Source organism: Xenopus laevis, chromosome 5S (assembly GCF_017654675.1).
Source record: "Xenopus laevis strain J_2021 chromosome 5S, Xenopus_laevis_v10.1, whole genome shotgun sequence".
In the NCBI taxonomy this organism is placed as follows: domain Eukaryota; kingdom Metazoa; phylum Chordata; class Amphibia; order Anura; family Pipidae; genus Xenopus; species Xenopus laevis.
Genome location: NC_054380.1, coordinates 93,977,520 through 94,121,698, shown reverse-complemented (window position 1 = coordinate 94,121,698; position 144,179 = coordinate 93,977,520). Strand labels below are relative to the sequence as shown.

The 144,179-nt window shown below is 41.4% G+C and overlaps 6 protein-coding genes and 1 long non-coding RNA gene across 22 annotated transcripts in view; 5 read left to right on the top strand and 2 right to left on the bottom strand.

Moving 5' to 3' along the window:
- dcun1d1.S (DCN1, defective in cullin neddylation 1, domain containing 1 S homeolog) overlaps positions 1-5,155 on the bottom strand; it is a 16,488-nt gene extending 11,333 nt beyond the window's left edge. The window contains exons 1-2 of one of the 2 annotated variants that reach the window (XM_018265682.2): positions 4,633-5,155; positions 2,847-3,063 (exon numbers count right to left, since the gene is read on the bottom strand). In XM_018265682.2, coding sequence (XP_018121171.1) covers positions 2,847-3,063; positions 4,633-4,635 — 220 coding nt within the window. In that variant the 5' untranslated portion in view covers positions 4,636-5,155. Of the gene's footprint in view, positions 1-2,846; positions 3,064-3,282; positions 3,435-4,632 lie in introns of those variants that run through there. The other variant, XM_018265683.2, reaches the window with a different exon arrangement.
- Positions 5,156-11,992: 6,837 nt separating this feature from the next.
- Positions 11,993-15,122, top strand: LOC121394281 (probable G-protein coupled receptor 160). Its single transcript, XM_041564855.1, has 2 exons — positions 11,993-12,035; positions 14,109-15,122. Exon 2 carries the CDS (start codon positions 14,157-14,159, stop codon positions 15,096-15,098), a length of 942 nt encoding a protein of 313 aa, XP_041420789.1. The 5' UTR covers positions 11,993-12,035; positions 14,109-14,156; the 3' UTR covers positions 15,099-15,122.
- Positions 15,123-26,090: 10,968 nt separating this feature from the next.
- LOC121394279 lies at positions 26,091-32,182 on the top strand. Of its 2 annotated transcripts, XM_041564854.1 has the most exons (9): positions 26,091-26,449; positions 28,359-28,400; positions 29,719-29,788; positions 29,901-29,940; positions 30,068-30,152; positions 30,248-30,301; positions 30,563-30,622; positions 30,980-31,129; positions 32,034-32,182. In XM_041564854.1, exons 2-9 carry the CDS (start codon positions 28,368-28,370, stop codon positions 32,082-32,084), a joined length of 543 nt encoding a protein of 180 aa, XP_041420788.1. In that variant the 5' UTR covers positions 26,091-26,449; positions 28,359-28,367; the 3' UTR covers positions 32,085-32,182. The 2 variants fall into 2 exon arrangements, with proteins under 2 accessions (XP_041420788.1, XP_041420787.1); XM_041564853.1 differs by lacking the exon at positions 32,034-32,182 and having other exon boundaries at positions 30,980-31,280.
- On the bottom strand, positions 26,808-43,605 carry LOC121394280. The gene is made up of 3 exons (XR_005961609.1): positions 42,448-43,605; positions 41,394-41,467; positions 26,808-26,898 (listed from the first exon to the last, which is right to left on the bottom strand). It is a non-coding gene; the product is annotated as an uncharacterized LOC121394280 (long non-coding RNA).
- A 1,728-nt stretch (positions 43,606-45,333) lies between these two features.
- On the top strand, positions 45,334-51,515 carry LOC121394278 (probable G-protein coupled receptor 160). Of its 7 annotated transcripts, none has more exons than XR_005961608.1 (3): positions 47,152-47,229; positions 49,007-49,102; positions 49,781-49,921. XR_005961608.1 is itself a non-coding variant. In XM_041564852.1 (3 exons), exon 3 carries the CDS (start codon positions 50,532-50,534, stop codon positions 51,471-51,473), a length of 942 nt encoding a protein of 313 aa, XP_041420786.1. In that variant the 5' UTR covers positions 47,165-47,229; positions 49,007-49,102; positions 50,484-50,531; the 3' UTR covers positions 51,474-51,515. The 7 variants fall into 7 exon arrangements, 5 of the variants coding, with proteins under 5 accessions (XP_041420784.1, XP_041420782.1, XP_041420786.1 ...); XM_041564852.1 differs by lacking the exon at positions 49,781-49,921 and adding an exon at positions 50,484-51,515 and having other exon boundaries at positions 47,165-47,229; XR_005961607.1 differs by having other exon boundaries at positions 47,186-47,229; positions 48,993-49,102.
- A 36,692-nt stretch (positions 51,516-88,207) lies between these two features.
- LOC121394277 (probable G-protein coupled receptor 160) lies at positions 88,208-94,011 on the top strand. Of its 3 annotated transcripts, XM_041564845.1 has the most exons (3): positions 88,333-88,640; positions 90,496-90,583; positions 92,980-94,011. In XM_041564845.1, the coding sequence occupies exons 2-3, from the start codon at positions 90,503-90,505 to the stop codon at positions 93,967-93,969; spliced, it is 1,071 nt and encodes a 356-aa protein (XP_041420779.1). In that variant the 5' UTR covers positions 88,333-88,640; positions 90,496-90,502; the 3' UTR covers positions 93,970-94,011. The 3 variants fall into 3 exon arrangements, with proteins under 3 accessions (XP_041420781.1, XP_041420779.1, XP_041420780.1); XM_041564847.1 differs by lacking the exons at positions 88,333-88,640; positions 90,496-90,583 and adding an exon at positions 88,208-88,301; XM_041564846.1 differs by lacking the exon at positions 90,496-90,583.
- A 26,399-nt stretch (positions 94,012-120,410) lies between these two features.
- LOC121394276 (probable G-protein coupled receptor 160) lies at positions 120,411-142,578 on the top strand. 6 transcript variants are annotated; one of them, XM_041564841.1, is made up of 3 exons: positions 135,187-136,661; positions 138,274-138,361; positions 141,545-142,578. In XM_041564841.1, the coding sequence occupies exons 2-3, from the start codon at positions 138,281-138,283 to the stop codon at positions 142,532-142,534; spliced, it is 1,071 nt and encodes a 356-aa protein (XP_041420775.1). In that variant the 5' UTR covers positions 135,187-136,661; positions 138,274-138,280; the 3' UTR covers positions 142,535-142,578. The 6 variants fall into 6 exon arrangements, with proteins under 6 accessions (XP_041420778.1, XP_041420775.1, XP_041420773.1 ...); XM_041564839.1 differs by having other exon boundaries at positions 137,981-138,361; XM_041564838.1 differs by having other exon boundaries at positions 135,187-138,152.
- The last annotated feature ends 1,601 nt before the right edge of the window (positions 142,579-144,179 follow it).

Below are 144,179 nucleotides of genomic sequence, written 5' to 3'. Positions count from 1 at the left end.
TCCTGTGGTGAAATGCATGAAAGATCCAGCGCAAGGGAATGCACAGCAAATCTTCCTGTGTAAAAGTGGCATGATGTTTTTATACATTGCCCTTTAAACATTGGGAGCAGGAAATTGATCCCTTACATGCATTTAAAAGAACTGAATTTTACAGCACAAACTTAGATTTATAAAGAAAACACAAAGATAATGAATTACATCTGATCAAACTCATCCATAAAGAACAGCATGGGTCTGAATCTTTAAATCAGCAATATTACATTACCATAAAATGGTTTATAAACACCAGCAGTAAAATGTATATAAAAGCATGCAGAAATAACCTTGTATTTAATGTCCATGGTACATGTGCATGCACCTTAATATCCACATATGGGCACCATCTGGTCTCCTGTGTGTTGAGGCTGCATGTTCCAAGTGTGCAAATCTGCACATGAAGTTAACATCAACAAAGTAATAAAGGAACAGAGTATCTTACAGTCAAGTAGTTACACACTGGAGGTAATCTAAGTATAACTGCTAGGCAAAGGACGACTGTACCAGGGAGAGCATACTTCTGCTCTGACATTTTAAAGGGGAATGATCGTGAAAATGAAAATATGATATAAGCTTCATCATACTGAAATAAGAAACTTTCTAAATACAATCAATTAAATATTCTAAATTGTGTCTGAAATAATCAAGCTTATCTTCACTATCCCTCTCTCAGCATCTGTTCCTCTTCTTTCTGTCTTCATGCAGCAGTTGGGTGTCAGTTAGATCCAATATATCTTATAGGGGGCTTCCTTTCCTAGAAGATGTATTAGAGCTCACTCAAATAATGGATCCCAGTACAATCAAAATTTAACAAAATAACTGCCTTTTGCACAAATGCTGCATGTAGAGAGACATGGTGATAGACTGAGCTGTAACACATCTTCTAGGCAAAAGGAGCCCCCCTATAAGATATATTGGATCTAACGGTCAATGAATAGCTGACACCCAACTCCTGCATGAAGACAGAATGAAGAGAAAAAGATGCTGACAGAGGGACAGTGAATATAAACTTGATTATTTCAGAAACAATGCAGAATTTTTAATTGATTGTATTCTTTCTTATTTCAGTGTGATGAAGCTTATGTTAAATTTTCATGTTAACGATAGTTCCCCTTTAAGCACACTTTTTAAGGAATTAAGTACATTTATAAGGGATTAAATTGCCAGCAGATTAATAAACATGCAAAGTAGCATGCAAGGCACTGTGGGAACAGGAGTCTTGTCTAAAGGAGACCTGGCTTCTGCAACATTGGTTCAACAGTTAAAAACCAGCAGGGAGTGCAAGGAATAACATGGGACAGATGGCCATTGCTTTAAACAGCTGAAGCCTTTGCACATACAGGTATTTTATCCAGAATGCTCTGGACCTAAGGCTTTGCAGATACCGCATCTTTCTGTAATTTGGATCTTCATACCTTAGGTCTACTAGAAAATCATGTAAACATTAAATAACCCCAATTGGCTGGCTTTGCTTCCAATAAGGATTAATTATATCTTATTTTGGATCACGTACAAGGTACTGTGTTATTATTACTATTAAAAAGGATAACAGATCCCATACATGTACCTTGAAAATCTAAAATGTATGCCTACTGGAAAGTTTCTTTCATTAGGCAAACTTCTATTTTTCTGTTTACAAATTCTTAAAATAATGCATTCCAGTTGAAGCTCCAACTAACACCATTAACATCTCGGAAGTATCCATCATAGCTAAACAATTCCACTATCGCCCATCTCTCCAGGCCCGGTGCCTTGGGGTTATCCTAGATTTTGCCGTCCTTCACTCATGTCCAGTCACTTATTCAAACATGTCACTTCCCCCTAACTAACATATCCAAAATAGGACCATTTATCACCCAAGATGCTGCCAAAATTATTATTTACTGTCTCTTGTCATATTACGTCTAGACTACTGTAACTCTCTTTTAATTGGCCTTGCCCTCCAGAGACGGTCACCTCTCCAGTCCATAATGAACACTGCTGCGAGGTTCATATACCTCAGCAACCGCTCATCCTCTGCCACGCCACTCAGAAAATAATTCAAATAATGACCCTGACATTCAAAGCACTTCATAACTCTGCCCCAACCTACATCTCTGAACTCACCTCTATATGCTCTCCCAACCGCTTGCTATGCTCCTCTACTGACCTGCTACTCAACTCTTCTCTCATTACCTCCTCACATGCTAGCATTGAAGACTTTGCAAGGGCTGCACCCCTCCTCTGGAATTTTCTCCCACGGTCTGTCTGACTTTCTCCCACCCTTTCTGCTTTCAAAAGATCTCTTAAAATGCACTTTTTTAGAGAAGCCTACCCTCACTCTGCTTAACTACCAAAATGCAAGACCACATACAGTACTACATCTCTCACTCACTTAATTCTGATCCTGCCCCTCCAACACCTTGTGTCTTATTCCCTTCCCTTAAGATGGTAAGCTCCTTTGCACTTCCTCGCCTTTTGTACTGGTATTGGTTGTGATGTATGAAACTCCACATGTTCTATGTATGTAATTAATGTGATTTAGTTGTATAAACACATTTACTTTAAAGCGCTGCGAAATATGCTGGCGCTATATAAATAAATGTTAATAATAATTGATAAAATAAACAACCTGGCTGAAGACATCTACTGGGTGTGGTTTTCTCCTGACATGGAACTGGTAAGTGCCTGCTTTCTTTCTTCTCCAATAAAGTTCAGATGGTGGTCAAAAACTGCAGAAGATCTGGTTGTTGAGTGTGTCAGGGCCTGTGGTCAGCACTGAGGATGTGTGCTAGCAGAATTGCAGTGCACATTCATTGCAATGTACTTACCTTTGTATCTGTTATAAAGCTGCTCTAGTTTTTTTCTGTCCAATGATCCCTTTACACTTTCCCGTACATAGAGTTCTGGATTTTGAAAAAAGTTGTCTGTGGCAACATCTAGCTTCCAGTCATTCTGGGACAGGCAACACACGGCGGTCTTCTCACTTGATTGTGTGAATATCATAAACTGACGAACTTTATCTTTCTGCGAGGATTTCAACTTGTTCTGATTGGTTCGAGAAAAGAGAAAAAACATTTCTAAGAAGCAGCAATAATTCCAAGTACAATTCCGTTCTTATAACAACATTAAACAAAAAGATGGGAGTAACTGTATCAGGTTGTTCATTTGCACTTGCATCATTGACTTGTAGCAGCAAATTTGTATCTATTGAACAATTTTTATTTTTTTATCTTCTAGGAAAAATAAAATTGAAGTATAAATTACATCATTCCTTTATCAGGAGTCTTCAGACGATTTAGGCCTCCCTTTGCAATCATTCATCTGATTTGGTCCCTCTTAGTTCCCAATGAAGACACAAACAATTGGAAAGCATAATCATAAGCATCATTCTCCTGAAATGTCAATGACATCCAAAACAGTAAAGCATTAAGCCACTTTTACCCTTAGCGCCCTGCATACCCTATAGCAGAGCCAGCTCCAGTTTGAAAACCGCTGCATTATATGTATGAGCCTTTGAGACAGATAAACCTGTGTGTGTGTAGCAAGCAAATAAATATAAATATATATATATATATATATCTCCTACAGACTGTGGGACTAAACAGTTGAGTCTTTATGCACGCACTGTGCCTGTGATGGATAGATAGATAGATAGATAGATAGATAGATAGATAGATAGATAGATAGATGATACTGTAGATAGATAGATAATAGATAGATGATACTGTAGATAGATAATAGATAGACAGATAGATAGATACGATAGATAATACTGTAGATAGATAATAGATGATACTGTAGATAGATGATACTGTCGATAGATACTGTAGATAGACAGATAGATAATAGATGATAGATAGATGGATGATACTGTAGATAGATAGATAGATAGATAGATAGATAGATAGATGATAATGTAGATAGATAATAGATAGATGATAGATGATAGATAGATAGATAGATAGATAGATAGATAGATAGATAGATAGATAGATAGATGATAATGTAGATAGATAATAGATAGATGATAGATGATAGAAGATAGATAGATAGATAGATAGATAGATAAATTATACTGTAGATAGATGATAAATAGACAGACAACAAACTCCCAGCTAAGTTCTTGCATATGTTGTTAGACTAAAACTTTGGTTTTTAGTGAATAGTGGGAATTGCAATACAAATACTAGAGGCTGTACACTGATTTAAACAAATATGTACATCCCTTTCTTCACGACGCCAGAGCAATGTATTGAGGAATTTTTGTGGGTGTCACTAAGGAGTAAATGCAGTTCAGTCAGCAGTCATGGCTGGCAGCAGGAGAGTGTTATTGTGACACACAGTTCATAGCAATACACACAGCGAGCAGACACGTCTCTTCCACATCTCTAGCTCTATCTATCCCTTCCTGCCCCAGTAAGATCCCTGTTTAGGAGAGCCCGGGTGCTAACAGCTAGTGACTAGGCCCCAAAACCCCGAGGCTGGAGTTACAGCAGCGCTGCCCGCTTTCCTTTGCCTATCAGACACTGCTGCGGGCAGGCTTGGACGGAGATCAAGGCCGGAATAAACCTGCAAGCTGAAAACGGATATGAGCATCATGTGAAGCTCACTCACCATGTTGGTGCTCGGCCTCCCGGTGAGTGTCGCTTTCCGCTCTCACGGACGCTCTACGATCTCGCTCATGCGCAATGAGGCCGCGGCCTGCGGGAGAAAGAGAGAGGGGAGGCCGGGCACGGGGAGCAGCGCGGGCCGCACACACAGGCAACAACACTCTGTCCGCACAGAGAAAGGGGCGGGGATATTGCTGGGGAGAGCGAAAGGGCAGCGAGTTACTGGGAGAGACTGACGCTATGAGAGAAGCTGCGGGTATTGGAAACTAAGAGACACGTCTGGACTGGAGGCACCTGCTGGGGACGAATACAGAGTGGCAGCCATTCAAGAGCACGGGACTGTCTCCCACAGATTCTGTACGGAAAGACTAGAGTGTGGGGAGCTGAGCTGCTCTTGCTCTTAGTTCCCGCTCATTAGCCAGAAGTTCAGTGACTTTTCATTTATACACACTCTCTCTCATCAGTGCTGCATTGTATAACGGGCTGGTTCTCCATGTACAGTCTGTGGAGCAGCCCCCGTGACTCACAACTTCAATTCACGGGCTCCACAAACATCTTACTATGTTGCGTTGTGATTTGGTTGTGCTTTGGTTGCTATAGTACCGGACTGCCCATTATTACCCACATAACCCAGAGATAGAGAAATGTTGGTAGATTCGTGTTTGTATTGTGTTGCCTCATCATCATTAAATCCTGGAATTTTTAAAAAAATCAAACGGAACATTAAAAAAAAAATCACACAATTGAACTTTAGAGACAGTTTGTAAATTGTGTGGAGAATCATGCGCTACAGTTCAATAGGATTTGTTTTCGGCCGGGCTATTGGATTTGGCTGAATCCTGCTAAAAATTGCTCGGATTTGGCCGAATTCTGAACCAAATCCAAGATTCGCTGCTTCCCTAGTGTATATATACTGTCTGCAGAAGCGTTTCGCCAATGAGGCGACTTGAGACTGTCGTCTCAGGCGGCAGCACCCCACTAGGTATCAGGGGAGGCAAGAATGCTGCTCCTGGTACTTTAAGAGCCAAATTTCCGGTTTTCAAACCGGAAATTCAGCTCTTCTAGCGCAGTGAGCGCATGTTTACATGATTTTGTAGACTTAAGGTATGAAGATCCAAATTACAGAAAGATCCGTTATCTGGAAAACCCCAGGTCCTGAGCATCCTGGATAGCAGGTCCCATATTCACAATGAATAGTTTTCTTTACAGGCATCCCAGGAGAATTAGGAAAGTCTATTATATATGACTATTCAAATGCAAGGTTTTTAGGGAGCAAAAGTATAAAGTGGGTTGTATATGAAGTGTGAGCCCACATTAAAAGCAACTTCATCATCTAAAATTGTCAATATAGTTCCTTAGAAGTAAGGGAAAGAACTACAGACTTACCCAGCAGTGAGGTCACTGTCCTTAGTACTGCATTCATGAAACAGGTGCACACGTTATTAAGCGGAGCATTATTGCGTTTATTTAATGTTTACATGATTTTCTAGTAGACAAGGTATGAAGATCCAAATTATGGAAAGATCCGTTATCTGGAAAACCCCAGGTCCCGAGCATTCTGGATAACAGGTCCTATACTTGTATAATGAAAAAGTTAGGCCCCCCCCCCAAACAGTGTCACCTAAAATGAGCGAATGGAATGCGTTTAAAAAGAACAATAATTAAGGTCCCACCCAGTAAATCATCTGCTAGCTCTTTACATATCATTCAAATCCACCCTGATAAAACAGTCCACAAATGCAATATTTTGGTATCTGCACAACAATAGTCACCTCACTGTGCTACTGTATTGTAAGATGCTATTGAAAATACTTTCATGTATAATTTTCCATTTAAACAGGTGGCTTTGACCACACACAAGGAAAGAACAACAAAGACAACTTACTTACTGTATGTTGACAATACTGCTGATATGAAGCAAGTATGGACAAAAAAAGGAGTTGATCAATGTGTTCATTTTATTTTCCAAATAAATGTGAATTTTTGGTTTATTCCCTTTTTTTTCTTTGCCCTGATCATATATTGTTGTTATATATTATGATCATATAGTGTTATGGTTTTACAGGTGTGTTAGTGGCTATTGGGTATCAGACAATTAAGTGATACTGAGGTTTACAAGAGACTTGACAGAGGCCTGACTAGTACATACAAAACTAAGGTAGAGGCTCTACTACGGCAGGCCCTGCCCAGGGTTTTATATTTATATACACTATATGTTTTTCTTACCCAGAAACATTCAAACTGCCCTATCTTCTAATCTATACGCTACCTAAAATCCATAAAAATTTGAGCTTACCTCCGGGTAGACCAATAGTCACTGCAAGGGGGTCCATCTTACAACTATTAGCCATCTATGTAGAACATTTTCTGCAACCAATTGTACACACCTTTATTAGAGAAATGGGTGAATTTACTTTTTAACTGAGGGATAATGTCCCATTACCCTCTATGGATGTTTCTTCTATATAAACTCCCCACAGACCAAGGGACAGACACAATACATAATTTTCTTGTACACAACACAATCCCATTCAACCAAATAATGAATTCCTTTTGGAGCTCTGTCTACAATTAAACTACTTTAAATTTGAACTCATACAGTACTACTTACAATTGAGTGGCACCAGTATGGGTTCAAATGTTGCCCCAGCATTTTCTAACCTGTACATGTTTGCATATAAACAACAACAATTTATTCCATAATTTGGCACTCACATTTTCAGATTTTGGAGCTACATAATCTGCTGATACTTTGGACTGGCACAAAACAACAGTTTCATCATATGGTCACATCCTTAAATTCCCTTTCCACTTTTTATTCCACATTTACTGCAACTAGGTTGGTTTCTTTTTGGACTTAAAATTAACTATTATGGGCACACAGGTGGCCACCACTATGTTTTATAAGTCCACAGATAGAAAGATATTACTATATACTTCCTCCCACCAACCACATTTACTCCGCAGCGTCCCCTAATAACAAATGACTAGGATGGTCTGGAAAAATTTAAACCGTGACCAACTACAACAGCAATTGGATGAACTAATACAACGACTCAGATAACGTGGCTATCCCTTACATGAACTTTTAGAAAGCAAGGACAGAGCCTACTGACAAACAGCTCCCTCAATAAACTAAGCTGCATATTTATCAAGGGTCGAATTTTGAATTGAAAAAAACTTTGAAATTCGAATTCAAAAAGACCAACTGAAATTACGTTTTTTTTGGTCGAATAATTCAGTTTTCGATCGAATAGGTCCGTTTTCGGCCGAATTCAAATCGTACGAATTTTTCCCCAAAAAAAGTACATTTTTCAAAGTCCACCAATTGACTCCAAATAGGTTCTAGGAGGACCCCCATAGGCTAAAACAGCAATTCAGCAGGTTTTAGATGGCGAATGGTCGAAGTCGAATTTTTAAATTGACAGTACATGATAAATTTTTTCAAATTCGAATCGAATTTGGATTATTCCCTAGTCGAAGTACACAAAAAATAGCTTGAAATTCAAATTATATTCATTCGAATATTAACCTTGACCTTTGATAAATCTGCCCCTAAGTGTGAGCCCCCCGATATTATACATTTTGCCAACACCATCAAGGAACATTGGTCTATTCTCCAGAAGGATCACTCTCTCCCACCTGTCAAATGTGGTTCAAAGAACCTCCACAGATTGCCTATAAAAGTGGCCACAATCTAAGGGACTTATGTCCCTGTGGTTTATTTTGTTGACAAAACTAAAACTAATTCCAGATACAGAATGGCCAAACATCACTCTGCGATATGCACAGCTACATAGCAAGTTTGAGAAGTATTAATATTTTTTTAGTATATATTATTTTGTCCCACCACCCCAAGGGAGATCAGAATAGACTGCTACTTCAGATTGAACTTAAATTGATCCACCTAGTAGACTTAATGAACTAATTGCATATGCCCCCTTTTATTGATAAAGATTTTGACTCAGTATACGGATTATAATGGAAGAGAGCATTTATTATTTATACTTCTTTACCTTCTACCCTTAGTGACTTTGGCTAATGCACACTTGTTTTCTCCATCCTCTTTGAATTTTCTGTCCCAATACAGTTACAAGCATTCATTTATTTAATTTTTCTTTTCTTTAATTATCATTTTTATATCTGTTACATCACTCAAATCCTTCATATGTTTTGTTATATCTACTGTATTTCTATTTGACTTTTTTCTATTCTCATTTTTTCTTCCCTGTACCCCGTTATGTTTTTGTTTCCCTGATTCTTGTTGCCCCATGCTCCAACTTCTTTGCCCCCTCTATATGATTTGTTGCCTAACATCCATGCAGGTTCTACATATGTGATTCCATTATTAATGATACCATCTGAGTAAGACTTCAAAAGCCCGGTAACAGAATAATTTTATGTTGTGATATTTTAAATACACTATATATGTTTTACACTCAGGTGGGGCACATATTAGGATGGGGCCCGTGCCACAGTACCCTGGTTGTAATCTTTAATTAATATACATTGTGTTCAGAATAATAGCAGTCCAACATCACCAACCTCATCAATCACTGTTTATGGTAAAACAAATGTACTTGTAGGTGTAGTAGAGTAATAAAAAACCAACAATAATGACATGCATGCTATGTAATTGAATCATTGAGGCTTGTTCCAAATAATAGCAGTGTGGAGTTCAATTAGTGAGGTCATTCATTCTGTGAAATAACAGGTGTTCATTATGTCCCTTATTTAAAGGAGAAGGAAAGCTACAGGGGCATTTTATTGCCAATAGATTAGCTGCAATAGTGCAAGCTAGAATGCTATATTTATTCTGTAGAATGTTTTACCATACCTGAGTAAAAAGCTCTAGAAACTCTCTGTTTGTTTAGGATAGGAGCTGCAGTATTAACATGGTGTGACATCACTTCCTGCCTGAGTCTCTCCCTGCTCTGGGCTCAGATTACAGTAGAGAAGCGAGGGGGAGGGGGAAGAGGAACAAACTGAGCATGCTCTTGCCCAGGGCAATGAGGTTTAAGCTGAAGGCAGGAAGTCTGATACAGAAGCCCATGTGTACACAATAGAAGGAAAGAAATGCTGTGTTTCTTTTGACAGGGTACTCAGAGCAGCATTAATTTGAGGGTTTACTGGTATATTTAGGTGGACCTTTCTGATAAGGCTTACTTAGTTTTAACCTTTCCTTCTCCTTTAAGGAAGGAAGGCAGCAAATGTTGTGCATGCTGGTTATAGTGCATTTCTCTCTAAAATGGGTTGTTCCAGACATTGTTCTGAAGAACAGCGTACTTTGATTGGAAAGGGTATAACATAAAGAAATGCAGAAAATTATAGGTTGCTCAGCTAAAATGATCTCAAATGCTTTAAAATGGCAAAAAAGTACAGCACTCAAGCTGATGATGTGATCGAAACGTTGGAATTTCATTTGCTTGTTTATTAAAATCAGTTACTGAGCATGTTGAGTGCAGTACTTTTTGTTATTTTGTACACATTTTACCTGCACCTAGGCATGCTGGGTTTTTGTTTGGTGAGTACTCCTCCATGTTATATAAATAAGCAAATAATGTACCCCCTACTGTAATTCATAAAGACATTATTGGGGTTATTTATTAAAGTCCATTTTTTTCTGGTGGAAAACACCATTTTTTCCGAGGGAAATGTTTTCCCCCCCGTGATTTATTAAACCCTGATGCTGCTGAAAGTCTGAATAAGAAAGAACTCCATCTCAAACCTGCTGGGGTCATGTAGAAGTCAATGGCAATGTCCCGTTTACAATAAGAAGATATCATGATCTGCACTGGGTTTCATGCAACAATCCAAGGAATTTGTGGTTTTCAGGCGCCAATCAGGAATAAATCGGAGCTCTTACGATTTTATCGAGTCTTTACCTGCACCAGATTTTTTTGAGTAAATCTAATGATAATTACAGCAAAAATGTGCACGGGAGTTTGGTCGAAGAAAATAGTGAAAAGATTTCAGATTCTACTAAATAACCCCCTAGAAGTCCCAGGTGAGTTACGTGACCATATAAATGCTTTCATAAAGCTCAAATAACTTTGAGGTGACTTTTGATACCTCTATACATTGTAGCAGGGGTACTTTATTCATTGTAATCTACTGTTAAATGTAAATAGATTAGTCAAGTGCGTCTTTTTTAGTCTTTTGCTGCAGAAAAATGGCTGGTACAAATGTGGTATAGGGTATGATTTTCCAGTGATTTTTACAAAACAATAATTGCTTATATTAAACGTTTAGACAAGTGACAGGCAGTGAGCAAGGACATTGAGTGTGAATAGTGTAAAAAGTAAATGGTCTGAAACACAAGATCCCACCAGCACACCCTGGTCTCTCAATCCCAAATAATAAATAACGCAAGGGCTTGTCCCGCTTGCATGGAGTCCGTAGTGCCGGTTCAATTTCTTTTTACTAGTGTAAAAAGTATTCATCTTTTTTTATATAGTGCTATACACTGCAAACTAACTTGTGTCTGCATTTTATGCACAGAAAAATTTGAAATTTTATTCGAAATGTTGAAATATGAAGTGGTGGCAAAACATAAGATTTCCTTATGGACCAGCAAACGTCTTTAATAGCAATTGTTATGGAACGTTGGGGCAGATTCACACTAAGGGGCAGATTTATAAAGGGTTGAATAGTAAATTTGATTTGGAATTTCAGAGTGTCAAAATCAGTGTCGGACTGGGACACCAGGGGCCCACCCAAAAACCTTTGACCAGGGGCCCACCAATTAATTTGAGACCAGGGGCCCACTCCTAGTACTATTTTTCTTCTTCTCCTCACTCAACCTCTATTCTCCTAGTCTCTTTTCTTTACATACTAATATGTAATAATAATATAATAAAAGGGGCAACTTTGTCCAGGTGCAATATCTCGTAGCCAAGGGCAACACCACTAAATGCTGCCTACAGATTGGTGTTAGCAGGTTATTAGACCTGTATCTTAACCTTACACTTAGGGTTGCCACCGGCCTGGCCGGTAAAAATGATGATTAATCCCAATGTTATTAATAGGGAAAAAGGATAAATATAAAGGAAGGCCGGTATTGTTTTCCAGAAAAGGTCCCAACCCTACTAACACTAGAGTCATATGCAGAACTAATTTCTGCGACCCGAACCGCAACCCTCATATTTACCCACTGTGATCCGCTACCCGACCCAGACCCGCAACTGCCTTATCCCCAACCCGTGACCATATGTGTACATGTCTTGTAAAATGTGATGTACAGGTAGGTATGGGATCCATTATCCAGAAACTCATTTACCGGAAAGCTCTGAATTATGGGAAAGCTATCTCCCATAGACTCCATTTTAATCATATGATTATTTCCTTTTTCTCTGTATAGAATCTGGACTTGGCAGTCTTCAAACGTGTGTCCTTTTTCTTTTAGATGTAGGTACACGGCTCTTCCGTGCTGCACCATACTCTGGTGTAACTGTTGTTTGGTTTCTCCCACATACAAATCAGAACACTCCTCACTGCATACACAATGTTACACATACACACTGCATCTATTGTCTGCCACATACAATGCTGTTTTGGCACCTCTCCCTGGAAGGTTTAATAACACCTCCAAGCTCCAATTATGCTAATACAATCAACACTCAACTTCATGACTGATTATGATAAACAGATTACACTGATTGGAGCAAGATTCCAGATAATATATTCCCGAAAGATCCTATTTATAAATTATTCTGAATTGAGAAAGCCGGTTGGATGACTGGTGAAACGTCTTCAAGAAAAAACACAGCAAGTCCAGGCCTGGCTTGGAAGCCAGTCACTTGCTATTCCGTGGCAACACATTGCACTGCTACATTGTCTAGCCACAGCAGCTGCAAATAGTTTTTTGTAGTTTTGTAGTGGTGCAGTTTCAGGTGCCGCTGTGCTATCATGCAGGTTCAGGTGCTATGTTAGGGCAGTTTCAGGTTCCACTGTTTGTTATTTCATTTTCAGGTGCCGCGGTGCTATCATGCAGGTTCAGGTGCTATGTTAGGGCAGTTTCAGGTTCCACTGTTTGTTATTTCATTTTCAGGTGCCGCTGTGTTGTCGTAGTGCAGTTTCAGGTGCCACTTATAGTGTTTAGAAAAAGCCCTTTTCATTCAGTTTATTGTATTCATGTTTGCTAACATTAGAGGGCGCCCTCTATAGCAGACCAGAGAGTATGTGCTGCTCTAGTGTAGTTTCAGGTGCTGTGGGGCTGTGTTATGATATACAAAAAGGGGGGGCTGTGTTATGGCAGTTTCTGTCACATGATCAGGGCACATAATTCATAGTGGTTGACATAAGAGTGACATTTTGTTACTGTGTAGTTTAGGCTTTAGTACAACTGAAGTGCAACAGACCGCACTGTTTGTTTGGTGGACAAGAAACAATTTCTCCTCCATGCAAACAATAGACATGTTCATAAATATGTTACTTTACACACAGCTTGAGCCATAACAAATTAAAGGTAGAAGTGCTAACGATTGGATCTTTCCTCTGAAAGGCCCACCTTGGGTGGCTGATATAGTTCTGATAAATCTGGCCAATTTTTGCCAGATATTGATCAGGGAGGGCCCCATACAGATAGAACCTTGAAACCCTTAGATTCAGCCTTTTATATGGTTATTGAACACCTTGGTGACTTGTAATATTGTATTTTACAATAGGGGGTACATAATTCACAGTATAATAACTTTCTATATCGGGTCTTCCTGCTGCCTTCCTTGACCTTTATCATGTTCGAACACTGCAAGGTGATCATGCCCTCAGTCACATCACACTACACCGTCTTGATCTCTAGGCCTCACCCTCTTCAAGGTGAACGTCCGGGGATATTACATAACAGTACAGGTTTTGGGAGGAGATACAGTTAAAGCCAGAAACCAGAAGGAAATCACGTGCAGTTTGTTCTGGGGTAACTTTGGCAGCCTAACAACAGAACAAGAGGAAGGTAACCAGATAGTAACTTCCTAACACAAGATAACAGCTGCCTGGTAGATCTAAGAACAGCACTCAGTAGTAAAATCCAGGTCCCACTGCAACACATTCAGTTACATTGAGTAGGAGAAACAACAGCCTGCCAGAAAGCAGCTGGCTCTTTCTGAAAGCACATGACCAGGCAAAATGACCTGAGATGGCTGCCTACACACCAATATTGCAACTAAAAAAATACACTTGTTGGTTCAGGAATGACATTTTTTATTGGATAGTGAATTATTTGCAGTGTAAACAGTGGAATCACTTGTCCTGTAAATGACAAATGTTTATAAAATGTTATATGCCCCCTCTGTACAATGCCAACTCCCCCAGTCAGGTCTACTATCCACCTGGGTCATCTTGTCTTCCCCCCCCCTGCTGATTCCCAATGACTGCAGTGAGTTGTAGTCTAACAATAGTAAGTAGCTTTGACGAACATCTCCATTTAAATTATGAATATATGTTCCTTAATAAATTAAACAATTTGTTTTTTTGAATTTGCAGGAGAAAGAAAAGAGGTTGAAATGTCGGTTCCTCCTTGTGGCCTACAAGATGCAAGAAATTAGTCTGCCTTCTACCCAGAGCATGCCAGACCCGGATGCATTAGAGGGGCCTGTGTTCCTGAAGCCCGACATGGACATACAACTGCACGAGCCCAGCTGTATACTGATACTGATCTTAACTGGCAAAATCATAATAAATATCCATTATTTACAGGATTTTGCTGTTTGTAGCATGAGGTTCACTAACTATCACATCTGCCTGTTTACTCAGATCATATCCCATGCGTATGGCATTCTACACTATCCAGTGCTGTTAACAGCAGGGCTAGATTATTACAATACTGTTGTTAAATCCATTCATCTCCCCAAGTTTTGTCTCGGCTTCCTGCATGTTATACTTACCCTGCTCCTATGGACGGTAGCACTATCCTTTGCCCTCTATTCTTCTGTTCCTCCTCCAATCTCAGGCCCTGGACTGTCCTCATACCAGTGCACTTTCTACGTCAGCAGCCAGACTTATTATTTATCAGCCGCAGTGGTGTGTGCCGTTGTTTTTATTCTGGGAATATGTTGCTTTGAAGTGGTGGCTTTAATAAAATCCATGAAGCTCATCTCCTTCACCAACAAGACTGTCCTGTTTTCCTGTGGAGATGAGTGGCCTGTCCAAGGAACCAAATGTCTCTATACTGCTCTTGTGTTCTCGTTTCTGGGCACTTGGGCTCCATTTGTCCTCCGTCAAATTATTCTCCTCATTTTGTGTGCACCAATCCCAGGCTACATGGACATGAACGTGGCTTGGCTTTATTTTATGAACAGCTTCCTTGTGGGATTGGCCTATGTCCTTAAGTATCCTCACATTGACCCGACCAGAGAGACCTTTTCCATAGACCCTTTCATCAGCTGGAAATATTGCATTCTGCCTTTTATTGACATTCACTACAAAGCAGAAGATTATTTGAATGAGCAGTTACATCCAGTTATGATTGTTTGATTCATTTCATGTTCCAGGCTACAGTTAGTATAATAGGAAATCTACTCTCAGGTTCTTTTGTTTACTAAACGGTTGTATAATAGGTTTCTCTATTACTCTTGCAATACAGAGGATACTTTCCTCTGTTCTGTTAAAGGGATACTGTCATGGGAAAACATGTTTTTCATTATGCATCAGTTAATAGTGCTGCTCCAGCAGACTTCTGCACTTAAATCCATTTTTCAAAAGAGTTTTTTTTATATTTAATGTTGAAATCTGACATTATGCTAGACATAATCAGTTTCCCAGGAGCCCCCAGTCATGTGACTTGTGCACTAATAATCTTCAGTCACTCTTTACTTCTGTACTGCAACAACAGCCTAACAACATGACAATTGGAAAGTAACCAGATAACAGCTCCCTAACACAAGATAACAGCTGCCTGGTAGATCTAAGAATAGTACTCAATAGTAAAATCCAGGTCCCACTGCAACACATTCAGTTACATTGAGTAGGAGAAATCAGAAAGCAGTTCCATCCTAGTACTGGCTCTTTCTGATAGCACATGACCAGGCAATATGACCTGAGATGGCTGCCTACAAACCGATATTACAACTAAAAAAAATACACTTATTAGTTCAGGAATGACATTTTATATCGTAGAGTGAATTATTTGCAGTGTAAACAGTGGCATTTAGAAATAAAAATGAAACCATAAAAATCATGACAGAATCCCTTTAAAGCGATGATATTTCCATTTTTAAAGGGGAAATAAAAATGGAAATATCATTGCCTTGTGTCTAGGTAACTAGACACAAGGCACCCCCTTTTTTCACCAACTGCTGTAGGTCAAGGATCACAAAGAGGCCTGCAAGCTGTAAGCAGAAAACCTATCTGCTAGAAGCCTGCTGCATAGGATGCTGTTAAAGGAACAGTAACACCAAAACATGAAAGTGCTTTAAAGTAATGAGAATATCATGTAGCGTTGCCCTGCGCTGGTAAAACTGATCTGTTTGCTTCAGAAACACTACTGTAGTTCATATACCCAACCTGCTGTGTAGCAATGGCGGAAATTGAAAAAAGGCTATATGTCACAGGTTAAATAGTAGATAACAGATAACACCATTGTGTTCTACAGAGCTTATCTGCTGTGTAACTTGAGTCTTTTCTCCTTTGAATGGCTGCCCCCATGGCTACACAGCAGCTTATTTATATAAACAGTAGTAGTGTTTCAAAAGAAAACAGCAGTTTTACCAGTTCAGGGCAACACTGCATTATATTTGTAACTCTTTCAAACACTTATTTTTTTGATGTTACTGTTCCTTTAAATAGCATTGTTGTGACACCCTCTCAAATCTCTTACTTGTGCATTTTCTAAATGGACGTGGTAAATGTGCTTCCCTGATTAAGTCGCATTATTCTTTTTTTTTTCCCAAACTGTTACTGTGTGAGTATTTTATTGAAAAACAACTGTTGCCTCTAGGAAGGAATGTCGGTATTCTGTCCCATTTTTTACGTGTGCCATGAACTATCTTTCTTGTTTCATACAAGCGATACCAATTTTCATGGGTGTTTAGAAATTTCTTTAAAACAAAAAATGTAAAGGGGTAAACGTAAAGGGGAAGTTCAACATTAAGTGGACTTTTTGGCATCTATTCAATAAAGATGGATATGAAATAACACACACGTTATCACATAAAATGGGACATAACATGTCATCTCTCACTTTATGAATGTACAACAATAATAACCATTAGTTATTCCCTCCATTCAGATAATTTGACATTTTATTAAGTCGCACATTTATTGGTGATAAGCAGCTTTTTACTATATGTAATTTACTTTAAACAAACTTTACTTAATTCAGTATTTGAGTGCAGAGTCTCTGTGATGCTACATTTGTTATTGTTCCTTTTATTGCGCACCTTCCATTCAGCCCCTCTGCTTCCTGACTTGAAAAATGAAACTTAACACTTCAGTATTAGAAAAACGGTAACAAATATAAAGTTGTTGGAAAAATTCTTTATTTCTGGTGAACTATCTGAAACCAACTGAACTGAAAAAGTGTTTTAAAGTGAACAACCCCTTTAAAATCATCTCCTTATTTACAAACAGGATTTTTTTGAGGAAGAAAGATGGTTTACTGGCACCTTTGTGAATATTTTGTTAAAACGACAAATAGCGGAGAAGAAAAACTTAATTTTCCCTCAAAGTTTTTAAAATGAAGTCAAGCTCAGTGTAACTCTTCCTCCTCTGCTCTGCATTGCTTCCTCCAATCTCAATTCACCCTGCTTTCAGTGGCAGTTTCAGGGGGTCATTTGCACATTCATCGAAATCAACAGCCTATTGGCAGGGTACAAGCTAGGTGTTTGTATAATTAGAATAATAGGTGTAAAATGCCTCGTTAGCATTTTTATAAACAAGAAAAAAAGTGTATTTTTTACTATATATATATATATATATATGGGGCAGATTTACATAGGACATCCTAAATTAGCTTTGTCACTGACCACACTGGGCAACCTTCTAATGTATTCTTCTTTCTGGTGTTGCAGTTCATTTTTACCCAATAATAAATAGAGGAAGGGAGTCAGAAATGGAGAGAACCTGCACAACCTGTTTCTTTTCAGCTCACATGACATTAAGGGGGGAAGTAATAAAAGGTGCAAAGTTTACAGCTTGACTACAAACCCATATCAATCAGCAGGAAGCATTTATTGATCAGCCAATTAATATTCTCAGGAATGGGAATGGCATTTTAGCTGCTGTTGACCGCTTGCTACAGCCCTGATACCCCAGACATCCCTTACTCTTGCAAGCAGGTTAACTCGCGAAAACTTGCAGAGAAAAAAAAAACCATTGACTTTAATGCATTAGGACAAAAAAAGTTACCATAAGAAAAAACATCCATTTACTTCAATAAGTTTCACTAAATCTCCTCGTCTCGCAAATTTTTTTGCAGTTTGGTGAAATTTTTGGACAAATTCGCTGATAACTAAATAGCAATGGTTCCTTGCTGTGATGAGCCCTCTGCACATAGCTCTGGGGATGGGATATTGAGGTTGGCATTGGACTGCTTTCGGGACCCATGTCTTTTTGCCTGACTCTAACTCCTGGTAGTGGTAAAACCTGCCTATTGTATTTTTTATGTGGTCCGAAACCCATCCATAGATAAAGAATCCCTGATTTAAACTTGGATTTTTTGCCATCAGCCTGTAGAGATCAACACTCAGGACTGTAACCAAGTGGAGTTGCCCTCTCCAAGATAATACTTTGTCATGCAACATACTGTAGACTTTTATATACCATGTTTAAAGGATCTGGTGGATTTACTGGGGGTGGGTGCAAAATGTTAGGCACCCCCCCGCAGTGAGTCCAACTGCAAATTTTATCCCAAGGCTTCCTTTAGGGACTGCACCAACATGGGTGTCTCACTGCCATCTTACCTTATGTCTGGGTATCCCAAGCTTAGTCCTGCATAGAACAGTAATATTTTTTTAATTCCCTATCACTCTGAACTGAAGTGGCGAAACCTTTCCAATAATAATCAACATGCAGTTGCTTTAGACATAATGTATTTCAAATGTGATATTCCAATATGGTTTCACCAAATGCTAAAATCTTGGACAAGGTATTTGCAATGTATTTTGTATTTAGAAGTATATAATGCAGTAAAGACAATAACAACTATTTCATTAAAGGGAACGTAAAGGCCAAAAAATAAAATACAATTTTTACTTTCTTTAATGAAAAAGAACTTATCTTCAATATACTTTAACCTGACTGTATGCAATAAAATGACCCTTTAATTTACTTGCCCTGACCCCTCCTCTATGCCTTAGGCAGACAATTACTTTCACTTTCCATTCAGCACTTACTATATGTCACTGCTCTCCCCACATTCCCCCTCCCTCTTCACCATTTAATTGTGTAACCAGTGCATGGGGTTGGACATCAGGTCCCCTATTCTGATTCACAAACACAATTATGAGATGATACAAGGCTTGCCTTAATAACATTGTCCACAAAATGGCTCCTGCCTCCTTGCTATCATTTTGAGTTCACAGTAGGAATGCACCGAATCCAATTATTTTGGATTCAGCCAAACCCCCGAATCCTTTGCAAAAGATTCAGCCGAATACCGAACTGAATCCGAATCCTGATTTGCATATGTAAATTAGGGGTGGGAAGGGGAAAACATGTTTTACTTCCTTATTTTGTGGCAAAAAGTCACATGATTTCCCCCCGCCCCCAATTTGTATATGCATATGCAAATTAGGATTCGGATTTGGTTCGGCCGGGCAGAAGGATTCGTACGAATCCGAATCCAGCTGAAAAAGGCCGAATCCTGAACCGAATCCTGGATTCGGTGCATCCCTAGTTCACAGATTGAAGATTCAAATAATGTATATGGTGTATTTAAAGTTCATTTTGCTTGAATAACTAGATAAAATAGGATTTGGAATAATTTTTTCGGGTGACGGGTCCCCTTTAAGTACTTACCTTGACCCTAGTAGGGTTAATAGTTTTCAGTTTTCTTTACTGTTGGGGGTTTTGATGGAATTTAACCACTTAAAAGGTTTATCTTTTTCACAATATTTATAGAATCAAGCTTTTACCCTTAGTGGTTATAGGATCTAAGCAGTATAATTTTCTGAGAAAGTTAGGGCTTTATTTATCAAAATCCAAATTTTTCTGACTCTTTAGATAACAAAAAGACTAACCAAACTAGAATCTACTGTTGGACCTTATTTATTATTAAAAAAAAGCACAATTTAATCGGATAGGGAACAAACACGAAAAAAATCTAGCGAAAATCCGAATCGATTTGTTGCAGAGTTTTTTCCCTTAACGCCTTTTCCACAAAAAGCCCAAAATTTTGGGATTTATGCCCGAAAAGTCCAAAATAGTCGCATTGTCAGGCTAATTCCAGCACAGACCACAAAAACTTCCAAATAGGATAGGGACCTCATCCATTGACATATATACAACCTCAGTAGGTCGGAGATGCCGGATTTTCGGATTCAAACTTTTTCCATCCTCTGCGTATAATACATTTTTTTGGCAGAAAAGATTTTTGGCATTCGGACTTTAATAAATAACCCCCTAAAAGTTCCTTTTCCCAATTCCAGTTTTATGATAATAGGACATCTTTAATACATCCAAGTTGCTGTCCCTTTTCTCTGTCATAATAAGACAGTATCTTGTACTTGATCCCAACTAGTATATAACTAATCTTTATGAGAGGTAAAACAATTCTATTTGGTTTATTTAGGGTAGTTATATATCAAACTCAAATTTTCTTTTTTCTGAAAACCACTCCGAACCAAATCTGCACGGGCTATTTATAAATAATTTTTCAAAAATGTCTTCTTGTGTGGAAAAAGTCACAATAAAATCGTAAAAAAAAAATCCAAATCCTAAGATTTTTTTGGATTTCGGAACTCAAAAAATCTTCCAGTTGTTAACGGGACCTCTGCTATTAACTCTTACATGTTCTCAACAGGTCTGACTTTTAACACCAAAAAAATGTTAGTTTTTTTTCACATAAAAAACAGTATTTTCCCCTAAAAATCCGACTACAAAAATTCGGAGCCTAATAAATAAGCCCTGATTTAGGAGCAGATTTATAAAAATTTGAGTTCAGATTTTTATAAATTAAAAACTCCTCCACATTCTATTCATTCCTATGGGATTTTTAGAAGGATATTTATCAATGGGTGAAAATTGGAACTCACCATTTGATGAATACGCTTCCAAAAATCCCATAGGAATGAATGGGGGAGTTTTTATTTATTAAAATCTGAACTCACAGTTTGATAAACTTCAGGCACATTGTTACAAATCCAGGCTGTTCTCCTCTCTGTCCCTGCCTCCCTGCTATACACTCCTTTGTACAGACAGTCTGGCTTCCTGGTTAGCTGGCCACAAGCTCCCTCTATGGATGCTTTGCTGGGACAAACCTTCCAGAGCTTTCCAGACGCACAATCCCATTATAAAAGTATGCAATGGTCTCCAGCAGGATCAGCAAAGTAAAACAGCCTAAATGCAATTCTGAATGAAAAAATCAGTGATTATTTAATACAAATAAAAGCATCTTTGGTTTGCTTCTTTAGAGGCTAAAAATCTACTCTCTGTTACCATCTTGTGGCCTATAAATAGAATAGAGTATGAAATAGAGTATGGAATCCATTTAGGAGAGAAATGCTTTCTGGCAGGCTGCTGTTTTTCTTTCTCAATGTAACTGAATGTGTCAGTCAGATCTACCAGGCAGCTATATCTTGTGTTAGGGAGCTGCTATCTGGTTACCTTCCCATTGTTCTTTTGTTTGGCTGCTGGGGGGGGGGGTGATATCACTCCAGTACAGCAGTAAAGAGTGATTTAAGTTTATCAGAGCACAAGTCACATGACTTGGGGAAGCTGGGAAATTGACAGTATGTCTAGCCCCATGTCAGATTTCAAAATTGAATATAAAAAAATCTGTTTGCTCTTTTGAGAAATGGATTTCAGTGCAGAATTCTGCTGGAGTAGCACTATTAACTGATTCATTTTGAAAAAATGTTTTTTTCCCATGACAGTATCCCTTTAAGGTGTGACATGATAACTATTTATAAATATATAAGGGGATCATATAAGAATTTCTCTAATGCTTTATTTACCAGCTGACGAGGTCACCCATTCCAATTACAAGAAAGGAGGGTCTAAATTTTTTTTTTACAGTTGGTCATTTTGTCAATCAGACAGGTTAAAAGATTTATATCAGCAACCAATAAGATTTCTGCATGTATTGCCTGACGATATCAATGGGTGACTTTTGTACGATTGCTGTCTCTCAACTAATGGCTAGAACATCATTTTATTTATATTTCTTATTTATTTAGGACTGAATGGTTAATGGTAGATAATTAGACTATACTGAATAAGTTTCCATTGCACAAGGAATAAATCTGCACATCTATGGCCAGCTTAAAGGACCAGTAACACTAGTTTTTTCAAGTTAAAAATCCACTCTACTCTTTTCCACCTACAGATCTATCCTGCTTTTGCAGAAATAAATGACGTCAAAGAAGTTACACTCCACGCAGCTAGAACTAGCTTCCAGTTTAAAAGGCTGGCAAGGTAGAGATGTAGAGCGATGCACCTTGGATCTTGCAGTCGCCTTTTTTGCCTTTTGGGAAAGACAGTACATCCGGAAGCAGCGTTTTATAATTGTATTTTTTTTACAGCATTAAAAACATACAATTGAAATGAAATATGACAAAAAAAACTCAAGATATGGCCCCTAAGCATTTCATGACCGACACAGCATAACCTCTTAGGATTTCTTGACAGACACAGCGTGACCCCCTCAGTATTTCATGCGTGCGACTGCTCAAAAACTCATTTTTAATATATATAGAGATAGAGACAGAGACTGCCAAGGCAAAAAGGTTTATCGCAAAGAGGAGGTTCCCTGTGTTATGGGGGTTTGTGTAACAGGTCTGCCAAATTGTATTACTGACATCAGGCTGGAACATGGTTGCCACGTCTAATTTTCAAAACCAGCCCAAAACTAGCCAAAAGGCACTTCAAAAGTAGCCCAAAAATAGCACAATATGCAATTGAAAAAAATGCCTTAACAAATAATATATGTGAAAATATGCTTTTTGTGAATTTTCACATCACCAGGTGCGTAACTACAGCCCAAAAAGGCCCCAATTAATAAACAATTTCAATAAACACCGTAGGACTGGGAAAAAACCAGTTGGCCCCAGTCCTTGTGGGCCCGCCGGCCCAGACCCCCTCTGCTCCTGTCCTCCAACTCGCTCCTGACGCTCACTTGCCCTGCCTGCCCACTCTGCATGAATTAGGTATGCTCCGAGAGGGCAGACGGTGGTTTGCTGAGAATGGAAGACTGTGACTGAGGAGGGAGACCTTGTGGGGGGTTTGGGGGGGCCTGATGTGGCAGCCCCGATGGGCCAGTCCAACCCTGTCAATAAATATTGGTAAAACAGGCCAACCTCTAGAAATTTTGGGGGCCAGAAAAATAATTTGTTGTGGGGCCCAGTTACAACTAGTTACGCCACTGCCATCAGTAATCATGAATCAAGGGCAGGGAGATAAAAGGAATACAAAGAATACATTGGTTGTCTCATGTCAGAAGTATTCCTAGTGCAAGGCTAAGAACATCTGGTTAATAACCTGAGTGAATCTGATTGGTTCAAATCAGGCCCTAGGGGAACTTGGGGGCCAGGCTCAATTTGAGTAAGTATTTATTCAAATACAAGAGGGGCTTACTCATTGTGAGCCAGAATCCTATATCCCAAATCAAGAATCCTATGGGAAGAGGAGCGAGAATATATGAATCCAACATTGGTCATATCTTTTTATATGGAAAAATATGGCACAAACCAGCCAAAAGATGCAAAAAGTAACCCAAATCCGTACCTTGGCTAGTTTGGGCTTTAAAAACCTACCTGATCTTTAAATTAGTAGCCCAATTTGGCAGGAAAACCGCCAACACAGTGTCATATTGTGTTACTGACATCAGTCTATATGCAGCATCACTTCCTGTTTCCCAAGATGCAATGACCTGGTCACTGCCAGAGTAATGAATGATATGTGCTGCTGCCCCACCCATCTGTCCCTTACTAGAAGAATATGCCCCCCCATACATACCTTGTATATTCCCCAACTAAGGACAAAGCCCTTTCTATTGTTTGGTCAGAGTGTAACCCCATCTAAACCCACTATTCAGGCTAAGTAAGGGAACCCCTACAAGCAAAGGACCCCCGGTTCCACCAGACTTAGCAACAGCAGCAGCAGTGATTGGAACCATGGCTGATAAATGAATGGATCCAACAGATATGGCAGCATAGTAACTGCACTGACTCAATAGGCCATCCATACAAAGCAATGCTCTGTGTACATAATAAGCTGTGTATGTACTGCACATCTAAGGCAAAATATAAACCTCACTCAACAACAGGGGACACTTCCCCTTTAAGAGCAGGGAACAGAGATGACTTCATACCTGGGGATGCGACAGTTGGTTCAGTCCGTTGGTTGGCATTGTGGTGAGAGGTAAGTAAACTTTCCCTCTGAGAGATTTTTTGCCAAATAACCCTGATTTTAGTGCAAAAAAATAGGGGGAAATTGGGTGATGCCGCCAGACTAGCGGGTGTTGCTTTTCTCACTGATTTTGGTGCATTTGGGGACCCCTGTACTACACCATGAGGTGCTTAATTTTTGTTCCCAGTATTAACAGGCTCCTTAGAGTTTTGCCCCTCAGCCCTGGGGTATCTGCCCTGCTCTTATCTACCAACATTGTAGCTAAATACATGCTCCCTTTATCAAAGTGTGGAACTAGGGGAGGACAGCAGAGGCACGTGCCATGGGGACAGTTAAGGGGTGATAGCAAATGATTGGGGGACACATAGCAGGATCCCATATACTGTAAGAGAGGTGACTGTACCCCTAGGGATTAGACTGTTGGTTTTGTCCGTTGGTTGGCACTGTGTTAAATGTATATTCCCTCTGAGAGAGTTTTTGGCAAATAACCCTTATTTTAGTGCAAAAAAAAAGAGGGGAAAGTTGGGTGATGCCCCCCCAGGCTAGCAGGTGTTGCTTTTCTCACTGATTTTAGTGAATCTGGAGATTTTTCCCCTAAAACTGGTTTTGGAGATGCATTTAATCTAAGCGCTGCTTGGGAGATACAGACCCAGGATTTGTCATTTATGCAGGGCTGCCAGCAAATATGACCACTTCCTACTATAGGTAGCATTTGGGGACCCCTGTACCAACCATAAGGTGCTTACTTTTTGTTCCCAGTATCAACAGCAACAGTTGGCAGCAGAGGCACGTGCCATTTGGACAGTTGGGGGGGTGATAGCAAATGAGTAGGGGACAAATAGCAGGATCCCATATAAGGGAGGTGAGCATACCTAGGGTTTGACAGTTGGTTTTGTCCGTTGGTTAACACTGTGATAAGTGTATATTCCCTCTGAGGGATTCTTTGCCAAATATCCCTTATATTAGTAGAAAAAATAGGGGAAATAGTTAAGTGACACCTCCCCAGACTAACAGGTGTTGCTTCTCTCACTGATCTTAGAGATTTTTCCCCTAAAATGGGCTTTGGAGCTGCCTTTAATCTTAGTGCTGGTTAGGTAACACAGACCCAGGATTTGGATGTTATGCAGGCTGCCAGCATATCTACTCTTATTTTCCACTAGTGCCCCATAAACAGGAAACATTTTGGGACCCCTGCACCTCACCATAACATACTTATTTTTTCCTGCCAGTACCGACAGGTTTCTTAGAGTTTTGCCCCTCTGACCCCGGGTATCTGCCCTGCTCTTATGTACCTTATAAAACTAAATTTAATCATTCCCAATTCTTTTTCCTTTTAAAGAATAATATTTATTTGTAAATCTCATGCATGCTCTTTCCCTTCAAATGCCAAAATGAGGGGGGCAACAGGGTACATGGTAGGTCACAATGTTTTATTGCCTACAGTTATAAACAACTATAAAAGATAGGGGGTATATAGGGCAGGTACTTTAGTCCAAAAATTGTGGTGATGAATAAAAGCGAATAGCTGATCTGTTGCTATTGGCAAGTGCTCTTTTACATTTAGGCACCTGGTTGCTAACGCCATGAAGCCTAGCAACTAGATATTAATCATGTGTTGCAGAGTTAATAAGTTCAGTTGAAATGGTAGATCGGGTGCATTCCTGCTATGAATAGTGTATGAAATAGTTGGAGATCTAACAGATCAATGAGTCTTTCCATGAACTGGGGACAACAAGCTTCATTTACTGCCATGTGTGTCATTCCCCATATCAAACAAACCAGTCACTTTCTGTAGATCAATCAGAAGTATTTGCTTTGAGTTTTCTATGAATTCTGTACTTCTCTAGCCAAGTCACCCAAGGGGCATAACTGGGCCTTACTTAAAAAAAACATGGAGTGAATGGCACCAATGTACTGTGTGCTCATTCCAACTGCACCAATGCTTAATTCTATAAACTGAGGCCCATTACCTTCTGGAAGTGATGCAAAGCTCAAGTTTAGGGTAACATAGATCTCTGCCTGCCTCCCTCTGTATTATATAGGAAATATTAAGTGCTACATTCATTAACTTGCCTTTTTATTCTCTTTCTATACAGATTGCTACAGTGCTTTTCCTGCCTTTTTGGACTGCGACTTGGTGCTACACCTGCCTTTTAACATCTGGGTTTATTATTTTTTGGCTTCTCCTTTGTTCAGATAAATCCATCTCGTCTGAACAAGTGTAAGAGATAGCCAGGGTCTCCTTAGGGAGACCCCCTTGGGGTACCCCGGCCTTGAGCCGGCCCCTACATTTTTCAAGATCTGAAAAGCTCCTTTAACAGGTAATCTTGCAAATACAATTGATTCAGTTCATGAATTCTTCTTCAGCAAGTCTGCTCTAAATTCTCTTGTTGGAGTCCTACGTGGCTTTGTCCATATCAGCCCATATGTTTACTGTATATGGTATTTATAAGAAGCCAATCCATTGCCATCAACAGCATTAATAATGGGCTTTTGTCATTGAGTGGAACAATGTTTCATACAAATGGGATAATATAGATAAGGAAATAAATGGGTGGTTCACCTTTCAGTTAACTTTTATTATGTTATAGTATGGCAAATTCTGAGCAACTTTTCTTTTCAATAGTTTTTATTGAGTTTTAACATTTTAAGAAAAATGAGAAGTTATAACAGTTATGTAATAACATCAAGTAAATTATTTACTTGGAGGAAAGGAGTTAAGAGAGAAGAGTAGAGATGGAGTCGGTCCTTTCTTAATCCAATGGACCTGCTGATTAAAGAAAGAGAAATAAATAAACTGAAATTAACTTTGACGGCATATTATGTATTATGAAACATTTGTATCGAGCGTTGCATGCTCTACAGTGGTTTCCACGAGGTCCCTTAAGTATCATAATAGAAGATAATTCTATAGGCTGAATGAATTACCTGAAATACAACTGTTAAGTATTAGTTATTCCACATCTGAGAAAGTATAAAGTGTAACATATATTGCTATCATATAGTGATTACAAAAAGATCATAGGGGTTTCTGTATTTGGGAAGGAATATCGATAACACGGTTACCATATTTCCTTGAATTTCTCATTTTTATCTATAAGTATACTGGTTAGTCTTTCATTAACCATTATCAATTGAGTTTATCCTTAAAGTGGGCTAAGCAACTTTTCAATTGATCTTCATTGTTTATTTTTAAAATTTTGAATTATTTGCATTCTTCTGAATATTCCCAGCTTTCAAATGGGGGTCACTGACCCCATTTAAAAAATGAATGCTCTGTAAGGCTACACATTTATTGTTATTGCTACTATTTATCAAATCAGTGCATGGTTGCTGGGGTAATTTGGACCCTAGCAACTATATTACTGCAATTGCAAACTGTAGAGCTGCTGAAGAAAAAGCTAAGGGGCAAATTCACTAAGATTCGTAGTTGAGCCAGGAGCAACTTCGCCGCACTTCGCCACACTTAGCCAGGCGTAGTTTCGCCAGGCGTAGTTTCGCCAGCGCTCCGCAAATTCACTAAAATCCGAAGTTGCGCACAGGGGTAGCGTAAGGTTACGAAGTTGCACTAGCGTTGATTCGCTAAGCAAAGCGAAGTTACGCTAGCGATGCCTAATTTGCATACGGCACCAAATTCAAATTTCAATGGAGGAATACGTACAATCACTACAAATGCCTGGGAAACCTTCAAAACATCAAATAAAAATTTTTTTTTGCCCTACACATGTGCCCACTGTATAGTTAAGTTGCCATGAGTTAGGAAATGTAGGGGGGAAGGAATGGAGCCCCAAAAAATGTTTTGATCTTTTTCAGCCTATCACCCATATTATAGAAAAAACGCCAGCGTTTTTTGGGACTTAGAAAAAATTTGAACTTTTTTTCAAGCAATCCCTATCTACTCTATTGCACTTCGCCTGGTCTGAGGTGGCAAAGGAAGTCTAGCGTAAAAGGTAGCGTTCAGTACACTGCGCGCGTTAGTGAATTTGCGTAGTTACATCTGTAGCAAAAATTCGCCAGGCGTAAGGGTGCAAAGTAACACTAGCGAATTTACGCCAGCGTTCGTTAGTGAATTTGCGAAGTAACGAAAATGCCCAACGCTAGCGTTAGGCGCTTCGTTAGTGAATTTGCCCCTAAATAACTCAAAAATGACAAATTAGAAAAATTGAAAAGGTGAACAGCCTCTTTAACTGTGACTTCATTTTGTCTGACTATGTCCATTTGTATCTTTAGGTTTTGAAGATGAACGAGACAGAGAGAATTCCATCACTCCTGGTAATGCCTCAGTGAAAAAAAAATACTCTCTCATCTGAACTTTTGTTTCCATTCACTCTTTTATATAACCTCTCCTTAGGGTTGGGGCACACGGGCAGATTTGGAGAGATGTAGTCGCCTGGCGACTAATCGCCTCTTCTTTGGGGCGACTAATCTCCCCGAACTGCTTCCCCCTGCCTTCTGCCTGCTAAAATTAAAAACCGCCTGCGGCATGCCACTCGCGCCGATTTGTTTTCCGAAGTCGTCTGAAGTTGCCTCACGAGGAAACTACGGGCGACGAAGCAACGCTACTAAATCTCCCTGAATCTGCCCGTTTGCCCTAACCCTTAAGCAGCTGTCTGTCTGCACTGCTTCCTTTTCGACATAGGTGGGAGCCGACATTGAGGGAATCGAATTACTACATTTATTTTCTTTTTCAGAAAAAAATGTATGTACCATAGAAACCTTTTCTGTCTCTATTCTCCTCAAAGCCAGACTGCAGGCCCGGAACTAGGGGTAGGCAGAGTAGGCGCCTGCCTAGGGGGCAATCATGGGGGGGCGCACTTTTAAGGGGAATTTCTTTTTTTAAAACTCTGGTATGCTTAGCCTTTAATAGTTTTTAAACTTTATAAACCGCCTGTTCCAACTCCCTCTTGCCCATTATTCGTACTGCAGGCAGAAGTACTCCCCACCTCCCTCTTGGCTCCTGCTGACAAAGGTACATATGTAGGGGCATTATTTTGGATTTTTTGGCTGCTATTGGCACAGGTACTGATTGGGGGCAATATGAGGGATTGGCTGCTGCTGGCACAGGTACATGGGGCAATATGGTGGCTGTTGGCACAGTACACAGATGTTTGGGGCAATTTTGTAGATTTTTGGCTGCTGCTGGCACAGGCACATATTTGGGGGCAATATGATGGATTTTTGGCTTATGCCTGCGCAGCACAAGTAAATATTTGAAGGCAATATTGTGGATATTTTGGCTCCTGCTGGCACAAATACATATTTGGGGGACATATTGTGGATTTTTGGCTGCTGCTGGCACATGCACAGATTGGGGGTAACAATATGATGGATATTTTGGGCTATGCTGGCACAGGTACAGATTGGGGGCTTGGGTGCAATCTGATTGATTGACTGGCATTGGCACAGGTACAAATGGGGGCAACATGAATAGTAAGGTGGGAAATGGTAATGCAGGACCGGGTGGGGGCACTGATTGAAGCCCTTGCCTAGGGTGCCAAAATACCTTGGCCCGGCCCTGCCAGACTGACTATGAGTAGCATTTAGACGCATTTAGTATTATGTCCCTAATGCTTTTCCTTTTCATTTACAGTCACTGTACTCCGTCCTGGAGGATTTCAGGGTGGAGGATACAGATTTTGAGGCCCTCGCCTCTTATTACGGTAAAATCTTATATTATTTATCAGTTGCTGAGGTTGCAGCTTTAGTTTTATTATATGAGAATTCCTTTCCCCTTTAGCTCAGTGTTTAATGGAAATGTGTTTTTCTTTGCAGAACATCACTACCGGGTCCAATATGGGAGCAACGTCATCTTGTAAGTATAACAAAAATGGTCTTATTAAATGTTGTGAATAATTTGCTATTGAGCCAGGGGTAAGTGCAAGGGAAGTAAGGGTGGAAAATAGCAATGTGTTATTAACACTGGGATTTCTCTTTTTCAGAGATCAGTTTATACTGCTCTACTTTTTGGACCCGAGCACAATCAATGGGAACATTATCCATTACTGGATAATGATTTACTATCTGGTAAGTAATGCAGAATAGACATTTAGATAAATATGGAATAAATTATATTAATTTGCCAGCCCTTGTCTCACACTGTTAATTTCTTTATGTTACAGGAAGAGCTCAAGAGGGAGCATGCCACCCTCTGCATTGATGTGTCGCTGTCTCCTGTAAGTGTCACTATTATAATTATTATAACAGAGGTTATTGTTCACTGTGTGTCTTTATAATAATTAGGAACATTATTATTCATTGTATCTCCTGCTCCCCTGGGGGGCATCTAAAGTCACCCACCTAAGTGCCATCTTCACCAGCAACAAAAATGTCATTATGCACAGACACTGCAAAGAGTTTTGTTTCAAGGGGCCACATGGACAAAATAATGGCATTGGTGCAAAGCAGTGCTTAACATTGACTCTCTTCTTCCACAGGAGACACCAACAGAGCAGCAAATATGGAGGCAGCATCTGGAGTATCTGCGGCTGCAGAATGTAAGTTCCCTGATCACTGTCTCTGATGCTTTTCTTGGATATTCAACCACTTGCAAGTTTAAAAAAAACTTTTATGGGGGGCCCTGGCGCCAACATTTTTTTTTTTTAACCTATAAGGGGGACCTGACCATCAATAGCTTTTTATAACTTGTATGTGTGGGGGTTACTTTTTTAGCGCTGATGTCTGTGTGGTCTTTTAACTGTGATGTGGAGTGGGTGGGATCAGGGGTGGGGCTTGGGTGCCAGGGGCCCCAAAAGTTTTGTTGTACGGGGCCCCATAATTTCTAATGGCGGCCCTGGGCATAATCATAACTGTCTCCTTTCTTTCCTATCCTTGTGTTTCCCCTTCGCTCGCAGACTGTCCAATCTCACCTTCTCCAGCTTGGCATGACATTCTCGGAGAAGGAGAAGAAACTGCAGGAAGCTGCTCATCCTCCGGTGGGGGAAAGGCTGACCCTCCAAAAACGGGTCAGGAAGGCCATCATGAAGAGGCTACAGAGAGTTTGGGTAATGTATCTATTTACTGTCAATTACCCTTCATCTAGAGATGCCCCATGTTGTCCAGTGCAGTTCCACTTTACTTCCGGCCATTCTGATCATTTTCAATCAGAACAATAGAAAGGAAGTTATACAGTGTCGGGCTGGCCCACCAGGATACCAGGAAAACTCCCGGTGGGCCCAGATGTCAGTGGGCCCTTGTGCTGCTAAACTTTTGGCCTATTTCATGGCCATTCCGTATTTCTATGAGAAAAAAGAGGCTAAATAGATGGAATAATTGTTTATAGTATAAAGAGAGCAGACTAGGAGAATATAGGTTGATTGAGGAGATGAAGAATATTATTACTGAGAGTGGGCCCCTGGTCTAAGGTTTTATGGTGGGCCCCTGGTCTAAGGTTTTTGGGTGGGCCCCTGGAGTCCCGGTCTGACACTGGCGTTATACACCCTGTCTGTTCAGCCCGCAGGCTGATCACTTTGAGGGCTTACATGATAGACCAATTTATGACTGCCTTAAGCTTGTAAAAGGTTGCTAACAGAGGCTGAGATCTAAGTCTGCAGATAAAGTGTTGATTTTATAGTAGGCCAATAAGAGGGAAGGTAGTTAACTCTTATAGGGCTGCTGTGAATCTAGCCTGGATATCCATCTTTAGAAATGGGTTGCCACTGGGTAATGAACTGGCACCAAGTGATCAAAGAGTATAAAAGAATAAATGGTGCATGCTCACTGAGATTGATAAAACTGAGATTCATAACAGGCCCTGGCATTGTATATGTAAAGAGACCCAAACAGTCCCCACAGACCTAACAAATAGTATGCTCTTAAAGACAGGCTAAGCCTTTTATATCAGAAATAAACAAGTATTTGTCTGTAATTTATTCTTATTTCAACACTTTCTAAACATTTTCTTTTCAGCATTCCACCAGAAAACTCGCCTGCTGTCATCGATCCACCGCCACCACCTGAATCCTTTTTACTTGTCCTGCAAGTGTGTAACTGTGTGTGTATATGTGTGTCTAGCCATGATCCAGGGTGTAGAACTGACTGCCATTTCTAGGAGTCAGGAAGGAATTTTTACCTTCAGTGCAGATTGGCTGTTAAGCACTTGGTTGGTTTTTTTGCCTTCCTTTGGATCATTAGCTTCTTGGGTGCATGCTCGGGGTGCGTGTGTAGGAGGGTGGGTACATGTATGTAGGAAAGAGGGTGGGTATGTGTATATGAGGGAGGGTGGGTGCATGTGTGTTGGAGGGTGGGTGCATGTGGGCAGGAGGGTGGGTGCATATGTGTAGGAGAGTGGGTGGCTGTGTGCAGGAGGGTGGGTATGTATAGTTTGTCTGTAGGAAGGTGGGTATGTGTGTATATTGGAGTGCGGGTACATGTGTGTAGGAAGGAGGGTGGGTGCATGTGTGTAGGAGCATGGGTGGGTGTGTTTTCTGTAGGAGGGAGGGTGCGTGTGTGTAGGAGTGTGTGTGTGTTTTGTCTGGAGGAGGGAGGGTGGGTGCATCTGTATAGGAGGCTGGGTGCATGTGTGTCGGAGTATGTGTGCGTGCGTGTGGGTGTGTATGTATGTGGGAGGGTGGGTGTGTATGTATGTGGGAGGGTGGGTGGGTGCATGTGTGTAGGAGGGTGGGTGAGTGTGTTTTGTTTTGTGTACGAGGGTGGGTGCATGTGTGTAGCAGGGAGGGAGTGTAGGTACATGTGTGTAGGAGAGTCGGTATCTGTATTTTGTCTGTAGGAAGGTGGGCACATGTGTATATTGGAGTGTGGGTACATGTGTGTAGGAAGGAGGATGGGTGCATGTGTGTAGGAGCGTGGGTGAGTGTGTTTTCTGTAGGAGGGAGGTTGCGTGTGTGTAAGAGTGTGTGTGTTTTGTCTGTACGAGGGAGGGTGGGTGCATCTGTATAGGAGGGTGGTTGTGTGTTTGTAGGAGGGTGGGTGAGTGTGTTTTGTGTGTATGAGGGTGGGGTGCATGTATGTAGCAGGGAGGGAGTGTAGGTACATGTGTGTAGGAGAGTGGGTTTGTGGGTTTTGTCTGTAGGAGGGATGTAGGGTGTGTGTGTGTGTAAGAGGCTGGGTGCATGTGTAGGAGGGAGGTTGGTTAAATGTGTGTAGGAGGGTAGATGACTGTGTGTAGGATGGTGGGGCATGTGTGCGGGTGGGTGTGTATGTATGTGGGAGGGTAGGTGCATGCGTGTAGGAGGGTGGGTGTTTTTTGTGTGTACGAGAGTGGGTGCATGTATGTAGCAGGGAGGGAGGGTAGGTACATGTGTGTAGGAGAGTGGGTTTGTCTGTAGGAATGAAGGTGGGTGCCTGTGTTTATTGGAGGACGGGTACATGTGTGTTAGAAGGAGGGTGCGTGCATGTGTGTAGGAAGGAGGGTGGGTGTGTTTTGTCTGTAGGAGGGAGGGTTGGTGTGTATGTGTAGGAGTGTGTGTGTGTGTTTTATCTGCAGGATCGAGGTGAGTGCGTCTGTATAGGATGGTGGGTGTGTGTGTAGGAGGGTGGGTGCTTGTGTGTAGCAGGGAGGGAGGGTAGGTACATGTGTGTAGGAGGGTGGGTTTGTGTTTTTTGTCTGTAGAAGAGATGGAGGGTGTGTGTGAGTGTGTGTGTAGGAGGGAGGGTGGCTGGTGCATGTGTGTAGGAGGGAAGATGTATGTATGAGGGGTGGGTTTGTATGCAAGTGGGAGGGTGTGTGCGTATGCAAGAGGGAGGGTGGTTGCATGTGTATAAGATCGAGGGTGTATGTATGAGGGATGGGTTGGTACATGAGTATAAGGTGTGGGTAGCAAGTCTATGTAGAAAGGGTTGGTGGGAGCCTGTGTAGGGGAAGGATGGTGGTTTGATGTGTGTGTGTGTGTAGTTGAATTATTGTTTGTTAATGAACTTAGAAAGCCATGGTCCAGGGAGTAAAACCGACTGCCGTTTGGAGTCAGGAAGGAATTTTTACCTTCAGTGCAGATCATTCCCAAGCACTTTAGGGTTTTTCTCCTTCCTCTGGATCATCAGCCGTTAGGGATGCCCAAACATAAATTGGCTATTTATTTTAATAAATCCTGTGCTCAATGCCTGGTTTCCCCATAAATATGTCTCTGTGTTTTTCTTTAATCCCTATGGTGAATATTGAGGGAAGGGGCTCCTGTGCCTCATTCTATTAAAGATGACTGACAGTTGGGTGACGGACTAATTAATATTGCTGGGGCTGCTCAAAATGGGCAAAGGCGGCATGGGGTAAAACTGGGTGGTTGTGCTGATAGAGGGATTTAGTTGAAGAAGGGAATGGGTTAATATTTCTGCAGGGTTAATTGATTAATATGTACATGATGGGGCTAAAAGACCTAGGGACACCTACTGGAAGGAACTACAATATTGCTTTACTCCATAGGCCACAATGCAATAGCATTTCTAAGTCTGCGTCCCCTTTCTTAATATGGGAATTCTAGCCACTTCCCACCAGCCTATTGATAGGCGGGGGTTCCTGCTAAAGTGATGGAGGAGTATTTAATTTCTACTTGCCCCCACAATGACACACTCTGTTGTTTGCTAGGCCTGCCAACACTGTGAGGGGTAATAAGGAAGGTAGGGGCAAGTTGGGTCAACCATGTCCCTGGACCCACAACTCCCCCACTCAGTACAAAAGGTCACATGGACATGAGCGCTGAACAGTAACTTTTGGCCAAAGGATTATTAAGCCTGCCACCATGTCAAGGTAGACTCTTTAATAGTCTCAGAAACATCCCCACAGCACAGATCCCATTCTGGACACTGTGCTGATACAGCAGATGCACCTTATTTGGCTATTGTGCTGATGTTAGATGGACAGAGGGGCACAATTATACTAAAACAAGGATGATGACTGGTTACTATGGGACCATGGGAAGAAGTGCTTACATTGTAACATGTTCTATTGCTAATTGTTCCCCCATGTCCTCACAAGCTTTTGGGACATAAGAGTGATTATTTACCCTGTATTGTAACATTGTGTATTAATGTATACCTCAAATAAAGCCGTCTGGTTAATAACCTGAGTGAATCTGATTGGTTTGAATCAGGCCCCAGGGGAACTTGGGGGCCAGGCTCAATTTGAGTAAGTATTTATTCAAATCCAAGAGGGGCTTACTCTTTGTGGTCCAGAATCCTATATCCCAAATCGAGAATCCTATGGGAAGAGGAGCGAGAATATATGAACCCAACATTGGTCATATCTTTATATATGGAAAAATATGGCACAAACCCGCTAAAAGTAACCCAAATCCGTATCTTGGTTAGGTTGGACTTTAAAAACCTGCTTGAGGTTTAAATTAGTAGCCCAATTTGGCAGGGAAACCTTGTGTCATATTGTGTTACTGACATCAGTCTATATGCAGCATCACTTCCTGTTTCCCAAGATGCAATGGCCTGGTCACTGCCAGAGTAATGAATGATTTTTGCTGCTGCCCCACCCATCTGTCCCTTACAAGAAGAATATACCCCCCATACATACCTTGTATATTCCCCAACTAATGACAAAGCCCTTTCTATTGTTTGGTCATAGTGTAACCCCATCTATACCCATTATTATATTCCTTAGAGTTTTGCCCCTCAGAGTGAATGAAGTTTATCAGAGCACAAGTCACATGACTTGGGGCAGCTGGGAAATTGACAATATGTCTAGCCCCATGTCAGATTTCAAAATTGAATATAAAAAAAATCTGTTTACTCTTTTAAGAAATGGATTTCAGTGCAGAATTCTGCTGGAGCAGCACTATTAACCGATTAATTTTGAAAAAAACATTTTTTTCCCCATGACAGTATCCCTTTAATGGTTTGTTTCTCATTTAAGCGGAGACAACGACTGGCTCAGGGTTGGCCTGGCCCAGGGGTGTCCAAACTACAGACCACGGGCCAAATGCGGCCCGCCATCCAATTTTAATTGGCCCGCAGCAAAGAGCAGAAGAGGAGCCGAACGTCACAGCAGCACACCTGATTTGAAACATTGGCTCTGGCGGCAGCTGCAGATCCAGCAACCCACACCCTGACAAATTCTAGCGGTGCAAAAAGAAAATAGTGATCAGACGCCCACAGCTTGCTCGCCTTGCATGTTATCAGCAGAGCATTCACGTGTGATTCCATACCCCCTGCTGTTAAATGGACTGTACTTATATACGGATGTATATCTCGCGAGATGAGACTTGTGACACCTGACTAGTTCCCTGATAGGGAACTGAAGCCTGTCTCAGTTTGTGTGACTGGAGGGCTGTGATTGGCTGTCCTCCTCCTACTGTGCTTCTGGCAGGGATGTTAGGACACACCCACCCCTAGTGTCGGACTGGGACACCAGGGGCCCACCAAAAAATCTTAAACCAGGGGCCCACCAAAAGTTTTTAGACCGAGGGCCCACCCTCAGTACGATTTTCTTCCTCTTCTCAACCTCTATTCTCCTAGTCTCTTTTCTTTACATACTATAATCTATTATCCCACCTATTTAGCCACTTTGTTCTCATAGAAATAGGGAATGCCCGTGAAATAAGACAAAAGTTTAGCAGCATGAGGGCCCACTGACACCTGGGCCCACCGGGAGTTTTCCTGGTATCCCGGTGGGCCAGTCGGACGCTGCCCACCCCTCATTTGAAACACAGACAGGGACCAGTAAACAACTATAGGGAGCTCTAATAAAGGGGCGATTTTTAAAGATAATATAATTTTTTAGCACCATGTAAAAGCAACACCATATATTACTCATAATTGCCTACAAAATTGGTGTTTTTTCATTTATCCTGTATGTCTCCTTTAAATTATTTGCTTTCTTCTGGCTCTTCCCAGCTTCCAAATGAGTGTCACTGACCCCATCTAAAAAAACAAATGCTCTGCAAGGCTACACATGTATTGCTATTGCTACTTTTTAATATTCCTCTTTCTATTCAGGTCCTCTCCTATTCATATTCCAGTGTCTTATTCAAATCAGTGCATGGTTACTAAGGTAATTTGAACCCTAGGAACCAGATGGCAGAAATATCAAACTGCAGATCTGCTGAATTAAAATCTAAATAAGGCAAAACCCACATATAAATTATTAAAACCAGTTGCACATTATATCAGAATATCACTCTCTACATCATACTAAGGGGCAAATTCACTAAAGTGCGAAGTGGCTAACGCTAGCGCAAATTCACCAGCGTGACGTCATTTCGTTACTTCGCCGATTTACTAGCGGGCGCTGGCGTAAATTCGCTAGCGAAGTGGACCTACTCTAGCGCTACTTCACACACTTACACCAGGCGAAGTAACACTATGGCGAATGGGACATAACTACGCTAATTCACTAACTTGCGCATTTTACTGAATGTTACCTCTTGCGCCAGACTTGCCTTCACCACTTCAGACCAGGAGAAGGGCAATAGAGTAGATAGGGATTGCTTCAAAATAAGTTGACATTTTTTATAAGTCCCAAAAAACCCTGGCGTCTTTTCCTTTTATAAGGGTGATAGGCTGAAAAAGATAATACATTTTTTTGGGGGTACCCTCCTTCCCCCCTACATTTCCTAACATATGGCACCTAAACTATACAGTGGGCACATGTATAGGGCAATATAACAACTCTATTTTATCTTATGAAGCTTTCCCAGGCTTCTGTAGTGTAATGTATTGTTGCTACATATACATCCATTGTACTTTAACTTGGCGCAGTGTGCAAATTAGGCATCACTAGCGTAACTTCGCTTTGCTTGACGAATTAACGCTAGCACAACTTCGCAACCGTTCGCCTCCGAGTGAAACTTCGGATTTTAGTGAATTGGCGGCGCCCTGGCGAAACTTCGCCTGGCGAAATGCGGCGAAGTGTTGCGAAGCCGTTGCTAGCACATTTTCGCTGCTTAGTGAATTTGCCCCTAAAAGTTAGCTTAACTGTGAACAACCCCTTTAAGGTTTATTAGGGGTATTGGCAGCAGGAGATGGTAATTGGAGTTCCCCTTGGAAATCTGCTTTTAGAAAGTGATATTCTCTATCTCTTTGTTATTATTTTTTTTATTCAGCAGTTCTTCAGTGTGCAATTTCAGCAGTCTGGTTGCTAGGGTCCTTGATATGAATAAGAGAGGACCTGATTAGAAAGATGAGCAATAAAAATGTAGCAATAACAATACATTTGCAGCATTACAGAGCATTATTTCTAGATGGGGGTCAGTGACCCTATTTTAAAGCTGGAAAGTCAGAAAAAAAGACAAATAATTTAAAAAAAAACTATAATTAATATTGAAGATCAATTTAAAGTTGGATTTAAAGTTGGATTACTATAACATACTAAAAGTTAAATTAAAGGTCAGCCATTCTTAAAATACTCCATTAATAGGTGTGAAAATGAACTGATGAGTAAAGAGTAATACTTGTTTTGTTGTATATGTGTATTGGGGGTATATTTACATCCATCTAGAAATTGCTTATTGGCTAAATACACTATTTTAGTGAATGTATCCAGTGATCTGTGAACTGATGGTATGTTAGCTCAGTCTTAAAAAATCACATTTCTTTCCAGGCTTGTATATGCGGAGGGAAAGATATTAGAACCCCATGACCTACAAACCAACCGAGATATATGAATTACATCTCAGTGCTCATTTCTGACTTTTCAGGAGGCAGCGACATGACTGCTGTAGTCATGAATATGTTATGGAAATTAACTAATTGAATATGGAGTTGCTATCCATCACTTAAAGAATAGGTTGCTGATTACTAACTTTGTAAAGGTGATTAAATCTTTTATTTTAGTCATAATTTTAACAATTTGTTAAAATGGATTTTGAATCCTGCAGTATGTGCTAGGATTGGGCAAATTTCCGATATTAAACTCCAGAAGTACTATTCTCACACATGGGGGTGTTGAAGAATGTGCATTGGGCTTGTCTGATTTTTCTGTAAGATGTGCACTGATCCATGAGATAGAGTAAGTGATTTACTTTACTCTGGGGAGGGGGGATTTCCAACATATTGGCATCTCTAGTATTTTATTCTTTAGGTGTCATTTAAAATGAAATGTATATCTTGTTATTCATAAACCAATCTAATTGTCACTGTATCTGCTCCATTACTCCACACTGTTATCTTCACCTGACATGCTAAAGCTTTTACTATGTATAGGAAACGTTCTTAACCCACACGTAGCTCCTGCCATCGTGTAAGGGCAAAAAGACCACGAGAAAGCTTTCTCTGGTTATTTTGATATTTATTGATCGTTTAATAATGTGTCCCTCCCGGCCACTTGTATGTGTAAATATAGGCTTCTTGCTAATGTTCAGGAGTTCCAATTTGCCAACTTTTGGAAAGGTTAATGTTCCTCTCTTGTGCGCAGCTGACAAAAAAAAGAAACCATGTGTGTTTACAAAATAACATTACCAAAACTTTACAAAACACTTCTGGTTTGTAGAAGATTAGTGTGCTCAGTGAGTGTGACAGTACAGCACATTATTTAACCGGACTTCACAACTAATGCCTGTGTCTGTGCAGCAACTCAATGTGCAGCTATTTAGCTTTATCTCTATAGTCAATGTTTTAGACCAGTGATCCCCAACCAGTTGCTCGTGAGCAATGTGTTGCTCACAACCCCTTGGATGTTGCTCAAAGTGGCCTCCAAGTAGGTGCTTATTTTTAAAGCGGAACTATCGCGAAAATTAAAATTAACTATAAGCTTCACCATACTGCAATAAGAAAATGTGTAAATACAATCAATTAAATATTCTGAATTGTTTCTGAAATAATCAAGTTTATATTCACTGTTCCTCTCTCAGGATCTGTTTCTCTTCATTCTGTCTTCATGCAGCAGGTGGGTGTCAGATAATCATTGACTTATCCAATATATCTTATAGGGGGCTTCCTTTCCTAGCAGATGTATTAGAGCTCATTTAAATAACGGATTCCAGTACAAACAAAATCTAACAATAACTGCCTTTTGCACAAATTCTGCACTTAGAGAGACATGATGTCTGGTGATCTTAATAGAGTGAGCTCTATACATCTTCTAGGCAAAAGGAGCCCCCTATAAGAAATATTGGATCTAACGGTCAATGAATATCTGACACCCAACTGCTGCACAAAGAGAGAATGAAGAGAAACAGATGTTGAGAGAAGATTAGTGAATATAAACTTGATTATTTCAGAAATACTACAGCATTTTTAATTGATTGTATTTAGAAAGTCTCTTATTTCAGTATGCTGAAGCTTATATTAAATTTTCATTTTCATGATATTTCCCCTGGCTTGTGGCAAGTTTTAGTTGCATAAAAACCAGGTTTACTGCCAAAAATAGCCTCCTGTAGACTGCCAGTTCACAAAGGGGCTACCAAATAGCCAATCATAGACCTTATTTGCCACCCACATGAAGTTTTTTCATGCTTGTGTTCCCCAACTCTTTACATTTGAATGTGGCTCACAGGTAAAATAGGTTGGGGACCCCTGTTTAGAGCATAAAATCTACTTTTGACTCTTCAAACTTTCTCATAGATAACCATCTAGCAAAGTCTTTTAGGAGCTTGGAGTAAACCCCTTTGAAAAAAGACCTAGTTTAAATACCTGGTTTAAGATGGCCATAGACGCAAAGATCTGATCGTTACAAATTGAGGACCGTGTGTGGAAAGTCACGATATTTTTGACGATTTTGCCATACAATCGGATCTATCCCCCATATGAGGTGGGCGATACTGGGCTGAACCCATCATGGGCTCTAAGGCCCAATGATCAGATCAAACCGGGCGGTTAGATCGCGGGACCACATCAACGAACAGGTGCAGTCTGTGATCATCATCATCATTTATTTATATAGCGCTGTCAAGATACGCAGTGCTGTGATCCGACAGGATTTTTTCTCCTGCCCGATCGATCTCCAGATACCAATTGGGGAAGATCGTTGGAGGGTCCCACACAGGGGCCAATAAGCTGCTGACTCGGTCTGTCACCATTATACCATTATATCTAGTAAATTCAATTTGTTTATTATCAGCAGCTCAATAATGTGAATGCTTTGGTTTCCCTGTTGGCAAATAGCAGCATAAAGCTTTATAATTTCAATCCTCGGCCTATGCTGAATACAAAATTTTGTTGCAGACTGCCGCCGTCATGATTTTCTATATGCTATTATGATTTTCTAACTTGTGTGCAATATGGACTAGCTTTAGATGTGTGATGTTTGCTAAAGCACAGTCCTCGGACATCCAAATAAAACCATGCAATAGGTACTGCTGGAGCTTAGAATTTGTTTGGCTTTATATTCGACAATAACAATCCCTTTAATGTCATCTAATGAATCCAACTTACCTGGGTAATGGCACCACACAGCTGTTGATCTGATTGAGTCGGTTCTCTTTATTTTGAATCAGACACTACAAACCCTGCAATAGGAAATTATCTTTTACTCACAAAGAGGAGTACTAAATTAATAAAATATTGGTAAGTCCTATTTGTTCTGTATTATTGACAAGTTGCTTGTGGTTACATATATCATTAGAGAAATGACCAGACTAGATTATATAGAAATAATTTTTCTTCTGACTCTTTGCAGCTTTCAAATGGGCGTTGCTGACCCCTTCTAAAAAAACAAATGCTCTGTAAGGCTACACATTTATCCTTACTGCTATTTTTTATTACTCATCTTTCTATACGGACCCTCTCATTTATATTCCAGTGTTTTATTTAGATTGATGCATGGTTGCTAGGGTAATTTGGACCCTAACAACCAAATTGCTTAAAATGCAAATTGAACAACTGCTGAATAAAAAAACTCAAAAACCACAAATAATAAAAAATGAAAACCAATTGCAAATTGTCTCAGAATATCACTCTGTACATCATACTAAAAGTTATCTCAAAGGTAAACAACCCCTTTAAATGACCCGAAAACACAGCAGTATAAAAGAGGGAAGGCTTTTAGTTTACAAAAAAGAGAATGGAGATAAGGTTTATTAAAAACAAAATGTGATCTGTTACAGATAACTTCTAAACCCCGGCTCCCAGTTCTAACCCTGTCAGCAATAGGTCTTTGTGCTGCAACTTCCCTACATTCACTTGTGAGTCAAATGGATTGAGAGTTGAATTTACAGGTATTCTATATCTATCTGAGGCTCACAAGTGTCTGGTGAGAAGCTACAGCACCAATGTTAAATACGACAGGGAAGAAACAGAGTGGTAGGTGTGTAACCAGCAATAGCAATAGCATACAATGCTGTTCAATCATTACAAGAGTAAGTTATAGTTCCACCAACATGCCAACGCAAACAAGCAAATTGTTATGAACACAGGTTACCCATGTGAAAGGCCCACATTATACATGCATACATTTATATAAAATATGTTAAACCAACATACTACTAACCTTATATTTGTGCTGCCTGTTCTGCTTTTCTTTCCCTTTTCTTTTTTTATACATCTGTGTCTTGCTTTCTTCTATTTCTGTCTTTTTTCTTTCTTCCAATATTTCGTTACTTCTCTTTACATACTGCTCTACCTCTTCCTGTTCATTAGCTAGCACCCCTCTTTTCTTTGTATCGCCCATTTTCCCCTTTCTCTTCAGACTGTGACTACTGCCTCTTGAATATTTTGACACAGCTCTCCCATTTTTTTGTGCCCTGATCTCTTCCTATTTGTTCTGTACACTAAATGATGACTGCAAAAGCTGCCTTGGCCCTGATAGCATCATGTTTCACAGTAGAGTGAGTCAGCAACAATAGGATAGTTAATCCTGCCTCAATACCCTGTAACAGTTAATTTTAAACAGCAGAATAGGGAACAATACTGTTGTCTTCTGTCTCTACTCCCCATACCCTGAAACAGTTAATTGTAAACTGTAGCAAGCATAGCCAACAACAATGGCATGTGTCTTGCATCCTTAGAACCCCCCTTTCCAGCAACCAGTATGCATAGTGAATTTATGATCTGTCTTGTGACCTTAACCCACTTCCCCCCAGTTAACTTAACAGCAGCCATCCAGTAAGACTGTGCGCTTCTCCAGAGCAGTAGACTTCATGCGCTCGGTGGAGTCCAATCCTCCCACATTCTTTTATCGAGAAAAGTGCGCACTGTTACCGGACCTGTGTAACTGATTCAGGGGTTTAAGGCCACTGGATCGTAATTTATTGTTGATCATAGACAAAAGATTTAAGCTACTAGGAGCAAGTTCAGGCCCACGCTGTGCTGCTCCTGCGCACTGCACACAAGCCGGCCATCAATCTGAGTAGGAGGTGGGCTGGGCCAATTGTGGGGGAAGGCTTGGGCTCAGCTTGTGACTGAGGGTGGGCTGGGCCAATCAAAGCTGGAGGCAGGCTGGGCAGCTGAGCGCGGGGCCTGATTGGGCCCAATAGGTCCAATCAGCCTAAGGCCGGCACTGACCCACCGGTCAGTGAATTTAAAAAAAAAAATTCCAACAAAAATCACTTGGGCCCCTGACCACTAATGGGCCCCTAGTCTATGCGTTAATTCGATACAAGATGAGCTCAAACACTGCCGGCGCTCAGCCGGAGAAAATAGGGAACGTTAAATCTTCATCAAATGTGGCTTTTATTCACGCAAACAATGTGACAAACAGTGGCAATCATAGTGCAGTTAAGCCTACGCGTTTCGTGCCCAAAACAACGGCACTTCTTCAGAGCTAAATTCGTAGTGAGTGAACTCCCCTTTAAATACTGTGATGAATCCACCCCCTACACATATGGATGCAATTAATGATATATTTGCATAAAACGAGTAAAATACACCTTTAAAATACACCTATACAAATATGTATTATGTGTGAGTCTACCACTATGTAAGCTAAGTCCCAATCATTAAAAAACCAATCTTTAAAAAACACTCCAATCGTGCATATATTAAATACACGCTAAGAATAAATCGTGCAAGTTATCTCATATATAAATGTTAATATCAGTTGTTCTTTTAATTATTATATATGTAACTCTTTTAGCATACTGTTTCCACTAACATTTGTTTCGTGATTCTGTTACAGTGAATAGGAAATATATATGGATGATGACATTTCTTTTATGGGACCACGAAGTGAACGAAAGAAACGAAAAAATGTATATAAAAAATTTATAAGAAATGTGGGATGTTGTTCTGTATATTAATAGTTGTGAAGAGGTGATACTATACTTTGTATTAATATATTGGATATAGTACGGATATATGACACACGGTTTTGCACATTTAATACACATTATAGAAACACATAATTAATAAGAGTTTATGGTATTTTATAAACGCATAATACTGATATTAACATTTATATATGAGATAACTTGCACGATTTATTCTTAGCGTGTATTTAATATATGCACGATTGGAGTGTTTTTTAAAGATTGGTTTTTTAATGATTGGGACTTAGCTTACATAGTGGTAGACTCACACATAATACATATTTGTATAGGTGTATTTTAAAGGTGTATTTTACTCGTTTTATGCAAACATATCATTAATTGCATCCATATGTGTAGGGGGTGGATTCATCACAGTATTTAAAGGGGAGTTCACTTACTACGAATTTAGCTCTGAAGAAGTGCCGTTGTTTTGGGCACGAAACGCGTAGGCTTAACTGCACTATGATTGCCACTGTTTGTCACATTGTTTGCGTGAATAAAAGCCACATTTGATGAAGATTTAACGTTCCCTATTTTCTCCGGCTGAGCGCCGGCAGTGTTTGAGCTCATCTTGTATCGTAAGAGTTGGGATTGTTTGCACCTGTGGAGCTCTTGCGGGATGCCGCTGGAGGGGAGACGTGTTTCTTGGACGCCGAGTTGGTGAGCTCCGCTTGTTTTTCCTTACAAACTTACTTTGTTCATATGCGTTAATCTGCCCTGCTGTGTGTTTCATAGTAAATAAAGTGCCCCTTGTTGAAGTCACATCTACAGTTCCATTGCCTTCAGCCTCGTGCTCTAATAAGGCCATGACACCTGGTACTTTATTCACGATATACTCCTGGCAGCTGTGTGTGACTGGATATGGTGCCTGGGCTGCACTTAAATATGTATGTTTTGTATGGTGTTCGTATGAACCTGTAATCTCAGCAGTTTCTGTGCGACATTTACCTCTGTGCTCAACACCTCGGCGCAGCACAGCAGCGATTAGGAAGAGTCCAACTCCTGACTGACAGAGGGAGAACCCACCCTGACTGAACTATGACGCATCGCAGGTGACTCTGTAGAATCCCCCGGGGCGTGTAGTTAATGGGTGGCTCTGCTCCTGACAGTAGGGCTGTGTGTTTGTATGTGATGCGTGTTTGTATGTGATGTGTACTTGTATGTGATGTGTACTACAGGCAGGAGGAAGAGCTGAGCTGCACCTGAGTCCTAAGTTTCGCCTCCTCCCCCGGACTCTTGGTCTGTACCTGCTACACTTTCTTTAGGAGCCGTTCAGTAGCATCACCTTTTCTGTCGCTGGAGCCGAACTGCTGTTGCAGCTTTGGAACCGTCATTATGTTCTAGTGAACTTGGGAATCCGTCAGCATGTGACGTCCTGGGAAGAGCTACTGGTCAGTAGGCATAGGGGGAGGTTGATGGGGGTCGCTGTTTATAAATAAGAATGTTTATCACTAAGCATGTTTCGTGCTGCGCAGGTACCAGCCACAATCTGGACTGTTGCGGGGGTTTGGGGAGTGCTAGTTCAGCGAGTGCTTTGTTATTCAGTGTAATGTATTACTGCCTCCTTAGAGAACATTGTGTTAGCCAAGGGTAAAGTGTATCTGTAATGGAAATCAGTTGTTTTTGAACTGCAACACCTGCCAAACCCTGACAATTCAGACCCGGACTGGCAATCTGTGGGTTGTGGCAAATGCCAGAGGCAGTGTCAGACTGGGACTCCAGGGGCCCACCCAAAAATCTTAGACCAGGGGCCACCAACAGACCTTAGATCAGGGGCCCACTCTCACTACTATTATAATTCCTCTCCTCACTCAACCTCTATTCAGCTAGTCTCTTTTCTTTACATGCTATAATCTATTATTCAATCTATTTTGTCTCTTTGTTCTCATAGAAATAGGGAATGGCCATGAAATATGCCAAATGTTTAGCAGCAGGAGGGCCCACTGACACCTGGGCCAACCGGGACTTTTCCTGGTATCCCTGTGAGCCAGTCCAACACTGGCCAGAGGGGCTGTCATAAGATGCCACAGAAAGTCACTATTTAGTGGGCTGGTGGGGAGCTGATTGGGCCTCTCTGTACTAGGAATGCCAGGGCTTATTTTGACTCCCAGTCCAGACCTGCCTGACATCCAGTCCCCATTCTAAGTTCACTTTATGGGGCCCTCATGCCTCTGGACTATGAAAGCAGAGAGGTGAGTTCCACCTGTGCCAGCTGCTTGATGGACTGTTCCACCTGTGCCGGCATTGGGTCAGCCTAGGGCAGTGTCGGACTGGGACACCAGGGGCCCACCCAAAAACCTTTGACCAGGGGCCCACCAATTAATTTGAGACCAGGGGCCCACTCCTAGTACTATTTTTCTTCTTCTCCTCACTCAACCTCTATTCTCCTAGTCTCTTTTCTTTACATACTAATATGTAATAATAATATAATAAAAGGGGCAACTTTGCCCAGGTGCAATATCTTGTAGCCAAGGGCAACACCACTAAATGCTGCCTACAGATTGGTGTTAGCAGGTTATTAGACCTGTATCTTAACCTTACACTTAGGGTTGCCACCGGCCTGGCCGGTAAAAATGATGATTAATCCCAATGTGATTAATAGGGAAAAAAGATAAATATAAAGGAAGGCCGGTATTGTTTTCCAGAAAAGGTCCCAACCCTATTTACACTAGAGTCATATGCAGAACTAATTTCTGCGACCCGAACCGCAACCCTCATATTTACCCACTGTGATCCGCTACTCGACCCAGACCCGCAACTGCCTTATCCCCAACCCGTGACCATATGTGTACATGTCTTGTAAAATGTGATGTACAGGTAGGTATGGGATCCATTATCCAGAAACTCATTTACCAGAAAGCTCTGAATTTCGGGAAAGCTATCTCCCATAGACTCCATTTTAATCATATGATTATTTCCTTTTTCTCTGTATTGGCAGAAAATAGATGTCGAACCTGACCAGTTGCTCTCCCGGTCTAGAATCTGGACTTGGCAGTCTTCAAACGTGTGTCCTTTTTCTTTTAGATGTAGGTACACGGCTCTTCCGTGCTGCACCATACTCTGGTGTAACTGTTGTTTGGTTTCTCCCACATACAAATCAGAACACTCCTCACTGCATACACAATGTTACACATACACACTGCATCTATTGTCTGCCACATACAATGCTGTTTTGGCACCTCTCCCTGGAAGGTTTAATAACACCTCCAAGCTCCAATTATGCTAATACAATCAACACTTAACTTCATGACTGATTATGATAAAAAGATTACACTGATTGGAGCAAGATTCCAGATAATATATTCCCGAAAGATCCTATTTATAAATTATTCTGAATTGAGAAAGCCGGTTGGATGACTGGTGAAACGTCTTCAAGAAAAAACACAGCAAGTCCAGGCCTGGCTTGGAAGCTAATGTCACTTGCTATTCCGTGGCAACAAATTGCACTGCTACATTGTCTAGCCACAGCAGCTGCAAATAGTTTTTTGTAGTTTTGTAGTGGTGCAGTTTCAGGTGCCGCTGTGCTATCATGCAGGTTCAGGTGCTATGTTAGGGCAGTTTCAGGTTCCACTGTTTGTTATTTCATTTTCAGGTGCCGCGGTGCTATCATGCAGGTTCAGGTGCTATGTTAGGGCAGTTTCAGGTTCCACTGTTTGTTATTTCATTTTCAGGTGCCGCGGTGTTGTCGTAGTGCAGTTTCAGGTGCCACTTATAGTGTTTAGAAAAAGCCCTTTTCATTCAGTTTATTGTATTCATGTTTGCTAACATTAGAGGGCGCCCTCTATAGCAGACCAGAGAGTATGTGCTGCTCTAGTGTAGTTTCAGGTGCTGCGGGGCAGTGTTATGATATACAAAAAGGGGGGCGGTGTTATGGCAGTTTCTGTCACATGATCAGGGCACAGTCATAATTCATAGTGGTTGACATAAGAGTGACATTTTGTTACTGTGTAGTTTAGGTTTCAGTGCAACTGAAGTGCAACAGACCGCACTGTTTGGTGGGCAAGAAACAATTTCTCCTCCATGCAAACAATAGGCATGTTCATAAATATGTTTCTTTACACACAGCATGAGCCATAACAAATTAAAGGTAGAAGTGCCAACGATTGAATCTTTCCTCTCAAAGGCCCACCTTGGGTGACTGATATAGTTCTGATAAATTTGGCCAATTTTTGCCAGATTTCAATCGGGGAGGCCTGTTGGAGGGCCCCATACACAGGCAGATAAGCTGCCGAATCAGCAGTTAAATCTGCCCGTGCATGGCCACCTTAAATCCTGCCTATCCTTTAGTTGGTGGGTTAGTGACTTTTTTGCCCCTTTCTCAGTTTACAGTATTAAGAGGAAAATGTGGCTACAGGTATATAGTTACATAGTTAGATCTGTTGGAAAAAAGACCAAAGTCCATCAAGTTCAACCCCTCCAAATGAAACCCAGCATCCATACATACACACACTCTGTACACTCACATAAACTATATATACTCATACACTAACTATAGATTTTAGTATCACACTATCCTTGGATATTATGCTTGTCCAAAAAATCATCCAAGCCCCTCTTAAAAGCATTAACAGAATCAGCATCACAACATCACCCGGCAAGTGCATTCCACAACCTCACTGTCCTGACTGTGAAGAACCACCTACTCTGCTTCAAATGAAAGTTCTTTTCCTCTAGTCTAAAGGGGTGGCCTCTGATGCTGTGATCCTCTTTATGGGTAAAGAGATCCCCTGCTATTTGTCTATAATGTCTTCTAATGTACTTGTAAAGTGTAATCATGTCCCCTCTCAAGCACCTTTTTTCCAGAGAAAACAACCCCAACCTTGACAGTCTACCCTCATAATTTAAGTCTTCCATCCCAGATTGGCACTTTAGTTGTGGACAGCTATAGGCCAGTAGGAGGTAAGCCCAGACTTCTGTGTCTAGGTAGAATAATGCTGAGAATTATAAAGCATCACTTCTCATGATAATAAGTGGAATGTAGCATAACTGTGTGCTATACTCGCATGCAATTCTTTTTAATTATTATGAGAGGTGTCAGAAAGTTGTTTAGACTGACATTTTCTTTTATTATACACAGAGTTTTTGGGTGGAGTTCTCCTTATTATCAGTATAATGCACTGTAAGCTAGCATTTGTATATGTGTTAAATAAAATGTGTCCATCCATGTGTTCTATGGGAGCTGTTCATGTAGGAAATTTTTGGCTCTGGAGTTTTTCAATCAGTATGTGAATCAGTTCCTTGGGTTTATAACTAGGGAACATTTATGACTTGGGTGCAGTCTGCCTTTTTTCCCCGCACATTTTTGTGAATTTCTGCAGGACTGTTTTGAAACACAGAGACCTGTAAGGCCTGTTATAGAACCTTTAAACCCTTAGATTCAGCCTTGTGCTTTTATATGGTTATTGAAAACCTTGGTGACTTGTAATATTGTATTTTACAATAGGGGGTACATAATTCACTGTATAATAACTTTCTATATCGGGTCTTCCTGCTGCCTTCCTTGACCTTTATCATGTTTGAACACTGCAAGGTGATCATGCCCTCAGTCACATCACACTACACCGTCTTGATCTCTAGGCCTCTTCAAGGTGAACGTCCGGGGATATTACATAACAGTACAGGTTTTGGGAGGAGATACAGTTAAAGCCAGAAACCAGAAGGAAATCACGTGCAGTTTGTTCTGGGGTAACTTTGGTGGTAAACAAAGTGCACCCTTTCCTCCCCAGCAGCCTAACAACAGAACAATATGAAGGTAACCAGATAGTAACTTCCTAACACAAGATAACAGCTGCCTGGTAGATCTAAGAACAGCACTCAGTAGTAAAATACAGGTCCCACTGCAACACATTCAGTTACATTGAGTAGGAGAAACAATAGCCTGCCAGAAAGCAGCTGGCTCTTTCTGAAAGCACATGACCAGGCAAAATGACCTGAGATGGCTGCCTACACACCAATATTACAACTAAAAAAATACACTTGTTGGTTCAGGAATTACTTTTTTTATTGGATAGTGAATTATTTGCAGTGTAAACAGTGGAATCACTTGTCCTGTAAATGACAAATGTTTATAAAATGTTATATGCCCCCTCTGTACAATGCCAACTCCCCCAGTCAGGTCTACTATCCACCTGGGTCATCTTGTCTACCCCCCCTGCTGATTCCCAATGACTGCAGTGAGTTATAGTCTAACAATAGCAAGTAGCTTTGACGAACATCTCCATTTAAATTATGAATATATGTTCCTTAATAAATTAAACAATGTGTTTTTTTGAATTTGCAGGAGAAAGAAAAGAGGTTGAAATGTCGGTTCCTCCTTGTGGCCTACAAGATGCAAGAAATTAGTCTGCCTTCTACCCAGAGCATGCCAGACCCGGGTGCATTAGAGGGGCCTGTGTTCCCGAAGCCCGACATGGACATACAACTGCACGAGCCCAGCTGTATACTGATACTGATCTTAACTGGCAAAATCATAATAAATATCCATTATTTACAGGATTTTGCTGTTTGTAGCATGAGGTTCACTAACTATCACATCTGCCTGTTTACTCAGATCATATCCCATGCGTATGGCATTCTACACTATCCAGTGCTGTTAACAGCAGGGCTAGATTATTACAATACTGTTGTTAAATCCATTCATCTCCCCAGGCTTTGTCTCGGCTTCCTGCATGTTATACTTACCCTGCTCCTATGGACGGCAGCACTATCCTTTGCCCTCTATTCTTCTGTTCCTCCTCCAATCTCAGGCCCTGGACTGTCCTCATACCAGTGCACTTTCTACGTCAGCAGCCAGACTTATTATTTATCAGCTGCAGTGGTGTGTGCCATTGTTTTTATTCTGGGAATATGTTGCTTTGAAGTGGTGGCTTTAATAAAATCCATGAAGCTCATCTCCTTCACCAACAAGACTGTCCTGTTTTCCTGTGGAGATGAGTGGCCTGTCCAAGGAACCATATGTCTCTATACTGCTCTTGTGTTCTCGTTTCTGGGCACTTGGGCTCCATTTGTCCTCCGTAAAATTATTCTCCTCATTTTGTGTGCACCAATCCCAGGCTACATGGACATGAACGTGGCTTGGCTTTATTTTATGAACAGTTTCCTTGTGGGATTGGCCTATGTCCTTAAGTATCCTCAAATTGACCCGACCAGAGAGACCTTTTCCATAGACCCTTTCATCAGCTGGAAATATTGCATTCTGCCTTTTATTGACATTCACTACAAAGCAGAAGATTATTTGAATGAGCAGTTACATCCAGTTATGATTGTTTGATTCATTTCATGTTCCAGGCTACAGTTAGTAAAATAGGAAATCTACTCTCAGGTTCTTTTGTTTACTAAACGGTTGTATAATAGGTTTCTCTATTACTCTTGCAATACAGAGGATACTTTCCTCTGTTATGTTAAAGGGATACTGTCATGGGAAAACATGTTTTTCATTATGCATCAGTTAATAGTGCTGCTCCAGCAGACTTCTGCACTGAAATCCATTTTTCAAAAGAGTTTTTTTTTATATTTAATGTTGAAATCTGACATTATGCTAGACATAATCAGTTTCCCAGGAGCCCCCAGTCATGTGACTTGTGCTCTAATAATCTTCAGTCACTCTTTACTTTTGTACTGCAACAACAGCCTAACAACATGACAATTGGAAAGTAACCAGATAACAGCTCCCTAACACAAGATAACAGCTGCCTGGTAGATCTAAGAATAGTACTCAATAGTAAAATCCAGGTCCCACTGCAACACATTCAGTTACATTGAGTAGGAGAAATCAGAAAGCAGTTCCATCCTAAAGTACTGGCTCTTTCTGATAGCACATGACCAGGCAATATGACCTGAGATGGCTGCCTACACACCAATATTACAACTAAAAAAATACACTTGTTGGTTCAGGAATGACTTTTTTTATTGGATAGTGAATTATTTGCAGTGTAAACAGTGGAATCACTTGTCCTGTAAATGACAAATGTTTATAAAATGTTATATGCCCCCTCTGTACAATGCCAACTCCCCCAGTCAGGTCTACTATCCACCTGGGTCATCTTGTCTACCCCCCCTGCTGATTCCCAATTAGTTCAGGAATGACATTTTATATCATAGAGTGAATTATTTGCAGTGTAAACAGTGGCATTTAGAAATAAAAATGAAACCATAAAAATCATGACAGAATCCCTTTAAAGCGATGATATTTCCATTTTTAAAGGGGAAATAAAAATGGAAATATCATTGCCTTGTGTCTAGGTAACTAGACACAAGGCACCCCCTTTTTTCACCAACTGCTGTAGGTCAAGGATCACTAAGAGGCCTGCAAGCCGTAAGCAGAAAACCTATCTGCTAGAAGCCTGCTGCATAGGATGCTGTTAAAGGAACAGTAACACCAAAACATGAAAGTGCTTTAAAGTAATGAGAATATCATGTAGCGTTGCCCTGCGCTGGTAAAACTGATCTGTTTGCTTCAGAAACACTACTATAGTTCATATACCCAACCTGCTGTGTAGCAATGGCGGAAATTGAAAAAAGGCTATATGTCACAGGTTAAATAGTAGATAACAGATAACACCATTGTGTTCTACAGAGCTTATCTGCTGTGTAACTTGAGTCTTTTCTCCTTTGAATGGCTGCCCCCATGGCTACACAGCATCTTATTTATATAAACAGTAGTAGTGTTTCTAAAGAAAACAGCAGTTTTACCAGTTCAGGGCAACACTGCATTATATTTGTAACTCTTTCAAACACTTATTTTTTTGATGTTACTGTTTCTTTAAATAGCATTGTTGTGACACCCTCTGAAATCTCTTACTTGTGCATTTTCTAAATGGACGTGGTAAATGTGCTTTCCTGATTAAGTCGCATTATTCTTCTTTTTTTTCCCAAACTGTTACTGTGTGAGTATTTTATTGAAAAACAACTGTTGCCTCTAGGAAGGAATGTCGGTATTCTGTCCCATTTTTTACGTGTGCCATGAACTATCTTTCTTGTTTCATACAAGCGATACCAATTTTCATGGGTGTTTAGAAATTTCTTTAAAACAAAAAATGTAAAGGGGTAAACGTAAAGGGGAAGTTCAACATTAAGTGGACTTTTTGGCATCTATTCAATAAAGATGGATATGAAATAACACACACGTTATCACATAAAATGGGACATAACATCTCATCTCTCACTTTATGAATGTACAACAATAATAACCATTAGTTATTCCCTCCATTCAGATAATTTGACATTTTATTAAGTCGCACATTTATTGGTGATAAGCAGCTTTTTACTATATGTAATTTACTTTAAACAAACTTTACTTTATTCAGTATTTGAGTGCAGAGTCTCTGTGATGCTACATTTGTTATTGTTCCTTTTATTGCGCACCTTCTATTCAGCCCCTCTGCTTCCTGACTTGAAAAATGAAACTTAACACTTCAGTATTAGAAAAACGGTAACAAATATAAAGTTGTTGGAAAAATTCTTTATTTCTGGTGAACTATCTGAAACCAACTGAACTGAAAAAGTGTTTTAAAGTGAACAACCCCTTTAAAATCATCTCCTTATTTACAAACAGAATTTTTTTGAGGAAGAAAGATGGTTTACTGGCACCTTTGTGAATATTTTGTTAAAACAACAAATAGCGGAGAAGAAAAACTTAATTTTCCCTCAAAGTTTTTAAAATGAAGTCAAGCTCAGTGTAACTCTTCCTCCTCTGCTCTGCATTGCTTCCTCCAATCTCAATTCACCCTGCTTTCAGTGGCAGTTTCAGGGGGTCATTTGCACATTCATCGAAATCAACAGCCTATTGGCAGGGTACAAGCTAGGTGTTTGTATAATTAGAATAATAGGTGTAAAATGCCGCGTTAGCATTTTTATAAACAAGAAAAAAAGTGTATTTTTTACCATATATATATATATGGGGCAGATTTACATAGGACATCCTAAATTAGCTTTGTCACTGACCACACTGGGCAACCTTCTAATGTATTCTTCTTTCTGGTGTTGCAGTTCATTTTTACCCAATAATAAATAGAGGAAGGGAGTCAGAAATGGAGAGAACCTGCACAACCTGTTTCTTTTCAGCTCACATGACATTAAGGGGGGATGTAATAAAAGGTGCAAAGTTTACAGCTTGACTACAAACCCATATCAATCGGCAGGAAGCATTTATTGATCAGCCAATTAATATTCTCAGGAATGGGAATGGCATTTTAGCTGCTGTTGACCGCTTGCTACAGCCCTGATACCCCAGACATCCCTTACTCTTGCAAGCAGGTTAACTTGCGAAAACTTGCAGAGAAAAAAAAAACCATTGACTTTAATGCATTAGGACAAAAAAAGTTACCATAAGAAAAAACATCCATTTACTTCAATAAGTTTCACTAAATCTCCTCGTCTCGCAAATTTTTTTGCAGTTTGGTGAAATTTTTGGACAAATTCGCTGATAACTAAATAGCAATGGTTCCCTGCTGTGATGAGCCCTCTGCACATAGCTCTGGGGATGGGATATTGAGGTTGGCATTGGACTGCTTTCGGGACCCATGTCTTTTTGCCTGACTCTAACCCCTTGTAGTGGTAAAACCTGCCTATTGTATTTTTATGTGGTCCGAAACCCATCCATAGATAAAGAATCCCTGATTTAAACTTGGATTTTTTGCCATCAGCCTGTAGAGATCAACACTCAGGACTGTAACCAAGTGGAGTTGCCCTCTCCAAGATAATACTTTGTCATGCAACATACTGTAGACTTTTATATACCATGTTTAAAGGATCTGGTGGATTTACTGGGGGTGGGTGCAAAATGTTAGGCACCCCCCGGCAGTGAGTCCAACTGCAAATTTTATCCCAAGGCTTCCTTTAGGGACTGCACCAACTTGGGTGTCTCACTGCCATCTTACCTTATGTCTGGGTATCCCAAGCTTAGTCCTGCATAGAACAGTAATATTTTTTTATTTCCCTATCACTCTGAACTGAAGTGGCGAAACCTTTCCAATAATAATCAACATGCAGTTGCTTTAGACATAATGTATTTCAAATGTGATATTCCAATATGGTTTCACCAAATGCTAAAATCTTGGACAAGGTATTTGCAATGTATTTTGTATTTAGAAGTATATAATGCAGTAAAGACAATAACAACTATTTCATTAAAGGGAACGTAAAGGCCAAAAAATAAAATAAAATTTTTACTTTCTTTAATGAAAAAGAACTTATCTTCAATATACTTTAACCTGACTGTATGCAATAAAATGACCCTTTAATTTACTTGCCCTGACCCCTCCTCTATGCCTTAGGCAGACAATTACTTTCACTTTCCATTCAGCACTTAATATATGTCACTGCTCTCCCCACATTCCCCCTCCCTCTTCACCATTTAATTGTGTAACCAGTGCATGGGGTTGGACATCAGGTCCCCTATTCTGATTCACAAACACAATTTTGAGATGATACAAGGCTTGCCTTAATAACATTGTCCACAAAATGGCTCCTGCCTCCTTGCTATCATTTTGAGTTCACAGTAGGGATGCACCGAATCCACTATTTTGGATTCAGCCAAACCCCCGAATCCTTTGCAAAAGATTCAGCCGAATACCGAACTGAATCCGAATCCTGATTTGCATATGTAAATTAGGGGTGGGAAGGGGAAAACATGTTTTACTTCCTTATTTTGTGGCAAAAAGTCACATGATTTCCCCCCGCCCCCAATTTGTATATGCATATGCAAATTAGGATTCGGATTTGGTTCGGCCGGGCAGAAGGATTCGTACGAATCCGAATCCAGCTGAAAAAGGCCGAATCCTGAACCGAATCCTGGATTCGGTGCATCCCTAGTTCACAGATTGAAGATTCAAATAATGTATATGGTGTATTTAAAGTTCATTTTGCTTGAATAACTAGATAAAATAGGATTTGGAATAATTTTTTCGGGTGACGGGTCCCCTTTAAGTACTTACCTTGACCCTAGTAGGGTTAATAGTTTTCAGTTTTCTTTACTGTTGGGGGTTTTGATGGAATTTAACCACTTAAAAGGTTTATCTTTTTCACAATATTTATAGAATCAAGCTTTTACCCTTAGTGGTTATAGGATCTAAGCAGTATAATTTTCTGAGAAAGTTAGGGCCTTATTTATCAAAATCCAAATTTTTCTGACTATTTAGATAACAAAAAGACTAACCAAACTAGAATCTACTGTTGGACCTTATTTATTATTAAAAAAAAGCACAATTTAATCGGATAGGGAACAAACACGAAAAAAATCTAGCGAAAATCCGAATCGATTTGTTGCAGAGTTTTTTCCCTTAACGCCTTTTCCACAAAAAGCCCAAAATTTTGGGATTTATGTCCGAAAAGTCCAAAATAGTCGCATTGTCAGGCTAATTCCAGCACAGACCACAAAAACTTCCAAATAGGATAGGGACCTCATCCATTGACATTTATACAACCTCAGTAGGTCGGAGATGCCGGATTTTCGGATTCAAACTTTTTCCATCCTCTGCGTATAATACATTTCTTTGGCAGAAAAGATTTTTGGCATTCGGACTTTAATAAATAACCCCCTAAAAGTTCCTTTTCCCAATTCCAGTTTTATGATAATAGGACATCTTTAATACATGCAAGTTGCTGTCTGAACTGCATTTAGACAGCAGCACCCTTCTTGCTGGGTTCTTTAAAGCATTTGATTTTTCACACAATCTTATGGTCAAGTCTGAGAAGAGATTATCCTGGTTTATAGGAAAGCATCTCTTCCTAAAAAATGCAGTGCTGATGAGATGGGAGTATTCTTATCAGAATTTACAAGTGACCTTTTTCAGTTTGTTTTTCTGTTGTGCTTTTTTTATTATAGGTATAGGATCCATATCCAGAGAGCTTACAGAATTGCAGAAAGACTCCATTTTAATAAAATAATTTAAAAGACGATTTCCCTTTTCTCTGTCATAATAAGACAGTATCTTGTACTTGATCCCAACTAGTATATAACTAATCTTTATGAGAGGTAAAACAATTCTATTTGGTTTATTTAGGGTAATTATATATCAAACTCCGAAATTTTCTTTTTTCTGAAAACCACTCCGAACCAAATCTGCACGGGCTATTTATAAATAATTTTTCAAAAATGTCTTCTTGTGTGGAAAAAGTCACAATAAAATCGTAAAAAAAAAATCCAAATCCTAAGATTTTTTTGGAGTTCGGAACTCAAAAAATCTTCCAGTTGTTAACGGGACCTCTGCTATTAACTCTTACATGTTCTCAACAGGTCTGACTTTTAACACCAAAAAAATGTTAGTTTTTTTTCACATAAAAAACAGTATTTTCCCCTAAAAATCCGACTACAAAAATTCGGAGCCTAATAAATAAGCCCTGATTTAGGAGCAGATTTATGAAACTTTGAGTTCAGATTTTTATAAATTAAAAACTCCTCCACATTCTATTCATTCCTATGGGATTTTTAGAAGGATATTTATCAATGGGTGAAAATTGGAACTCACCATTTGATGAATACGCTTCCAAAAATCCCATAGGAATGAATGGGGGAGTTTTTATTTATTAAAATCTGAACTCACAGTTTGATAAACTTCAGGCACATTGTTACAAATCCAGGCTGTTCTCCTCTCTGTCCCTGCCTCCCTGCTATACACTCCTTTGTACAGACAGTCTGGCTTCCTGGTTAGCTGGCCACAAGCTCCCTCTATGGATGCTTTGCTGGGACAAACCTTCCAGAGCTTTCCAGACGCACAATCCCATTATAAAAGTATGCAATGGTCTCCAGCAGGATCAGCAAAGTAAAACAGCTTAAATGCAATTCTGAATGAAAAAATCAGTGATTATTTAATACAAATAAAAGCATCTTTGGTTTGCTTCTTTAGAGGCTAAAAATCTACTCTCTGTTACCATCTTGTGGCCTATAAATAGAATAGAGTATGAAATAGAGTATGGAATCCATTTAGGACAGAAATGCTTTCTGGCAGGCTGCTGTTTTTCTTTCTCAATGTAACTGAATGTGTCAGTCAGATCTACCAGGCAGCTATATCTTGTGTTAGGGAGCTGCTATCTGGTTACCTTCCCATTGTTCTTTTGTTTGGCTGCTGGGGGGGGAGGTGATATCACTCCAGTACAGCAGTAAAGAGTGATTTAAGTTTATCAGAGCACAACTCACATGACTTGGGACAGCTGGGAAATTGACAGTATGTCTAGCCCCATGTCAGATTTCAAAATTGAATATAAAAAAATCTGTTTGCTCTTTTGAGAAATGAATTTCAGTGCAGAATTCTGCTGGAGTAGCACTATTAACTGATTCATTTTGAAAAAATGTTTTTTTTCCCATGACAGTATCCCTTTAAGGTGTGACATGATAACTATTTATAAATATATAAGGGGATCATATAAGAATTTCTCTAATGCTTTATTTACCAGCTGACGAGGTCACCCATTCCAATTACAAGAAAGGAGGGTCTAAATTTTTTTTTACAGTTGGTCATTTTGTCAATCAGACAGGTTAAAAGATTTATATCAGCAACCAATAAGATTTCTGCATGTATTGCCTGACGATATCAATGGGTGACTTTTGTACGATTGCTGTCTCTCAACTAATGGCTAGAACATCATTTTATTTATATTTCTTATTTATTTAGGACTGAATGGTTAATGGTAGATAATTAGACTATACTGAATAAGTTTCCATTGCACAAGGAATAAATCTGCACATCTATGGCCAGCTTAAAGGACCAGTAACACTAGTTTTTTCAAGTTAAAAATCCACTCTACTCTTTTCCACCTACAGATCTATCCTGCTTTTGCAGAAATAAATGACGTCAAAGAAGTTACACTCCCCGCAGCTAGAACTAGCTTCCAGTTTAAAAGGCTGGCAAGGTAGAGATGTAGAGCGATGCACCTTGGATCTTGCAGTCGCCTTTTTTGCCTTTTGGGAAAGACAGTACATCCGGAAGCAGCGTTTTATAATTGTATTTTTTTTACAGCATTAAAAACATACAATTGAAATGAAATATGACAAAAAAAACTCAAGATATGGCCCCTAAGCATTTCATGACCGACACAGCATAACCTCTTAGGATTTCTTGACAGACACAGCGTGACCCCCTCAGTATTTCATGCGTGCGACTGCTCAAAAACTCATTGTCAGTATATATAGAGATAGAGACAGAGACTGCCAAGGCAAAAAGGTTTATCGCAAAGAGGAGGTTCCCTGTGTTATGGGGGTTTGTGTAACAGGTCTGCCAAATTGTATTACTGACATCAGGCTGGAACATGGTTGCCAGGTCTAATTTTCAAAACCAGCCCAAAACTAGCCAAAAGGCACTTCAAAAGTAGCCCAAAAATAGCACAATATGCAATTGAAAAAAATGCCTTAACAAATAATATATGTGAAAATATGCTTTTTGTGAATTTTCACATCACCAGGTGCGTAACTACAGTGGGGGGGCCAAGGAGGTATAGCAGCCCAAAAAGGCCCCAATTAATAAACAATTTCAATAAACACCGTAGGACTGGGAAAAAACCCAGTTGGCCCCAGTCCTTGTGGGCCCGCCGGCCCAGACCCCCTCTGCTCCTGTCCTCCAACTCGCTCCTGACGCTCACTTGCCCTGCCTGCCCACTCTGCATGAATTAGGTATGCTCCGAGAGGGCAGACGGTGGTTTGCTGAGAATGGAAGACTGTGACTGAGGAGGGAGACCTTGTGGGGGGTTTGGGGGGGGCCCTGATGTGGCAGCCCCGATGGGCCAGTCCAACCCTGTCAATAAATATTGGTAAAACAGGCCAACCTCTAGAAATTTTGGGGGCCAGAAAAATAATTTGTTGTGGGGCCCAGTTACAACTAGTTACGCCACTGCCATCAGTAATCATGAATCAAGGGCAGGAAGATAAAAGGAATACAAAGAATACATTGGTTGTCTCATGTCAGAAGTATTCCTAGTGCAAGGCTAAGAACATCTGGTTAATAACCTGAGTGAATCTGATTGGTTCAAATCAGGCCCTAGGGGAACTTGGGGGCCAGGCTCAATTTGAGTAAGTATTTATTCAAATACAAGAGGGGCTTACTGATTGTGAGCCAGAATCCTATATCCCAAATCAAGAATCCTATGGGAAGAGGAGCGAGAATATATGAATCCAACATTGGTCATATCTTTTTATATGGAAAAATATGGCACAAACCAGCCAAAAGATGCAAAAAGTAACCCAAATCCGTACCTTGGCTAGTTTGGGCTTTAAAAACCTGCCTGAGCTTTAAATTAGTAGCCCAATTTGGCAGGAAAACCGCCAACACAGTGTCATATTGTGTTACTGACATCAGTCTATATGCAGCATCACTTCCTGTTTCCCAAGATGCAATGACCTGGTCACTGCCAGAGTAATGAATGATTTGTGCTGCTGCCCCACCCAACTGTCCCTTACTAGAAGAATATGCCCCCCCATACATACCTTGTATATTCCCCAACTAAGGACAAAGCCCTTTCTATTGTTTGGTCAGAGAGTAACCCCATCTAAACCCACTATTCAGGCTAAGGAAGGGAACCCCTACAAGCAAAGGACCCCCGGTTCCACCAGACTTAGCAACAGCAGCAGCAGTGATTGGAACCATGGCTGATAAATGAATGGATCCAACAGATATGGCAGCATAGTAACTGCACTGACTCAATAGGCCACCCATACAAAGCAATGCTCTGTGTACATAATAAGCTGTGTATGTACTGCACATCTAAGGCAAAATATAAACTTCACTCAACAACAGGGGACACTTCCCCTTTAAGAGCAGGGAACAGAGGTGACTTCATACCTGGGGATGCGACAGTTGGTTCAGTCCGTTGGTTGGCATTGTGGTGAGAGGTAAGTAAACTTTCCCTCTGAGAGATTTTTTGCCAAATAACCCTGATTTTAGTGCAAAAAAATAGGGGGAAATTGGGTGATGCCGCCAGACTAGCGGGTGTTGCTTTTCTCACTGATTTTGGTGCATTTGGGGACCCCTGTACTACACCATGAGGTGCTTAATTTTTGTTCCCAGTATTAACAGGCTCCTTAGAGTTTTGCCCCTCAGCCCTGGGGTATCTGCCCTGCTCTTATCTACCAACATTGTAGCTAAATACATGCTCCCTTTATCAAAGTGTGGAACTAGGGGAGGGCAGCAGAGGCACGTGCCATGGGGACAGTTAAGGGGTGATAGCAAATGATTGGGGGACAAATAGCAGGATCCCATATACTGTAAGAGAGGTGACTGTACCCCTAGGGATTAGACTGTTGGTTTTGTCCGTTGGTTGGCACTGTGTTAAATGTATATTCCCTCTGAGAGAGTTTTTGGCAAATAACCCTTATTTTAGTGCAAAAAAAAGAGGGGAAAGTTGGGTGATGCCCCCCCAGGCTAGCAGGTGTTGCTTTTCTCACTGATTTTAGTGAATCTGGAGATTTTTCCCCTAAAATTGGTTTTGGAGATGCATTTAATCTAAGCGCTGCTTGGGAGATACAGACCCAGGATTTGTCAGTTATGCAGGGCTGCCAGCAAATATGACCACTTCCTACTATAGGTAGCATTTGGGGACCCCTGTACCAACCATAAGGTGCTTACTTTTTGTTCCCAGTATCAACAGCAACAGTTGGCAGCAGAGGCACGTGCCATTTGGACAGTTGGGGGGGGGTGATAGCAAATGAGTAGGGGACAAATAGCAGGATCCCATATAAGGGAGGTGAGCATACCTAGGGTTTGACAGTTGGTTTTGTCCGTTGGTTAACACTGTGATAAGTGTATATTCCCTCTGAGGGATTCTTTGCCAAATATCCCTTATATTAGTAGAAAAAATAGGGGAAATAGTTAAGTGACACCTCCCCAGACTAACAGGTGTTGCTTCTCTCACTGATCTTAGAGATTTTTCCCCTAAAATGGGCTTTGGAGCTGCCTTTAATCTTAGTGCTGGTTAGGTAACACAGACCCAGGATTTGGATGTTATGCAGGCTGCCAGCATATCTACTCTTATTTTCCACTAGTGCCCCATAAACAGGAAACATTTTGGGACCCCTGCACCTCACCATAACATACTTATTTTTTCCTGCCAGTACCGACAGGTTTCTTAGAGTTTTGCCCCTCTGACCCCGGGTATCTGCCCTGCTCTTATGTACCTTATAAAACTAAATTTAATCATTCCCAATTCTTTTTCCTTTTAAAGAATAACATTTATTTGTAAATCTCATGCATGCTCTTTCCCTTCAAATGCCAAAATGAGGGGGCAACAGGGTACATGGTAGGTCACAATGTTTTATTGCCTACAGTTATAAACAACTATAAAAGATAGGGGGTATATAGGGCAGGTACTTTAGTCCAAAAATTGTGGTGATGAATAAAAGCGAATAGCTGATCTGTTGCTATTGGCAAGTGCTCTTTTACATTTAGGCACCTGGTTGCTAACGCCATGAAGCCTAGCAACTAGATATTAATCATGTGTTGCAGAGTTAAGTTCAGTTGAAATGGTAGATCGGGTGCATTCCTGCTATGAATAGTGTATGAAATAGTTGGAGATCTAACAGATCAATGAGTCTTTCCATGAACTGGGGACAACAAGCTTCATTTACTGCCATGTGTGTCATTCCCCATATCAACCAAACCAGTCACTTTCTGTAGATCAATCAGAAGTATTTGCTTTGAGTTTTCTATGAATTCTGTACTTCTCTAGCCAAGTCACCCAAGGGGCATAACTGGGCCTTACTTAAAAAAACATGGAGTGAATGGCACCAATGTACTGTGTGCTCATTCCAACTGCACCGATGCTTAATTCTATAAACTGAGGCCCATTACCTTCTGGAAGTGATGCAAAGCTCAAGTTTAGGGTAACATAGATCTCTGCCTGCCTCCCTCTGTATTATATAGGAAATATTAAGTGCTACATTCATTAACTTGCCTTTTTATTCTCTTTCTATACAGATTGCTACAGTGCTTTTCCTGCCTTTTTGGACTGCGACTTGGTGCTACACCTGCCTTTTAACATCTGGGTTTATTATTTTTTGGCTTCTCCTTTGTTCAGATAAATCCATCTCGTCTGAACAAGTGTAAGAGATAGCCAGGGTCTCCTTAGGGAGACCCCCTTGGGGTACCCCGGCCTTGAGCCGGCCCCTACATTTTTCAAGATCTGAAAAGCTCCTTTAACAGGTAATCTTGCAAATACAATTGATTCAGTTCATGAATTCTTCTTCAGCAAGTCTGCTCTAAATTCTCTTGTTGGAGTCCTACGTGGCTTTGTCCATATCAGCCCATATGTTTACTGTATATGGTATTTATAAGAAGCCAATCCATTGCCATCAACAGCATTAATAATGGGCTTTTGTCATTGAGTGGAACAATGTTTCATACAAATGGGATAATATAGATAAGGAAATAAATGGGTGGTTCACCTTTCAGTTAACTTTTATTATGTTATAGTATGGCAAATTCTGAGCAACTTTTCTTTTCAATAGTTTTTATTGAGTTTTAACATTTTAAGAAAAATGAGAAGTTATAACAGTTATGTAATAACATCAAGTATTTACTTGGAGGAAAGGAGTTAAGAGAGAAGAGTAGAGATGGAGTCGGTCCTTTCTTAATCCAATGGACCTGCTGATTAAAGAAATAGAAATAAATAAACTGAAATTAACTTTGACGGCATATTATGTATTATGAAACATTTGTATCGAGCGTTGCATGCTCTACAGTGGTTTCCACGAGGTCCCTTAAGTATCATAATAGAAGATAATTCTATAGGCTGAATGAATTACCTGAAATACAACTGTTAAGTATTAGTTATTCCACATCTGAGAAAGTATAAAGTGTAACATATATTGCTATCATATAGTGATTACAAAAGATCATAGGGGTTTCTGTATTTGGGAAGGAATATCGATAACACGGTTACCATATTTCCTTGAATTTCTCATTTTTATCTATAAGTATACTGGTTAGTCTTTCATTAACCATTATCAATTGAGTTTATCCTTAAAGTGGGCTAAGCAACTTTTCAATTGATCTTCATTGTTTATTTTTTAAAATTTTGAATTATTTGCATTCTTCTGAATATTCCCAGCTTTCAAATGGGGGTCACTGACCCCATTTAAAAAATGAATGCTCTGTAAGGCTACACATTTATTGTTATTGCTACTATTTATCAAATCAGTGCATGGTTGCTGGGGTAATTTGGACCCTAGCAACTATATTACTGCAATTGCAAACTGTAGAGCTGCTGAAGAAAAAGCTAAGGGGCAAATTCACTAAGATTCGTAGTTGAGCCAGGAGCAACTTCGCCGCACTTCGCCACACTTCGCCAGGCGTAGTTTCGCCAGCGCTCCGCAAATTCACTAAAATCCGAAGTTGCGCACAGGGGTAGCGTAAGGTTGCGAAGTTGCACTAGCGTTGATTCGCTAAGCAAAGCGAAGTTACGCTAGCGATGCCTAATTTGCATACGGCACCAAATTCAAATTTCAATGGAGGAATACGTACAATCACTACAAATGCCTGGGAAACCTTCAAAACATCAAATAAATTTTTTTTTTTTGCCCTACACATGTGCCCACTGTATAGTTAAGTTGCCATGAGTTAGGAAATGTAGGGGGGAAGGAATGGAGCCCCAAAAAATGTTTTGATCTTTTTCAGCCTATCACCCATATTATAGAAAAAACGCCAGCGTTTTTTGGGACTTAGAAAAAATTTGAACTTTTTTTCAAGCAATCCCTATCTACTCTATTGCACTTTGCCTGGTCTGAGGTGGCAAAGGAAGTCTAGCGTAAAAGGTAGCGTTCAGTACACTGCGCGCGTTAGTGAATTTGCGTAGTTACATCTGTAGCAAAAATTCGCCAGGCGTAAGGGTGCGAAGTAACACTAGCGAATTTACGCCAGCGTTCGTTAGTGAATTTGCGAAGTAACGAAAATGCCCAACGCTAGCGTTAGGCGCTTCGTTAGTGAATTTGCCCCTAAATAACTCAAAAATGACAAATTAGAAAAATTGAAAAGGTGAACAGCCTCTTTAACTGTGACTTCATTTTGTCTGACTATGTCCATTTGTATCTTTAGGTTTTGAAGATGAACGAGACAGAGAGAATTCCATCACTCCTGGTAATGCCTCAGTGAAAAAAAAATACTCTCTCATCTGAACTTTTGTTTCCATTCACTCTTTTATATAACCTCTCCTTAGGGTTGGGGCACACGGGCAGATTTGGAGAGATGTAGTCGCCTGGCGACTAATCGCCTCTTCTTTGGGGCGACTAATCTCCCCGAACTGCTTCCCCCTGCCTTCTGCCTGCTAAAATTAAAAACCGCCTGCGGCATGCCACTCGCGCCGATTTGTTTTCCGAAGTCGTCTGAAGTTGCCTCACGAGGAAACTACGGGCGACGAAGCAACGCTACTAAATCTCCCTGAATCTGCCCGTTTGCCCTAACCCTTAAGCAGCTGTCTGTCTGCACTGCTTCCTTTTCAACATAGGTGGGAGCCGACATTGAGGGAATGGAATTACTACATTTATTTTCTTTTTCAGAAAAAAATGTATGTACCATAGAAACCCTTTTCTGTCTCTATTCTCCTCAAAGCCAGACTGCAGGCCCGGAACTAGGGGTAGGCAGAGTAGGCGCCTGCCTAGGGGGCAATCATGGGGGGGCGCACTTTTAAGGGGAATTTCTTTTTTTAAAACTCTGGTATGCTTAGCCTTTAATAGTTTTTAAACTTTATAAACCGCCTGTTCCAACTCCCTCTTGCCCATTATTCGTACTGCAGGCAGAAGTACTCCCCACCTCCCTCTTGGCTCCTGCTGACAAAGGTACATATTTAGGGGCATTATTTTGGATTTTTTGTCTGCTGCTGGCGCAGGTACTGATTGGGGGCAATATGAGGGATTGGCTGCTGCTAGCACAGGTACATGGGGCAATATGGTGGCTGTTGGCACAGTACACAGATGTTTGGGGCAATTTTGTAGATTTTTGGCTGCTGCTGGCACAGGCACATATTTGGGGGCAATATGATGGATTTTTGGCTTATGCCTGCGCAGCACAAGTAAATATTTGAAGGCAATATTGTGGATATTTTGGCTCCTGCTGGCACAAATACATATTTGGGGGACATATTGTGGATTTTTGGCTGCTGCTGGCACATGCACAGATTGGGGGTAACAATATGATGGATATTTGGGTGCAATCTGATTGATTGACTGGCATTGGCACAGGTACAAATGGGGGCAACATGAATAGTAAGGTGGGAAATGGTAATGCAGGACCGGGTGGGGGCACTGATTGAAGCCCTTGCCTAGGGTGCCAAAATACCTTGGCCCGGCCCTGCCAGACTGACTATGAGTAGCATTTAGACGCATTTAGTATTATGTCCCTAATGCTTTTCCTTTTCATTTACAGTCACTGTACTCCGTCCTGGAGGATTTCAGGGTGGAGGATACAGATTTTGAGGCCCTCGCCTCTTATTACGGTAAAATCTTATATTATTTATCAGTTGCTGAGGTTGCAGCTTTAGTTTTATTATATGAGAATTCCTTTCCCCTTTAGCTCAGTGTTTAATGGAAATGTGTTTTTCTTTGCAGAACATCACTACCGGGTCCAATATGGGAGCAACGTCATCTTGTAAGTATAACAAAAATGGTCTTATTAAATGTTGTGAATAATTTGCTATTGAGCCAGGGGTAAGTGCAAGGGAAGTAAGGGTGGAAAATAGCAATGTGTTATTAACACTGGGATTTCTCTTTTTCAGAGATCAGTTTATACTGCTCTACTTTTTGGACCCGAGCACAATCAATGGGAACATTATCCATTACTGGATAATGATTTACTATCTGGTAAGTAATGCAGAATAGACATTTAGATAAATATGGAATAAATTATATTAATTTGCCAGCCCTTGTCTCACACTGTTAATTTCTTTATGTTACAGGAAGAGCTCAAGAGGGAGCATGCCACCCTCTGCATTGATGTGTCGCTGTCTCCTGTAAGTGTCACTATTATAATTATTATAACAGAGGTTATTTTTCACTGTGTGTCTTTATAATAATTAGGAACATTATTATTCATTGTATCTCCTGCTCCCCTGGGGGGCATCTAAAGTCACCCACCTAAGTGCCATCTTCACCAGCAACAAAAATGTCATTATGCACAGACACTGCAAAGAGTTTTGTTTCAAGGGGCCACATGGGCAAAATAATGGCATTGGTGCAAAGCAGTGCTTAACATTGACTCTCTTCTTCCACAGGAGACACCAACAGAGCAGCAAATATGGAGGCAGCATCTGGAGTATCTGCGGCTGCAGAATGTAAGTTCCCTGATCACTGTCTCTGATGCTTTTCTTGGATATTCAACCACTTGCAAGTTTAAAAAAAACTTTTATGGGGGGCCCTGGCGCCAACATTTTTTTTTTTTAACCTATAAGGGGGACCTGACCATCAATAGCTTTTTATAACTTGTATGTGTGGGGGTTACTTTTTTAGCGCTGATGTCTGTGTGGTCTTTTAACTGTGATGTGGAGTGGGTGGGATCAGGGGTGGGGCTTGGGTGCCAGGGGCCCCAAAAGTTTTGTTGTACGGGGCCCCATAATTTCTAATGGCGGCCCTGGGCATAATCATAACTGTCTCCTTTCTTTCCTATCCTTGTGTTTCCCCTTCGCTCGCAGACTGTCCAATCTCACCTTCTCCAGCTTGGCATGACATTCTCGGAGAAGGAGAAGAAACTGCAGGAAGCTGCTCATCCTCCGGTGGGGGAAAGGCTGACCCTCCGAAAACGGGTCAGGAAGGCCATCATGAAGAGGCTACAGAGAGTTTGGGTAATGTATCTATTTACTGTCAATTACCCTTCATCTAGAGATGCCCCATGTTGTCCAGTGCAGTTCCACTTTACTTCCGGCCATTCTGATCATTTTCAATCAGAACAATAGAAAGGAATTTATACAGTGTCGGGCTGGCCCACCAGGATACCAGGAAAACTCCCGGTGGGCCCAGATGTCAGTGGGCCCTTGTGCTGCTAAACTTTTGGCCTATTTCATGGCCATTCCGTATTTCTATGAGAAAAAAGAGGCTAAATAGATGGAATAATTGTTTATAGTATAAAGAGAGCAGACTAGGAGAATATAGGTTGATTGAGGAGATGAAGAATAATATTACTGAGAGTGGGCCCCTGGTCTAAGGTTTTATGGTGGGCCCCTGGTCTAAGGTTTTTGGGTGGGCCCCTGGAGTCCCAGTCCGACACTGACATTATACACCCTGTCTGTTCAGCCCGCAGGCTGATCACTTTGAGGGCTTACATGATAGACCAATTTATGACTGCCTTAAGCTTGTAAAAGGTTGCTAACAGAGGCTGAGATCTAAGTCTGCAGATAAAGTGTTGATTTTATAGTAGGCCAATAAGAGGGAAGGTAGTTAACTCTTATAGGGCTGCTGTGAATCTAGCCTGGATATCCATCTTTAGAAATGGGTTGCCACTGGGTAATGAACTGGCACCAAGTGATCAAAGAGTATAAAAGAATAAATGGTGCATGCTCACTGAGATTGATAAAACTGAGATTCATAACAGGCCCTGGCATTGTATATGTAAAGAGACCCAAACAGTCCCCACAGACCTAACAAATAGTATGCTCTTAAAGACAGGCTAAGCCTTTTATATCAGAAATAAACAAGTATTTGTCTGTAATTTATTCTTATTTCAACACTTTCTAAACATTTTCTTTTCAGCATTCCACCAGAAAACTCGCCTGCTGCCATCGATCCACCGCCACCACCTGAATCCTTTTTACTTGTCCTGCAAGTGTGTAACTGTGTGTGTATATGTGTGTCTAGCCATGATCCAGGGTGTAGAACTGACTGCCATTTCTAGGAGTCAGGAAGGAATTTTTACCTTCAGTGCAGATTGGCTGTTAAGCACTTGGTTGGTTTTTTTGCCTTCCTTTGGATCATTAGCTTCTTGGGTGCATGCTCGGGGTGCGTGTGTAGGAGGGTGGGTACATGTATGTAGGAAAGAGGGTGGGTATGTGTATATGAGGGAGGGTGGGTGCATGTGTGTTGGAGGGTGGGTGCATGTGGGCAGGAGGGTGGGTGCATATGTGTAGGAGAGTGGGTGGCTGTGTGCAGGAGGGTGGGTATGTGTAGTTTGTCTGTAGGAAGGTGGGTATGTGTGTATATTGGAGTGCGGGTACATGTGTGTAGGAAGGAGGGTGGGTGCATGTGTGTAGGAGCATGGGTGGGTGTGTTTCCTGTAGGAGGGAGGGTGCGTGTGTGTAGGAGTGTGTGTGTGTTTTGTCTGGAGGAGGGAGGGTGGGTGCATCTGTATAGGAGGCTGGGTGCATGTGTGTCGGAGTATGTGTGCGTGCGTGTGGGTGTGTATGTATGTGGGAGGGTGGGTGTGTATGTATGTGGGAGGGTGGGTGGGTGCATGTGTGTAGGAGGGTGGGTGAGTGTGTTTTGTTTTGTGTACGAGGGTGGGTGCATGTGTGTAGCAGGGAGGGAGTGTAGGTACATGTGTGTAGGAGAGTGGGTATCTGTATTTTGTCTGTAGGAAGGTGGGCACATGTGTATATTGGAGTGTGGGTACATGTGTGTAGGAAGGAGGATGGGTGCATGTGTGTAGGAGCGTGGGTGAGTGTGTTTTCTGTAGGAGGGAGGTTGCGTGTGTGTAGGAGTGTGTGTGTTTTGTCTGTACGAGGGAGGGTGGGTGCATCTGTATAGGAGGGTGGTTGTGTGTTTGTAGGAGGGTGGGTGAGTGTGTTTTGTGTGTATGAGGGTGGGTGCATGTATGTAGCAGGGAGGGAGTGTAGGTACATGTGTGTAGGAGAGTGGGTTTGTGGGTTTTGTCTGTAGGAGGGATGTAGGGTGTGTGTGTGTGTAAGAGGCTGGGTGCATGTGTAGGAGGGAGGTTGGTTAAATGTGTGTAGGAGGGTAGATGACTGTGTGTAGGATGGTGGGGCATGTGTGCGGGTGGGTGTGTATGTATGTATGTGGGAGGGTAGGTGCATGCGTGTAGGAGGGTGGGTGTTTTTTGTGTGTACGAGAGTGGGTGCATGTATGTAGCAGGGAGGGAGGGTAGGTACATGTGTGTAGGAGAGTGGGTTTGTCTGTAGGAATGAAGGTGGGTGCCTGTGTTTATTGGAGGACGGGTACATGTGTGTTAGAAGGAGGGTGCGTGCATGTGTGTAGGAAGGAGGGTGGGTGTGTTTTGTCTGTAGGAGGGAGGGTTGGTGTGTATGTGTAGGAGTGTGTGTGTGTGTTTTATCTGCAGGATCGAGGTGAGTGCGTCTGTATAGGATGGTGGGTGTGTGTGTAGGAGGGTGGGTGCTTGTGTGTAGCAGGGAGGGAGGGTAGGTACATGTGTGTAGGAGGGTGGGTTTGTGTTTTTTGTCTGTAGAAGAGATGGAGGGTGTGTGTGAGTGTGTGTGTAGGAGGGAGGGTGGCTGGTGCATGTGTGTAGGAGGGAAGATGTATGTATGAGGGGTGGGTTTGTATGCAAGTGGGAGGGTGTGTGCGTATGCAAGAGGGAGGGTGGTTGCATGTGTATAAGATCGAGGGTGTATGTATGAGGGATGGGTTGGTACATGAGTATAAGGTGTGGGTAGCAAGTCTATGTAGAAAGGGTTGGTGGGAGCCTGTGTAGGGGAAGGATGGTGGTTTGATGTGTGTGTGTGTGTAGTTGAATTATTGTTTGTTAATGAACTTAGAAAGCCATGGTCCAGGGAGTAAAACCGACTGCCGTTTGGAGTCAGGAAGGAATTTTTACCTTCAGTGCAGATCATTCCCAAGCACTTTAGGGTTTTTCTCCTTCCTCTGGATCATCAGCCGTTAGGGATGCCCAAACATAAATTGGCTATTTATTTTAATAAATCCTGTGCTCAATGCCTGGTTTCCCCATAAATATGTCTCTGTGTTTTTCAATCCCTATGGTGAATATTGAGGGAAGGGGCTCCTGTGCCTCATTCTATTAAAGATGACTGACAGTTGGGTGACGGACTAATTAATATTGCTGGGGCTGCTCAAAATGGGCAAAGGCGGCATGGGGTAAAACTGGGTGGTTGTGCTGATAGAGGGATTTAGTTGAAGAAGGGAATGGGTTAATATTTCTGCAGGGTTAATTGATTAATATGTACATGATGGGGCTAAAAGACCTAGGGACGCATACTGGAAGGAACTACAAGATTGCTTTACTCCATAGGCCACAATGCAATAGCATTTCTAAGTCTGCGTCCCCTTTCTTAATATGGGAATTCTAGCCACTTCCCACCAGCCTATTGATAGGCGGGGGTTCCTGCTAAAGTGATGGAGGAGTATTTAATTTCTACTTGCCCCCACAATGACACACTCTGTTGTTTGCTAGGCCTGCCAACACTGTGAGGGGTAATAAGGAAGGTAGGGGCAAGTTGGGTCAACCATGTCCCTGGACCCACAACTCCCCCACTCAGTACAAAAGGTCACATGGACATGAGCGCTGAACAGTAACTTTTGGCCAAAGGATTATTAAGCCTGCCACCATGTCAAGGTAGACTCTTTAATAGTCTCAGAAACATCCCCACAGCACAGATCCCATTCTGGACACTGTGCTGATACAGCAGATGCACCTTATTTGGCTATTGTGCTGATGTTAGATGGACAGAGGGGCACAATTATACTAAAACAAGGATGATGACTGGTTACTATGGGACCATGGGAAGAAGTGCTTACATTGTAACATGTTCTATTGCTAATTGTTCCCCCATGTCCTCACAAGCTTTTGGGACATAAGAGTGATTATTTACCCTGTATTGTAACATTGTGTATTAATGTATACCTCAAATAAAGCCGTCTGGTTAATAACCTGAGTGAATCTGATTGGTTTGAATCAGGCCCCAGGGGAACTTGGGGGCCAGGCTCAATTTGAGTAAGTATTTATTCAAATCCAAGAGGGGCTTACTCTTTGTGGTCCAGAATCCTATATCCCAAATCGAGAATCCTATGGGAAGAGGAGCGAGAATATATGAACCCAACATTGGTCATATCTTTATATATGGAAAAATATGGCACAAACCCGCTAAAAGTAACCCAAATCCGTATCTTGGTTAGGTTGGACTTTAAAAACCTGCTTGAGGTTTAAATTAGTAGCCCAATTTGGCAGGGAAACCTTGTGTCATATTGTGTTACTGACATCAGTCTATATGCAGCATCACTTCCTGTTTCCCAAGATGCAATGGCCTGGTCACTGCCAGAGTAATGAATGATTTTTGCTGCTGCCCCACCCATCTGTCCCTTACAAGAAGAATATACCCCCCATACATACCTTGTATATTCCCCAACTAATGACAAAGCCCTTTCTATTGTTTGGTCATAGTGTAACCCCATCTATACCCATTATTATATTCCTTAGAGTTTTGCCCCTCAGAGTGAATGAAGTTTATCAGAGCACAAGTCACATGACTTGGGGCAGCTGGGAAATTGACAATATGTCTAGCCCCATGTCAGATTTCAAAATTGAATATAAAAAAAATCTGTTTACTCTTTTAAGAAATGGATTTCAGTGCAGAATTCTGCTGGAGCAGCACTATTAACCGATTAATTTTGAAAAAAACATTTTTTTCCCCATGACAGTATCCCTTTAATGGTTTGTTTCTCATTTAAGCGGAGACAACGACTGGCTCAGGGTTGGCCTGGCCCAGGGGTGTCCAAACTACAGACCACGGGCCAAATGCGGCCCGCCATCCAATTTTAATTGGCCCGCAGCAAAGAGCAGAAGAGGAGCCGAACGTCACAGCAGCACACCTGATTTGAAACATTGGCTCTGGCGGCAGCTGCAGATCCAGCAACCCACACCCTGACAAATTCTAGCGGTGCAAAAAGAAAATAGTGATCAGACGCCCACAGCTTGCTCGCCTTGCATGTTATCAGCAGAGCATTCACGTGTGATTCCATACCCCCTGCTGTTAAATGGACTGTACTTATATACGGATGTATATCTCGCGAGATGAGACTTGTGACACCTGACTAGTTCCCTGATAGGGAACTGAAGCCTGTCTCAGTTTGTGTGACTGGAGGGCTGTGATTGGCTGTCCTCCTCCTACTGTGCTTCTGGCAGGGATGTTAGGACACACCCACCCCTAGTGTCGGACTGGGACACCAGGGGCCCACCAAAAAATCTTAAACCAGGGGCCCACCAAAAGTTTTTAGACCGAGGGCCCACCCTCAGTACGATTTTCTTCCTCTTCTCAACCTCTATTCTCCTAGTCTCTTTTCTTTACATACTATAATCTATTATCCCACCTATTTAGCCACTTTGTTCTCATAGAAATAGGGAATGCCCGTGAAATAAGACAAAAGTTTAGCAGCATGAGGGCCCACTGACACCTGGGCCCACCGGGAGTTTTCCTGGTATCCCGGTGGGCCAGTCGGACGCTGCCCACCCCTCATTTGAAACACAGACAGGGACCAGTAAACAACTATAGGGAGCTCTAATAAAGGGGCGATTTTTAAAGATAATATAATCCTGTATGTCTCCTTTAAATTATTTGCTTTCTTCTGGCTCTTCCCAGCTTCCAAATGAGTGTCACTAACCCCATCTAAAAAAACAAATGCTCTGCAAGGCTACACATGTATTGCTATTGCTACTTTTTAATATTCCTCTTTCTATTCAGGTCCTCTCCTATTCATATTCCAGTGTCTTATTCAAATCAGTGCATGGTTACTAAGGTAATTTGAACCCTAGGAACCAGATGGCAGAAATATCAAACTGCAGATCTGCTGAATTAAAATCTAAATAAAGGCAAAACCCACATATAAATTATTAAAACCAGTTGCACATTATATCAGAATATCACTCTCTACATCATACTAAGGGGCAAATTCACTAAAGTGCGAAGTGGCTAACGCTAGCGCAAATTCACCAGCGTGACGTCATTTCGTTACTTTGCCGATTTACTAGCGGGCGCTGGCGTAAATTCGCTAGCGAAGTGGACCTACTCTAGCGCTACTTCACACACTTACACCAGGCGAAGTAACACTATGGCGAATGGGACATAACTACGCTAATTCACTAACTTGCGCATTTTACTGAATGTTACCTCTTGCGCCAGACTTGCCTTCACCACTTCAGACCAGGAGAAGGGCAATAGAGTAGATAGGGATTGCTTCAAAATAAGTTGACATTTTTTATAAGTCCCAAAAAACACTGGCGTCTTTTCCTTTTTTAAGGGTGATAGGCTGAAAAAGATAATACATTTTTTTGGGGGTACCCTCCTTCCCCCCTACATTTCCTAACATATGGCACCTAAACTATACAGTGGGCACATGTATAGGGCAATATAACAACTCTATTTTATCTTATGAAGCTTTCCCAGGCTTCTGTAGTGTAATGTATTGTTGCTACATATACATCCATTGTACTTTAACTTGGCGCAGTGTGCAAATTAGGCATCACTAGCGTAACTTCGCTTTGCTTGACGAATTAACGCTAGCACAACTTCGCAACCGTTCGCCTCCGAGTGAAACTTCGGATTTTAGTGAATTGGCGGCGCCCTGGCGAAACTTCGCCTGGCGAAATGCGGCGAAGTGTTGCGAAGCCGTTGCTAGCACATTTTCGCTGCTTAGTGAATTTGCCCCTAAAAGTTAGCTTAACTGTGAACAACCCCTTTAAGGTTTATTAGGGGTATTGGCAGCAGGAGATGGTAATTGGAGTTCCCCTTGGAAATCTGCTTTTAGAAAGTGATATTCTCTATCTCTTTGTTATTATTTTTTTATTCAGCAGTTCTTCAGTGTGCAATTTCAGCAGTCTGGTTGCTAGGGTCCTTGATATGAATAAGAGAGGACCTGATTAGAAAGATGAGCAATAAAAATGTAGCAATAACAATACATTTGCAGCATTACAGAGCATTATTTCTAGATGGGGGTCAGTGACCCTATTTTAAAGCTGGAAAGTCAGAAAAAAAGACAAATAATTTAAAAAAAAACTATAATTAATATTGAAGATCAATTTAAAGTTGGATTTAAAGTTGGATTACTATAACATACTAAAAGTTAAATTAAAGGTCAGCCATTCTTAAAATACTCCATTAATAGGTGTGAAAATGAACTGATGAGTAAAGAGTAATAATTGTTTTGTTGTATATGTGTATTGGGGGTATATTTACATCCATCTAGAAATTGCTTATTGGCTAAATACACTATTTTAGTGAATGTATCCAGTGATCTGTGAACTGATGGTATGTTAGCTCAGTCTTAAAAAATCACATTCCTTTCCAGGCTTGTATATGCGGAGGGAAAGATATTAGAACCCCATGACCTACAAACCAACCGAGATATATGAATTACATCTCAGTGCTCATTTCTGACTTTTCAGGAGGCAGCGACATGACTGCTGTAGTCATGAATATGTTATGGAAATTAACTAATTGAATATGGAGTTGCTATCCATCACTTAAAGAATAGGTTGCTGATTACTAACTTTGTAAAGGTGATTAAATCTTTTATTTTAGTCATAATTTTAACAATTTGTTAAAATGGATTTTGAATCCTGCAGTATGTGCTAGGATTGGGCAAATTTCCGATATTAAACTCCAGAAGTACTATTCTCACACATGGGGGTGTTGAAGAATGTGCATTGGGCTTGTCTGATTTTTCTGTAAGATGTGCACTGATCCATGAGATAGAGTAAGTGATTTACTTTACTCTGGGGAGGGGGGATTTCCAACATATTGGCATCTCTAGTATTTTATTCTTTAGGTGTCATTTAAAATGAAATGTATGGGACTTCCGGGGGGCGTGCCAAAGCCAATGGCCGCATCTTACCTGAGCTCCGCCGTCATCTGCCAATATCTGCGGTTTCAAGCAACACAAACCCGCTGAACTTGCAGGACGAGGGTGGTGACACCACCGCGGAATACCTGGGGGCAAACAGGGACTCGATCCTTCCCGACTCTCCCCCATTTTGCGACCCCGGAAGCCAGCGGTTTTACGCGCGCAGTCGCTAGACGCAGTCCCCTGCCGCACGGGCCCCTCGCCAAGACCGGACGAGGACCCCATCCCGGTGACGTATACGCTGCTATCTCACATTATTCACAGCTGTACTTACCGATCCCGGGGGGAGGCCTCGCCCAATCACTCTACGCTGATTGTAGTTGCTGAGGCTTGTGCGGCGGCAGCATCAAGTAGGCAGGCCCAACGCACCACGCGGCCCTGATTGCCCCTTACCTCCGGGCTCAATACACCTTACAGCCTACTATTGCCGCTTGCCTAAAACTCCTGCAGTTGGCTATCACTCTACCGTGGTCACTTCCTTTTGCACTGCGGCTGTGTAACACGGATACTGCCTTTTGTAGATGGGCCATATTTGTTGGACATAACGGTTGGCCTGGATTATTGACTGGAGGGATATACATCATCACTGCTCCACATTCTTAAATTGGTCCCTCTCACAACGTAGCCACCATCTATCCCACAACTGGCCAGTGACGCAGTTACATATTACCATTTCAGAAAGGATAGTGACACGCCAATTTCTGCCGTGTCCACAAGAGGGCACCACAAGACAACTTTTAGGCTTCACTACATTAACAGCACCAGTACCAATTTCACCCTATATCAGCAAAGTTACCTTGCCATATTTTCACTGCTACTACCGGTGTGTACTACAAACGTTCCGGCGAGCTGTATAACAGGGCGTATACCCGCATGTTTGACTTTTCTGTTTTTACCGAAATTGCTGGACAACAACTGCTGTCTTTCCCCAATCCCCCGTTGCAACAATGTCGATACGGGGAAAGGGGATGTGTTTCTGTTACAACACCTTACGTTCTACCATGATATAGAACCCGTGGATGATACAACCACTGTTTATATGTTCAATTGATATCTGTTTCCTTAAACAGGCTCTGCACACAATTATTCTGGGACTTCCACCACGTAATGGAAAAATATTTAGGTCAACCTACTACTATGACTTCCCATAGGACAATCACCAAACCGAAGGACAAAAAACAAACTCAGGAAGTCGCTCAGACAGAAAGTGACACGGAAACGGGGACCCAAAATGACTCCGCCACTTCCCACATTGATGACATGGTCCATATCCTAGGCCCCCTGCTCGACCAAAAGCTGGCTGGCATCAAGGAATCTGTCTCCGAAATTCTGCAACAAATAACCAATCAATCCCAGAGACTGACCCAGGCTGAAGACAGAATATCCACCCTGGAAGACAATCTTACTACGGCACAATCTACAATTGACCTACAACAAAAGGAGATCTCTATTTTGTCTGACAAAGTAGAGGATTTGGAGAATCGTAGTAGGAGAAACAACCTGAGATTGGTGGGGGTTCCCGAATCAGTTAAAACCAAAGACCTGGATAAGCTTATACATGACTGGCTTCCGACCGCTCTTGGTATTGAGGATCAATACCTTCCTTACTTAGTGGAAAGATTCCACAGAATCAGTCCGCCACCTGCCAAGGACGCTCAACGTCCGCGTCAAGTCATCTTTAAGCTTTTAAATTTTACTGACAAAACCAGAATTTTGGAAGCCTACAGAATAAAACGTAACCTCAACTATGATGGGCATTCCATTCTACTCTTCCAGGATTATTCTGCTTCTGTGACGGCAAAACGCAGGGAATTTGCACCTGTTTGCAAAAAACTTTACGACTCCGGATACAAATTCTCCCTGATGTTTCCGGCAAAACTCAAAATAGTTGAGAGGGATACTGGCAGGATCCACATTTTTGAGGACTCCAAGCAAGCATCCAGATACATTGAGTCTAAATCTCAGACTTGAATTGATGAACATTCCTCTCTCTTTTCCATGAAGCCGGTGTTCCTGTTTGATAGACGCTGTCTCTTTTGCACTGACTCTTATGGAACTTTGATGTAGGGGGTTGGTTCGGCGTTCTGCTGCTACCCGACTTCTGCTTGTTGTTTGCCACTGGTTGGCCACTGGCTTTTCCCTTATTCCGGAGCTCCCACCGTGCTTGGATCTGCCCTATGGATACTGACTGCTATACTATTCCAATTCTTCACGGTTGGGCCTGATGCTGCGACTTTGCCAAACCCCCTTCCCACCGTTTAGTTATGGTTCTCCGCAACTTCTGCATTACCTCTCAAGGGACTTTGGTTTGGAGGCAGGCCAGTCATTCTACTGCTACTGATTTTGACTTTAAGCCCGGAGTTGTGACCGTGTTCAGATATCTCATGCAGCTTTAGAATATGCCCCTCCACTTCTCCATGGTTTGACTAGATACTGTATCCTTGCTGAACCGCCCCCCCCCCCTACGTTTGGTACCTGTTTATTATTATGATACCTGCTTCTGATGCTGGCTTTCATTGTTTTCTTGAATGTCTCCACGCCTTCCTCTCTACTCTCCTGCTGCTTAGCCTGCCTGATGCAGTACTGTTAGATTATTCGATTGAACTCTTAAGCTTACTATGACAATTTCACTCCGTTTTCATATACTAGTGTGGTTGTATCTGAAATTTACTGTTTATAATGACTAAACTAGAAAACCCCTTTCCCCCGTTGTATATAGTTATTTTGTTCTTATTTTGTCAAGTGATTGCAACAGATTTCTACACGTACCCCTTCCACATATGCCACGTGGGTTTCCCCGGGATGGCTTCTGCTCGCTGGGACGGAATGCTTATCCCCACAATGCAAAGGTTCATTCCATTAACCCCTAAAAAGGGTATTGGTTAACACTACCATAATGGGTGACCCTACACAGCATTTTCCCCTGAATGATCAGCCCAAACACCTCAAATTACTCTCATGGAACGTAGATGGCTTAAATTCCCCGATAAAACGAAGAAAGGTCTTAGACTTCCTGAAACGGGAGAAAGCACACATCGTTCTCTTACAAGAGACACATTGGAAAACCACTGATACCATAGTACTAAGAGACTCATGGATACAGGAGCAAATAGCAGCATCTTATACTACTAAATCTAGAGGTGTGGTAATTTTACTGAGTAAATCACTGCATGGCTCCGTGACTAAAACGTATAGAGATAAAAATGGACGCTACCTGATTGTAGATGTTGAAACTCCTGACTCAAAATATACGGTAGTTAACGTATATGCCCCTAATGACGAAAATAACTTTTTCTTTTCAGAACTAATGCAAAGGATTGACTCCTGGGGACCCTCCAACCTGATATTGGGTGGGGATATGAATACAGTGTGGGACCGTTTCATGGACAGATCGGATGCCTCCTCTAGATACCCGACCAGAAGGATCACCCCACTGCATACACTATGTGAGTTTTTACAACTGCATGACACATATAGATTTACTTACCCAGATACTAAGGACTACACCTTTTATTCGGGTGCACATGGGACACACTCCAGACTTGATTATCTTTTCCTAGCTGAATCCCAAACCTCCAACATCCTAGCCTCTACGATAGGCGACATCCATCTGTCTGACCATGCCCCAGTCACTTTAACTTTGAAACAAATTGTTTCCAGGTCGACATCATATAGCTGGCGATTTCCTTCCTACCTGTCTGAGAACTCTGATTTCCAAACCTACCTCAAGCAACATTGGGCGAATTATCTAGATGATAACATACAACACTGGGACGACCAAAACTTATTATGGGCGGCTTCCAAGCCTGTACTAAGGGGCCACATCACGGCATATATAATAAAACAAAAGAAATGCTTTAGAGACAAATACATGCTTCTGCAAAAGGAGCTTACGCAACACTATACGGCTTTTAAATGTACAAATTCCGAGGCAGATAAAATAAAATACGCGGACACAAAGGTTTTGTTTAATACTTTATTACACGATAGTGCACATTACAAAATTTCTCATACGAGGAACAGGTTTTATAGATGGGGAAACAAACCGGGTAGGCTTTTAGCCAGATTGACCAAGCTCAACACTACATCACATTTCATCAACAAACTAAAAACAGAAAAGGGTTGGGCTCGGGATACTGAAGCCATTATCACAGAACTAGAATCTTATTTTAAACTTTTCTATGAAGAACACCAGGACCTTCCGGTGGAAGGTCTTTCTTTCCTGCGAGATGCTCAACTATCTAAGCTTTCAGTACAAGATAGGGAGATCCTGGACGCACCTGTAACAGAACAGGAAATCATGTCAGCAATTAAACATCTAAAAAATGGAAAATCCCCAGGCCCCGATGGCTTAAGCGCCGAATATTACAAAATCCTCCTCCCGGAACTTACCCCCTTGCTTACCACGCTTTTTAATGATATTCTACAGGGTTTCCCCCTGTGGAACGAGGCAAATGAGGCGAGGATCATCTTGATCCCAAAAGAGGGAAAGGATCTTACTCTTCCATCTTCATATAGACCCATCTCCTTACTGAACCAAGACCTGAAACTTTTGACTAAAATCATGGCAGACAGGTTACAACTCATCCTCCCACATATACTTACCGTCCACCAAGTAGGGTTCCTTAAAGGGCGACACCCGGTCCAAGCTCTCCGAACGGCGATAGCTGCTATGTATCACTGTAATCTGGAAAAGAGAAAACATGCTATACTAATTAATCTAGATGCGGATAAAGCCTTTGATAGGATAACACATGCGCATCTTAAAAGATTGCTCAAATTTCAACATTTCGGCATACAAATGCTTAACTTTTTTAGAACCTTATATTCACAGTCTTACACTCATGTCACGGCGAATGGCGTGAACTCGCCTAGATTTCCAATACGATGTGGCACCAGACAGGGCTGTCCTCTTTCGCCGCTACTTTTCAACCTAGCTCTAGATCCTTTACTAAGACATCTGCTTAATAGTGACACTTTCCAAGGTATTCGGGTAGGTACGCAACGGATAAAGCTGATAGCATATGCGGATGATATTCTCCTTTTTTTAAACAAACCACCCGTTGAACTACCTGTAATTCTACAAATGATTAGTGCATTCGGTGCTATAGCTGGATTTAAAATCAACCTAGGGAAATCCAAGGCCTTACGCCTACAACACACTACTCCGGCTGATTGGACAAATCCTTTTCCATTCCAAAAAGCCAAACACCACATCAAATTCCTGGGAATCCACCTGACACAACACCACAAGGACATGTACAAATCTAATATTAGATGTACCATTGATCAGATTGAACGAGACACTCAAAAATGGATGAATACGAATTTAACGTTTTCTGGAAGGATCCATCTAATAAAAATGACTATATTCCCTAAATTACTTTATAAACTGCAGATGCTGCCTTACCGCATCTCCGTGACAGATAACAAGAGACTCCAACACATTTTACGGACTTTTATATGGAATAGGAAACGGCCACGAATAAAATTTACCACACTCCATCACCAAAAACATGAAGGTGGACTCAATCTCCCGAATATATTAGAATATAACGATGCGGCTCTCCTTAGATATGCGGGTGACTGGCTCCACCATAGGAACCTATACACCACAATTTCTCTAGACGCTGCCCTATCAGAAGGGATATCACTTAATTCATTACTAAACACACCACTGCAGGAAATCCCTAAGCAACTGCAGGAACATCCCCTATTTATCCACACATATAAAACCTGGCATTCTATTCGAAAGAAAGCAAACCTATCCCCTTTCAATTCGATAAACCTCACCTGGCTTGGTAACAAGGGATTCCCCCCGGGCTTGAACAGCCTGATTTTTAAAGCTTGGCAGACAAATGGCTTACAAAATATTAAAGACATCGTCACCCCTTCCTTCACGTTGCAACCCATCTCAACTTTGCTTCAAAACTACCCGTTTTTGCAACTCCATCAGTTTTCACTGACTCAACTCTTACATTTTGTTGCACAACGACTGACCAAACTAACGGATAGGGACAAAAATAACCTACTTGATTCGCTGTGGCCAAAACGTGATACTATCAAATCTACTGCACATATTTACAAGCAAATTAGGACAACTCTTGATACAGATAATGCCACTACGGCTTTTACGAAATGGAAATCAATTATTCCACAAGCTGACAATGTGGACATCCTTCGATATCACACTCGCATGATGAAACTTTTACCTGCTAGCATATACCAGGAAATGTCCATACAACTGCTACACCATACTTACCTGACGCCTTTAAAGAGATTTCACATAGGTACGGCACACTCAGATCACTGCCTAAAATGCGAAGCGCCTACAGCTGACCTAATACATTGCTTATGATCTTGCCCACTTATACAGCAGTTCTGGAAGGAGGTCGCCAGCTATTGGGAAAACCTGTCTGGTAAAACGCTACCCGTTACTGCCTCCTGGGCTATATTTAGCAAATTGCACTCTACCTTACCCATCTCCAAGCCGGAGCGGGCCCTGGCAGAACGACTGGCGGCGGCAGCCAGGAAATCCATCCTACACACTTGGCTATCTCTAATCCCTCCGCCTTTCTCTCTGGTACGTCAAAAACTACAATGTATTTTCCACCTAGATTGGATAGAAACCCTAACACATAAAGAAAAAACACAGAACTGTTTTTTGACACTTGGATGTCTTACATAAACACCCTTCCGCCACTCACGAAATCACTTACTATCCACACCTTTCAAAACACCACGTGGTATGAGAGGGAGCTGTTGCTGGGGACTGATCTTGTCTGTGAGGCGGACCACCTGTTCAGATCTGCGGGAAACTTACAGCATTCGACCACGAGGGGACCCCCCAGGAGTCATCATCTTAACCAATTATTTACTACTACTCTGCCATAAACATAAGCCTCTACTGCTCTACCCTGCCGTCTTCTGATTATCTAACCGTGAGTAGCTTTCAATATCTGCAATTCGGGGAATGCTTCCCCAACTCTCTCTTTTGCAGTCACTTGGCATAACCTTGATTCATTATTGTTATCTCTGCCTTTTGTTATAGGAATCTGTACTTGACACTGACTGTTTATATTATCTTTCTTTTTTTTTTTTTGTTTATTGCAATTCTATTACAAACTATTTTACATGCTTTTTGAAAAACTAATAAAAACATTTGTGAAAAAAAAAAATGAAATGTATATCTTGTTATTCATAAACCAGTCTAATTGTCACTGTATCTGCTCCATTACCCCACACTGTTATCTTCACCTGACATGCTAAAGCTTTTACTATGTATAGGAAACGTTCTTAACCCACACGTAGCTCCTGCCATCGTGTAAGGGCAAAAAGACCACGAGAAAGCTTTCTCTGGTTATTTTGATATTTATTGATCGTTTAATAATGTGTCCCTCCCGGCCACTTGTATGTGTAAATATAGGCTAATGTTCAGGAGTTCCAATTTGCCAACTTTTGGAAAGGTTAATGTTACTCTCTTGTGCGTAGCTGACAAAAAAACGAAACCATGTGTGTTTACAAAATAACATTACCAAAACTTTACAAAACACTTCTAGTTTGTAGAAGATTAGTGTGCTCGGTGAGTGTGACAGTACAGCACGTGATTTAACCGGACTTCACAACTAATGCCTGTGTCTGTGCAGCAACTCAATGTGCAGCTATTTAGCTTTATCTCTATAGTCAATGTTTTAGACCAGTGATCCCCAACCAGTTGCTCGTGAGCAATGTGTTGCTCACAACCCCTTGGATGTTGCTCAAAGTGGCCTCCAAGTAGGTGCTTATTTTTAAAGCGGAACTATCGCGAAAATTAAAATTAACTATAAGCTTCACCATACTGCAATAAGAAAATGTGTAAATACAATCAATTAAATATTCTGAATTGTTTCTGAAATAATCAAGTTTATATTCACTGTTCCTCTCTCAGGATCTGTTTCTCTTCATTCTGTCTTCATGCAGCAGGTGGGTGTCAGATAATCATTGACTTATCCAATATATCTTATAGGGGGCTTCCTTTCCTAGCAGATGTATTAGAGCTCATTTAAATAACGGATTCCAGTACAAACAAAATCTAACAATAACTGCCTTTTGCACAAATTCTGCACTTAGAGAGACATGATGTCTGGTGATCTTAATAGAGTGAGCTCTATACATCTTCTAGGCAAAAGGAGCCCCCTATAAGAAATATTGGATCTAACGGTCAATGAATATCTGACACCCAACTGCTGCACGAAGAGAGAATGAAGAGAAACAGATGTTGAGAGAAGATTAGTGAATATAAACTTGATTATTTCAGAAATACTACAGCATTTTTAATTGATTGTATTTAGAAAGTCTCTTATTTCAGTATGCTGAAGCTTATATTAAATTTTCATTTTCATGATATTTCCCCTGGCTTGTGGAAAGTTTTAGTTGCATAAAAACCAGGTTTACTGCCAAAAATAGCCTCCTGTAGACTGCCAGTTCACATAGGGGCTACCAAATAGCCAATCATAGACCTTATTTGCCACCCACATGAAGTTTTTTCATGCTTGTGTTCCCCAACTCTTTACATTTGAATGTGGCTCACAGGTAAAATAGGTTTGGGACCCCTGTTTAGAGCATAAAATCTACTTTTGACTCTTCAAACTTTCTCATAGATAACCATCTAGCAAAGTCTTTTAGGAGCTTGGAGTAAACCCCTTTGAAAAAAGACCTAGTTTAAATACCTGGTTTAAGATGGCCATAGACGCAAAGATCTGATCGTTACAAATTGAGGACCGTGTGTGGAAAGTCACGATATTTTTGACGATTTTGCCATACAATCGGATCTATCCCCCATATGAGGTGGGCGATACTGGGCTGAACCCATCATGGGCTCTAAGGCCCAATGATCAGATCAAACCGGGCGGTTAGATCGCGGGACCACATCAACGAACAGGTGCAGTCTGTGATCCGACAGGATTTTTTCTCCTGCCCGATCGATCTCCAGATACCAATTGGGGAAGATCGTTGGAGGGTCCCACACAGGGGCCAATAAGCTGCTGACTCGGTCTGTCACCATTATACCATTATATCTAGTAAATTCAATTTGTTTATTATCAGCAGCTCAATAATGTGAATGCTTTGGTTTCCCTGTTGGCAAATAGCAGCATAAAGCTTTATAATTTCAATCCTCGGCCTATGCTGAATACAAATTTTGTTTGCAGACTGCCGCCGTCATGATTTTCTATATGCTATTATGATTTTCTAACTTGTGTGCAATATGGACTAGCTTTAGATGTGTGATGTTTGCTAAAGCACAGTCCTCGGACATCCAAATAAAACCATGCAATAGGTACTGCTGGAGCTTAGAATTTGTTTGGCTTTATATTCGACAATAACAATCCCTTTAATGTCATCTAATGAATCCAACTTACCTGGGTAATGGCACCACACAGCTGTTGATCTAATTGAGTCGGTTCTCATTATTTTGAATCAGACACTACAAACCCTGCAATAGGAAATTATCTTTTACTCACAAAGAGGAGTACTAAATTAATAAAATATTGGTAAGTCCTATTTGTTCTGTATTATTGACAAGTTGCTTGTGGTTACATATATCATTAGGGAAATGACCAGACTAGATTATATAGAAATAATTTTTCTTCTGACTCTTTGCAGCTTTCAAATGGGCGTTGCTGACCCCTTCTAAAAAAACAAATGCTCTGTAAGGCTACACATTTATCCTTACTGCTATTTTTTATTACTCATCTTTCTATTCGGACCCTCTCATTTATATTCCAGTGTTTTATTTAGATTGATGCATGGTTGCTAGGGTAATTTGGACCCTAACAACCAAATTGCTTAAAATGCAAATTGAACAACTGCTGAATAAAAAAACTCAAAAACCACAAATAATAAAAAATGAAAACCAATTGCAAATTGTCTCAGAATATCACTCTGTACATCATACTAAAAGTTATCTCAAAGGTAAACAACCCCTTTAAATGACCCGAAAACACAGCAGTATAAAAGAGGGAAGGCTTTTAGTTTACAAAAAAGAGAATGGAGATAAGGTTTATTAAAAACAAAATGTGATCTGTTACAGATAACTTCTAAACCCCGGCTCCCAGTTCTAACCCTGTCAGCAATAGGCCTTTGTGCTGCAACTTCCCTACATTCACTTGTGAGTCAAATGGATTGAGAGTTGAATTTACAGGTATTCTTTATCTATCTGAGGCTCACAAGTGTCTGGTGAGAAGCTACAGCACCAATGTTAAATACGACAGGGAAGAAACAGAGTGGTAGGTGTGTAACCAGCAATAGCAATAGCATACAATGCTGTTCAATCATTACAAGAGTAAGTTATAGTTCCACCAACATGCCAACGCAAACAAGCAAATTGTTATGAACACAGGTTACCCATGTGAAAGGCCCACATTATACATGCATATATTTATATAAAATATGTTAAACCAACATACTACTAACCTTATATTTGTGCTGCCTGTTCTGCTTTTCTTTCCCTTTTCTTTTTTTATACATCTGTGTCTTGCTTTCTTCTATTTCTGTCTTTTTTCTTTCTTCCAATATTTCGTTACTTCTCTTTACATACTGCTCTACCTCTTCCTGTTCATTAGCTAGCACCCCTCTTTTCTTTGTATCGCCCATTTTCCCCTTTCTCTTCAGACTGTGACTACTGCCTCTTGAATATTTTGACACAGCTCTCCCATTTTTTTGTGCCCTGATCTCTTCCTATTTGTTCTGTACACTAAATGATGACTGCAAAAGCTGCCTTGGCCCTGATAGCATCATGTTTCACAGTAGAGTGAGTCAGCAACAATAGGATAGTTAATCCTGCCTCAATACCCAGTTAATTTTAAACAGCAGAATAGGGAGCAATACTGTTGTCTTCTGTCTCTACTCCCCATACCCTGAAACAGTTAATTGTAAACTGTAGCAAGCATAGCCAACAACAATGGCATGTGTCTTGCATCCATAGAACCCCCCTTTCCAGCAACCAGTATGCATAGTGAATTTATGATCTGTCTTGTGACCTTAACCCACTTCCCCCCAGTTAACAGCAGCCATCCAGTAAGACTGTGCGCTTCTCCAGAGCAGTAGACTTCATGCGCTCGGTGGAGTCCAATCCTCCCACATTCTTTTATCGAGAAAAGTGCGCACTGTTACCGGACCTGTGTAACTGATTCAGGGGTTTAAGGCCACTGGATCGTAATTTATTGTTGATCATAGACAAAAGATTTAAGCTACTAGGAGCAAGTTCAGGCCCACGCTGTGCTGCTCCTGCGCACTGCACACAAGCCGGCCATCAATCTGAGTAGGAGGTGGGCTGGGCCAATTGTGGGGGAAGGCTTGGGCTCAGCTTGTGACTGAGGGTGGGCTGGGCCAATCAAAGCTGGAGGCAGGCTGGGCAGCTGAGCGCGGGGTCTGATTGGGCCCAATAGGTCCAATCAGCCTAAGGCCGGCACTGACCCACCGGTCAGTGAATTTAAAAAAAAAAATTACAACAAAAATCACTTGGGCCCCTGACCACTAATGGGCCCCTAATCTATGCGTTAATTATAATGATTGGGACTTAGCTTACATAGTGGTAGACTCACACATAATACATATTTGTATCATATTTGTATAGGTGTATTTTAAAGGTGTATTTTACTCGTTTTATGCAAACATATCATTAATTGCATCCATATGTGTAGGGGGTGGATTCATCACAGTATTTAAAGGGGAGTTCACTCACTACGAATTTAGCTCTGAAGAAGTGCCGTTGTTTTGGGCACAAAACGCATAGGCTTAACTGCACTATGATTGCCACTGTTTGTCACATTGTTTGCGTGAATAAAAGCCACATTTGATGAAGATTTAACGTTCCCTATTTTCTCCGGCTGAGCGCCGGCAGTGTTTGAGCTCATCTTGTATCGTAAGAGTTGGGATTGTTTGCACCTGTGGAGCTCTCGCGGGATGCCGCTGGAGGGGAGACGTGTTTCTTGGACGCCGAGTTGGTGAGCTCCGCTTGTTTTTCCTTACAAACTTACTTTGTTCATATGCGTTAATCTGCCCTGCTGTGTGTTTCATAGTAAATAAAGTGCCCCTTGTTGAAGTCACATCTACAGTTCCATTGCCTTCAGCCTCGTGCTCTAATAAGGCCATGACACCTGGTACTTTATTCACGATATACTCCAGCTGTGTGTGACTGGATATGGTGCCTGGGCTGCACTTAAATATGTATGTTTTGTATGGTGTTCGTATGAACCTGTAATCTCAGCAGTTTCTGTGCGACATTTACCTCCGTGCTCAACACCTCGGCGCAGCACAGCAGCGATTAAGAAGAGTCCAACTCCTGACTGACAGAGGGAGAACCCACCCTGACTGAACTATGACGCATCACAGGTGACTCTGTAGAATCCCCCGGGGCGTTTAGTTAATGGGTGGCTCTGCTCCTGCCAGTAGGGCTGTGTGTTTGTATGTGATGTGTGTTTGTATGTGATGTGTACTTGTATGTGATGTGTACTACAGGCAGGAGGAAGAGCTGAGCTGCACCTGAGTCCTAAGTTTCGCCTCCTCCCCCGGACTCTTGGTCTGTACCTGCTACACTTTCTTTAGGAGCCGTTCAGTAGCATCACCTTTTCTGTCGCTGGAGCCGAACTGATGTTGCAGCTTTGGAACCGTCATTATGTTCTAGTGAACTTGAGAATCCGTCAGCATGTGACGTCCTGGGAAGAGCTACTGGTCAGTAGGCATAGGGTGAGGTTGATGGGGGTCGCTGTTTATAAATAAGAATGTTTATCACTAAGCATGTTTCGTGCTGCACAGGCTGCGCAGGTACCAGCCACAATCTGGACTGTTGCGGGGGTTTGGGGAGTGCTAGTTCAGCGAGTGCTTTGTTATTCAGTGTAATGTATTACTGCCTCCTTAGAGAACATTGTGTTAGCCAAGGGTAAAGTGTATCTGTAATGGAAATCAGTTGTTTTTGAACTGCAACACCTGCCAAACCCTGACAATTCAGACCCGGACTGGCAATCTGTGGGTTGTGGCAAATGCCAGAGGCAGTGATAGACTGGGACTCCAGGGGCCCACCCAAAAATCTTAGACCAGGGGCCACCAACAGACCTTAGATCAGGGGCCACTCTCACTACTATTATAATTCCTCTCCTCACTCAACCTCTATTCAGCTAGTCTCTTTTCTTTACATGCTATAATCTATTATTCAATCTATTTTGTCTCTTTGTTCTCATAGAAATAGGGAATGGCCATGAAATATGCCAAATGTTTAGCAGCAGGAGGGCCCACTGAAACCTGGGCCCACCGGGACTTTTCCTGGTATCCCTGTGAGCCAGTCCAACACTGGCCAGAGGGGCTGTCATAAGATGCCACAGAAAGTCACTATTTAGTGGGCTGGTGGGGAGCTGATTGGGCCTCTCTGTACTAGGAATGCCAGGGCTTATTTTGACTCCCAGTCCAGACCTGCCTGACATCCAGTCCCCATTCTAAGTTCACTTTATGGGGCCCTCATGCCTCTGGACTATGAAAGCAGAGAGGTGAGTTCCACCTGTGCCAGCTGCTTGATGGACTGTTCCACCTGTGCCGGCATTGGGTCAGCCTAGGGCAGCGTCGGACTGGGACACCAGGGGCCCACCCAAAAACCTTTGACCAGGGGCCCACCAATTAATTTGAGACCAGGGGCCCAATCAGTGTCGGACTGGCCCGGCGGGACACCGGGAAAATACCCGGTGGGCCCCGACCCTTAATGGGCCCCCCGCCGGGCCAGACACCTCTCCAGATATCTTTAAAAAAGTTTCCCTCCCGCAGCGCCGATCAGCGCAGCGCCTTCTGCGCATGCGCCAGGCGCCTTCACGCTAGCGCGCCAAGCGGCGCCTTTGTGCGCGCGCGCTCAGCGCGTCGTAGTAGGGGTTGGGGGGCGGGTCGGAAGGGGCCCTGGACAGTAGTCCCGGTGGGCCCCGGGCCCTCCAGTCCGACCCTGGGCCCACTCCTAGTACTATTTTTCTTCTTCTCCTCACTCAACCTCTATTCTCCTAGTCTCTTTTCTTTACATACTAATATGTAATAATAATATAATAAAAGGGGCAACTTTGCCCAGGTGCAATATCTTGTAGCCAAGGGCAACACCACTAAATGCTGCCTACAGATTGGTGTTAGCAGGTTATTAGACCTGTATCTTAACCTTACACTTAGGGTTGCCACCGGCCTGGCCGGTAAAAATGATGATTAATCCCAATGTGATTAATAGGGAAAAAAGATAAATATAAAGGAAGGCCGGTATTGTTTTCCAGAAAAGGTCCCAACCCTACTTACACTAGAGTCATATGCAGAACTAATTTCTGCGACCCGAACCGCAACCCTCATATTTACCCACTGTGATCCGCTACTCGACCCAGACCCGCAACTGCCTTATCCCCAACCCGTGACCATATGTGTACATGTCTTGTAAAATGTGATGTACAGGTAGGTATGGGATCCATTATCCAGAAACTCATTTACCAGAAAGCTCTGAATTTCGGGAAAGCTATCTCCCATAGACTCCATTTTAATCATATGATTATTTCCTTTTTCTCTGTATTGGCAGAAAATAGATGTCGAACCTGACCAGTTGCTCTCCCGGTCTAGAATCTGGACTTGGCAGTCTTCAAACGTGTGTCCTTTTTCTTTTAGATGTAGGTACACGGCTCTTCCGTGCTGCACCATACTCTGGTGTAACTGTTGTTTGGTTTCTCCCACATACAAATCAGAACACTCCTCACTGCATACACAATGTTACACATACACACTGCATCTATTGACTGCCACATACAATGCTGTTTTGGCACCTCTCCCTGGAAGGTTTAATAACACCTCCAAGCTCCAATTATGCTAATACAATCAACACTTAACTTCATGACTGATTATGATAAAAAGATTACACTGATTGGAGCAAGATTCCAGATAATATATTCCCGAAAGATCCTATTTATAAATTATTCTGAATTGAGAAAGCCGGTTGGATGACTGGTGAAACGTCTTCAAGAAAAAACACAGCAAGTCCAGGCCTGGCTTGGAAGCCAATGTCACTTGCTATTCCGTGGCAACAAATTGCACTGCTACATTGTCTAGCCACAGCAGCTGCAAATAGTTTTTTGTAGTTTTGTAGTGGTGCAGTTTCAGGTGCCGCGGTGCTATCATGCAGGTTCAGGTGCTATGTTAGGGCAGTTTCAGGTTCCACTGTTTATTTCATTTTCAGGTGCCGCTGTGTTGTCGTAGTGCAGTTTTAGGTGCCACTTATAGTGTTTAGAAAAAGCCCTTTTCATTCAGTTTATTGTATTCATGTTTGCTAACATTAGAGGGCGCCCTCTAATGCTAACATTAGGTGGGCAAGAAACAATTTCTCCTCCATGCAAACAATAGGCATGTTCATAAATATGTTTCTTTACACACAGCTTGAGCCATAACAAATTAAAGGTAGAAGTGCCAACGATTGAATCTTTCCTCTCAAAGGCCCACCTTGGGTGACTGATATAGTTCTGATAAATTTGGCCAATTTTTGCCAGATTTCAATCGGGGAGGCCTGTTGGAGGGCCCCATACACAGGCAGATAAGCTGCCGAATCAGCAGTTAAATCTGCCCGTGCATGGCCACCTTAAATCCTGCCTATCCTTTAGTTGGTGGGTTAGTGACTTTTTTGCCCCTTTCTCAGTTTACAGTATTAAGAGGAAAATGTGGCTACAGGTATATAGTTACATAGTTAGATCTGTTGGAAAAAAGACCAAAGTCTATCAAGTTCAACCCCTCCAAATGAAACCCAGCATCCATACATACACACACTCTGTACACTCACATAAACTATATATACTCATACACTAACTATAGATTTTAGTATCACACTATCCTTGGATATTATGCTTGTCCAAAAAATCATCCAAGCCCCTCTTAAAAGCATTAACAGAATCAGCATCACAACGTCACCCGGCAAGTGCATTCCACAACCTCACTGTCCTGACTGGAGTTTTTCAATCAGTATGTGAATCAGTTCCTTGGGTTTATAACTAGGGAACATTTATGACTTGGGTGCAGTCTGCCTTTTTTCCCCGCACATTTTTGTGAATTTCTGCAGGACTGTTTTGGAACACAGAGACCTGTAAGGCCTGTTATAGAACCTTGAAACCCTTAGATTCAGCCTTGTGCTTTTATATGGTTATTGAACACCTTGGTGACTTGTAATATTGTATTTTACAATAGGGGGTACATAATTCACTGTATAATAACTTTCTATATCGGGTCTTCCTGCTGCCTTCCTTGACCTTTATCATGTTTGAACACTGCAAGGTGATCATGCCCTCAGTCACATCACACTACACCGTCTTGATCTCTAGGCCTCTTCAAGGTGAACGTCCGGGGATATTACATAACAGTACAGGTTTTGGGAGGAGATACAGTTAAAGCCAGAAACCAGAAGGAAATCACGTGCAGTTTGTTCTGGGGTAACTTTGGTGGTAAACAAAGCGCACCCTTTCCTCCCCAGCAGCCTAACAACAGAACAAGAGGAAGGTAACCAGATAGTAACTTCCTAACACAAGATAACAGCTGCCTGGTAGATCTAAGAACAGCACTCAGTAGTAAAATCCAGGTCCCACTGCAACACATTCAGTTACATTGAGTAGGAGAAACAATAGCCTGCCAGAAAGCAGCTGGCTCTTTCTGAAAGTACATGACCAGGCAAAATGACCTGAGATGGCTGCCTACACACCAATATTACAACTAAAAAAATACACTTGTTGGTTCAGGAATGACTTTTTTTTATTGGATAGTGAATTATTTGCAGTGTAAACAGTGGAATCACTTGTCCTGTAAATGACAAATGTTTATAAAATGTTATATGCCCCCTCTGTACAATGCCAACTCCCCCAGTCAGGTCTACTATCCACCTGGGTCATCTTGTCTACCCCCCCTGCTGATTCCCAATGACTGCAGTGAGTTATAGTCTAACAATAGCAAGTAGCTTTGACGAACATCTCCATTTAAATTATGAATATATGTTCCTTAATAAATTAAACAATGTGTTTTTTTGAATTTGCAGGAGAAAGAAAAGAGGTTGAAATGTCGGTTCCTCCTTGTGGCCTACAAGATGCAAGAAATTAGTCTGCCTTCTACCCAGAGCATGCCAGACCCGGATGCATTAGAGGGGCCTGTGTTCCTGAAGCCCGACATGGACATACAACTGCACGAGCCCAGCTGTATACTGATACTGATCTTAACTGGCAAAATCATAATAAATATCCATTATTTACAGGATTTTGCTGTTTGTAGCATGAGGTTCACTAACTATCACATCTGCCTGTTTACTCAGATCATATCCCATGCGTATGGCATTCTACACTATCCAGTGCTGTTAACAGCAGGGCTAGATTATTACAATACTGTTGTTAAATCCATTCATCTCCCCAGGCTTTGTCTCGGCTTCCTGCATGTTATACTTACCCTGCTCCTATGGACGGCAGCACTATCCTTTGCCCTCTATTCTTCTGTTCCTCCTCCAATCTCAGGCCCTGGACTGTCCTCATACCAGTGCACTTTCTACGTCAGCAGCCAGACTTATTATTTATCAGTCGCAGTGCTGTGTGCCATTGTTTTTATTCTGGGAATATGTTGCTTTGAAGTGGTGGCTTTAATAAAATCCATGAAGCTCATCTCCTTCACCAACAAGACTGTCCTGTTTTCCTGTGGAGATGAGTGGCCTGTCCAAGGAACCATATGTCTCTATACTGCTCTTGTGTTCTCGTTTCTGGGCACTTGGGCTCCATTTGTCCTCCGTAAAATTATTCTCCTCATTTTGTGTGCACCAATCCCAGGCTACATGGACATGAACGTGGCTTGGCTTTATTTTATGAACAGTTTCCTTGTGGGATTGGCCTATGTCCTTAAGTATCCTCACATTGACCCGACCAGAGAGACCTTTTCCATAGACCCTTTCATCAGCTGGAAATATTGCATTCTGCCTTTTATTGACATTCACTACAAAGCAGAAGATTATTTGAATGAGCAGTTACATCCAGTTATGATTGTTTGATTCATTTCATGTTCCAGGCTACAGTTAGTAAAATAGGAAATCTACTCTCAGGTTCTTTTGTTTACTAAACGGTTGTATAATAGGTTTCTCTATTACTCTTGCAATACAGAGGATACTTTCCTCTGTTATGTTAAAGGGATACTGTCATGGGAAAACATGTTTTTCATTATGCATCAGTTAATAGTGCTGCTCCAGCAGACTTCTGCACTGAAATCCATTTTTCAAAAGAGTTTTTTTTTATATTTAATGTTGAAATCTGACATTATGCTAGACATAATCAGTTTCCCAGGAGCCCCCAGTCATGTGACTTGTGCTCTAATAATCTTCAGTCACTCTTTACTTCTGTACTGCAACAACAGCCTAACAACATGACAATTGGAAAGTAACCAGATAACAGCTCCCTAACACAAGATAACAGCTGCCTGGTAGATCTAAGAATAGTACTCAATAGTAAAATCCAGGTCCCACTGCAACACATTCAGTTACATTGAGTAGGAGAAATCAGAAAGCAGTTCCATCCTAAAGTACTGGCTCTTTCTGATAGCACATGACCAGGCAATATGACCTGAGATGGCTGCCTACACACCAATATTACAACTAAAAAAATACACTTGTTGGTTCAGGAATGACTTTTTTTATTGGATAGTGAATTATTTGCAGTGTAAACAGTGGAATCACTTGTCCTGTAAATGACAAATGTTTATAAAATGTTATATGCCCCCTCTGTACAATGCCAACTCCCCCAGTCAGGTCTACTATCCACCTGGGTCATCTTGTCTACCCCCCCTGCTGATTCCCAATTAGTTCAGGAATGACATTTTATATCGTAGAGTGAATTATTTGCAGTGTAAACAGTGGCATTTAGAAATAAAAATGAAACCATAAAAATCATGACAGAATCCCTTTAAAGCGATGATATTTCCATTTTTAAAGGGGAAATAAAAATGGAAATATCATTGCCTTGTGTCTAGGTAACTAGACACAAGGCACCCCCTTTTTTCACCAACTGCTGTAGGTCAAGGATCACTAAGAGGCCTGCAAGCCGTAAGCAGAAAACCTATCTGCTAGAAGCCTGCTGCATAGGATGCTGTTAAAGGAACAGTAACACCAAAACATGAAAGTGCTTTAAAGTAATGAGAATATCATGTAGCGTTGCCCTGCGCTGGTAAAACTGATCTGTTTGCTTCAGAAACACTACTATAGTTCATATACCCAACCTGCTGTGTAGCAATGGCGGAAATTGAAAAAAGGCTATATGTCACAGGTTAAATAGTAGATAACAGATAACACCATTGTGTTCTACAGAGCTTATCTGCTGTGTAACTTGAGTCTTTTCTCCTTTGAATGGCTGCCCCCATGGCTACACAGCATCTTATTTATATAAACAGTAGTAGTGTTTCTAAAGAAAACAGCAGTTTTACCAGTTCAGGGCAACACTGCATTATATTTGTAACTCTTTCAAACACTTATTTTTTTGATGTTACTGTTTCTTTAAATAGCATTGTTGTGACACCCTCTCAAATCTCTTACTTGTGCATTTTCTAAATGGACGTGGTAAATGTGCTTCCCTGATTAAGTCACATAATTTTTTTTTTTTTCCCAAACTGTTACTGTGTGAGTATTTTATTGAAAAACAACTGTTGCCTCTAGGAAGGAATGTCGGTATTCTGTCCCATTTTTTACGTGTGCCATGAACTATCTTTCTTGTTTCATACAAGCGATACCAATTTTCATGGGTGTTTAGAAATTTCTTTAAAACAAAAAATGTAAAGGGGTAAACGTAAAGGGGAAGTTCAACATTAAGTGGACTTTTTGGCATCTATTCAATAAAGATGGATATGAAATAACACACACGTTATCACATAAAATGGGACATAACATCTCATCTCTCACTTTATGAATGTACAACAATAATAACCATTAGTTATTCCCTCCATTCAGATAATTTGACATTTTATTAAGTCGCACATTTATTGGTGATAAGCAGCTTTTTACTATATGAAATTTACTTTAAACAAACTTTACTTTTTTCAGTATTTGAGTGCAGAGTCTCTGTGATGCTACATTTGTTATTGTTCCTTTTATTGCGCACCTTCCATTCAGCCCCTCTGCTTCCTGACTTGAAAAATGAAACTTAACACTTCAGTATTAGAAAAACGGTAACAAATATAAAGTTGTTGGAAAAATTCTTTATTTCTGGTGAACTATCTGAAACCAACTGAATTGAAAAAGTGTTTTAAAGTGAACAACCCCTTTAAAATCATCTCCTTATTTACAAACAGAATTTTTTTGAGGAAGAAAGATGGTTTACTGGCACCTTTGTGAATATTTTGTTAAAACAGCGGAGAAGAAAAACTTAATTTTCCCTCAAAGTTTTTAAAATGAAGTCAAGCTCAGTGTAACTCTTCCTCCTCTGCTCTGCATTGCTTCCTCCAATCTCAATTCACCCTGCTTTCAGTGGCAGTTTCAGGGGGTCATTTGCACATTCATCGAAATCAACAGCCTATTGGCAGGGTACAAGCTAGGTGTTTGTATAATTAGAATAATATGTGTAAAATGCCGCGTTAGCATTTTTATAAACAAGAAAAAAAGTGTATTTTTTACCATATATATATTTGGGGCAGATTTACATAGGGTCGAATATCGAGGGTTAATTAACCCTCGATATTCGACTGCCGAAGGTAAATCCTTTGAATATCGTAGTCGAAGGATGTACCGCAATTAGTTTGATCGAACGAAAAATCATTCAATTGAACTATTAAATCCTTCGAATCGAACGATTCGAAGGATTTTAATCCATCGATCGAACGATTTTTCTACAACCAAAAAAAGCTTAGAAAGCCTATGGGGACCTTCCCCATAGGCTAACATTGAGTTCGGTAGGTTTTAGGTGGCGAAGTAGGGGGTCAAAGTTTTTTTTAAAGAGACAGTGCTTCGACTATCAAATGGTCCAAAAGTTGAACGATTTTTAGTTCGAAACGTTTGATTCGAAGTCGTAGCCAAAGGTCGAAGTAGCCGAAAAAAACGTCGAAATTCGAAGTTTTTCTTATTCTATTCCTTCACTCGAACTAAGTAAATGTATTACTGCCAACAAAATAGGTGACAAAAATTTGATTTACTTCACTTTTGCATTATTTGCTAGTTTTTGCTTAATGAATAAGGCAAAATTAACAATTTGGGTAAATATATGCTAAAATTCTTTATTCAAAGGGGAAGTAAAGCCTCCCTGGCAAGTTTTTAGTTTTAGTACCAGTACACTGCCCCCAGACCCCTCCCCAATGTGTCACTAATACTTGTTCCAACTTACCTGTTCCCCTAAAGCATCCCCAGAAGTACAGAGCCTTTCAGCAAATGTTGGCCACCACCTTTAGCTTTGCACATTTTGTTCTCAACATCCATTTTGGTGACCAGCAAGCAGCACATTTACACAGGTGGCCAAACTGTGATCTTGGGCTACTGTATTGGAACATTGAACTACCTCTTTAAGAGCATGCATAAGTATTCTGGTTAGAAGTATCTGCTAACAGGGGCCTGAAAGCAATAAATAATGCGTATCCTTGCAGACACACGTGCAACAGTTGCATAGTCATGTCAGATATATATGTCAAGTAATTATATCCTGACTGGTTAAGTGGCCCCTGAGGACTGCATAGCAAAATAGACTCTGTATTCTTTATAGCCCTAAACTGTTAGCTTCATTAAATGAGTGTTCAGTTGACCACATCTTTAGATTACTATGTGCTATCAACTAAAGCCTTTAAAGGTGCCTTAGGTGATGGTCAAATTGTTGGCAGCTTTACTCTCAGCTGCCATAAAACTTTATTTCAGCAGCAATGCATGCATACACTTACAGAGACTGATTGCAGGAGTCACAGGAAGAATTATTATTTGTAATAGCGGCTTACAGTAAGTTTCCAAGCCTGGGATAGTGTGCCTCTGTGGGCATGGAAATACACAAATGAACCAAAACATGGCATGATTGGGGGCTTTAGGCACCAGTTGCTGTATTACAAATTCAGAACCCAGGTGGGAGTAACTACGGCATTTAGAGAAAACAATTGTGAATAGCAATTTGACAGGCTGGACATCCTAAATTAGCTTTGTCACTGACCACACTGGGCAACCTTCTAATGTATTCTTCTTTCTGGTGTTGCAGTTCATTTTTACCCAATAATAAATAGAGGAAGGGAGTCAGAAATGGAGAGAACCTGCACAACCTGTTTCTTTCAGCTCACATGACATTAAGGGGGGATGTAATAAAAGGTGCAAAGTTTACAGCTTGACTACAAACCCATATCAATCAGCAGGAAGCATTTATTGATCAGCCAATTAATATTCTCAGGAATGGGAATGGCATTTTAGCTGCTGTTGACCGCTTGCTACAGCCCTGATACCCCAGACATCCCTTACTCTTGCAAGCAGGTTAACTTGCGAAAACTTGCAGAGAAAAAAAAAACCATTGACTTTAATGCATTAGGACAAAAAAAGTTACCATAAGAAAAAACATCCATTTACTTCAATAAGTTTCACTAAATCTCCTCGTCTCGCAAATTTTTTTGCAGTTTGGTGAAATTTTTGGACAAATTCGCTGATAACTAAATAGCAATGGTTCCCTGCTGTGATGAGCCCTCTGCACATAGCTCTGGGGATGGGATATTGAGGTTGGCATTGGACTGTTTTCGGGACCCATGTCTTTTTGCCTGACTCTAACCCCTTGTAGTGGTAAAACCTGCCTATTGTATTTTTTATGTGGTCCGAAACCCATCCATAGATAAAGTATCCCTGATTTAAACTTGGATTTTTTGCCATCAGCCTGTAGAGATCAACACTCAGGACTGTAACCAAGTGGAGTTGCCCTCTCCAAGATAATACTTTGTCATGCAACATACTGTAGACTTTTATATACCATGTTTAAAGGATCTGGTGGATTTACTGGGGGTGGGTGCAAAATGTTAGGCACCCCCCGCCAGTGAGTCCAACTGCAAATTTTATCCCAAGGCTTCCTTTAGGGACTGCACCAACATGGGTGTCTCACTGCCATCTTACCTTATGTCTGGGTATCCCAAGCTTAGTCCTGCATAGAACAGTAATATTTTTTTATTTCCCTATCACTCTGAACTGAAGTGGCGAAACCTTTCCAATAATAATCAACATGCAGTTGCTTTAGACATAATGTATTTCAAATGTGATATTCCAATATGGTTTCACCAAATGCTAAAATCTTGGACAAGGTATTTGCAATGTATTTTGTATTTAGAAGTATATAATGCAGTAAAGACAATAACAACTATTTCATTAAAGGGAACGTAAAGGCCAAAAAATAAAATAAAATTTTTACTTTCTTTAATGAAAAAGAACCTATCTTCAATATACTTTAACCTGACTGTATGCAATAAAATGACCCTTTAATTTACTTGCCCTGACCCCTCCTCTATGCCTTAGGCAGACAATTACTTTCACTTTCCATTCAGCACTTAATATATGTCACTGCTCTCCCCACATTCCTGACTCATTCAGATGGTCAGCATTGTAACACAATTCCCCCTCCCTCTTCACCATTTAATTGTGTAACCAGTGCATGGGGTTGGACATCAGGTCCCCTATTCTGATTCACAAACACAATTTTGAGATGATACAAGGCTTGCCTTAATAACATTGTCCACAAAATGGCTCCTGCCTCCTTGCTATCATTTTGAGTTCACAGTAGGGATGCACCGAATCCACTATTTTGGATTCAGCCGAACCCCCGAATCCTTTGCAAAAGATTCAGCCGAATACCGAACTGAATCCGAATCCTGATTTGCATATGTAAATTAGGGGTGGGAAGGGGAAAACATGTTTTACTTCCTTATTTTGTGGCAAAAAGTCACATGATTTCCCCCCGCCCCCAATTTGTATATGCATATGCAAATTAGGATTCGGATTTGGTTCGGCCGGGCAGAAGGATTCGTACGAATCCGAATCCAGCTGAAAAAGGCCGAATCCTGAACCGAATCCTGGATTCGGTGCATCCCTAGTTTACAGATTGAAGAAAACAAGATTCAAATAATGTATATGGTGTATTTAAAGTTCATTTTGCTTGAATAACTAGATAAAATAGGATTTGGAATAATTTTTTCGGGTGACGGGTCCCCTTTAAGTACTTACCTTGACCCTAGTAGGGTTAATAGTTTTCAGTTTTCTTTACTGTTGGGGGTTTTGATGGAATTTAACCACTTAAAAGGTTTATCTTTTTCACAATATTTATAGAATCAAGCTTTTACCCTTAGTGGTTATAGGATCTAAGCAGTATAATTTTCTGAGAAAGTTAGGGCCTTATTTATCAAAATCCAAATTTTTCTGACTATTTAGATAACAAAAAGACTAACCAAACTAGAATCTACTGTTGGACCTTATTTATTATTAAAAAAAGCACAATTTAATCGGATAGGGAACAAACACGAAAAAAATCTAGCGAAAATCCGAATCGATTTGTTGCAGAGTTTTTTCCCTTAACGCCTTTTCCACAAAAAGCCCAAAATTTTGGGATTTATGCCCGAAAAGTCCAAAATAGTCGCATTGTCAGGCTAATTCCAGCACAGACCACAAAAACTTCCAAATAGGATAGGGACCTCATCCATTGACATATATACAACCTCAGTAGGTCGGAGATGCCGGATTTTCGGATTCAAACTTTTTCCATCCTCTGCGTATAATACATTTTTTTGGCAGAAAAGATTTTTGGCATTCGGACTTTAATAAATAACCCCCTAAAAGTTCCTTTTCCCAATTCCAGTTTTATGATAATAGGACATCTTTAATACATCCAAGTTGCTGTCCCTTTTCTCTGTCATAATAAGACAGTATCTTGTACTTGATCCCAACTAGTATATAACTAATCTTTATGAGAGGTAAAACAATTCTATTTGGTTTATTTAGGGTAGTTATATCAAACTCCGAAATTTTCTTTTTTCTGAAAACCACTCCGAACCAAATCTGCACGGGCTATTTATTAATAATTTTTCAAAAATGTCTTCTTGTGTGGAAAAAGTCACAATAAAATCGTAAAAAAAAAATCCAAATCCTAAGATTTTTTTGGATTTCGGAACTCAAAAAATCTTCCAGTTGTTAACGGGACCTCTGCTATTAACTCTTACATGTTCTCAACAGGTCTGACTTTTAACACCAAAAAAATGTTAGTTTTTTTTCACATAAAAAACAGTATTTTCCCCTAAAAATCCGACTACAAAAATTCGGAGCCTAATAAATAAGCCCTGATTTAGGAGCAGATTTATGAAAATTTGAGTTCAGATTTTTATAAATTGAAAACTCCTCCACATTCTATTCATTCCTATGGGATTTTTAGAAGGATATTTATCAATGGGTGAAAATTGGAACTCACCATTTGATGAATACGCTTCCAAAAATCCCATAGGAATGAATGGGGGAGTTTTTATTTATTAAAATCTGAACTCACAGTTTGATAAACTTTAGGCACATTGTTACAAATCCAGGCTGTTCTCCTCTCTGTCCCTGCCTCCCTGCTATACACTCCTTTGTACAGACAGTCTGGCTTCCTGGTTAGCTGGCCACAAGCTCCCTCTATGGATGCTTTGCTGGGACAAACCTTCCAGAGCTTTCCAGACGCACAATCCCATTATAAAAGTATGCAATGGTCTCCAGCAGGATCAGCAAAGTAAAACAGCCTAAATGCAATTCTGAATGAAAAAATCAGTGATTATTTAATACAAATAAAAGCATCTTTGGTTTGCTTCTTTAGAGGCTAAAAATCTACTCTCTGTTACCATCTTGTGGCCTATAAATAGAATAGAGTATGAAATAGAGTATGGAATCCATTTAGGAGAGAAATGCTTTCTGGCAGGCTGCTGTTTTTCTTTCTCAATGTAACTGAATGTGTCAGTCAGATCTACCAGGCAGCTATATCTTGTTTTAGGGAGCTGCTATCTGGTTACCTTCCCATTGTTCTTTTGTTTGGCTGCTGGGGGGGGGGGTGATATCACTCCAGTACAGCAGTAAAGAGTGATTTAAGTTTATCAGAGCACAAGTCACATGACTTGGGGCAGCTGGGAAATTGACAGTATGTCTAGCCCCATGTCAGATTTCAAAATTGAATATAAAAAAATCTGTTTGCTCTTTTGAGAAATGGATTTCAGTGCAGAATTCTGCTGGAGTAGCACTATTAACTGATTCATTTTGAATGACATGACCATGACAGTATCCCTTTAAGGTGTGACATGATAACTATTTATAAATATATAAGGGGATCATATAAGAATTTCTCTAATGCTTTATTTACCAGCTGACGAGGTCACCCATTCCAATTACAAGAAAGGACGGTCTAAATTTTTTTTTACAGTTGGTCATTTTGTCAATCAGACAGGTTAAAAGATTTATATCAGCAACCAATAAGATTTCTGCATGTATTGCCTGACGATATCAATGGGTGACTTTTGTACGATTGCTGTCTCTCAACTAATGGCTAGAACATTATTTTATTTATATTTCTTATTTATTTAGGACTGAATGGTTAATGGTAGATAATTAGACTATACTGAATAAGTTTCCATTGCACAAGGAATAAATCTGCACATCTATGGCCAACTTAAAGGACCAGTAACACTAGTTTTTTCAAGTTAAAAATCCACTCTACTCTTTTCCACCTACAGATCCATCCTGCTTTTGCAGAAATAAATGACGTCAAAGAAGTTACACTCCCCGCAGCTAGAACTAGCTTCCAGTTTAAAAGGATGGCAAGGTAGAGATGTAGAGCGATGCACCTTGGATCTTGCAGTCGCCTTTTTTGCCTTTTGGGAAAGACAGTACATCCGGAAGCAGCGTTTTATAATTATATTTTTTTTACAGCATTAAAAACATAAAATTGAAATGAAATATGACAAAAAAAACTCAAGATATGGCCCCTAAGCATTTCATGACCGACACAGCATAACCTCTTAGGATTTCTTGACAGACACAACGTGACCCCCTCAGTATTTCATGCGTGCGACTGCTCAAAAACTCATTTTTAATATATATAGATATATATAGATATAGAGACAGAGACTGCCAAGGCAAAAAGGTTTATCGCAAAGAGGAGGTTCCCTGTGTTATGGGGGTTTGTGTAACAGGTCTGCCAAATTGTATTACTGACATCAGGCTGGAACATGGTTGCCAGGTCTAATTTTCAAAACCAGCCCAAAACTAGCCAAAAGGCACTTCAAAAGTAGCCCAAAAATAGCACAATATCCAATTGAAAAAAATGCCTTAACAAATAATGTATGTGAAAATATGCTTTTTGTGAATTTTCACATCACCAGGTGCGTAACTACAGTGGGGGGGCCAAGGAGGTATAGCAGCCCAAAAAGGCCCCAATTAATAAACAATTTCAATAAACACCGTAGGACTGGGAAAAAACCCAGTTGGCCCCAGTCCTTGTGGGCCCGCCGGCCCAGACCCCCTCTGCTCCTGTCCTCCAACTCGCTCCTGACTCTCACTTGCCCTGCCTGCCCACTCTGCATGAATTAGGTATGCTCCGAGAGGGCAGACGGTGGTTTGCTGAGAATGGAAGACTGTGACTGAGGAGGGAGACCTTGTGGGGGGTTTGGGGGGGCCCTGATGTGGCAGCCCCGATGGGCCAGTCCAACCCTGTCAATAAATATTGGTAAAACAGGCCAACCTCTAGAAATTTTGGGGGCCAGAAAAATAATTTGTTGTGGGGCCCAGTTACAACTAGTTACGCCACTGCCATCAGTAATCATGAATCAAGGGCAGGAAGATAAAAGGAATACAAAGAATACATTGGTTGTCTCATGTCAGAAGTATTCCTAGTGCAAGGCTAAGAACATCTGGTTAATAACCTGAGTGAATCTGATTGGTTCAAATCAGGCCCTAGGGGAACTTGGGGGCCAGGCTCAATTTGAGTAAGTATTTATTCAAATACAAGAGGGGCTTACTCATTGTGAGCCAGAATCCTATATCCCAAATCAAGAATCCTATGGGAAGAGGAGCGAGAATATATGAATCCAACATTGGTCATATCTTTTTATATGGAAAAATATGGCACAAACCAGCCAAAAGATGCAAAAAGTAACCCAAATCCGTACCTTGGCTAGTTTGGGCTTTAAAAACCTGCCTGATCTTTAAATTAGTAGCCCAATTTGGCAGGAAAACCGCCAACACAGTGTCATATTGTGTTACTGACATCAGTCTATATGCAGCATCACTTCCTGTTTCCCAAGATGCAATGACCTGGTCACTGCCAGAGTAATGAATGATTTGTGCTGCTGCCCCACCCATCTGTCCCTTACTAGAAGAATATGCCCCCCCATACATACCTTATATATTCCCCAACTAAGGACAAAGCCCTTTCTATTGTTTGGTCAGAGTGTAACCCCATCTAAACCCACTATTCAGGCTAAGTAAGGGAACCCCTACAAGCAAAGGACCCCCGGTTCCACCAGACTTAGCAACAGCAGCAGCAGTGATTGGAACCATGGCTGATAAATGAATGGATCCAACAGATATGGCAGCATAGTAACTGCACTGACTCAATAGGCCACCCATACAAAGCAATGCTCTGTGTACATAATAAGCTGTGTATGTACTGCACATCTAAGGCAAAATATAAACCTCACTCAACAACAGGGGACACTTCCCCTTTAAGAGCAGGGAACAGAGATGACTTCATACCTGGGGATGCGAAGGTGGTTCAGTCCGTTGGTTGGCATTGTGGTGAGAGGTAAGTAAACTTTCCCTCTGAGAGATTTTTTGCCAAATAACCCTGATTTTAGTGCAAAAAAATAGGGGGAAATTGGGTGATGCCGCCAGACTAGCGGGTGTTGCTTTTCTCACTGATTTTGGTGCATTTGGGGACCCCTGTACTACACCATGAGGTGCTTAATTTTTGTTCCCAGTATTAACAGGCTCCTTAGAGTTTTGCCCCTCAGCCCTGGGGTATCTGCCCTGCTCTTATCTACCAACATTGTAGCTAAATACATGCTCCCTTTATCAAAGTGTGGAACTAGGGGAGGGCAGCAGAGGCACGTGCCATGGGGACAGTTAAGGGGTGATAGCAAATGATTGGGGGACAAATAGCAGGATCCCATATACTGTAAGAGAGGTGACTGTACCCCTAGGGATTAGACTGTTGGTTTTGTCCGTTGGTTGGCACTGTGTTAAATGTATATTCCCTCTGAGAGAGTTTTTGGCAAATAACCCTTATTTTAGTGCAAAAAAAAAGAGGGGAAAGTTGGGTGATGCCCCCCCAGGCTAGCAGGTGTTGCTTTTCTCACTGATTTTAGTGAATCTGGAGATTTTTCCCCTAAAATTGGTTTTGGAGATGCATTTAATCTAAGCGCTGCTTGGGAGATACAGACCCAGGATTTGTCAGTTATGCAGGGCTGCCAGCAAATATGACCACTTCCTACTATAGGTAGCATTTGGGGACCCCTGTACCAACCATAAGGTGCTTACTTTTTGTTCCCAGTATCAACAGCAACAGTTGGCAGCAGAGGCACGTGCCATTTGGACAGTTGGGGGGTGGGTGATATCAAATGAGTAGGGGACAAATAGCAGGATCCCATATAAGGGAGGTGAGCATACCTAGGGTTTGACAGTTGGTTTTGTCCGTTGGTTAACACTGTGATAAGTGTATATTCCCTCTGAGGGATTCTTTGCCAAATAACCCTTATATTAGTGGAAAAAAGAGGGGAAATAGTTGAGTGACACCTCCCCAGACTAGCAGGTGTTGCTTCTCTCACTGATCTTAGTGAATTTGGAGATTTTTCCCCTAAAATTGGTTTTGGAGATGCATTTAATCTAAGCGCTGCTTGGGAGATACAGACCCAGGATTTGTCAGTTATGCAGGGCTGCCAGCAAATATGACCACTTCCTACTATAGGTAGCATTTGGGGACCCCTGTACAAACCATAAGGTGCTTACTTTTTGTTCCCAGTATCAACAGCAACAGTTGGCAGCAGAGGCACGTGCCATTTGGACAGTTGGGGGGGTGATAGCAAATGAGTAGGGGACAAATAGCAGGATTCCATATAAGGGAGGTGAGCATACCTAGGGTTTGACAGTTGGTTTTGTCCGTTGGTTAACACTGTGATAAGTGTATATTCCCTCTGAGGGATTCTTTGCCAAATATCCCTTATATTAGTAGAAAAAATAGGGGAAATAGTTAAGTGACACCTCCCCAGACTAACAGGTGTTGCTTCTCTCACTGATCTTAGAGATTTTTCCCCTAAAATGGGCTTTGGAGCTGCCTTTAATCTTAGTGCTGGTTAGGTAACACAGACCCAGGATTTGGATGTTATGCAGGCTGCCAGCATATCTACTCTTATTTTCCACTAGTGCCCCATAAACAGGAAACATTTTGGGACCCCTGCACCTCACCATAACATACTTATTTTTTCCTGCCAGTACCGACAGGTTTCTTAGAGTTTTGCCCCTCTGACCCCGGGTATCTGCCCTGCTCTTATGTACCTTATAAAACTAAATTTAATCATTCCCAATTCTTTTTCCTTTTAAAGAATAATATTTATTTGTAAATCTCATGCATGCTCTTTCCCTTCAAATGCCAAAATGAGGGGGGCAACAGGGTACATGGTAGGTCACAATGTTTTATTGCCTACAGTTATAAACAACTATAAAAGATAGGGGGTATATAGGGCAGGTACTTTAGTCCAAAAATTGTGGTGATGAATAAAAGCGAATAGCTGATCTGTTGCTATTGGCAAGTGCTCTTTTACATTTAGGCACCTGGTTGCTAACGCCATGAAGCCTAGCAACTAGATATTAATCATGTGTTGCAGAGTTAAGTTCAGTTGAAATGGTAGATCGGGTGCATTCCTGCTATGAATAGTGTATGAAATAGTTGGAGATCTAACAGATCAATGAGTCTTTCCATGAACTGGGGACAACAAGCTTCATTTACTGCCATGTGTGTCATTCCCCATATCAACCAAACCAGTCACTTTCTGTAGATCAATCAGAAGTATTTGCTTTGAGTTTTCTATGAATTCTGTACTTCTCTAGCCAAGTCACCCAAGGGGCATAACTGGGCCTTACTTAAAAAAACATGGAGTGAATGGCACCAATGTACTGTGTGCTCATTCCAACTGCACCAATGCTTAATTCTATAAACTGAGGCCCATTACCTTCTGGAAGTGATGCAAAGCTCAAGTTTAGGGTAACATAGATCTCTGCCTGCCTCCCTCTGTATTATATAGGAAATATTAAGTGCTACATTCATTAACTTGCCTTTTTATTCTCTTTCTATACAGATTGCTACAGTGCTTTTCCTGCCTTTTTGGACTGCGACTTGGTGCTACACCTGCCTTTTAACATCTGGGTTTATTATTTTTTGGCTTCTCCTTTGTTCAGATAAATCCATCTCGTCTGAACAAGTGTAAGAGATAGCCAGGGTCTCCTTAGGGAGACCCCCTTGGGGTACCCCGGCCTTGAGCCAGCCCCTACATTTTTCAAGATCTGAAAAGCTCCTTTAACAGGTAATCTTGCAAATACAATTGATTCAGTTCATGAATTCTTCTTCAGCAAGTCTGCTCTAAATTCTCTTGTTGGAGTCCTACGTGGCTTTGTCCATATCAGCCCATATGTTTACTGTATATGGTATTTATAAGAAGCCAATCCATTGCCATCAACAGCATTAATAATGGGCTTTTGTCATTGAGTGGAACAATGTTTCATACAAATGGGATAATATAGATAAGGAAATAAATGGGTGGTTCACCTTTCAGTTAACTTTTATTATGTTATAGTATGGCAAATTCTGAGCAACTTTTCTTTTCAATAGTTTTTATTGAGTTTTAACATTTTAAGAAAAATGAGAAGTTATAACAGTTATGTAATAACATCAAGTATTTACTTGGAGGAAAGGAGTTAAGAGAGAAGAGTAGAGATGGAGTCGGTCCTTTCTTAATCCAATGGACCTGCTGATTAAAGAAAGAGAAATAAATAAACTGAAATTAACTTTGACGGCATATTATGTATTATGAAACATTTGTATCGAGCGTTGCATGCTCTACAGTGGTTTCCACGAGGTCCCTTAAGTATCATAATAGAAGATAATTCTATAGGCTGAATGAATTACCTGAAATACAACTGTTAAGTATTAGTTATTCCACATCTGAGAAAGTATAAAGTGTAACATATATTGCTATCATATAGTGATTACAAAAAGATCATAGGGGTTTCTGTATTTGGGAAGGAATATCGATAACACGGTTACCATATTTCCTTGAATTTCTCATTTTTATCTATAAGTATACTGGTTAGTCTTTCATTAACCATTATCAATTGAGTTTATCCTTAAAGTGGGCTAAGCAACTTTTCAATTGATCTTCATTGTTTATTTTTAAAATTTTGAATTATTTGCATTCTTCTGAATATTCCCAGCTTTCAAATGGGGGTCACTGACCCCATTTAAAAAATGAATGCTCTGTAAGGCTACACATTTATTGTTATTGCTACTATTTATCAAATCAGTGCATGGTTGCTGGGGTAATTTGGACCCTAGCAACTATATTACTGCAATTGCAAACTGTAGAGCTGCTGAAGAAAAAGCTAAGGGGCAAATTCACTCGTAGTTGAGCCAGGAGCAACTTCGCCGCACTTCGCCACACTTCGCCAGGCGTAGTTTCGCCAGCGCTCCGCAAATTCACTAAAATCCAAAGTTGCGCACAGGGGTAGCGTAAGGTTGCGAAGTTGCACTAGCATTGATTCGCTAAGCAAAGCGAAGTTACGCTAGCGATGTCTAATTTGCATACGGCACCAAATTCAAATTTCAATGGAGGAATACGTACAATCACTACAAATGCCTGGGAAACCTTCAAAACATCAAATAAAATTTTTTTTTTTGCCCTACACATGTGCCCACTGTATAGTTAAGTTGCCATGAGTTAGGAAATGTAGGGGGGAAGGAATGGAGCCCCAAAAAATGTTTTGATCTTTTTCAGCCTATCACCCATATTATAGAAAAAACGCCAGCGTTTTTTGGGACTTAGAAAAAATTTGAACTTTTTTTCAAGCAATCCCTATCTACTCTATTGCACTTCGCCTGGTCTGAGGTGGCAAAGGAAGTCTAGCGTAAAAGGTAGCGTTCAGTACACTGCGCGCGTTAGTGAATTTGCGTAGTTACATCTGTAGCAAAAATTCGCCAGGCGTAAGGGTGCGAAGTAACACTAGCGAATTTACGCCAGCGTTCGTTAGTGAATTTGCGAAGTAACGAAAATGCCCAACGCTAGCGTTAGGCGCTTCGTTAGTGAATTTGCCCCTAAATAACTCAAAAATGACAAATTAGAAAAATTGAAAAGGTGAACAGCCTCTTTAACTGTGACTTCATTTTGTCTGACTATGTCCATTTGTATCTTTAGGTTTTGAAGATGAACGAGACAGAGAGAATTCCATCACTCCTGGTAATGCCTCAGTGAAAAAAAATACTCTCTCATCTGAACTTTTGTTTCCATTCACTCTTTTATATAACCTCTCCTTAGGGTTGGGGCACACGGGCAGATTTGGAGAGATGTAGTCGCCTGGCGACTAATCGCCTCTTCTTTGGGGCGACTAATCTCCCCGAACTGCTTCCCCCTGCCTTCTGCCTGCTAAAATTAAAAACCGCCTGCGGCATGCCACTCGCGCCGATTTGTTTTCCGAAGTCGTCTGAAGTTGCCTCACGAGGAAACTACGGGCCACGAAGCAACGCTACTAAATCTCCCTGAATCTGCCCGTTTGCCCTAACCCTTAAGCAGCTGTCTGTCTGCACTGCTTCCTTTTTGACATAGGTGGGAGCCGACATTGAGGGAATCGAATTACTACATTTATTTTCTTTTTCAGAAAAAAATGTATGTACCATAGAAACCCTTTTCTGTCTCTATTCTCCTCAAAGCCAGACTGCAGGCCCGGAACTAGGGGTAGGCAGAGTAGGCGCCTGCCTAGGGGGCAATCATGGGGGGGCGCACTTTTAAGGGGAATTTCTTTTTTTAAAACTCTGGTATGCTTAGCCTTTAATAGTTTTTAAACTTTATAAACCGCCTGTTCCAACTCCCTCTTGCCCATTATTCGTACTGCAGGCAGAAGTACTCCCCACCTCCCTCTTGGCTCCTGCTGACAAAGGTACATATTTAGGGGCATTATTTTGGATTTTTTGGCTGCTGCTGGCACAGGTACTGATTGGGGGCAATATGAGGGATTGGCTGCTGCTGGCACAGGTACATGGGGCAATATGGTGGCTGTTGGCACAGTACACAGATGTTTGGGGCAATTTTGTAGATTTTTGGCTGCTGCTGGCACAGGCACATATTTGGGGGCAATATGATGGATTTTTGTCTTATGCCTGCGCAGCACAAGTAAATATTTGAAGGCAATATTGTGGATATTTTGGCTCCTGCTGGCACAAATACATATTTGGGGGACATATTGTGGATTTTTGGCTGCTGCTGGCACATGCACAGATTGGGGGTAACAATATGATGGATATTTTGGGCTATGCTGGCACAGGTACAGATTGGGGGCTTGGGTGCAATCTGATTGATTGACTGGCATTGGCACAGGTACAAATGGGGGCAACATGAATAGTAAGGTGGGAAATGGTAATGCAGGACCGGGTGGGGGCACTGATTGAAGCCCTTGCCTAGGGTGCCAAAATACCTTGGCCCGGCCCTGCCAGACTGACTATGAGTAGCATTTAGACGCATTTAGTATTATGTCCCTAATGCTTTTCCTTTTCATTTACAGTCACTGTACTCCGTCCTGGAGGATTTCAGGGTGGAGGATACAGATTTTGAGGCCCTCGCCTCTTATTACGGTAAAATCTTATATTATTTATCAGTTGCTGAGGTTGCAGCTTTAGTTTTATTATATAAGAATTCCTTTCCCCTTTAGCTCAGTGTTTAATGGAAATGTGTTTTTCTTTTCAGAACATCACTACCGGGTCCAATATGGGAGCAACGTCATCTTGTAAGTATAACAAAAATGGTCTTATTAAATGTTGTGAATAATTTGCTATTGAGCCAGGGGTAAGTGCAAGGGAAGTAAGGGTGGAAAATAGCAATGTGTTATTAACACTGGGATTTCTCTTTTTCAGAGATCAGTTTATACTGCTCTACTTTTTGGACCCGAGCACAATCAATGGGAACATTATCCATTACTGGATAATGATTTACTATCTGGTAAGTAATGCAGAATAGACATTTAGATAAATATGGAATAAATTATATTAATTTGCCAGCCCTTGTCTCACACTGTTAATTTCTTTATGTTACAGGAAGAGCTCAAGAGGGAGCATGCCACCCTCTGCATTGATGTGTCGCTGTCTCCTGTAAGTGTCACTATTATAATTATTATAACAGAGGTTATTGTTCACTGTGTGTCTTTATAATAATTAGGAACATTATTATTCATTGTATCTCCTGCTCCCCTGGGGGGCATCTAAAGTCACCCACCTAAGTGCCATCTTCACCAGCAACAAAAATGTCATTATGCACAGACACTGCAAAGAGTTTTGTTTCAAGGGGCCACATGGGCAAAATAATGGCATTGGTGCAAAGCAGTGCTTAACATTGACTCTCTTCTTCCACAGGAGACACCAACAGAGCAGCAAATATGGAGGCAGCATCTGGAGTATCTGTGGCTGCAGAATGTAAGTTCCCTGATCACTGTCTCTGATGCTTTTCTTGGATATTCAACCACTTGCAAGTTTAAAAAAAACTTTTATGGGGGGCCCTGGCGCCAACATTTTTTTTTTTAACCTATAAGGGGGACCTGACCATCAATAGCTTTTTATAACTTGTATGTGTGGGGGTTACTTTTTTAGCGCTGATGTCTGTGTGGTCTTTTAACTGTGATGTGGAGTGGGTGGGATCAGGGGTGGGGCTTGGGTGCCAGGGGCCCCAAAAGTTTTGTTGTACGGGGCCCCATGATTTCTAATGGCGGCCCTGGGCATAATCATAACTGTCTCCTTTCTTTCCTATCCTTGTGTTTCCCCTTCGCTCGCAGACTGTCCAATCTCACCTTCTCCAGCTTGGCATGACATTCTCGGAGAAGGAGAAGAAACTGCAGGAAGCTGCTCATCCTCCGGTGGGGGAAAGGCTGACCCTCCGAAAACGGGTCAGGAAGGCCATCATGAAGAGGCTACAGAGAGTTTGGGTAATGTATCTATTTACTGTCAATTACCCTTCATCTAGAGATGCCCCATGTTGTCCAGTGCAGTTCCACTTTACTTCCGGCCATTCTGATCATTTTCAATCAGAACAATAGAAAGGAAGTTATACAGTGTCGGGCTGGCCCACCAGGATACCAGGAAAACTCCCGGTGGGCCCAGATGTCAGTGGGCCCTTGTGCTGCTAAACTTTTGGCCTATTTCATGGCCATTCCGTATTTCTATGAGAAAAAAGAGGCTAAATAGATGGAATAATTGTTTATAGTATAAAGAGAGCAGACTAGGAGAATATAGGTTGATTGAGGAGATGAAGAATATTATTACTGAGAGTGGGCCCCTGGTCTAAGGTTTTATGGTGGGCCCCTGGTCTAAGGTTTTTGGGTGGGCCCCTGGAGTCCCAGTCCGACACTGACATTATACACCCTGTCTGTTCAGCCCGCAGGCTGATCACTTTGAGGGCTTACATGATAGACCAATTTATGACTGCCTTAAGCTTGTAAAAGGTTGCTAACAGAGGCTGAGATCTAAGTCTGCAGATAAAGTGTTGATTTTATAGTAGGCCAATAAGAGGGAAGGTAGTTAACTCTTATAGGGCTGCTGTGCATCTAGCCTGGATATCCATCTTTAGAAATGGGTTGCCACTGGGTAATGAACTGGCACCAAGTGATCAAAGAGTATAAAAGAATAAATGGTGCATGCTCACTGAGATTGATAAAACTGAGATTCATAACAGGCCCTGGCATTGTATATGTAGAGAGACCCAAACAGTCCCCACAGACCTAACAAATAGTATGCTCTTAAAGACAGGCTAAGCCTTTTATATCAGAAATAAACAAGTATTTGTCTGTAATTTATTCTTATTTCAACACTTTCTAAACATTTTCTTTTCAGCATTCCACCAGAAAACTCGCCTGCTGTCATCGATCCACCGCCACCACCTGAATCCTTTTTACTTGTCCTGCAAGTGTGTAACTGTGTGTGTATATGTGTGTCTAGCCATGATCCAGGGTGTAGAACTGACTGCCATTTCTAGGAGTCAGGAAGGAATTTTTACCTTCAGTGCAGATTGGCTGTTAAGCACTTGGTTGGTTTTTTTGCCTTCCTTTGGATCATTAGCTTCTTGGGTGCATGTTAGGGGGTGCGTGTCTAGGAGGATGGGTACATGTATGTAGGAAAGAGGGAGGGTGCGTGTATATGAGGGAGGGTGCATGTGTGTGGGAGGGTGCGTGTGGGCAGGAGGGTGGGTATGTGTAGTTTGTCTGTAGGAAGGTGGGTATGTGTGTATATTGGAGTGCGGGTACATGTGTGTAGGAAGGAGGGTGGGTGCATGTGTGTAGGAGCATGGGTGGGTGTGTTTTCTGTAGGAGGGAGGGTGTGTGTGTAGGAGTATGTGTGTTTTGTCTGGAGGAGGGAGGGTGGATGCATCTGTATAGGAGGGTGGGTGCATGTGTGTCGGAGCATGTGTGCGTGCGTGTGGGTGGGTGCATGTGTGTAGGAGGGTGGGTGAGTGTGTTTTGTTTTGTGTACGAGGGTGGGTGCATGTGTGTAGCAGGGAGGGAGTGTAGGTACATGTGTGTAGGAGAGTGGGTATCTGTATTTTGTCTGTAGGAAGGTGGGCACATGTGTATATTGGAGTGCGGGTACATGTGTGTAGGAAGGAGGGTGGGTGCATGTTTGTAGGAGCGTGGGTGGATGTGTTTTCTGTAGGAGGGAGGCTGCGTGTGTGTAAGAGTGTGTGTGTTTTGTCTGTAGGAGGGAGGGTGGGTGCATCTGTATAGGAAGGTGGGTGGTTGTTTGTAGGAGCGTGGGTGAGTGTGTTTTGTGTGTACGAGGGTGGGTGCATGTGTGTAGCAGGGAGGGAGGGTAGGTACATGTGTGTAGGAGAGTGGGTTTGTGTGTTTTGTCTGTAGGGGGGATGTAGGGTGGGTGTGTGTAAAAGGCTGGGTGCGTGTGAAGGAGGGAGGGTGGTTGCATGAGTGTAGGAGGGTAGATGGCTGTGTGTAGGATGATGGGGCATGTGTGCATGCGTGTGGGTGTGTATGTATGTGGGAGGGTTGGTGCATGTGTGTAGCAAGGAGGGTGGGTAGGTACATGTGGGTAGGAGAGTGGGTTTGTGTGTTTTGTCTGTAGGAGGGATGGAGGGTGGGTGTGTGTAAGAGGCTGGGTGCATGTGTAGGAGGGAAGGTGGTTAAATGTGCGTAGGAGGGTAGATGGCTGTGTGTAGGATGGTGGGGCATGTGTGCGTGTCTGTGGGTGGTGTGTATGTATGTGGGAGGGTGGGTGCATGTGTGTAGGAGGGTGGGTGTTTCTTGTGTGTACGAGGGTGGGTACATGTGTGTAGCTGGGAGGGAGGGAGGGTAGGTATATATGTATAGGAGAGTGGGTTTGTGTGTTTTGTCTGTAGGAAGGAAGGTGGGTGCTTGTGTATATTGGAGGACGGGTACATGTGTGTTGGAAGGAGGGTGGGTGCATGTGTGTAGGAGGGTGGGTGCGTGTTGCCAGGAGGGTGGGTGCATATGTGTAGGAGAGTGGGTGGCTGTGTGCAGGAGGGTGGGTATGTTTATTTTGTCTGTAGGAAGGTGGGCACATGTGTATATTGGAGTGCGGGTACATGTGTGTAGGAGAGTTGTAAGAGGGTTTGTGTGTTTTGTCTGTAGGAGGGATGTAGGGTGTGTGTGTGTGTAAGAGGCTGGGTGCATGTGTAGGAGGGAGGGTGGTTAAATGTGTGTAGGAGGGTAGATGGCTGTGTGTAGGATGGTGGGGCATGTGTGCGTGCATGTGTGAGGGTGTGTATGTATGTGGGAGGGTTGGTGCATGTGTGTAGGAGGGTGGGTGTTTTTTTGTGTGTACGAGGGTGGGTTCATGTATGTAGCAGGGAGGGAGGGTAGGTACATGTGTGTAGGAGAGTGGTTTTGTGTGTTTTGTCTGTAGGAAGGAAGGTGGCCTGTGTATATTGGAGGACAGGTACATGTGTGTAGGAAGGAGTGTGTGTGTGTTTTGTCTGTAGGAGGGAGGTAAGTGCATCTGTATAGGATGGTGGGTTTGTGTGTAGGATCATGGGTGCTTGTTTGTAGCAGGGAGGGAGGGTAGGTACATGTGTGTAGGAGGGAAGATGGGTTCGTGTTTTTTGTCTGTAGAAGAGATGGAGGGTGTGTGTGTGTAGGAGGGAGGGTGGCTGGTGCATGTGTGTAGGAGGGAAGATGTATGTATGAGGGGTGGGTTTGTATGTGAGTGGGAGGGTGTGTGCGTTTGTGTATGCAGGAGGGAGGGTGGGTGCATGTGTATAAGATCGAGGGTGTATGTATGAGGGATGGGTTGGTACATGAGTATAAGGTGTGGGTAGCAAGTCTATGTAGAAAGAGTAGGTGGGAGCCTGTGTAGGGGAAGGATGGTGGTTTGACGTGTGTGTGTGTAGCCATGGTCCAGGGAGTAAAACCGACTGCCGTTTGGAGTCAGGAAGGAATTTTTACCTTCAGTGCAGATCATTCCCAAGCACTTTAGGGTTTTTCTCCTTCCTCTGGATCATCAGCCGTTAGGGATGCCCAAACATAAATTGGCTATTTATTATAATAAATCCTGTGCTCAGTGCCTGGTTTCCCCATAAATATGTCTCTGTGTTTTTCTTTAATCCCTATGGTGAATATTGAGGGAAGGGGCTCCTGTGCCTCATTCTATTAAAGATGACTGACAGTTGGGTGACGGACTAATTAATATTGCTGGGGCTGCTCAAAATGGGCAAAGGCGGCATGGGATAAAACTGGGTGGTTGTGCTGATAGAGGGATTTAGTTGAAGAAGGGAATGGGTTAATATTTCTGCAGGGTTAATTGATTAATATGTACATGATGGGGCTAAAAGACCTAGGGACACATACTGGAAGGAACTACAATATTGCTTTACTCCATAGGCCACAATGCAATAGCATTTCTAAGTCTACGTCCTCTTTCTTAATATGGGAATTCCAGCCACTTCCCACCAGCCTATTGATACTATACCAGACATTTAGTATATCAATGTGATTGATATTGGGGGAATGACTATGCTGGATTCATTTTTGGGTATGTCTCTGTCCAGGTTGAGAGACATCCTTGTGGGGGTGGGGGTTCCTGCTAAAGTGATGGAGGAGTATTTAATTTCTTCTTGCCCCCACAATGACACACTGTTGTTTGCTAGGCCAGCCAACACTGTGAGGGGTAATAAGGAAGGTAGGGGCAAGTTGGGTCAACCATGTCCCTGGACCCACAACTCCCCCACTCATTACAAAAGGTCACATGGACATGAGCGCTGAACAGTAACTTTTGGCCAAAGGATTATTAAGCCTGCCACCATGTCAAGGTAGACTCTTTAATAGTCTCAGAAACATCCCCACAGCACAGATCCCATTCTGGACACTGTGCTGATACAGCAGATGCACCTTATTTGGCTATTGTGCTGATGTTAGATGGACAGAGGGGCACAATTATACTAAAACAAGGATGATGACTGGATACCATGGGACCATGGGAAGAAGAAGTGCTTAAATTGTAACATGCTCTATTGCTTATTGTTCCCCCATGCCCTCACAAGCTTTTAGGACATAAGAGTGATTATTTAATCTGTATTGTAATATTTTGTATTAATGTATACCTCAAATAAAGCCGTCTGGTTAATAACCAGGCCCCAGGGGAACTTGGGGGCCAGGCTCAATTTGAGTAAGTATTTATTCAAATCCAAGAGGGGCTTACTCATTGTGGTTCAGAAACCTATATCCCAAATCGAGAATCCTATGGGAAGAGGAGCGAGAATATATGAATCCAACATTGGTCATATCTTTTTATATGGAAAAAATATGGCACAAACCAGCCAAAAGCTGCAAAAAGTAACCCAAATCCGTACCTTGGTTAGGTTGGACTTTAAAAACCTGCCTGAGCTTTTAAATTAGTAGCCCAATTTGGCAGGGAAACCACCAACCTGGCAACCCAGTGTCATATTGTGTTACTGACATCAGTCTATATGAAGCATCACTTCCGGTTTCCCAAGATGCATGGTCACTGCCAGAGTAATGAATGATTTGTGCTGCTGCCCCACCCATCTGTCCCTTACTAGAAGAATATGCCCCCCCATACTAAGGAAGGGAACCCCTACAAGCAAAGGACCCCCCGGTTCCACCAGACTTAGCAACAGCAGCAGCAGTGATTGGAACCATGGCTGATGAATGAATGGATCCAACAGATATGGCAGCACAGTAACTGCACTGACTCAATAGGCCACACATACAATGCTCTGTGTACATAATAAGCTGTGTATGTACTGCACATAAGGCAAAATATAAACCTCACTCAACAACAGGGGGCACTTCCCCTTTAAGAGCAGGGAACAGAGGTGACTTCCTACCTGGGGATGCGACAGTTAGTTCAGACCGTTGGTTGGCATTTTGGTGAGTGGTAAGTAAACTTTCCCTTTGAGAGATTTTTTGCCAAATAACCCTGATTTTTTTTTTTTTAGTGCAAAAAAAAGAGGGGAAAATTGGGTGATGCCCCCCAGACTGGTCAGTGAGAGTGATATACCCTATTTGGACACTAGGGTGTATATGATGTCTGGCTGTTTATTGACGGATTTATATACAAAGCCCACGGACAAAAATACCTTACTCCATTTCAATTCGTTTCACCCGATTCAAGTAAAAAAATCACTTCCTAAAGCACAATTTTCACGTGTGAAACGAATTGTAAGTGATCAGGGGGTTTGCCTACACAGATTGGATGAGATGCAATCTAAATTTTCTGATAGAGGTTATCCTGCCCCTTTATTGGTCCAACAGCGCTCTGAAGTTGAACTCTCTAGCCGAGAGAATTTGTTACAGGGACGCCCACGTAAACCAATGGATCGCATACCGTTTGTCACTACATATAACAGTATTAGCCCACAGATAACTAACATTTTACGTAAACACTGGCGGGTATTAAGAGACGGGTTTCCAAATATCCCGAGCTTCCATTCTCCCCCGATGATGTCATATAAAAAGGGTCGTACTATTTGGTCATCCTTGGTGCAATCCGATATTGGTGGTAAAAAAGACACCCAGTTGCTATTACATTCTAAAAGACATGGAACTTTTCCTTGTTTGGGTTGCAACTGTTGCACAAATTGCCTGAAAGGCCCACATGTATACCACCCTCGTAAAGGTACACCTATTAATATTAATGGATATTATACCTGCCTCACTGTGTTTGCTGTATATGTAATAAAATGCCCATGCGGTTTATTATATGTAGGACAGACCACTCGCCAGGTCAAAGATAGAATTAGAGAGCACAAATCTGCTATAAAAACAAAAAAAGTTGATCAAGCTGTTGCGGGCCATTTTGTAGAGATGGGACATGGGATACACCAGCTTAGATTCCAAGTGGTGGACCATGTCCCTCCATTACGTCGTGGGGGTGACAGAGCGAAAAGGCTACTCAAGAAGGAGGCCTTTTGGATTCGTCGCCTGGAAACCCTCACACCTAATGGCCTTAATAGAGAGTATGAGTTACATACCATTTTATAAATATGATATTCAGTTGTTTTTATAGTTTTTTTATTGTTGTGTTTTTACAGGTAATTGACTCCAGCACATACTATTGAAGAAAAGCAGAATAGCTCCTTGCCAAGTGGCTACATTTAGAAATGGATACAAGTATGCTTTATATTGTACACAAATTGCTGTTACTTTGTTGCTATTTTGTCTATAGATGGCGCTGTTTTTACTTGTTTAAAAGGAAGTCTTTGTGACCAGGTGTGTTAGCTTGATAAAGAGCCAGAGACGGCTCGAAACGTTGCTACGATTGGTCTGTGCCATGTTTGAATAAAGGCCTTTTTATTATATCAAGAAGGTGCTGTTCGTGTTCTATATTGATGCCCCCCAGACTAGCAGGTGTTGCTTGGGAGATACAGACCCAAGATTTGGATGTTATGCAGGGCTGCCAGCAAATATACATATTTTCTACTGTAGGGAGCATTTGGGGACCCCTGTACTACACCATGAGGTGCTTAATTTTTGCTTCTAGTATTAACAGGCTCCTTAGAGTTTTGCCCCTCAGAGTGAATAAAGGTTTATCAGAGCACAAGTCACATGACTTGGGGCAGCTGGGAAATTGACAATATGTCTCTAGCCCCATGTCAGATTTCAAAATTGAATATAAAAAAAATCTGTTTGCTCTTTCGAGAAATGGATTTCAGTGCAGAATTCTGCTGGAGCAGCATTATTAACCGATTCATTTTGAAAAAAAAAACATTTTTTCCCATGACAGTATCCATTTAATGGTTTGTTTCTCATTTAAGAGGAGACAACGACTGGCTCAGGGTTGGCCTGGCCCAGGGGTGTCCAAATGCGGCCCGCGATACATTTTTAATTGGCCCGCACCAAAGAGCAGAAGAGGAGCCGAAATTCACAGCAGCAAGCCTCAGTGATTTGTTAAACCTTAGACACAGTCACTCACCTTGTCACTCCCCCTCCCTCCCAGAAACCAGGCATGAGGCCTTGCATGTTATCAGCAGATCATTCACGTGTTATTCCATACCCCCCTGCTGTTAAATGGACTGTACTTATATACGGATGTATATCTCGCGAGATGAGACTTGTGACGCCTGACTTTGTAGTTAAAAGTTAACAAACAAAATAGTAGTCAAGGAACTTGACATTTATGGTGCTTTCAACAGCCATCCGGGACTGTGGGCCAAGTTAAAAAAATTGTAGGCACAGTGACATAGGCGGTAAGCCATCAGCGTTCGACCTCACGTAGCTTACGATGCATCATTATTGTGAAGTGTGACTCGTTCTGCCCTACCCCCCTCTACTCCGCCTCTCATTACCTATCTGGGTAGCGTGGGTGTGTCCAGGGAAGGGTTGTCCCCTCCCCCGGATGCATACCTCCTAACTGTCCCTTTTTCGGAGGGACAGTCCCTCTTTTGACAGCTCAACCCGCAGTCCCTCATTTGTACTGGAAAGTCCCTCTTTTCTCTGCACTGAACAGCCAGAAAAAGAAACACAGTAATTGGCTTTTAGCAGAGAGCCCAGAACAGCTAACAGGTGCAAATAAGATACTTTGTAACAATTTTGAGACACAAAAACACAGTTTAGATAAGGAGAAATATTTTCAAACTTTCATAACCTGCTAAATTTTGTAAAACAAACATGGTAATTAGGGGGTGTGGCCACAGAAAGAGGTGTGGTCAAAAAAATTGCTGCGCTACGTGCGGAAAAAATTTTTTGTCCCTCTTTTTACTTTGTTGGGATGTTGGGAGGTATGTGGAATGTGTAGCAGCTTGGTACGCTCTTCCAGGCTCTGCAATAGGAATCGGGAGAGGGAAAGGAAGAAGAGGTGAGGCTGCTGAAGCTACAGTGTTTCAGGGATCCTCTCCTGCATACTGACAACTGCAAGGTACCTCAGGACTCCTTCTAGAGGACATGCCAACACAGAGGGACAATACCATGTCCCAGCCATCAGAACACGCCCACCAGGTCCGGGTTAAAGCATATTTTAAGGGGTAAGTCAAATAATAGGACCCATCAGACGTGAACTACACAGTTTTCTTATTTGTAATCGTGTGAATCAAGTCCTCTTACTGAACTGCTCATGCATTTTTCAGTCGCTGCATTCTGGGACATGTAGTCTGGATGTGCCCACCAGCTCTAACATTGGAATGTTCTGCTTGCTCGCAGTGCATTGTGGGGGGCTTGTGGAATGCTGAGGTTTTGTTAGAATAATGAAAGGGTTAACGTGTGACTGGTCAGTTTGGGGCTTGCCTCTTTCTGCCTGTGTATTAGTAATAGTGGAAAGAATGCACACATTGTATATTCAGTGTAGCACAGCTGATGTGTAGGAACCTGAGCAATTCCCTGATGAGACACAGCCACCGTAGCCTATTCACCCTAAAATAATAGGTACAGCTGCTATTACAGAATACCTCAGGGTTTCAACTAGAAAAAGGTTAGTGATTAGGACACAAGGGCAGATTCGGGGAGATTTAGTCGCCTGGCAACTAATCACCTCTTCTTCAGGGCGACAATCTCCCCAAACTGCCTTCCACCTGCTAAAATGAAAAATCGCCTGTGGCAACGCACTTTCCGAATTTCCAATTTCCGAAGTTACCTGAAGTTTCCTCGTGAGGCAACTTCGGGCGACTTCGGAAATCGAATCGACTGTCACCCTGAAGAAGAGGCAATTAGTCACCAGGCGACTAAATCTCCCCGAATCTGCCCATGTGCCCCTACCCTCAATCAAGAACCTAATACTCTCTGCCATCTAGCATGAGGATAACCTACTCCACATTCTCCAGCGCCTGTGAAATTGCAGCTCCCAGTATCCTATGGTAAGAGTATTGGTGTAGACAACGGTGCTAACACTTAAAGGCGTGTTAACTTTTAATATATTACAGAATGGCCAATTCTAAGCAACTTTTCAATTGGTCTTCATTATTATTATTTTTTTTATAGTTTTTAAAGGATACATTTTGTGTAAAAAAAAAATAAGAATGTACCAGTGCATTATACTCATTTAGATATAGAAGAATTGTGCTTAAAAAAGTAGTGTTTCAGGCTGATTTATTGAATATTTCTGCAAAAACCCTAATAATCCCTCCCTTCTCTTCCACTTCCTGCTCCCTGAATTCCCAGGATGTGCAGGGGAGCAGGCAGCTCTCAACTCAATGCACTGTAGGAAAGGAACCAATCAGCAGCTAGCAGGAGCTGATAGGGAACTGAAGCCTGTCTCTGCTTGTGTGACTGCAGGGCTGTGATTGGCTGTCCCCCTCCTACAGTGCTTCTGGCAGGGACGTTAGGACACACCCACCCCCAGTGTCAGTCTTGGACACCAAGGGCCCACCAAAAAACCTTAGACCAGGGGTCCACCAAAAGTTTTTAGACAAGGGGCCCACCCTCAGTACTATATTCTTCCTCTCATCACGCAACCTCTATTCTCCCAGTCTCTTTTCGTTACATACTATAATCTATTATTCCACCTATTTAGCCACTTTGTTCTCATAGAAATAGGGAATGCCCATGAAATAAGACAAAAGTTTAGCAGCATGAGGGCCCACTGACACCTGGGCCCACTGGGAGTTTTCCTGCTATCCCGGTGGGCCAGTCGGACGCTGCCCACCCCTAATTTGAAACACAGACAGGGACCAGTAAACAACTATAGGGAGCTCTAATAAAGGGGTGATTTTTAAAGATAATATTAATTTTTAGCACCATGTAAAAGCAACACCATATATCACTCATAATTGCCTACAAAATCAGGGTTTTTTCATTTATCCTGTATGTCTCCTTTAAATTATTTGCCTTCTTCTGACTCTTCCCAGCTTCCAAATGAGGGTCACTGACCCCATCTAAAATAACATGCTCTGCAAGGCTACACATGTATTGTTATTGCTACTTTTTAATACTCCTCTTTCTAGTCAGGTCCTCTCCTATTCATATTCCAGTCTCTTATTCAAATCAGTGCATGGTTACTAAGGTAATTTGAACCCTAACAACCAGATGGCAGAAATTGCAAACTGCAGAGCTACTGAATTAAAAGCTAAATAAGGCAAAACCCACAAATAAATTTATTAAAACCAGTTGCATATTATTTCAGAATATCACTCTCTACATCATACTAAAAGTTTGCTTAAGTGTGAACAACTCCTTTAAGGTTTATTAGAGGTTATTGGCAGCAGGGGATGGTAATTGGAGTTCCCCTTGGAAATCTGCTTTTAGAAAGTGATATTCTGATATTCACAATTTCCTTTTCATTTTATGTGTGGGATTCTTTTATTGTTATTTTTTATTCAGCAGCTCTCCAGTGTGCAATTTCAGTAGTCTGGTTGCCACTGTCCTTGATATGAATAAAGGTGGCCATAGATGCAAAGATCCGCTCTTTTGGCAACAGAGTCTGATGAAGTGCCCAGCTATGGGGCATGAAACGCGTTAAAATTGTACACCCTCCACTGCAATCCTTCCTATGCGTGAATAAAGCCGAAGGTTGATGTGAACTGTGCCGGATTCCTGGTATTCTTGATCTGCGCCTTGGTAGCGGTTCGTGTCTTTGCTATATCGGGGGTAATCTGATTGTTCGGCTGTATGGCTAAAGATTTTACTATGTATAGGAAACGTTCTTAACCCACACGTAGCTCCTGCCATCGTGTAAGGGCAAAAAGGCCACTAAAAAGCTTTCTCTGGTTATTTTGATATTTATTGATCTTTTAATAATGTGTCCCTCCCGGCCACTTGTATGTGTAAATATAGGCTTCTTGCTAATGCTTAGGAGTTCCACTTTGCCAACTTTTGGAAAGGTTAATGTTCCTCTCTCGTGCGCAGCTGACAATAAAAAAGAAACCATGTGTGTTTACAAAATAACATTACCAAAACTTTACAAAACACTTCTAGTTTGTAGAAGATTAGTGTGCTCGGTGAGTGTGACAGTACAGCACGTGATTTAACCGGACTTCACAACTAATGCCTGTGTCTGTGCAGTACCTCAATGTGCAGCTATTTAGCTATATCTCTACAGTCAATATTTTAGAGCAGTGATCCCCAACCAGTTGCTCATGAGCAACATGTTGCTCACAACCCCTTGGATGTTGCTCAAAGTGGCCTCAAAGTAGGTGCTTATTTTTAAAGGGGAACTATCGCGAAAATTAAAATTAACTATAAGCTTCACCATACTGAAATAAGAAATTTTGTAAATACAATCAATTAAATATTCTGCATTGTTTCTGAAAGAATCAAGTTTATATTTACTGTTCCTCTCTCAGGATCTGTTTCTCTTCATTCTGTCTTCATGCAGCAGGTGGGTGTCAGATAATCACTGACAGATCCAATATATCTTATAGGGGGGGGGCTTCCTTTCCTAGCTCATTTAAATAACTGATTCCATTACAAACAAAATCTAACAATAACTGCCTTTTGCACAAATTCTGCACTTAGAGAGACATGATGTCTGGTGATCTTAATAGAGTGAGCTCTATACATCTTCTAGGCAAAAGGAGCCCCCTTTAAGATATATTGGATCTAACGGTCAATGCATATCTGAGACCCAACTGCTGCACGAAGAGAGAATGAAGAGAAACAGATGCTAAGTGAAGAAATAGTACAGCATTTTTAATTGATTGTATTTAGAAAGTTTCTTATTTCAGTATGCTGAAGCTTATATTAAATTTTCATTTTCATGATAGTTCCCCTGGCTTGTGGTAAGTTTTAGTTGCATAAAAACCAGGTGTACTGCCAAAAATAGCCTCCTGTAGACTGCCAGTTCACATAGGGGCTACCAAATAGCCAATCATAGACCTTATTTGCCACCCACATGAAGTTTTTTCATGCTTGTGTTCCCCAACTCTTTACATTTGAATGTGGCTCACGGGAAAAATAGGTTGGGGACCCCTGTTTAGAGCATAAAATCTACTTTTGACTCTTCAAACTTACTCATAGATAACCATCTAGCAGAGTCTTTCAGGAGCTTGGAGTAAACCCCTTTGAAAAAAGACCTAGTTTAAATACCTGGTTTAAGATGGCCATAGACGCAAAGATCTGATCGTTATAAATCGAGGATTCGTACTATTTTCGGACCGTGTGTGGAAAGTCCCGATAGATTTCGTCTGGCGGAGATCGGTCGTTTGGTTAATCGAACAGATTAAAAGATTTCTGTCGGCTGCCGATAATTTCTCTGCATGTATTGCCGATCGTACGATTATTAGAGGGAGACTGTCACTAGCTTTAAACATGTAATAGGTAACTTGTTTTATATGCAAATTCTGCAGTGCACTGACAGGGTTATGATGAATGTAAAGATGTTGTCTTTATTTGAGGTGGTTGGCTAGTATTTTTGACATGTATATTTCATTATGTTCATTAGGCAAGAGAAGGGTGTATTGTGTAAAGGTGTCTATACACAGAGAACCCCGCTCAATTGACGATTTCGCCAAACAATCGGATCTCTCCTCCGTATGCCCACCACCACCAACAGGCGGTTAGATCGCGGGACCGCATCAACGAACAGGTGCAGTCTGCGATCCGACAGGATTTTTTCTCCTGCCCGATCGACATCTGGCTGACTCTCCAGATACCAATTGGGGAAGATCGTCGGAGGGTCCCACACAGGGGCCAATAAGCTGCTGACTCGGTCTGTCACCATTATACCATTATATCTAGTAAATTCAATTTGTTTATTATCAGCAGCTCAATAGTATGAATGCTTTGGTTTCCCTGTTGGCAAATAGCAGCATAAAGCTTTATCATTTCAAACCTCGGCCTATGCTGAATACAAATTTTGTTGCAGACTGCCGCCGTCATGATTTTCTATATGCTATTATGATTTTTTAACTTGTGTGCAATATGGACTAGCTTTAGATGTGTGATGTTTGCTAAAGCACAGTCCTCGGACATCCAAATAAAACCATGCAATAGGTACTGCTGGAGCTTAGAATTTGTTTGGCTTTATATTAGAGGTCATCTTGGCAGTTAATCGGTCAGTAGTTGCACTATTTGGAAATTAAGGTGCACTTCTTGTTTGGGATGGGAAGTTTTGTATTTTCATAAGGGATACATGCCCTTTAAAGGGGATGTAACGGCAAAAAAATAAAATTTTACTTTCTTTAATGAACAAGAAATCTATCTCAATATACTTTAATTAAAAAATGTGTACCATCATTACAATAAACCTGACTGTATGCAGTAAAATTCCCCCTTTGTTTTACTTGCTCTGACAGCTGCAGATAGGAAACTTCAGAAGGTCCCTAATTGCTCTTTAGGGAAACATTCATACTTTCCAACTGCAGGGGGCGGCCCCCACCTTACTTCCCAGACCTAGAGCAGCTTTGTTTGTTTCCCTGTATCCACAGGCCCAGTGCAGTCTGCATATTCTGCTTATTAATCAGTCTTGCTGTATCTGCTTCAAAGGCAGATATTATTTGACTTGTGCTGTTTTGATCATTTATGATGATCCCTAAGCTTAACCTCCCAACTGAAGCCCAAACCACACTGAGCATGTGCATGGTCTTGGTCTTGCAAAGATGTTTAACAAAGTTGCAAGATGACAGCTCCATGCGGCTAACTTTGAAAACATAAATAATTTGTTTAATTAGGCTTCTGGTGCAGTAAGTTTATGCTTAGTATACAAAATACAGCATTTCTAGCATTATTCTATTTTAGACTTTAGTTCCCCTTTAAGAATTACAGGAATGTTATGAGTACCAAATTGTGGCAACAGTTATAATGTTCTAACATGAATATATTATTTATTTATACAGTAGTTTTGGCTCACCATTTCAAACATTTTTCTTATGCTCATATTTTTGCCATTCTCTATATGAGAAAAAAAATGATAGGAAGCATTGCAGCATTGCATTAGTTAGACAGACAATTGCTCACATATGAATACCAGCAATAACAGTTAAAGTCATAATTAGTGGAATATAAACCCTCCTTGCACAAATGGCTAATAGTTATTAAGTTTGAGTGTTCTACTCATATTATGCATTTATGCATGCCAATTTACATCACACCATCTTTTTATTTCATCCAATTTTGCTGATACTTTTTAAAGGGGTGGTTTACCTTTCAGGTAACTTTTCTTATGTTATAGAACTACCAATTCTAAGCAACGTTTCAATTGGTTTTCATTATTTATTTTTTCAAGTTTTATAGTTATTTATTTTTTTATTTTTTTTCACAAATGTTTTTATTAGTTTTTCCAGAATACAAGTAAAATGAATTAAAACAAAATCATAACCAAGAAAGTAAATAAGATAACAATATTATTGTCAAGGGTAGAACAAAGTAGTAGAAGGCAGGAATGATAATTAGCAGTCTATACCGTTGCCAAGTGACCAGGAGAGAATGGACCAGGTAGATACACCGCTACCTATATATATTGAAAAACGACCCAGCATGTCACTAACTATTAACAGTAGGAAGAAACATAAAAAAAAAAAGATTCGTACTCACAGAGTGCTTGTTAATATTTGATTAAGGGAGTGGCTCCTGGGGGGTCCCGTTGAAATTGGTTGTTGTAGGTTTCCCCTATTCATCAGCTGTTGTTCCGCCTCACAGACAAGATCGGTTCCCTGCAACAGTTCCCTTTCATACCATGTAGTATATTGAAAGGTTTGAATGGTTAGTAGTTTAGTATGCAGTGGGAGGGTGTTAATGTGCGTCAGCCAGGTATCGAAAAAGGTTTCCGTGTGGCTTTCCTTACTCGTTAAGGTTTCTATCCAATCTAAGTGGAATATGTATTGCAATTTTTGGTGCACCAAGGACAGTGGTGGGGGAAGGTGGGACAACCAGGTATGTAAAATGGCTTTCCTGGCCGCCGCTGCCAACCGTTCAGCAAGAGCCCGTTCTGGTTTGGAGATATATGAGGTAGGCTGCAGTTTGCTAAAAATGGCCCATGTAGCGTGAATGTTCAGAGTTTTCCCCGACAGGGTTTCCCAGTAGCTGGCGACTTCCTTCCAAAACTGTTGCATGAGTGGGCATGACCATAGGCAGTGTATTATATCAGCTCTCGAATCCCCGCATTTCAAACAACTATCTGAGATCGCCGTACCAATATGGGATCTCTTCAAAGGAGTCAAATAGGTATGATGCAATATTTGTAGGGACATTTCTTGGTATGTGCTAGCCGGTAGTATTTTCATCATTCGGGTGTGATAACGGAGAATATCTACGTTTTCCGAGTGCGGGATAACTGTTTTCCATCTCGTAAAGCTCATGGTGGTGTTATCTACATCGATGGTTGTCCTGATTAGGTTGTAAATATGTGCAGTTGATCTAATTGTGTCATGTTTTGGCCATAGCGAGTCAATTGGGTTGGTCTTGTCTACATCTGTTAATTTAGCCAATTGCGTCGCGATGAAGTGTGTAAGTTGTAATAATGAGAATTGGTGAAGTTGCAAAAATGGGTATTTTTGGAGCAGGGTCGCAATTGGTTGAATTGTGTTGGTAGTCGTGAGCACATCCTTCATGTTTTGTAGACCTTTCGTTTGCCATGATTTAAAAAGTATACTGTTTAGGCCTGGAGGGAACGCTTTGTTATTGAGCCAGGTAAGATTTATCGAGTTAAAGGGAGAAAGGTTAGCTTTTTTGCGGATAGAGTGCCAGGTTCTGTATGTATGAATGAATAAAGGATTATCCTGTATATCTTTGGGGATTTCTGGAAGTGGCGTATGTAAGAGTGAGTTAAGTGAATTTCCCTCTGTTAAGGTTTCATCTAAAAGGGTCGTGGTGTATATGTTTCTATGGTGGAGCCAATCTCCCGCATACCTAAGGAGAGCTGCATCGTTATATTCCAATATGTTTGGAAGATTGAGTCCACCATCCTGCTTCTGTAGGTGGAGGGTTGCGACTCTGATTCGGGGACGTTTTTTGTTCCAGATAAAGGTTCTTAAAATGTGTTGCAGTCGTTTGTTGTCTGCGGAGGATATGCGATATGGCAACATTTGTAATTTGTAAAGTAATTTGGGGAAAATTATCATTTTAATAAAATGAATTCTACCTGAGAATGTAAGATTTGTATTTATCCATTTGCAGGTGTCTTGTTCAATTTGATCTATGGTGGATCTGATGTTGGACTTATACATGTCTTTGTGATGTTGTGTTAATCGGATTCCGAGAAATTTTACATGTGTTTTGGCTTTCCGAAAGGGAAACGGGTTTGCCCAATCCGACGGGATGGTGTGTTGTAGACGTAGGGCTTCAGACTTCCCTAGATTGATTCTAAATCCCGCTATAGTTCCGAAAGTTTCTATTTTGTGTAGGATTGTGGGAAGTTCGGTTTGAGGCTTGTTTAGAAAAAGGAGGATGTCATCAGCATATGCTACTAGCTTTACTTGTTGTGAGCCTACTTGGATACCTTCAAAGGTGTCATCGTTAAGTAAGTGACGTAGCAAAGGATCTAAAGCGAGATTGAAAAGTAGCGGTGAGAGAGGACATCCTTGTCTCGTGCCTCTCTGTATCAAGAATCTAGGAGAGTTCATTCCGTTAGCCGTAACATGGGTATAGGAATGCGAGTAGAGGGTTCTAAATAGGTTGAGCATCTGTATACCAAAGTGTTGAAATTCAAGTAGTCTTTTAATGTGTGTATGTGTTATTCTATCAAAGGCTTTATCAGCGTCCAAGTTAATTAGTATGCCGTGTTTTCTTTTCTCCAGATTACATTGATACAAGGTAGCTATTGCCGTCTGGAGAGCCTGGACCGGGTATCTTCCCCTGAAAAACCCCACCTGGTGAGTGGTAAGTATGTGTGGGAGAACAAGTTGTAACCTGTCTGCCATAATTTTGGTTAACAATTTCAGGTCTTGATTTAAAAGAGAGATCGGCCTGTAGGAGGAGGGGAGGGTGGGGTCTTTCCCCTCTTTTGGAATTAATATAATTCTCGCCTCGTTTGCTTCACACCACAATGGAAAGCCCTGTAGAACATTATTAAAAAGCGTGGTGAGCAATGGGGCGAGTTCCGGGAGGAGGGCTTTGTAATATTCTGCGCTTAAACCATCGGGGCCTGGGGATTTCCCATTCTTCAAATGCTTTATTGATGATGTTATTTCTTGTTCTGTAATAGGTGCATCTAAGATCTCCCTGTCCTGCACTGAAAGTTTGGATAAGTGGGCATTTCGCAGGAAAGAGAGGCCTTCCTCCGGATGGTCCTGATTCTCCTCGTAAAAGCGTTTAAAATACGTTTCAAGTTCTGCTACAATGGCTTCAGTGTCCCGAGCCCAACCCTCCTCCGTTTTTAATTTCTTTATGAAGTGTTGCGCAGTGTTGTGTTTGGTTATTCTGGCAAGGAGTCTCCCCGATTTGTTCCCCCATCTGTAAAACTTATTTTTCATATGAGAAATTTTGTACTGTGCACTATCATGTAATAAAGTATTAAACAATGCCTTTGTGTCCATGTATTTTATTTTATCTGCCTCAGAGTTTGTGAGTTTGAAAGTCTTGTAATGTTTCGTGAGTTCCTTTTGCAGGGAGGTGTATTTATCATTAAAGGTTTTTTTCTGTCGTATTACATAGGCTGTAATGTGCCCTCTTAGAACAGGTTTGGAAGCTGCCCACAGTAAGTTCTGGTCATCCCAATGTTGCATATTATCGTCTAGATAGTTTGCCCATTGTTGCTTAAGGTAAATTTGGAAGTCCATGTTATTACTCAGGTAGGAAGGAAATCGCCAGTTATACGAGGTAGCCTTGGAAACAAGTTGTTTCAAAGTCAGGGAAACCGGTGCGTGGTCAGTTACACTTATGTTGCCAATTGTAGAGGTCAATATGTTAGCTAGTTGAGAGTCAGCAAGAAAAAAATAATCTAGCCTGGAATGTATTCTATGTGCCCCAGAGTAAAATGTATAGTCCTTGGTGTCTGGGTGTGTGAACCTGTAGGTATCTTGTAGGCTTAAAAACTCACATAGTGTGTGCAGTGGAGTGATCCTTCTGATCGGGTATCTAGATGTTGCGTCCGATCTGTCCATGAAGCGGTCCCACACTGTGTTCATGTCGCCACCAATAATTAGGTTTGCGGGTCCCCAGGAGTCAATCCTTTGCATTAGTTCTGTAAAGAAAAAATTGTTGTCATCATTCGGAGCATATACATTTACCACGGTATATTTGGTATCTGGTGTTTCTATATCTACGATCAGATATCGGCCATTTTTGTCTCTATGTGTTTTTGTCACTGAACCATGTAGAGATTTGTTTAATAGGATCGCCACACCTCTAGACTTGGTGGTGTACGATGCCGTGATTTGTTCCTGTATCCAGGAATCTTTTAATACCGTTGTGTCAGTGTTTTTCCAATGGGTTTCCTGTAATAAAACAATATGGGCATGTTCTTTTTTTAAGAAGTCTAGGATTTTCCGTCTCTTAATCGGGGTATTTAAACCATCTACATTCCATGAGAGTAGCTTAAGGTTTTTAGGCTGAGCAACAGGAGGCAAGCTTTGTGTGGATTCACCCATTGTGACAATATTAACCGATTCCCGCTTTGGGAGTCGTGAGGGTGAGTAATTGTAACCTGGGGATGAACGTTCTGTCCCAGCGAGCAGATGTCATCCCGAGACAGCCTATATTACGGCCGCAAAAAAGGTGTACGTGTAGTTCTACCTTGGTCACTTGACAAAATAATAACAATATAACTATATACAATAGCAAAAGAAAATTTCTTTGTTGAGCAATATCAACCATTTGGTTCCTGATACAACCTCACTGGTTATAAAGGATCAAAATAAAGTTAGCAATAGAAGGTAAAAGTTCAACTAAGTATTCTAGCAGGAATATGGCAGACAGGCTATATAACATAGAGAAGGGAAAGGGAAAGCGCAGAGACATGCATAGAATCAATAAAGTTCAGTGTTCTGCAGATAGTTTAACAAACTTATGTAACCATTGAAGACCAATGCTCATGGGACAGGAGCAGTTCAGCAGGGCCAAGTCAAGTGTTCCAGTCCAGGGTCCCAAAACGTGTCGGGACAGGTTGAGCCTGGTGGTCTCTAGGGCCTGCTCGGAAATCCCCAGTGGATCAAGTGTGTGGATCAGATTGATTGTGTGTTACCACTGGGTTGAGTAAAAGCAGATCCAATGAGTGAAGATTCGCAAGTGCAGTTGCAGCAAAGTCCACTGGTAATACCAGGAATTAGAGTCTCATAGAGGTTCATTCGGGGAGAGTCCAAGTTCTTGGAGTACAGTCTGTCAAACGTTGGGGTGAAAGCTGGCAGTGTCCTCAGGTTTGCAGTCTGGACACAATGTAATTGGATGCTTGTTTGGGATCTTCAAAGATTTGTGTCTTATTAGTGTCTTTTTCGACTATCTTTAGTTTCGCTGGAAACATGAGGGAAAATTTGTATCCCGAGTCGTAGAGTTTCTTGCAAACAGGAGCGAATTCTCTGCGCTTTGCCGTCACAGACGCAGAATAGTCTTGGAAGAGTAAGATTGGGTGCCCATCATATGTGATGTTCCTTTTCATTCTGTAGGCTTCCAGTATTCTGGTCTTATCAGTGAAGTTCAGTAGCTTGAATATAACTTGCCTCGGGCGCTGTGCGTCCTGAGCAGGTGGTGGTCCAATTCTATGGAACCTTTCGACTAGGAAGGGGAGATGTTGGTCATCAATGTGAAGGGCTTTAGGTAACCATTCATGAATGAGTTTGTCCAGGTCTTTCGTCTTGACCGTCTCGGGAACTCCCACCAACCGCAAATTGTTCCTCCTACTACGGTTTTCCAGGTCTTCCACCTTGTCTGATAAGATCGAAATTTCTTTCTGTTGCAGATCGATAGTAGATTGTGCTGAGGCCATATTGTCGTCCAGTGTGGATATCCGGTCTTCCGCTTGGGATAGTCTTTGGGATTGATTAGTCATCTGCTGTAAGATTTCAGAAACAGATTCCTTAATACTCGCCAGTTTCTGGTCAAGCAGAGGGCCCAGAATTTGGACCATATCTTCAATTTGTGAAGTAGTGGGGTCATGTTGGGTACCCGTTTCTGAGTCGCTCTCCGCTTGAGCAGCTTCTTGCAGCTGTTTCTTATCTTTCGGTTTAGTTATCGTTCTGCGAGACGTCATGGTAGTAGGTTGTCCCAGATATTTTTCCATAACGTTGTGGGAGCACCGGAGATGTGTAGCGTGTAGCCCGTGTGAGGTAAGTAGCTTTCAGTTGAACATAGTTCCAGTAGTGGTATCACTCCTAGCGTTTATGTCATTTGGCTAGGTTGTGCAATGGTGACATGCTGTCATCCGTTGCGATTACATTGCCTCGGTAGTCACTCGAAACAATAGTGGGAGTGGCTGTTATCACGCGTCTGGCCAGGTAAGGCGTGTAGCCGAAACACTACCTTAAGCTGTGTTCCAATAGTTGACCGTAGGCGGTTGTCTGTGGTATTGGAAGGGAGTACAAACGGCACTGTGTGGAGCTAAAGAAAAGTATATAGCTGCCTGACTAGCCAGACGGGAACCTCGGGATGTTTTGTGGCAGGAGAGGGTCTGTGGCCAGTCTTGATAATGGTAGTGTGCACTGTGTGCAGGGCCGTTATTAACACCTCTGGTTATGTTGGGCAGAAAAGATCCAATCAGGGGAGTCTGCCTTAAATTATGCTCCCTAAATGAAATCAAGAGGGCGCAATAAAGTTGTGGCTCCCCAGGAAAGGTGTCTCAAAGAAGGTCAAGCGCTTGAGGTAGTGGGTTAAAAAGTTTGTTAGGCGCTGTAAATGTTGCCAAAGAGAGGCCTTGTTACGTAGTAGGCCTACTGGCTTAAACACACCGCTGTGCGGGTGTGACAGTTACGTGGCAGTCCGGGTATATGGACGTTACCCTCCCCCAGGGTCGATGTACTTAGCTGTGGAGTCTAAGATCCGGTAGACTTGCGCCCTACTGGGGTCGGGTCTCGCCAGTCTGCAGAGAACCGCGAGCGGTGCAAGGAGCAGCCGATCCGGTCCGCGCCCAAATGTGGAGTGCGCTGCCTTCCGGGGCCGCAAAAAGGAGGGGAGAGTCGGGAGATGACGGATCCCAGTTTGCCCCCAGGTATTCCGCTGTATTGTCCGTGCCTTGCTGTACGATCTCAGCGTACTAAACAAGCTGTTTCGCAGAGAAATAGGCAAGGTGGAGCGGAGCTCTGCTAAAACGCGGCCATCGTCTTTGGCACGCCCCCCGGAAGTCGTTTTATAGTTATTTGCCTTTTCCCTCTGACTCTTTGTAGCTTTCAAATGGGCATCGCGGACTCCCTTCTAAAAAAAAACGCTCTGTAAGGCTACAAATGTATTGTTACTTTTTATTACTGATCCTTGTATTCAGGCCCTCTCCTATTCATATTCCAGTCTCTTATTCAAATCCATGCATGGTTGCTAGGGTAATTTGGACCCTAGTTACCAGATTGGTTAAGATGCAAATTGAAGCGCTGCTGAATAAAAGGCTAAATAACTCAAAAACCTTCAATCATAAAAAAATGAAAACAAAGTGCGAATTGTCTCAGAATATCACTCTATCCATCATACTAAAAGTAATCTCAAAGGTGAACAATCCCTTTAATGTCATCTAATGAATCCAACTTACCTGGGTAATGGCACCACACAGCTGTTGATCTGATTGAGTCGGTTCTCTTTTTTTTGAATCAGACACTACAAACCCTGCAATAGGAAATAATCTTGTACTCACAAAGTGGAGTACTAAATTAATAAAATATTGGTAAGTCCTATTTGTTCTGTATTATTGACAAGTTGCTTGTGGTTACATATATCATTAGGGAAATGACCAGACTAGATTATATAGAAATAATTTTTCTTCTGACTCTTTGCAGCTTTCAAATGGGCGTTGCTGACCCCTTCTAAAAAAACAAATGCTCTGTAAGGCTGTTACACATTTATCGTTACTGCTATTTTTTATTACTCATCTTTCTATTCGGACCCTCTCTTATTTAAATTCCAGTGTCTTATTTAGATTGATGCATGGTTGCTAGGGTAATTTGGACCCTAGCAACCAAATTGCTTAAAATACAAATTGAACAACTGCTGAATAAAAAAACTCAAAAACCACAAATAATAAAAAATGAAAACCAATTGCAAATTGTCTCAGAATATCACTCTCTGCATCATACTAAAAGTTATCTCAAAGGTAAACAACCTCTTTAAAACAAAATGTGATCTTTTACAGATAACTTCTAAACCCCGGCTCCCAGTTCTAACCCTGTCAGCAATAGGCCTTTGTGCTGCAACTTCCCTACATTCGCTTGTGAGTCAAATGGATTGAGAGTTGAATTTACAGGTATTCTTTATCTATCTGAGGCTCACAAGTGTCTGGTGAGAAGCTACAGCACCAATGTTAAATACGACAGGGAAGAAACAATAGAGTGGTAGGTGTGTAACCAGCAAGAGGGAGACCTGCACTATGACTGCAAGCACACAACACATTCCAACGGCTGATGCTAAATGGAAGTCCTTCCTGCAGATCTGTCAATACAATGCTGTTCAATCATTACAAGAGTAAGTTATAGTTTCACCAACATGCCACCACAAACAAGCAAATTGTTATGAACACAGGTTACCCATGTGAAAGGCCCACATTATACATGCATACATTTATATAAAATATGTTAAACCAACATACTACTAACCTTATATTTGTGCTGCCTGTTCTGCTTTTCTTTCCCTTTTCTTTTTTTATACATCTGTGTCTTGCTTTCTTCTATTTCTGTCTTTTTATCTTCTTCCAGCATTTCGTTACTTCTCTTTACATACTGCTCTACCTCTTCCTGTTCATTAGCTAGCACCCCTCTTTTCTTTGTATCGCCCATTTTCCCCTTTCTCTTCAGACTGTGACTACTGCCTCTTGAATATTTTGACACAGCTCTCCCATTTTTTTGTGCCCTGATCTCTTCCTATTTGTTCTGTGCACTAAATGATGACTGCAAAAGCTGCCTTGGCCCTGATAGCATCATGTTTCACAGTAGAGTGAGTCAGCAACAATAGGATAGTTAATCCTGCCTCAATACCCAGTTAATTTTAAACAGCAGAATAGGGAACAATACTGTTGTCTTCTGTCTCTACTCCCCATACCCTGAAACAGTTAATTGTAAACTGTAGCAAGCATAGCCAACAACAATGGCATGTGTCTTGCATCCTTAGAACCCCCCTTTCCAGCAACCAGTATGCATAGTGAATTTATGATCTGTCTTGTGACCTTAACCCACTTCCCCCCAGTTAACTTAACAGCAGCCATCCAGTAAGACTGTGCGCTTCTCCAGAGCAGTAGACTTCATGCGTGCAGTGGAGTCCAATCCTCCTACATTCTTTTATCGAGAAAAGTGCGCACTGTTACCGGACGTGTGTAACTGATTCAGGGGTTTAAGGCCCCTGACCACTAATGGGCCCTTAGTCTATGCGTTAATCCGCCCTGCTGTGTGTTTCATAGTAAATAAAGTGCCCCTTGTTGAAGTCACATCTACAGTTCCATTGCCTTCAGTCTCGTGCTCTAATAAGGCCATGACACCTGGTACTTTATTCACGATATACTCCAGCTGTGTGTGACTGGATATGGTGCCTGGGCTGCACTTAAATATGTATGTTTTGTATGGTGTTCGTTTGAACCTGTAATCTCAGCAGTTTCTGTGCGACATTTACCTCCGCGCTCAACACCTCGGCGCAGCACAGCAGCGATTAGGAAGAGTCCAACTTCTGACTGACAGAGGGAGAACCCACCCTGACTGAACTATGACGCATCGCAGGTGACTCTGTAGAATCCCCCGGGGCGTGTAGTTAATGGGTGGCTCTGCTCCTGCCAGTAGGGCTGTGTGTTTGTATGTGATGTGTGTTTGTATGTGATGTGTACTTGTATGTGATGTGTACTACAGGCAGGAGGAAGAGCTGAGCTGCACCTGAGTCCTAAGTTTCGCCTCCTCCCCCGGACTCTTGGTCTGTACCTGCTACACTTTCTTTAGGAGCCGTTCAGTAGCATCACCTTTTCTCTCGCTGGAGCCGAACTGCTGTTGCAGCGTCAGAACCGTCATTATGTTCTAGTGAACTTGGGAATCCGTCAGCATGAGACGTCCTGGGAAGAGCTACTGGTCAGTAGGCATAGGGGGAGGTTGATGGGGGTCGCTGACGCTGTTTATAAATAAGAATGTTTATCACTAAGCATGTTTCGTGCTGCGCAGGTACCAGCCACAATCTGGACTATAGCGGGTCTTTGGGGAGTGCTAGTTCAGCGAGTGCTTTGTTATTCAGTGTAATGTATTACTGCCTCCTTAGAGAACATTGTGTTAGCCAAGGGTAAAGTGTATCTGTAATGGAAATCAGTTGTTTTTGTACTGCAACACCCGCCAAACCCTGACAATTCAAACCCGAACTGGCAATCTGTGGGTTGTGGCAAATGCCAGAGGCAGTGTTAGACTGGGACTCCAGGGGCCCACCCAAAAATCTTAGACCAGGGGCCACCAACAGACCTTAGATCAGGGCCCCACTCTCACTACTATTATAATTCCTCTCCTCACTCAGCCTCTAGTCTGTTTTCTTTACATGATATAATCTATTATTCAATCTATTTTGTCTCTTTGTTCTCATAAAAATATGGAATGCCCATGAAATAGGCCAAATGTTTAGCAGCAGGAGGGCCCACTGACACCTGGGCCAACCGGGACTTTTCCTGGTATCCCTTTGGGCCAGTCCAACACTAGCCAGAGGGGCTGTCATAAGATGCCACAGAAAGTCACTATTTAGTGGGCTGGTGGGGAGCTGATTGGGCCTCTCTGTACTAGAAATGCCAGGGCTTATTTTGACTCCCAGTCCAGACCTGCCTGACATCCAGTCCCCATTCTAAGTTCACTTTATGGGGCCCTCATGCCTCTGGACGATGAAAGCAGAGAGGTGAGTTCCACCTGGGCCAGCTGCTTGATGGACTGTTCCACCTGTGCCGGCATTTAGTCAGCCTAGGGCAGTGCCGGACTGGGGCACCAGGGGCCCACCCAAAAACCTTTGACCAGGGGCCCACCAATTAATTTGAGACCAGGGGCCCACTCTTAGTACTATTTTTCTTCCTCTCCTCACTCAACCTCTATTCTCCTAGTCTCTTTTCTTTACATACTATACTCTATTTTCCCAACTATTTAGCCTCTTTGTTCTCATAAAAATAGGCTACATCTGACAACCCATTACACTACTCCATATCTAATAAAAGGGGCAACTTTGCCCAGGTGCAATATCTCTTAGCCAAGGGCAACACCACTAAATGCTGCCTACAGATTGGTGTTAGCAGGTTATTAGACCTGTATCTTAACCTTACACTTAGGGTTGCCACCGGCCTGGCCGGTAAAAATGATGATTAATCCCAATGTGATTAATAGGGAAAAAAAGATAAATATAAAGGAAGGCCGGTATTGTTTTCCAGAAAAGGTCCCAACCCTACTAACACTAGAGTCATATGTGGAACCAATTTCTGCGACCCGAACCGCAACCCTCATATTTACCCACTATGATCCGCTACCCGACCCAGACCCGCAACTGCCTTATCCGCAACCCGTGACCATTTGTGTACATGTCTTGTAAAATGTGATGTACAGGTAGGTATGGGATCAATTATCCAGAAACTCATTTACCAGAAAGCTCTGAATTACGGGAAAGCTATCTCCCATAGACTCCATTTTAATCATATGATTATTTCCTTTTTCTCTGTATTGGCAGAAAATAGATGTCGAACCTGACCAGTTGCTCTCCCGGTCTAGAATCTGGACTTGGCAGTCTTCAAACGTGTGTCCTTTTTCTTTTAGATGTAGGTACCCGGCTCTTCTGTGCTGCACCATACTCTGGTGTAACTGTTGTTTGGTTTCTCCCACATACAAATCAGAACACTCCTCACTGCATACACAATGTTACACATACACACTGCATCTATTGTCTGCCACATACAATGCTGTTTTGGCACCTCTCCCTGGAAGGTTTAATAACACCTCCAAGCTCCAATTATGCTAATACAATCAACACTTAACTTCATGACTGATTATGATAAAAAGATTACACTGATTGGAGCAAGATTCCAGATAATATATTCCCGAAAGATCCTATTTATAAATTATTCTGAATTGAGAAAGCCAGTTGGATGACTGGTGAAACGTCTTCAAGAAAAAACACAGCAAGGCCAGGCCTGGCTTGGAAGCCAATGTCACTTGCTATTCCGTGGCAACAAATTGCACTGCTACATTGTCTAGCCACAGCAGCTGCAAATAGTTTTTTGTAGTTTTGTAGTGGTGCAGTTTTAGGTGCCGCAGTGCTATCATGCAGGTTCAGGTGCTATGTTAGGGCAGTTTCAGGTTCCACTGTTTGTTATTTCATTTTCAGGTGCCGCGGTGCTATCATGCAGGTTCAGGTGCTATGTTAGGGCAGTTTCAGGTTCCACTGTTTGTTATTTCATTTTCAGGTGCCGCTGTGTTGTCGTAGTGCAGTTTCAGGTGCCACTTATAGTGTTTAGAAAAAGCCCTTTTCTTCAGTTTATTGTATTCATGTTTGCTAACATTAGAGGGCGCCCTCTATAGCAGACCAGAGAGTATGTGCTGCTCTAGTGTAGTTTCAGGTGCTGCGGGGCAGTGTTATGATATACAAAAAGGGGGGGCTGTGTTATGGCAGTTTCTGTCACATGATCAGGGCACAGTCATAATTCATAGTGGTTGACATAAGAGTGACATTTTGTTACTGTGTAGTTTAGGTTTCAGTGCAACTGAAGTGCAACAGACCGCACTGTTTGGTGGGCAAGAAACAATTTCTCCTCCATGCAAACAATAGGCATGTTCATAAATATGTTTCTTTACACACAGCTTGAGCCATAACAAATTAAAGGTAGAAGTGCTAACGATTGAATCTTTCCTCTCAAAGGCCCACCTTGGGTGATATAGTTCTGATAAATCTGGCCAATTTTTGCCAGATTTCAATCGGGGAGGCCTGTTGGAGGGCCCCATACACAGGCAGATAAGCTGCCGAATCAGCAGTTAAATCTGCCCGTGCATGGCCACTTTAAATCCTGCCTATCCTTTAGTTGGTGGGTTAGTGACTTTTTTGCCCCTTTCTCAGTTTACAGTATTAAGAGGAAAATGTGGCTACAGATATATAGTTACATAGTTAGATCTGTTGGAAAAAAGACCAAAGTCCATCAAGTTCAACCCCTCCAAATGAAACCCAGCATCCATACATACACACACTCTGTACACTCACATAAACTATATATACTCATACACTAACTATAGATTTTAGTATCACACTATCCTTGGATATTATGCTTGTCCAAAAAATCATCCAAGCCCCTCTTAAAAGCATTAACAGAATCAGCATCACAACGTCACCCGGCAAGTGCATTCCACAACCTCACTGTCCTGACTGTGAAGAACCACCTACTCTGCTTCAAATGAAAGTTCTTTTCCTCTAGTCTAAAGGGGTGGCCTCTGGTGCTGTGATCCTCTTTATGGGTAAAGAGATCCCCTGCTATTTGTCTATAATGTCTTCTAATGTACTTGTAAAGTGTAATCATGTCCCCTCTCAAGCATCTTTTTTCCAGAGAAAACAACCCCAACCTTGACAGTCTACCCGACAGTCTACCCTCATAATTTAAGTCTTCCATCCCAGATTGGCACTTTAGTTGTGGACAGCTATAGGCCAGTAGGAGGTAAGCCCAGACTTCTGTGTCTAGGTAGAATAATGCTGAGAATTATAAAGCATCACTTCTCATGATAATAAGTGGAATGTAGCATAACTGTGTGCTATACTCGCATGCAATTCTTTTTAATTATTATGAGAGGTGTCAGAAAGTTGTTTAGACTGACATTTTCTTTTATTATACACAGAGTTTTTGGGTGGAGTTCTCCTTATTATCAGTATAATGCACTGTAAGATAGCATTTGTACATGTGTTAAATAAAATATATATATTATAACTAGGGAACATTTATGACTTGGGTGCAGTCTGCCTTTTTTCCCCGCACATTTTTGTGAATTTCTGCAGGACTGTTTTGGAACACAGAGACCTGTAAGGCCTGTAATAGAACCTTGAAACCCTTAGATTCAGCCTTGTGCTTTTATATGGTTATTGAACACCTTGGTGACTTTTAATATTGTATTTTACAATAGGGGGTACATAATTCACTGTATAATAACTTTCTATATCGGGTCTTCCTGCTGCCTTCCTTGACCTTTATCATGTTTGAACACTGCAAGGTGATCATGCCCTCAGTCACATCACACTACACCGTCTTGATCTCTAGGCCTCTTCAAGGTGAACGTCCGGGGATATTACATAACAGTACAGGTTTTGGGAGGAGATACAGTTAAAGCCAGAAACCAGAAGGAAATCACGTGCAGTTTGTTCTGGGGTAACTTTGGTGGTAAACAAAGCGCACCCTTTCCTCCCCAGCAGCCTAACAACAGAACAATATGAAGGTAACCAGATAGTAACTTCCTAACACAAGATAACAGCTGCCTGGTAGATCTAAGAACAGCAATCAGTAGTAAAATCCAGGTCCCACTGCAACACATTCAGTTACATTGAGTAGGAGAAACAATAGCCTGCCAGAAAGCAGCTGGCTCTTTCTGAAAGTACATGACCAGGCAAAATGACCTGAGATGGCTGCCTACACACCAATATTACAACTAAAAAAATACACTTGTTGGTTCAGGAATGACTTTTTTTATTGGATAGTGAATTATTTGCAGTGTAAACAGTGGAATCACTTGTCCTGTAAATGACAAATGTTTATAAAATGTTATATGCCCCCTCTGTACAATGCCAACTCCCCCAGTCAGGTCTACTATCCACCTGGGTCATCTTGTCTACCCCCCCCCCCCTGCTGATTCCCAATGACTGCAGTGAGTTATAGTCTAACAATAGCAAGTAGCTTTGACGAACATCTCCATTTAAATTATGAATATATGTTCCTTAATAAATTAAACAATGTGTTTTTTTGAATTTGCAGGAGAAAGAAAAGAGGTTGAAATGTCGGTTCCTCCTTGTGGCCTACAAGATGCAAGAAATTAGTCTGCCTTCTACCCAGAGCATGCCAGACCCGGATGCATTAGAGGGGCCTGTGTTCCTGAAGCCCGACATGGACATACAACTGCACGAGCCCAGCTGTATACTGATACTGATCTTAACTGGCAAAATCATAATAAATATCCATTATTTACAGGATTTTGCTGTTTGTAGCATGAGGTTCACTAACTATCACATCTGCCTGTTTACTCAGATCATATCCCATGCGTATGGCATTCTACACTATCCAGTGCTGTTAACAGCAGGGCTAGATTATTACAATACTGTTGTTAAATCCATTCATCTCCCCAGGCTTTGTCTCGGCTTCCTGCATGTTATACTTACCCTGCTCCTATGGACGGCAGCACTATCCTTTGCCCTCTATTCTTCTGTTCCTCCTCCAATCTCAGGCCCTGGACTGTCCTCATACCAGTGCACTTTCTACGTCAGCAGCCAGACTTATTATTTATCAGCCGCAGTGGTGTGTGCCATTGTTTTTATTCTGGGAATATGTTGCTTTGAAGTGGTGGCTTTAATAAAATCCATGAAGCTCATCTCCTTCACCAACAAGACTGTCCTGTTTTCCTGTGGAGATGAGTGGCCTGTCCAAGGAACCATATGTCTCTATACTGCTCTTGTGTTCTCGTTTCTGGGCACTTGGGCTCCATTTGTCCTCCGTAAAATTATTCTCCTCATTTTGTGTGCACCAATCCCAGGCTACATGGACATGAACGTGGCTTGGCTTTATTTTATGAACAGTTTCCTTGTGGGATTGGCCTATGTCCTTAAGTATCCTCAAATTGACCCGACCAGAGAGACCTTTTCCATAGACCCTTTCATCAGCTGGAAATATTGCATTCTGCCTTTTATTGACATTCACTACAAAGCAGAAGATTATTTGAATGAGCAGTTACATCCAGTTATGATTGTTTGATTCATTTCATGTTCCAGGCTACAGTTAGTAAAATAGGAAATCTACTCTCAGGTTCTTTTGTTTACTAAACGGTTGTATAATAGGTTTCTCTATTACTCTTGCAATACAGAGGATACTTTCCTCTGTTATGTTAAAGGGATGCTGTCATGGGAAAACATGTTTTTCATTATGCATCAGTTAATAGTGCTGCTCCAGCAGACTTCTGCACTGAAATCCATTTTTCAAAAGAGTTTTTTTTTATATTTAATGTTGAAATCTGACATTATGCTAGACATAATCAGTTTCCCAGGAGCCCCCAGTCATGTGACTTGTGCTCTAATAATCTTCAGTCACTCTTTACTTCTGTACTGCAACAACAGCCTAACAACATGACAATTGGAAAGTAACCAGATAACAGCTCCCTAACACAAGATAACAGCTGCCTGGTAGATCTAAGAATAGTACTCAATAGTAAAATCCAGGTCCCACTGCAACACATTCAGTTACATTGAGTAGGAGAAATCAGAAAGCAGTTCCATCCTAAAGTACTGGCTCTTTCTGATAGCACATGACCAGGCAATATGACCTGAGATGGCTGCCTACACACCAATATTACAACTAAAAAAATACACTTGTTGGTTCAGGAATGACTTTTTTTATTGGATAGTGAATTATTTGCAGTGTAAACAGTGGAATCACTTGTCCTGTAAATGACAAATGTTTATAAAATGTTATATGCCCCCTCTGTACAATGCCAACTCCCCCAGTCAGGTCTACTATCCACCTGGGTCATCTTGTCTACCCCCCCTGCTGATTCCCAATTAGTTCAGGAATGACATTTTATATCGTAGAGTGAATTATTTGCAGTGTAAACAGTGGCATTTAGAAATAAAAATGAAACCATAAAAATCATGACAGAATCCCTTTAAAGCGATGATATTTCCATTTTTAAAGGGGAAATAAAAATGGAAATATCATTGCCTTGTGTCTAGGTAACTAGACACAAGGCACCCCCTTTTTTCACCAACTGCTGTAGGTCAAGGATCACTAAGAGGCCTGCAAGCCGTAAGCAGAAAACCTATCTGCTAGAAGCCTGCTGCATAGGATGCTGTTAAAGGAACAGTAACACCAAAACATGAAAGTGCTTTAAAGTAATGAGAATATCATGTAGCGTTGCCCTGCGCTGGTAAAACTGATCTGTTTGCTTCAGAAACACTACTATAGTTCATATACCCAACCTGCTGTGTAGCAATGGCGGAAATTGAAAAAAGGCTATATGTCACAGGTTAAATAGTATATAACAGATAACACCATTGTGTTCTACAGAGCTTATCTGCTGTGTAACTTGAGTCTTTTCTCCTTTGAATGGCTGCCCCCATGGCTACACAGCATCTTATTTATATAAACAGTAGTAGTGTTTCTAAAGAAAACAGCAGTTTTACCAGTTCAGGGCAACACTGCATTATATTTGTAACTCTTTCAAACACTTATTTTTTTGATGTTACTGTTTCTTTAAATAGCATTGTTGTGACACCCTCTGAAATCTCTTACTTGTGCATTTTCTAAATGGACGTGGTAAATGTGCTTCCCTGATTAAGTCACATAATTTTTTTTTTTCCCAAACTGTTACTGTGTGAGTATTTTATTGAAAAACAACTGTTGCCTC

Excerpts from the sequence above, each read along its gene's own strand:
- LOC121394281 (XM_041564855.1), top strand. The coding sequence starts at position 14,157 with ATGCAAGAAATTAGTCTGCCTTCTACCCAGAGCATGCCAGACCCGGAT.
- LOC121394279 (XM_041564853.1), top strand. The coding sequence starts at position 28,368 with ATGAACGAGACAGAGAGAATTCCATCACTCCTG. Across the intron at positions 30,153-30,247 it reads GGATAATGATTTACTATCTG|GAAGAGCTCAAGAGGGAGCA; the intron begins GTAAGTAATGCA and ends TTTATGTTACAG. Across the intron at positions 30,302-30,562 it reads TTGATGTGTCGCTGTCTCCT|GAGACACCAACAGAGCAGCA; the intron begins GTAAGTGTCACT and ends CTTCTTCCACAG.
- LOC121394278 (XM_041564848.1), top strand. The coding sequence starts at position 47,149 with ATGTCGAACCTGACCAGTTGCTCTCCCGGTCTAGAATCTGGACTTGGC. Across the intron at positions 47,230-50,483 it reads GTGTCCTTTTTCTTTTAGAT|GAGAAAGAAAAGAGGTTGAA; the intron begins GTAGGTACACGG and ends TTGAATTTGCAG.
- LOC121394277 (XM_041564846.1), top strand. The coding sequence starts at position 88,560 with ATGTTGCAGCTTTGGAACCGTCATTATGTTCTAGTGAACTTGAGAATC. Across the intron at positions 88,641-92,979 it reads CGTCCTGGGAAGAGCTACTG|GAGAAAGAAAAGAGGTTGAA; the intron begins GTCAGTAGGCAT and ends TTGAATTTGCAG.
- LOC121394276 (XM_041564841.1), top strand. The coding sequence starts at position 138,281 with ATGTCGAACCTGACCAGTTGCTCTCCCGGTCTAGAATCTGGACTTGGC. Across the intron at positions 138,362-141,544 it reads GTGTCCTTTTTCTTTTAGAT|GAGAAAGAAAAGAGGTTGAA; the intron begins GTAGGTACCCGG and ends TTGAATTTGCAG.